Below are 114,750 nucleotides of genomic sequence, written 5' to 3' on the forward strand. Positions count from 1 at the left end.
CATGCTTCAGTTTGTGCCCATTGCCCCTTGTCCTGTCGCTGGGCACCACTGAAAAGAGTCTGTCCCCGTCCTCCTGACACCCACCGTTCAGATATTTATAAGGTCCCCTCTCAGCCTTCTCCAGATTGAACAAGCCCAGCTTTCTCAGCCTTTCCTCATAGGACAGATGCTCCAGTCCCCTCATCATCCTCGTAGCCCTCCCCTGGACTCTCTCCAGTAACTCCTTACCTTTCTTGAAGTGGGGGGCCCAGAACTGGACACAGTACTCCAGATGGGGCCTCACTAGGGCAGTGTAGATGGGAAGGAGAACCTCCTTCAACCTACTGGCCATACTCCTGTTAATCCACCCCAGAATCCCATTGGTCTTCTCGGCAGCCAGGGCACATTGCCAAAGGAAAACAGACATATCCTTAAAAAACAGGTCTGGCTAGGTTAAGCACCTAGATTATGGATCGCACACTGCATGGGACTCTAGCCCCCACACCTGAGAGCTAGAGAGAATATATGTGCAGAAGAGCAGACAGCTAGAAACTAATATCCTAGTCCAAATGGTCACTTAGGTACATGGACAATGGCAGCACTGATGTCTATAATAAGAAATTTGAAATATTAGTCTAGTACTTCAGAAGCAGCAAATGCACCCTGAACTAAGCTAAATCACGTAGAACACCAGTGCTCTGAGAAGATCTTGAAAACTTTCATGAAGGACCCCATAATTTGCAGTCATGACATGCAGGACATCAATGTGTCAGGTCCCTGTTATTCATCACAGCAGACCCGTCGTGCAACTCAAACTACAGCAAGCAAGACATTTGTGATGATGGAGTGTGATTTCAGTATTTCAAAAAACAGACACTTTGCTTATATTTGACACAAGTGGAGTGCAGCCAAAAGGAAATTGAGAGTCTGAAATGAGCAGAGATCTGGTGTTTAGTATTACAGTCAAGTCAAATGTGAGACCACTGCAGGATGAGCAAAGGCTTGGCTTTGCAAGCAGAGTTGAGGCAAGAAGTTGCAGCAATAAACTGAACAGTCTTGCCTAAAGCATTTTTATAAGATGTGCACTGAAGGGCAGGTAAAGAGACAGCAAACTCCAAAGCGTCATGGGATTCTGCATAGCCATTGGACTCTCGTTGTTTTTGAAGTGTAGGAAACAGGTTAAAATTAGAAGATGAGGCTCTTGAAGCAACGTGGAGTCCTAGGAGGCTCTCAAATTTATTCTGATTTTATTTAAGAATGTGAGGATGAATTATAACTTCAATCTTAAGCACACATGCTTAAACATTGTGGCTATTAAGGACTTCACAGTTTAACTGCTCCTTCGTTGTGTTTATAGCCTCAGTAACATATCAGCTGCAATGCAGCTAGACAAATCGACACATTTGAGAAAGAGCTGAGTCTTACTCATCTTAACCCTTAACAGCTTCTTAAAACATTGTATGTAAGATACCTAACATACAAATATTACTGTCTAATGCCTAAATTGGTAGACTAGATTGGTGAGGTTTCTGAGGAAGAGACTGTTCCCGTGTGCCCATTTGCACTGCATCCAGGACAAAGAAAGTGACACCCTGAGATGTTCAGCAGCATGAATCCAAACACCATTTCCCTCTGAATGATAGCTTTCCACCTGCCCCGTGATGGGATGCCTCTGATCACAGATATTGCAGAGACGCTTTTTTCAGCACTACTTCTGCTCAGACTTTCTCATGCAGAGTAAGTAGAGCAGGGAAACGGCTTTCAGTGGAAAAGCAAGCAAACAACAAAACAAAACAAACCCCACTAACTAAGGGAAGATTAAGACTCTGGAACCTTTTGATCCCTTGGACTCAGCCATCCTCCAGCAGAACAGAGAAAAGCAGACTGAGGAAAAATAATGTCAAATAACTGGATTTCTGCAGGAGAAAAGCTAAAATGAGGCTAGTAGTGAATGGGAAAATGACTTTGTCAGTGAAGCTGGCTGGGTGAAATCCTAGCATTGCCACAGTCAAACAGGAGCTTTGCTTTTGGCGGCGGGGCAGCCATGCTTTAACCACTGAGTTCAGTGAGGACACACATACACCTTATAAACAGTGTTCACTGTGGGAGTTTAAAAATTTATCATAAACACATTTTGAAAATTCATTATTTTGATGAATAATAAAGAAGTAAAAATATAATGAAAGTACTACAAAGAAATTAAGAAAATTTATTTCCCTCTGAGGTAAACAACTATAATGGGCATTATATACTACATACCACATACATACTACATTATATATTACATAACAAATATATATAATGTATACTGAGACGTACATTGTTTGTTACTGCTAAAGTTCAGATACAGCTGACAAATTGTCAGAAAGATACACTTCACCTTTGACAAAACTTGCCCATGTGGGCTTCAAAAGTAATGAAGTCTTGTATTTATCAATATAATAGTAACATACAGAGCGTGTACGTGTGTTCTACATCTATATGCATGTATATACCCAGAGCAAAACTCATTTGGTGAGATTATTTATGTCTAGGGACCAGAATACTTGTGTTTGAAACATGGGGCTGGTTTACCAGCCCTTGGATTATGAACATCGTATTGCTAGCCTGTCCCTTACTCAGCACTCCCTCAAATCAAGGTAGCCGGAAAATTTCTGACACGGATAATTTTTTATTTGAAATCGCCAACTTGTACAAATGCAAAAGTTCCAACAACATGGGATGATTTTTGTAGATCTTTTTCCTGATTTCTCCTCAGCTGCCCACCTGGGCCTAAGGATGACCAAGGACCCAGGAGCTCTGGCTTCCCAGGAGTTCTCAGCAGTTCCCAGCCTTTGGGAAGGGTGAAACTTTCCTCAGGTCTCAGACCACCTACCTGCAGCTTAAAACTATGAGGCCCCTGTGGCCTACAGCTCAGAAACTATATGTGCTATATATGCCATAAACCAGGTAAATATGTGCTATACCCCAGGATCTTCCTTCTTTTTAGCAAGTACTTTTTAGCTCTTGGTTTTGTCAGAGATCAGAACAAGATTAATTTTTTTTATATTGATGTCTTCCACAAACTGGAAGTGCTTTTTCCACACCCATTTCTGATCACTTTCTGAAGCATGAAATGTCTGTTTTTACAGCAGGAACCTGAAAATTTTTATCACCTCAGCTGGCACTATACCTCAGCATTAAGCATGGGCCAGTCTGTGCATTGCAAACCGCAACTGGAAAGTGGGTTATTTCAAACTCCAGACCTACTTCCCAGTGTTCAACATGAACATTTTTATCTTGGAAAACACATTTGAAGAAGGGTCTCCTTAAGTGACTCCTTAAGTTAACCAGGAATTGGCTAACACAAGGACACAAACATTCGAGACATGTACAAGCACAACTCCCATTCCCTGCTGGGGTCTGTGATTGCCCAAAGGCTAAATATTAAGTGTGAAAGAGGTACTCAGGCATGGACAGAAACCCCTGGGTACTACCCTTTCCTGGAGCCTGTTGAGCTCTACTTAAATGCTCCCCCAGAAGGATTATATTGTCTCCCAAGGACAGCAGCTGTCCTTTGAATCACAGGAACCCGTCAAACTCATTGCAATCCATTTATGTATGTGTGTATATATAAATACATCCTGTGGTGTGACAATAATAGCAATGAAGAAATACGATGTTCATGCAAATAATGGCACTACTTTTAAATGAAACGGAAAAAAATCTAGTGAAAAAAAACCACAGTTTTTTCACAGATTTATTGATAAACTGACTTCAGGTCTCCATTTACTAACAATGACTCTGCTCCCTAAGCAAGCCAATATTGATCCGTGGGGTGAGGGAGAAAACATAGAATATTTACTCATTCCCAGAATAACAGTGAGCAAAATTTTTGCTAGGTAGCCAGACATCTGGGCAGGATGCTGGGAGCACACAGGGAGCATTCTATTAACTGTTCTGCACATTTTGTGTAGGTTACTGCTCGTGTTTTGAGTTTCTCCTAAAAGGCTGAGATTTACCACCTCGAACAGAGGTGGGTGTTCATTCATCCAACAGAAATTGGTCTCTGGTGCAGGTTTAAGGCAACCAGCAGTGCAGGCCTTAACTCGATGAACCTGGAAAGGCCCACACCTCCCACACCACTGCCTTTCAAATGAGAAATTCCTCGGCACAAAAGGCTCAGCCCACGGGACTTCTCCAGACAAACAATCAGCCTGCAGTGCTTCACTGGGCATAAGGGTCTTGGCAAGGCGCCATTCACTATCATTAAAAGTGTTTATAAAAAAAAATGTTCATTTTTGGCCAGCCTTATTTCCAAGGCCAGGCCTCCACCCCCACATCTTCAGTGGAATGTGTTAATAATTTGCTTTGTGGAGATGAAAGGCTCTTTGATAGGAGCAGCATAAACACATCTCACTGTGCTCAGAGGTCTTTGTCCCACAATAGAAGCATAGTTTCTGTACAGTGGCTTGAACGGAAAGAACAGACACATTTCTGAATCACTTTTCACTTTTTTTTTCTGCCTTTTTTCCCCCCCATTTATCTCTTTCTTTATTTCTTGTAGTCTCTTGTAAATCCTTGTGTGGAATACAAACAGGCGAGTGGTTCCGGACAAGAAATCCTCACTGATACTAACAGCAGATAGATTAAAAATAACAGCCAGTGCCTACAGTCTGCAGTGTCGGAAACCAAAAGTCACACCAAAACATGAGTCTGTCCCACAGTATGCGACTGAGTGTAACATGGAGCCATGTGTAGCATGGGAGGGGGGAAAAAAACAGTAGCTGTCGTCTTCTGATCCTCTCTTCAGTAGCACGGTGCAAGGCCTACTGAATAAATAGAAGTGTGAGATTACAATTTATCTGGAGAAAAAAAACATGTTATAATTACCTCAAAATTCAGTGTCACTACTGAAAAGAAGGATTGAGATTTGTTAGCAAAAATGTAAGGATTTAAGAAAAACATAAACATTGTCATTTAAATGCAAGTTACCCCAGTGCAAGCAAAGCACACAGTCTCTGAGCTCACCTGAGGTGACAGGAGTGGACAGTTTTAAGTCAAGTCTCGAACAGCCAAGTCTGTACTGTGGGTAGAGGGGGGATTTAGCAGCTCTGAGCTACAGCAGCTCAGCAAGTGCGAATCTGGTCACTCTGCACTGCTAATCTTGTTCTTTTCTACAATCATTGTCTCCAGCCCTGGTGTTTCAGCAAACATAATCGCAGCTTGCCATCTGCAACACTTCCTCCTATGTAATTCTCTCTGATAACATTAATGTCAAGCCTGAGTTTCGGCTGTGGCCCCAGTCCTGCCCTGGGAAGGGAGGATGGCTGACATTGCAAAAGGCGTTCGGATTGGCAGGACTGACGGTGAGTCAGGACCTCTCCTGATGGTTTCACATTCACAGCTAAGTAGTGTGGGATGAAAGAGCATGTTCTGAAAATATTGCTGAATTATTATGGACAGCATGTATTTTTGGTCATCCTAACTTGTGAGAGCTCTGGATCCACCATTCAGTGTAAAGCAGCCGTTAACATCACAGTGTGCCAAAATGTCACTGCGCTTTTCAGCTTTTCTAAATATACCTTTCAACAACCCTCTGTTAAATAGTGACCATCTGTTTTGACGTGGTTTCAGTGCAAAACCACCTGAAGAATGGCAGTTTCACTCAAGCTTATTTTGGGCATTTTGGGTCCATTCAGAGCAGAAACTTAGGGAGTGCCATGATACTGCAGAGCAAAGCAAATATTTGCACAAGCCCTGGAGACCTGGGAGCACTGAGTTTAAAGCAGACCTATTGTGTGCTGCTGCCTCCAGCCAGCTTCTGTGTATTTGTGGCAGGCATAAGCAGGTTGGACTAGCTACACACCTCTCCCGTCGTATTGGCGAGCTCTGGCAAAGAAGCAGAGCAGACAATTTTGGGGGGTCAAGAGGAAGGACAGAATTTTAAAGCCTAGAGGGAAAATCACCAGGACTTCTCTGCATGCACCTGATTCAAAACATCTCTGACTCATCGTGGTTTTTAAGGGAAAGCTGCTTTCCTGCAACAGGGGGATAGTGCTGAGGGGAGGTTCCTGAAAGAAAAGACCTTCTGCTTGGCTGTTTGATTTCTGCTGCATTGTTGGAGATGTTTAAATACAAAGACCCACATGGCAAAACACCCAGTTTCATCTTAGCTGATTTTTCATTCATTTGCAGGCTGATTTGCAAGCCCAGCTACGTCTGCTGCTACCTGGGAGAAGGACAGGACAACGTGCTTGTAAAAGCATCTAATACCCTGCAGTGAACAAGATTTGCTTTATTTCACATGCAATGCCTGGAATTGGCTCACAAACATCCCCCTTAACAAACACTTCTCTTTTCACTGGCATGCTCTGAGTTACATGGCACCGTGATGGAGCTGCGGGCTCCCAGCGAAGAGGAAGCCCCACTGTGACCAGCTTCCCTACACTGTACCCGCTCTCTGTCTAGGAAGAACCCATAAAACTGGAGTAGGCAGACCCAACAGCAGAGCTGATCTGAAGCTGACTTTGTAGCAAGACCAATCAGGACCAGTGTCTGCCCACGCAGGAGAGATTACAGAACTAAACAGGAGGATTTGGCTTAACAGCTGATGAGAGGGTGTCAAAGCAGGTAACAGATACAGTGGGTGACCCCAGCCCTGCTCCCATCTGGGCCTCTGAGTAAAGCTGGAGAAAGAAGGAACTGGAAATATGACCAGCATATCTGAAATATAAAGCTAAACATTCATTATTTGCTTCCAGACCATGGGTAACATTGCGGTTGCACCTTTTTGCCCTGTTCTTTCTCTTGCCCAAAAAACACAGGGAGCATTGCCTGGCTTCTCCTGATCACTTTCCTGTTTTCCTTAAATAAAAAAAAATCTCTGTTTCCATGTTCTCATGGAGTCTGAGGACACACAAGCACAGGAGGGCTGAAGCACAGCTAGAAGCAAGAACATGCCTTTGGGCTGAAAGATCTAGCTACCGTTTTCTTTATTTTAGAAACAAAAACATAACAAAGAAATAGTTATGACAACCTGGGAGAATTAACTCCTTCATTGTCTGTCTTTGCCTAATTTGGATGGTACTATGAATAGCTGATAACAAGCCATTGCCGGAAGGAACAAATGAAATGCAAAGTCTCTCTTCATCTGTGTGAAGTGTCCCTGCTCATGCGAGGACCCGTCTTTTGCAGCCTTTGCTCACATGAGAGGTATTTACTCACAACCAGGTTTGCAAGGACTGAAGTATTAAGCACATGATAGCAATGACAACTTTTTAGTGTGCTCAAAGCAAGAAAATTGAGGCACTTTGTATTTTTGACACAGGGGGAAAGTAACACTTCTTTAAAATTACAAAATGTAAGAGAAGCATGGCATTTCCAGGCTGGGAGGACAGCAGGAGCTCCCACCTCAGCCAGTCCTGGGTGCTGCTGGTGGAGCTCTGCTGGTGCTGCAACACACTCCCCATGCGCCCGCAATAACACTCTGCTGCTAATTTTAGCATTGGGTATAATACAAAGTAATTCAAGGCATCCACAGTGTATTTCGTGAGGACAGTATTTCTCTTTTACTTGTGTAGTTCCCAGGCTGCAGTGCCATTCTATTCACCAATCTTAAACAAACACTGCCCTTGAGATTTCCTAAATAGTTCAAAGTGGTGTCTAGGGAAATATTAGAAACACATATGGAAAGCCTGAATACACTTCAGATGAAACCACTTTGAATGTCCATTTTTGTGCAAGTTCTGGGCTGGAAGATACTATAAAGCAAGACTTTTTAAGATAAACTTGTCAGGAATGATGCTTTAATAGCAAAGTTTTCTAAATATTTATTCCTGATATGCTTTTCACAAGCCCTCTTCCTTGGCTCATCACTTCATTTGATTTTTAATGCACGAAATGTTTGAGGAGGAAGAATTAATGGTCATGAACTTTGCAGTCCCCTTGCAGTCCTGATTGGAATGTTTTCTTTATGTTGTTTCACTGTTTATTTGTTATAGGGAGCACATATGGATGTATTCACTGCAGGAGCCAATGTACAACAGGCACTACTCCGAAAGTCAGTGTTTGACAGCAGAGGCCACAGTTACCATAGTTATTTTCTGTCCCAGGTACAGGGAGGAACTGTGGTAACTGAGACATGCCAGTTCGCAAAACACTGACTAATACCATCTCATTAATGGATAATCACTCTTTACGGGTGCTGGAAATCAGCACCTATGAACACCTGTAACACCTGAACCTCGCTTTGAGGAAATATATGAAGCCTATTCATATTGTCAAAAGCAGCAGCAAAAGACACTAACTTGAAAAGACCATACGTGGACCAGTACCTCCTGATTTTTACTCCTCATTCTTCTCTTTGGAAAGTCTTGGGACATTCTCTGGCCTTTATTCGTCACTGTCACCATCCATCCCTAGTTTCAGGAATGTCACAAGTCACATTCAAAATAGCTGCCACTTTCCCATCCCTTTTGTGATATTTTTGCAACGTGGGATTAAACCGTGTCTCATGTGGATGGAAGGCAGCACAAGGGAGCTCTAAACTTCTCCCTTCTCCTTAATGCACCCCCCCAGCTGCCACACAGCATGCTGTAAGCTGGCAGAATTTTGAGGAATTATTACTACAAGTCTGGTTTTGTTCTTATTCTCTTCCTAACACATTCACTGTGGGCCACTGTTGGAGATGGGGCACTTGGCTAGAAGGAACTCTGGATTGATTTTGTTTGGTTAGGGTTAATTTTTTATGATGCTCACCACAAAGACAGCATGATGACAGTCAGTCCTGCACCCAGGGCCCTGAAGGCCTGGGCAATTCTCCTGTGGCCATTTCTGTGTTTTCTATAGCTTGGGAGAGATGCTAGACCCAGAGAAAGAGAGCCACATTTCATGTCTTCGACGTGCTCAGAGCTACCAAACACCTTGCAGAGGAAGAGCTGTCCCCCTGCCCTGACTGTTGACCATAACTGTCGAGCGCACGGCCTGCTGGCATCGAGGCTGAATTTATTTTGAGTTCCTCTGGCCCAAAAACCTTCTGGATGTGAGTGAGCACCGTGACAGCTCCACACGTGCAAGCCCCATGCCAAGTGTACTGCTTGCCCTGCCAATGAGTGTGTATGCTTTGGAAGACAGTTCATAAACTCAAAACTGTCCTAATGCAAATGATTTAACTCAGTAGTAGAGAAACTACTTGCAAACAGCTAGCTATCTGACACAAGGAAGTTATCTAGACTCCTCCAATGTAAATAATAGAAAATTCTAAGACTTATACAGTCATTTAATTCATTATTAAATCACATAAACAAATATAAATCTAAATTTTATATATTAAACACTTACAGGACACAAATCAGTCCAGTGCATCTGGCTCCATTTCAAAAGTGTAGCTGCTAGATTAGTGACTGTATTGTTTCTCTTTCGGTTGGGTGACCAGACTAAAATTTTCCTTTTGCCGTTCTACTTTATTTATTAAAGTCTGCAGTCATGGTTCCTGCTTTTGCTGAGTTGAGCTGAGCAAAACATTTCCTATCTGCCAAGAGAATGAATGCCCTAGCTGTCAGTGCTTGTGCCTGAGTATGTGTGTGTGATAAGTGCAACTGTACATAGATATGTAGATGCTGTATGCATGTATTGTGTGTGTTGGAGAGGAATAAGCAGGAGCTAACACTCAACCACACACGTAGATCTTTGCACAGAGTGAGCAAGTGAAGGGAGGCTGAGCAACAGGCATGCAGTAGGCATGCAGTCAGTGAGCTGGCTGGGGAATCCAAGGCTCTGTTCTCGGCTCTGCCCTTCTGTAAAAATACAGAAAAAATATGTACACTAGGATCCAAGGCCCAGGTTTGTTCTTCCTGTGTGCTCCAGTCATCAGGCTAAAGGACTGTTCCTTCTTTGACCCAGTTAATTTTTAAAGATGTCCTTCAGAAGTTGGCAGGACAGCAGCCTTCAGCCTGGGTTCCAGGGCATCCTCCTCAGAGGCGGGCTGTGTGTCCTTTAGCGGCTTAGGACAAAGGACGTTAAAATGTCATCCTTCACATGTCCTGTGCTGGCTCTAGCCACTGTACAGCTGTATCAGAGGAACATGCTCTTTCACAGCTCCTCCTGTCTTTTTATTTTAAATGAAAGCACTTTCTGCCACTGTGTTTTACGTAGAGCCTAATCTTGTGGATATGCGTTACATGTGCTCTGAAGATACTTTCCAGTCACAGCAGACAAACTCCTTGTTTCCGCAACCTAATGGTGTGTTAGTGGAATATAGGGATTAAGCTGTTTGGAGTCCGTGAGTCCGAGATGTTTTGAGACTGCTGCAGAAAGGGAACTTGAAGATCCCTGGGAACATAAGATTTTCCATCTTCAGCTTAAGGTGCCCACAGATTTAGGCAGGTACAGAGGCAAGGCTTTCGAAGCTCACAAATCTCAGCTGCATAATGTACAATGGTATGTACAGTCTGTGAATATGGCCTTACCAACTGCCTACCTTGCATCTCTGTAAGTTAGCAGGTCCACGATGCACAGGTGTACACAGCAGGACTTGGCAAAGAGCCAGCATAAATAAGGAGACCAAAAAAATCTTCCTGTCAAAATATGGTACAAGAGAAAACAGAAGTTCTGATTCAAAGCAAATCCCTTTGTGTTCTTGTTTCTGCTTCCTAAGAAGAACTGAAAGTGTTGCAAGAAGTAACATAAAGAAGGATGCTACCACTGTTGTATTTAGCACCAGAAGTTAATGAAACTCTCCTAGAAGCCTGCCATGAAGCACCCAAAGGCAGGGGCTGCAGAAAAGGCTGAGGGCAGGCTTCCTGGAGAAGGATCCATGTGAGCCTGCTGTTTTGCACTACTCAGATATGTTACGGATATAGCACACACAGCATGCTTGTGTATAACTTGCATATGAAAGATTGCTTTCGAACAGGAAGTTTCCCCACTATAGGAAGCATCTGGAACAAAGTCTGTCTTGCAGTCTAAATAATTATGACTTACAATGCTACACAGAAGAACTGAATGCAAAGCTTTTTGCAAGCAGGCTAGAAGAAATCTAGAGCTCCATAGTCAGTCACGCAGATCTTACACCTCTCAAAAGATCTCAGTCATTTGGCAGCTATGTCTTTTGATCAAATAGATGCAGATCTAGAGAACAGAGCAGAATGACTTTTTTGTCCCCAAAGACGGTGCAAGAAATCGAGCGGGTAGGATCAGGGCAAGTTCAGATCAGCTGGCAGGAGCTCTGTGCCGGTTTGTGCACTGGCCATCAGTGCCCCTAAGTGGGCATCGGGCCAGGTGTGCAGACCTGCACCACTGCTGTTTCATGACTAGAAGAACTGGCTAGCGTGAGGATGGCAGTGGTTGTGCATAATGCTGATGTACTCTGTTTCCTCTCCCAGCCTTCCCTCTCCCAATTCATTCAAAGCAATGAACTTTCACATTTCTTCAGACATTGCAAAAGAAAGTAAAAGGGACCACCACTCTAGTTTGCAGCGTGTTACTGAATGCACGACCATGAATGCAGTGCAGCTAACAGTACAAAAGCCTTAAATATCTCATAAACAGAAGAACTACATAATAAGGAAGCCTTAGGTATCACTTTTTCAGTGTAACAATAGGTTTTACTTCCTACACAATAAAAATAAAAAGCAGAAGACTTGCAAAAGAAATTTTCCAAGCTGTGGTGCTACTATGAGATGCATTATCTAAAATATGCATGCAGAGAAGGGAAGCCAAGGCATGCAAATATCTCTCCACACATTGTGAATGCTCTGAGTAATCACTTGTCAAATGTTAACATTACATGGAGTACTTTAGAAATCAATGAAGAAGCCAGAACGTGTTAGACCCATTTACCACGTCCTAATCAACCAAGTAAGCTCAGATCATTAAACTAATTATGAGTGGCCAAAATAATTAAGGATTCCCCTCTCACATGATATTGTTGGAATTCTCTGTTACAGAACAACTGCATGGTCATTAGTAAACACTATGCATGTGCCCAGACATTTGCCAGATTTGATAAACAACCCTTGTTCTTAAGAAACGATGGTGGCCTTTTGAGCAACAGTCAGTGACATGTAAGTAAGACCAAGCAACTTATGTTAGGGTGTTCTTTTGGGGAAGATCACTTTTGGGGGGGAGATACAAGGGAAAATGACAACTGGCACATAAAAGCACCTCTATAAAACTGTGGGGATCATTGCCAGGTAAATGTTCTCTCTATCTCATTTGCACAGAGCAAAAGTAGCCACTGATGACTGCTTACATTAACCGGATGTCTGAATTCTACAGATCTTTCCTGAGGATTTATACCGTACCAGGTCATTTCTCATACTTATGTTCAGTTTAGAATAAGGTCAGGAAAAAACTTGCCTTTTTCTGACAAACATCCAGCAAATTCTGTAGTGATACCAGTTGCGGCTTTCTGGGTAATTTGATCCTCAGTCATCATAAATCTGTACACAGATGTGGACGCACGTATCTTCATGTTCACAATCACCTTGAACATCATGCAAACTTACTCCTGACTGAAATTAAGCATTTCAGTTGAATTCCTCATTGTAAGCACTGTATTTGCTTTTTATATTTGAAACACATTTCCAATTTCAGCTCATCAATACTTTTCTGACATAAAGATTCAGTTGATCATTTTTATCCATTATTTTTTCTTAACAGCACAGCATTTTTCTTAATTTTCTTAATATTTTCTTAACAGCACAGCATCAAATTTTAGATTCAACCTATATGGAATTAAAAGCAGGTGCACGTGCAAGACTTTGGCCAGGCCCTTGTCTCAATCCATTAACTGTCTGCTAGCATTCTTGACATAATAAGTAAGGTCTAAATTTTGGAAGAGCCACAGGAATCTTAAGCGGTTTCCAACCCAAACCACTGTGATTCTATGATTCTTTGTAAATCTGCCCTAACAGTGCTGTGGACAGGGCAAAAAATCAGCCCAAATATCAGGGCCACTGTACGGTGCTTCAAACATACAGTTTTTGGTGAGAAAAAAGCTACAAGTTTAAAATGATCGAGAAGTGAGTGTTTCAGCTGCAGCCAAAGCCTTCTCCTAAGTGGAGGGCAACCCAGGCAGACAATGGGGCTGCATCCCACGGTCCCGGAGCATGCACCACACCAGGCAGGGCTAGCACAGGAGCCCAAACAACATTATATCAGCTAAGCCTCAGTCCTCTGTGGCTTCTTAACATCATTTTCACAAGGGTCAGTAACCTCTGTGGGAATGATAGAAGTTAATCTTTTCCCTTCCCCAGTTGTTGCTCAGCTAATGATTAAAGCAACCCCTGGGAAACAGGTGGAAGATGAGAGTTTCAGTCCCCACGGACTGAGGTGAGCCTGCAGCCATTCAGGGTTGGTGCTGCTTTAGCTGGGATGAAAACAGGAGATTTGCAGGAGGAAACATAAAGTTCTCTTCGGTTTTGATACTGCTTTTTTATGAAGTGCACATGAGAGACTAAGACAGAAATATTAAATACAGAAAATACTGACATAATAACAATTTTTGACCACTTTTCTTTAGAGGTGGTGATGTTTGATACAGCACAGAATGGTGCGGGGGATATAAAGCATCCCAGACACGATGATCAGAGAAAATGTGAATTCAGGAAGGAAGAGGTTAAAATGCGTGTACTGTTTCTTGAACTCACAGGCCTGCTTCATACATCAGTGAAAGGACCACATTTTATAGTTTATTGCAAGTTTTGGGGTTTTTTTTGATTATGAAAAATGACCTGACAGGAAGTATAAACAGGCATTTGCAGAACTACTTTAAAATCACTCTTTATCTTTCATCATATTTTCTAGCAGTTATGTTTTATTATAAACAGTATAAGCATAGTTAGGGAAACAATATAAAAAGAGGAGCATGAACCCATGAAAGATTCATGCAAAGTGCTGTGAGGAACTCTTACAGGAGAGTCTGACCTCTTTTTTTCTTTTGCCTTCTTCTGCACATATGTGCATTTTCCCTGAGAAAAAGGGCGTTCACTTCCAGTTGTGCTCTGACAAGTAAACCAGTCTACAATAGCATGCTCCATTTTGAAAAAAATACTCGATGTTTATATTTTGCATATTTGTTTATAACAAAATTCTTACCACTTTAGACTTGAGACTTAATAAATGGTCATGTCCTCACAAATCTTACAAAAGTTAGACATCAAGCTTAGGACTACGTGGGAAGTGGGAAAAAAATGAGAAAAACTGGAATAAGCAAATAAGCATATTGCCATTGAGTTTCTTGGGATTCATGGCTTTCTGGTGTAAAATAGTCTTTAATGCCACACATGTGCATGCATTTATATGTATAGATACATATATGGTTTGCATGAAGAGAGAGAGATGTGTGTTTATTCCTGGTGCAAATCTTCCTGGCAGGCCTATTTCTACAGAGTAAGCAGATGTGCTTGTGAAGCTTAATAGATGAGCAAGACAAACCACAGTTGAAGGGTATTCAGCAGAGATGTCATGGACACTTGCCAATTACACTTCACTTATAACTGATCAATTCCTTTCCCCTTGCTCTCTCGCCACCTGTCCTCTCTATTTATCTGCCAAATCTCTTTCATTGCCTCTCCTTCAGCTTGGAAGCTGGCCTATTTCAGACAGTTTTTAAGAATTTCTCATATGTAAGGCTTTTATATATTTTCTACATCTGTCTTGCACGGCAAAATAAGAGATGCTTTATATTTCTGGAATCTCATAAATGGTTTTTATTATTTTTATATGATTTGACACTATGAACAATTCAAAGAATTACCAGCATATCAGCTTTAGTACGGTGAATATATTTTGGAAATACGAGCAGTTCATATGCGCAATATCAGGATGCATTTCTTGACCTACATAGCCTTAGCCCAGCACTGACACTAAAATAATTTAAAGTAATTTAAAACTAAAGTTTCAGATTCTGCTCTATCATTCTGGTTTCAGTCAGAAAAAAATTCTATTCTGATTACAAACACATATATTTTTTGAGGCAATATGATAGCAATGATATCCTGTCTTGTAAGCACATATATTTCCATGTGTAAGAAAGCAAAGATAAAAATACTGACACTAAATACTTGAGCATCTGGATTTAGTGGTCTGTTGAAAGTGCCTTGAAGATGTGATCCTTAAAGTCTGACTGTCTTCACTCTGCATGCATGTAATTTACTGGCACTGATGATAGCCCTGCAATAGATTGAGGAATGCGTTGCTCATAGTTTTCTTAAACATTTATTTGTTGACACATACTACTAGGTCAGAGAGACAGCCACGGGCTGATCTGTCCCAGATCTCACTGAAGATGAATAGCCCTGGAGCAGAGATGCTCCCAGCCAGGGGATGGAGCTGCCTTCTGGTAGGTAGAATTTGCAATGCTCATTACTGATTGCTCAGACCAGAAAATTTGTCTGTAGCAAGATGTCAGCAGTGTGGGCTGTCACAAATTAACCTGACAGTAGAGAACAGTGGAGAGACCTGCACTCTCTGAAATCATGGGAAGGGTTTTGTTGCTTTTAGGGCTTTTGCTGTGGGCACCGAATCCTTTACTTTCTCTCTGAAGGGTATTTTTGCTTTCTTTCTCAACATACAGAGACATGCGGATTCATCACTTAACTATATTTCATTGAGCTTTGGTAATGGCTCCATTATAGGGAAAATATCTGCTTTTGGGGAAGAGGCATGCTTTGGAGGCTGCACATATCCTTCTTTACCCTCAGTCCTCCCTCGTGGGAGCATAAAAATAATGCTCTTCACCCAGCCCGCTTTCAACAACATGCACTCGCTCTGGCAGACCCTGTTGTGAACAAAACGGGAGAGCAGTGCAGCTGCAGCCCCACCACGCCATGTGAAGCAGGGAGCTGCACCCCACCAGCAACGCCGGCAGCTGCGTCCCCCAGGCTGCAGCCCCCACTGCTGTCCACTTCTGGTCAGCCTCCACCTCGAAGGGGCTTCAGGTGGCTGCGAGGATTCCCATGCTGGACTGTATGCTGGGAGTAAATGCAGCGCAGCCCTTTAAAAATGTCCACATGCACGAGCGGAAAGCAGAGAAGGAGCCTCAGAAACAAAGCAGGTAGAGGGCCGTGCAGCTGCGGGCGTCCCACCGCCTGCATGCCAAGAAAGAGCAATAAGCTAGAAAAATACTTACCTGGGAAAACTTTGATTTTACAGAACAATGAACACAACATGAGAAGAAAGAGGAATGTGGATTTTGACAGATAGGTCCACATGGTTTAGAAAAGCAAGTTGTAAAGATGCAGGTACAGTCCAAGCTGCTTGCAAATTCGGGAGGGACCTATGCTAGCAGGCTGGGCTGGCTGGATGGGCCAGGAGCTGTGGCTCACGGTGGAGTCCTTCAGGAGGTTCATATGTCAAGACACAAGTTTTCTCACACATTGCTGCCAGAAGACCCTGTTTTGGAGCAGCATGGGCGAACTTAGATGAAAGAGTAATAATAAAGGTTTCCTGTTTGGCAACCAGAACTGACTAATAACAGTGCATTCCTTTCAGCTTAAAGCTCTGTTTCAGGGCTAAACCTGCCAGGACAGAAGGAAAAGTAATACACTGAGGTTCTTCTTCTGAATTAAATCAATATTTATGAGGCAATAAGGAGCTAAATTATTACTTTTAGGGCTAGCACAATGCAGGTATTCACAGAGCTTCCAGGAGAAAAGGAGCACAGAAGAAGGCAACATCTACAGCACTGCAGTAGGGATCCATTAGGCAGCATGGTCAACACTTGCTTCCTCCACCCTGCCTCTTCCTCCAGCACTACCCTGGTCATCTCAGTTTCATACTGGTGATGCCACTGGTACTTTGCAACTCAGTGATGACATTGTTTCAGATGCCTTGAACTGAAAGCCAAAAAGCACACAAAGAATAGTCCTGTGGGCCAGAAGAACCTCATGGGACCCAGAGGACACCAGTGAAATGCTATGTAGTGTGAACATTGCTAGTCAGGTATCTCGTTACAGACCATCCTCTAGCTCTGCTTTATTCTCAATAAATCTTGAGAAAAAAATAATAAATCAATCATGGCCTGACAAGAGGCCAAGCCAAAGCAGACCTGCTAGGTCACTGACACCAACTCCCGGCAAGTGCTGGGAAAAGGTTACATGAAGTATTCATGAATGAAGAAGGATATCGGGCACAGACTGGGAAACATTACAATGATGGTGATGATGACAATGATGATGCAGTGCAGCAGTGCCAGACAAAGAAATTATATGCTATTATCTCAAGTAATCTCTTTACAGTTTAGCTACTGTTGTCTACAAAAGGTGAAAAAGAAGTAAGTGGCTGATTGGGAACTAAAACAATTTTTTTTTTTGCCTGTTTACTATGGTGTTTTCCAGCTATATCAAATAGAGTATAGTACAGTCTGTGCAAAAATCATAGCCATTTTATTCTTCTTATGTCTGATATGGTGTGTCTTTATGAGTAGAACCACGTAGATAAAGAATCTGCACCAAAGGGAACCTTAGCTAAAATATGGCATCTGTTTTATGTCAAAGTTGGCTGATTTTACACCTTTGATCTTTCAGCTAGGGCATCAAGGCCAGCGTTTTTAATAACTCACAGTAGGCAAAATAAAGTCTGCCTCTGAGAAAACAGGAGGGATATCATTAATCTGTTCCTAAACAGTGAGTTATAACAGCTCTTTAATCTGAAGACAACAGATCCAGAGCTGGAATGAAGCACCTAAGTGCCAGCCAAGTTCAGTGAAGAGTGAATAGTGTGCATATCATAATTTATAGTGGCATTGCTATTTTGTGATCTACAAGAAGACATTCATTGTGTTGGAAGTACTTGAGAGAGACAGCTATTTGTGATCAATTGGTGCACTTGCTGTATGTTCTTCCTTTTCGAAAGACTGACTCTTTCTTCTTTTTTTTCACTTTCTTTCTTTGTCTGCTCAGTTGTTTCATTGTCCTTTCAGGAACTTCAGCCTATCAACTAAAAGCAGATAGGCTATCTTTCAGTACAGAAGTCACTAGAGTATTTTAGAATACACATTTGAGCATGCATACCACCAGTCTGTATTTATGAATGCAAATGTACAAGCTGTTAATGCCTGGGTAAATTCAGAAGTTACTGCGATTGAGGAGAATATCTTGAGGCAAAGTTTAAAAATAGCAGTTTTATGGACTTGGTAGGCATTTCAGGGTTTGCCCGACCGTTATTAGATAAGCTAAGTATTCTCTTTCATGATGACTTTCATGGAATTCTCTCGAGACTGTAAACGAGCAGCAGCTCATGACAATCAAAAGAGGATACTTAGAGAAAGACATGCCAGTGAAATACAATAAACATTCTGTTAAAAGCTGCAGAATTACATATATGTAATTCTAATGCTTTGCTGCCAAAAACATGACAATAAGATAAAAAACATTACAGTAAGACAATTCATGAAATAAAGAAATAAAGAAAAAAGAGCAAGAAGTCTTCTTACACTAAAGGAGTATCAAAATGTCTGGTAACTTGGTAGAATGTTAGTACAAGGCTTTAGTTGTGTTAGTCAGCAAGGCAACTGATGCAATGAAGTATAACGTATAGACATTGAGCTTTTCGATGTTTTCCAAGTAGCACGCATAATACCTCAGCTGTACCAGCAAGCCACAGTAGGCACTATAAAACCAAGTAGAAGCACATTTCAAGGGATGTAATCATGGGGTATTTCATTTTATAAAAACCTTGGCCAAAAGAGAGCATCCAAAGAACTGAAGTCACCTTCAGACCTAGGGTATCTAATGAACTGAAGGCATGCTTTCAATTTAGCCTTATTGTCCTTCAGAGCTGAAGACTACAGCTTCATTTTAGCAAGTTTCTAAGTCTTCATGTTCTGAAAACCCAAACCACAGATCAAATTGCTTTAGAACTAGCTGGTATTCTTTGTTTTGTAGGCGCTTCAAACATATTGAAAGCAAATTAAAGTATCAAGCCAGTGAACACTGAACAATTTATTCAGTGAACTTAGAGATATGGCTAGTTTTATCACCCCCAAAATCAGCGAAGGACAGAAAGCATGAATAAACATGTACAGCACTTGGAGGGAAAACAGCAATACAAATATATTAGATGGACACACTGAGGTTCTCAGCGGAATCTAGAAAAATCCAGTTCAATAAAGGTTTGGATAAAGTAAATTGCTAGCATAATGCACAGAAGAATTAAGAAATATTTCTGCGTGCTAATGACAGTACATCACAACTAGCTTGCTAGCAGACCTGCCAGTAATGCAGAAGCGAGCAATCTGGGTTTGGTGTGCCCTCAACTGATAAAAACAAACGGAGAAATCAGAAATCGTTGGGTGAAAAGCATATGTACTTATAAATACAACATTTATTATAAATACTAAAAAGATATGCCAAAAAATGTTATAAAGCTATGCAACTGAATAAACCTAAGAAGAAGCTCCCAAATTTCTACTGGCATAAGCCAAGGTTATCCCTGAGAAGATGAGTTTCACATGACAACAAATAGCCTATTGACATTGTGGAAGTTGCCTTCAGATACGGAGATCCTTGAACTTAATGAATTCATGACAAAGTGAAAAGGTGAAGTATATATAGAAGTGTGAAAAGAAATATCTGCAGAGAGATAGGGCTATCTTAACTTGGACTGCAAGCTAAATGTAAGGTAACTTTTAACAAGCTGTTCTGGAAATTCACAAAGACTTTCCAGGAGCTGCTTGTATTTCACATGTGACTTCAATGATAACTGATAACATGCCTTCACAGAATCACAGAATCAGAGAATAGTAGGGGTTGGAAGGGACCTCTGTGGGTCATCTAGTCCAACCCTCCTGCCGAAGCAGGGTCACCTACAGCAAGCTGCACAGGACCTTGTCCAGGCGGGTCTTGAATATCTCCAGAGAAGGAGAATCCACCACCTCCCTGGGCAGCCTGTTCCAGTGCTCCGTCATCCTCAGAGGGAAGAAGTTCTTCCTCAAGTTCAGACAGAACTTCCTGTGCCTCAGTTTGTGCCCATTGCCCCTTGTCCTGTCACTGGGCACCACTGAAAAGAGCTTGGCCCCATCCTCCTGACACCCACCCTTCAGATATTTGTAAGCATTTATTAGGTCCCCTCGCAGCCTTCTCTTCTTCAAGTTTATTAGTCTTTCCAGTAATCATGACCTTTCTCAACTGACTAATTGAAAGCCAAACCCATATCACCCATCATCATAGATTTCTTTCTCACAGAAACTGGAACAACAGCACATGATTGATATATGGTTAAGCAAAAGCCTGTATAAATGGAAGGCCATTTTTATTTCAGTGGAGCTGGATAATGTCGCTGCAATTTGATGGCATCTTTGAAATAGTAAAAAAAATGTGTTAAAGAAATCACACCACTGTCAGTTCTCAACAAGGGAATTCCCAAAGAAGTTCACAGGATCCGTGTCTTAGTATAAGAGTATGTGGAGACTTCAAAACTGTGACTGGAGACCCACGGGCCCTGGAGAACCATGAGTGCTTTAGTATTGACAGTTCAGAAAAACCTGATTTCATTTCACTTTGAAGCCATGTAAAACAAGCAGATGAACTTCTTCCTGGTTCTCCTAACCTAGTTCTATTTCATGTATTTCTCATGTGTCCTGCACGTTAAGGACACCATTCATCTGACCTGCTTTTCAATGTTTGCTTTAGGATGAGATTAGCTGTGTGCCAGCAGCATCTATTTTTCTCTTGACTCTGAAGGACTCTAGAGTGACTAGCTCAGAAACTGGTATCTACAGTGCAAATAAATATCCATAGCATAGTTTAGTCAGATGGGTTCCATCTATGGAATTCTAAGTACAACTTAGAATTTGCTTGCTTTGTTTGCAAGCGCATACTTCTCCTGACATAAAGAGAATTACAAGCCATGCAACACAATCTCTTCCTCCTAGGATCTCAGTGCAGCACCAGTGCCTGTTTCCACATGAAAAAAACTCTGCCTCAGGAATTTACCCTGGTCAGGAAAGATAACAAAAAGTAACTTCTCCAGCTAACATCTCCAGGAAAGTAAAATGTCTTCTAATGCAGCAGTGGCTAGATGCCTTCTTGCATCATAATTAGTGATGAGAGTCAGTCATTTACCCAATAAGAATCTCAGAGAGAGAGCAAATTAGCTGAGCTCTATGTTTGTATGTCTACACAGTGACATACACCATGAGCACTCACTAACAAATAACTTTCATGAAATTCAACATGGCTGTCTTAAAATGGCATGCCAGAGTGATTTTTGAGGTGAGTAAAATAGAGGCTTTGGAAGAATATCACCTGACAATCTTTTCATGGCTTTCCTATTTTATATATGTATACATTAGATATTGTTTAACAGTCTAGTCTGTGCAGAATATTTTATTTGGAGCTATAATGTATGGAGGGAAAATATATTTTCCCATAAAGGATTTGTAAAATGATCAAAAAAAACAAACCCCATCGTCTAAAGAGACTTACTGTGAGCAGATGTTGAAACTTGTTATTTTAACATTTCTTGATACTAAAGTATCACCCTGCCTATGTATGATATTCTACCATTTCACACACCATCTCATGTACTGGGAATCCTAAAACCAGACAATGACTGCCTGCTGATGTAACTGAAGATCTCATGCCAAATTTCTTCTGAACAGATTTCCTAATTTATTGATTAAAACTTGTTTAAGCTGTCTCCAGCAATCAGATACTTGGGTCAGCTAGCAAGGGATCAGACAACATGTACTAAAAATTTAGCAGATGCTCTGCAAGCATGTCACACTGTTCTGACCCTGTGCCCCCTTTTTTTTTTCCCTCATCGCTGTTTAGTGATGTGGATTTGTTTGGCAGAGTTGCTACCCTTTTGCTGATGTGCTCCGGAGACAGTCACAACTGCCTGCAGACAGCCGGTTCCTTTTCAGACTGCTATTAGATCCAGAGGTCAAGGGCACATTTCACCCACAACCTGCGGTGTGCCAAATCTGGGGTGCTTAGGGTTAGCCCAGCTTTTCATTTGGGGTAAAATTGTGTCAGGGGCTATGCTGGTTTGCAGCATCTGAGGATCTGCCCTGCTCTGATGCCGCTGTTTGGTCAGGAGGAATGATAAAGGTATATGCCCTTGAAATAAGATCTGTCTGGCGACCTTCACAAGCCACTAAACCAGGTCTACCAGGAGGACCAGACAGACATCTTGCCATTTATTAGTTCCAGCCACAGATCTATATTGCCCTACAGGAACTAGCAGTGGGGGAGCCTGATTTGATAGCACATTTAACCACAACACAAGTCTGGCCCACTAAGCTGATCTTTCTTTCTGTGACTACCTGGGAAAGCAGCTGGGCTGCGATTCCAGTCTTCTCTGTGAGCCACGGTAACATCAGGCACATCTTCAGCAGCTATTGAAACAGATACACTCAGCCAGGTAGAGCCTGCAGGTAGGCATCAGAAGATGTTTTAAGAGAGGGCTGTACAGATGAGGTCTTTTTATTGAAACAAATATATAAAGATGGGGTTGTTAAATAGATTTATGGCAGTCTTTGAGGAATGGTAGCTTACAATGCCTTTGATATCTGCAGTCATGGAGGGAGGAGGGAAAAAGATCCATGGAAACTCTTCCAGTTTTGGAAGAGCCGCAGTAGTCAGATAGCATATTTGTGCTGAAATGCGAGTGTTCAGTCTCTCCTAGATCAGCACACAAGAGAAATGACTAAGTGAACAGAGTTACTACAGTCCCGTGGCTTGCAGGGTGCTCATGCTCGCTGTGCTGCAACCAGTGTGTGGGTGCAGCACCAAGCAGATACCACATCCCTGCATCCGCCCTGACCTGGTCAGCGAGTCTCCCTCCTGCCTTCCCCTGCTCCACTGAACAAACCGCAAAAAGGCATGTATAAAAGCTGTGGCAGAGATAACAAGAACTGAAGGAGTCAGAGCAGGTGCAGAGCATTAGAGTACCATCTGGGGCTGTCTAATTCCAGCCAAAACAGTCTCCTCCGCAACTGCTCAGGAGGGTGGGATGGCATAGTTACTCAAGGTCAGGCAGGCAGAAAGGAAAGCAGAAGCTCTGGCTCAAGCCTGCAGAGTGCTACAGGAGCCAGCAAGATTGTAGCTATGCTATTAATTACTAGGTAGCATTAATGCAAGTGCCAGCTCACATTCTTTCTCTAATTACTTTTGCTGATGTTTCGTGACGTCTTGAAATCACCCTTGACTCTGACCGTGTGAGCCAGATTCCAGAAATGTGGCACAAACCACATCAGCAAACGCAGAAAAAGTACTGCCCCTCCCTATGCGAGGCTAAATGAAGCTAAAATATTCCTCACCTTCCTCAGACAAAAGCTGAAAAAACCTGAGGCCACCGGCATGTACTGAAACTCAGGCGCCTCTCAAACCCTACAGTACAGGGCTGGGCAGGTTATGATCAACCTTTTGAAAGGCTTCCAAGAAACACATGCAACTCATTCCAGGCTTCACATCTGCAGTTTTGCTTGTCAAGTGTCCCCTGAGTCTGGTGTTGCTAACTTATACGTATTCTCTATCAGCTGCAACTTCTGGGGGAATTTAGGGATTCTCCACTCTAAAATGTGGCAACTGCTAAATGTTTCTCAAGCAACGATCAACTGAAATGCATACATTGTGTGGCTGGCTATGCTGTGACAGATTGCCTAGGAAAAATATCTGTAAATCCCATTAATTTATGAATGCATTTGATTCTGGATCTACTCTTTTATTGGAAAAGGAAGAACAAAACAATGAATAGTTTTTAAGGCATCTCATTTGTTCAAACTAAAATATAGTGAAGATGTAAAATCAGACTTTAAACAACTTGGAGGTGATGAGGCTCACTCTTCTGAGTTATTTTTAGCAATGTAGTTGTGTAGTTTTTATTATGTAAATAAATGTGTGCAGACAGTGAAATGCTAACCAATCGCTTTGCACTTGTAGCTCACAAAGTTGAAAATAAAGCACTATGACCCCAAATGAAATACCCAGATAAAGATGAGAATGGTTAGCCTGTTTCAGAAAGTAACTTCTGACTCATGCCATTGGGTCATACAGCAGACAATTTATCCAGAACAGATGATGGATGCCATGACCCCCAGCGAATTCCATGCCTGGCAATGCTGCTGGTCATTCATCCTGTCTCCTCAGGGGTCCAGAGCTGATATTTCAGAAATAGAGTAAGATATGCATTAGCCGTGCGCCATGAGTGAGACTTTACAAAACACATTGTAAACTGCCCCTAAATAAATGTACAACTCCTCCTGATATCAGTGGGAGAAGAGAAAGAGCTCCAAATTCAAATGGCCAAAACTGCATCTAAGTTTCCCAGTTTTCTATTCGTGTTGGGTAGGTGATTCTGAAGAACTGAAGCCAACAAGTAGGGAGTAGCAGGCAAGGACTTGGGTGGACCTAAGCCTTACCCGGCTGGCTGAATGGTTTGGAAGACTCCACCCTGTCACTGTACCATCTCCTTCCACTGTAAATACACAGCCTGGAAGTTTTCATTTCTTTGACTGGCTGAGGTTATGTTTAATCACCAGTTCTTCTTTGTCCTCCCTCAAATAGATTTTACAGAATCAATTAGTTTTAGGTAAGACAAATGTAGTTTTCTTTAATTATGTTCTCCTCATACATGCTAGGTTTTGTTTAAAAAAAGAAAAGAATCAATGTAAAAAGGAAATCTTGCATGTAGTTTCCCCCAAAACATACTACCTTTGGTATTTGTAATTGTCATGTTTGTAATGCTGAGGATGAAATATTGCTGTAATATTACGAGTACAAAATCTATAAGGCTATTACATATTCTTATTTTCATGCGTGTTGTATATTCAGGCCAGCAGCTAACAGTACGATTACACCAGTCATGCGGTAGCCAGGGGCCATATCCTTCACTGTAAACTGAGTGTTAATTCTTATGAGACTAGAAAAAGGTGGATGTGCTGTCCTGTAACTGTGCAAAGGATAAAACTCCAGTGCTACAAAATCTTTTTTCCATATAATCTGAAACCACACTATGCTTTGCAAGATCCACATGCAGGTTTGTTCGGAGGCTTTGGATTCAGTTATCAGTATCACAAAGCCAATACTCTGTTATTTCTAACCCGTACGATTTTTGTTGTGGTAATACACAGCAACCAACTGCAAATGGAGCACTGGAAGGCCAACTTTTATACAGACGTGGGCTCCCAGGCAGCCCCTGCTTTTTTAAGCATGGTCTGTGCATTCAACATAGTAACTTCTCAGCTCCTCTTGCATCATGTCTTAAAGTTTTGGAAAGGTTCCCCATGACTGATTACATACACTTGTTTAAACTAGATCCAAATGTCAGTGTCTAGGCTTTAAAATATTGGCTCCTCTCCACAAAAGTATGCTTTATCACAGATTATAGACATTAGAAAATAAATGATGGAAAAGACCTATGATATCATCTTGTCTCTCCCCATGAGCATAGGGCTGTTCTCTACAGTATATGTCAGGCAGCTTTGTTCTTTCTGGTTTAAACAACTCTCAGGCTTTCATCAGACTCTTTTACAGTCTAATTTATCTTACTGCCATGACATCTATGCAGATATTCAGCCTATATTTTACCATGATTTGTTGTATCCCACAATTTTGAATGGTTGTCCTTCCTTCTAAGAATCAGGATCTCTCTGCATTCTGTGTTCTTGGAAAGTGCAAAAAATTCTGGACTTCAGTAGACAGAAACTGTAAGTGGGTCTCAAGTACATCCAGTTGAAACTCTCTCAGACAATTATGGTGACCAACTGAATGCAAATATCTCCAACTCAAAACTATTCAGAGCAAGAAATTAGTTAGTTATTTTCTAACTGTTTCTTTAAAATGAGTTTTCTCATTGTAATCTTGTTTTTTTTACTGCAGTGTATGCACATCATCTCTTCACATTCAATAGACACATTTGAATATCTTTTGAATCACAATTGAATAGATGTAATTACTCCTATAAAGGTATGTCTGTTGTGGTTTTTTCTATTAGTGCGTTTTTAATCAACTGGTTTAAAAAGCACTTCCATGTTAACACTCATGTTTGCACTCTCCAACACCCCGCAGCATCCTATCTCTGACCTTGGTCTCACACAGCCACTTGTCCTCCAAAGCATTCTGTTTCACACATGCCCTTCAGAAAAAGTCTCGTGAATAGGCCACCCTAATTAACAAGAAGTGTTATCTAACTAATCTCATTAGACACCATAATCCTGATTAAAATGTCCAGGTGACCAACATTTAATGGGATGAGTAAAAACATGGATCCAAAGAAAATCTGCATTTTCAATTGTCTTCAAATAATGAAATACTACTTTTTACTTCCAAAGGCTGTTCACAAATAGCACCACCTAAAAATAAACAGGAGATGTTTTTAGGCAACTGCACCATCTTATACACCCTCAGTAGCACTCTAAATAAGCGTATTATGTATTAGACATTAAGTGTACACATATGTCAGGTTGGCCACTATATATGTGTGTGTAGATGTGTATGTGGAGAGGGGTGTATACATATAGTCATACATACATATACGTAGGCTCACTGTTGTGTTTATGAGATGCTTAGCACCCAGGAGAAATATTGACTGGAACACCAAATTAGTTGCATCTTCTGTGCAACTAGAAGAATCAAAGCTTGAGGAGTGCTGTATCCCATGAAAAAAAATGCTGTACCCTATTCCCTTCATCTCTTGCCACTTTGGCTCTACATGTTTCCTCACTGTGGACACTTTCTACTACACAGTGTGCAGCCCAGTGAGTCCTGGGTATATTTGCTCCACCTCCGATAACAGCTCTCTGAAACACTGCCTTCCCTGCTCAAAGAAAACATGGAAGCAGATTGCACAGAAACAGCCTTACTGTAAGCTAGAGTTTGCCAGTGTTTGCTAAGCAATTTTAAATATGTTAAGCTTTCTAGCCTCTTTACAGTCTAAGAAAGAACTTTATCTTCTCTCTTCTCTCGAGTACCCTCCTACTAGAAGGAAATCAAATCCGCTCTAAGTTACTTCAGAAGCCTTTCTGGCATCATGACAAATACTAATGGCAGGTATTTTGTACTATAACCTCTAGCCGCTATTTTTCATTTGTTTTAGTAATTACTGGCCTAAATTTATCACTGCCAGAACTCCATTGATTCAGCTGCAGACCCTCCTAGATAAAGCTGTCCCCAAGAGTAAGCGGCTTCTGTACCTGCTCTGGCTCAGTTCTACATTGACAATGCGGTCCTGAGAAAATGCTCGTAGACATATCTGTATCCCATTCCCTCAGCTACACTGGTATTTATTTCAGGAAAGTCTTTTCCTAATTTCCTTCAGTTTATCTCATTTCATGGTTGTCAGTCATAAAAATTTAACATATATGCATTTGTTTCTACTGGAGGAAATCACCATTTTGCTGTTCTTCACTATTGCAGACATCCACCAAACTGAAAACATCTGCACTAGCTGCTGGCTTAAGCAACATCTATGTAAAAGGAGCCAGACCCAAAACCTCAGAGGAATGTAGGTCCCTGACCACCACTGACAGAAATCTGTAAAACAGGGAATACTGGAGAGAACAACAATCGCTGTTTCTGAAAGTGGAAGATTACTGGGCACAAGAAATTTAACCATGTAATTGAGGATGATGTAGAAGCTAAAAGAATCTGCAAGTCCAGTAACGCAACAGATAGACTGATGAGCAGCAGATCCACTGACTACAATTATCTGTGATGGTCTGGACACAACTTCCAGCATAGGCAGTCTCTAAAGCACCAATTGCTGGAAACTTCAAGGGCATACCTGAGAAATGGTATCTGCTCATTTCCTACACTTGTAAGCACCTGCTGCTCACTGTTGCTGGAGAGGACACTGGACCAGATGACCTACTGGTCTTATGAATATTGTAGGGCCTGTATTATCTTTGAAAATACAGGGCCCTGGTGCCTTTGCCACCGTGTAGTGTGGATCAGACCTCCTGAAGACTCTGCTCTGATGAGGCATCCTTCCAGACAGGTACACCATCTCTCAGCAGTTTTATTAATTCACCCAAGAATGCACGTCTGTGTTCTTGGTCTTATTTTCAGACAACTGTTCCTGGCTGTAGGGTTTTGATGGGGTGATTTCACATGGCCCCACCTGGGGGGAGTTATAAATCTCCCATGGATTAGGCAGAGATCCCTACAGCCATGGGGTGGATTGGAGAGGCTGCACAGCTGCTCCCCTTGCATGTGACGTGAAGCATGTGCCACAGAGAAGGAGCAGGGACAGTCTCCTGCCTCCTGCCCACCATCCGCCAGCAAATCTCCTCCTGGATTAAGTAAGTTCAGTAAAAGGTTGTCTGTTATCTGGCTTTATTTCGAACAGATCTTTTTTGTGTTTTTTCTGCGTCTGAGCCCACTGCAATATCTTTTTTGGTGTACTTCTACAATCCAGTTAAAGATTGGTAAAGGTCCTACTGTGTGTTTGTGCGCAAATACAATGTGTGTGTGCATGTGTGCATGTGTATGATTTTGCAAATCTCAGCAGGCAAATGACTGTAAATTATTTGTCTTGTTTGAGTGGTCATCTAAGGTCATTATGTCTAACAAAATTTACTTGCTAAAATGTTTCCTGGAAATTGTCAAGCTCCAGCCTTGCTTGCAGAAATTTAAATCCCTGCACAATCAGAATTGTCCTAAAAGATTTATGTGTACTTACCACTTCTGGACAAAAAAAAAAGCATAAGAAATCTCACAGAAATGGCTGATGTTTTGGAATAGCAGAATAATAAAGAACAGCTAAAATTTCTCATTCATCCATAGAGACTCATGACATTTTTGTGATTTGCATACATGACAATTCTATATTCAGGCAGCTGTCAAGACAGTTGTGGAGTATAACCAACATACAAGTCACAGTAAACCAGTTCTGAAATAGAAAAAAATATTTGCAAAGGACTGTCTTTAACTTCAGTGTTAACACAAACAAGTCAAGCATGCCTTTTCACATACCTGAAAATATCTTGGTCTATTCCATAAGACTCACTTTTTCTAAAAATGAAGGTACTTGTCGTATTCATTTCTACTCAGACCTATCCACTCCTGATAATGTTACAATGAATAGCTTAGGACTCACAGATTGCCAGAGTGAGTCCAGTTAGAAAAGAAGCAGCTACACAACATGTGAAAGTGCTGTAATTTCAAAATAATTCAAGAACAGAAACACGCTCAAAGAACTTTAAAACACTTCTGCCTTTAGTCAGTCACACAGCAAATCACAAAACCATTTGAGAGTCTCACACAGTTTTTTCAAGGTTGTTCAAGCTGCTTTGCGAAGTGTCTGTGAGGGATGAAGGGATGGGTCTGTAGGTTTTCATTTTTGATGCCTAAGCTGGTGCGAAACAGCCATCAATGCCTTTGTGTGCTTCCCTCTAGCCATTGTCTTTGTGCTGCTGGACACCGCAGCGCTGCTTTCCTCTGTGTGCTCCCCTGCTGCCCTGACCGTGCTGTAGATATCTCAGCTAGGTAAAGAATTTGTGCAGGCACACAAACACATGTGATTCAACAGCCCCTTCGTGCAAAAACCACGCTTCAGCACAGCCCCAGGCTGTCACTCAGGATGGCCAAGAGCCTGGAGGCTCGGGAGCTTGCCGGGAGCCCGGGCCAGCTGAGCTGCACAGGGCCTGTGAATATGGCAGTCACCGAGACGTTCTGCCATGAAAGACGGCTTCTCAGCCAGCTGAGACAAAGACATTTCGCTGCCAGCTACGTCTCCAAATAAGCCGTGCATGTTCACCTTTTGCTTATATAATACCTGTTTTCACTCTTTTCTGGGATTTTTTTTATTTTAAGCCTGCCTAACCAGACTGAAAAACATTTCCCGTTCTCAAGGAAAAAACCTGAACCAGGGTGATTTTGCCAGGAAGGTCTGTGCTTGCTTAACCTTTGGGTAGTCACAGCCGACGCGGGCTCCGCAGGGTGGGGAGGAAGCTGTGGGGTTTTGTCTGTTGCCTGCTGTGCCACGGAAAACCTTTACGACAGAATGCACAGCGCTGTGCCCTGGCCAGGCAGTACAGCCTCCCCCCACGGGTGCTGCATCCCCTTCAGCTGTGGGTGCTTGGGGTGCCCCCAGCACCTCCTCTCGTCTGCTCTCGTGTTCCTCTTCCTGCACATCCACGTGTGTAATCCGTCAGCTACCTCTGACCAACGTATCTGGAGGTTTCACTTACATTTGTAGAGCAAAAGTTCCTCCTTGAGCTAATTTTTGCCCATGTATATACACATGGGATATAGTGGACAGACAGTCGGAGCTGAAAAATGTGTGAATGCATTAGTATGATCACAGAATCACAGAATCACAGAATAGTAGGGGTTGGAAGGGACCTCTGTGGGTCATCTAGTCCAACCCCCCCACCGAAGCAGGGTCACCTACAGCAGGCTGCACAGGACCTTGTCCAGGCGGGTCTTGAATATCTCCAGAGAAGGAGACTCCACAACCTCCCTGGGCAGCCTGTTCCAGTGCTCCGTCACCCTCAGAGAGAAGAAGTTCTTCCTCATGTTCAGACGGAACTTCCTGTGCTTCAGTTTGTGCCCATTGCCCCTTGTCCTGTCACTGGGCACCACTGAAAAGAGCTTGGCCCCATCCTCCTGACACCCACCCTTCAGATATTTGTAGGCATTTATTAGGTCCCCTCTCAGCCTTCTCTTCTTCAGGCTGAACAAGCCCAGTTCCCTCAACCTCTCCTCGTAGTGGAGATGCTCCAGTCCCCTCACCATCCTTGTAGCCCTCCGCTGGACTCTCTCCAGTAGCTCTTCATCCTTCTTGAACTGGGGAGCCCAGAACTGGACACAGTACTCCAGATGAGGCCTCACCAGGGCAGTGTAGAGGGGAAGGAGAACCTCCCTTGTCCTGCTGGCCACACTCTTCTTGATGCACCCCAGGATCCCATTGGCTTTCTTGGCAGCCTGGGCACACTGCTGGCTCATGGTTAACCTGTCGTCCACCAGGACACCCAGGTCCCTCTCCGCAGAGCTGCTCTCCAGCAGGTCCACCCCAAGCCTGTACTGGTGCATGAGGTTGTTCCTCCCCAGGTGCAGGACCCTGCACTTGCCCTTGTTGAACCTCATCAGGTTCCTCTCTGCCCAGCTTTCCAGCCTATCCAGGTCACGCTGAATGGCAGCACAGCCTTCTGGTGTATCTACCACACCTCCCAGTTTGGTGTCGTCAGCAAACTTGCTGAGGGTACATTCTAACTCTTCATCCAGGTCGTTGATGAAGAAGTTAAACAAGACTGGGCCCAGTGATGCTGAGCTTGAGCTAAAAACCAGGCTTGTCTTTGTGTCAGAGCACAAACTGAGAGAGTTCGTGCCTGTCCACCATATGCAGAATAAACACACACGGAGTTTTCAAGCAGTTCCAAAGATCTTCCAGTTTCCCTTGCCAGCTAAAGTATCCACATAGTTTAAGGTCACACTTTGACCCGCTTGGATGGTTTTGTAATGTCAGGAAAGGTCCTCTGAAGTTAAAATATTACTTCATATAAAAGCCACTTGTCAGCAGCAAAATATGTTTTCCACATTTCTGTTGCACTCTGATTCTAGAGCTCACAGTAAGAAATGAGCAGACTTTACAACAGCCCTCCTGCAAACATCTACTCGAGCATTTAAAACCACATCAGTCCTGTGTACAAATGTCTTGCTGTCTATGAATAATTGATTAATATTATTGCAATATTACTATTTCCAATAAACTGGAACAGCAGAGCCTATGACCGCAGACTACAGCAGAACAGAGCAATCTCCCAGTTTAGGATTTAACCAGCGAGGCTACCCTTGCTCCCACAGCCAGGATGTCGAGTGACCCAGCACTAGCCTGCCATGGCCATTTGGAAGCCCTCCGCCAGTCCCAGGACTGCTAACCAGGTGTGTGACTCTGGTGTGGCCTTCCCATTGCCCCCTACAACGTATTTCACCTCAGTGACTTTTCCTAAGCTTTCTATGTCCTGTCTAGGTAGACTGGAAAATCTTGGGACCTCAAAAGAGTTTCAGGTTGGCTTTCAGCCCTGCATGCCACCATGGTAACACAGTGCTTGCTTGGCCCTCCCAGTACCACCATAATTTCACAATAATTACAGGTGGAGTGGGTGCCCATAAATAGGTCTTCTAAGTCTGGGAACTATCCTGGCTACATCCAAGGAATAATAAATGCTGCTGCAATCCAGACCCCTGCCGGGTTGCAGACTTGATGCACCTTCGGCAGCTGTAATAGCCTAAGTCTTCAAAAGGATAACGTTGTTTAGCCTGGTGCGTTTCACTTCCTTCTGAACCTGCCTCTGGTGCTGTGGCCTACTCAGCTTCTTAACTTCAAATTCAGATAGTGAGTGCACTAGGTATATTGAAATACCAGTTAAATGTTTGCTTTTTTGTTTGAGTTTCATGGCACACAGTTAAATTGCCACTTCTGTGTAAGTATAATAATACCAAACCACAGACCTGTGTGCTCCATTACCACTAATGCACTTGTCACCTTGCAAACTTGAAGTCAAGCTCATAATCTGGGATGAGATAGCAACAGAAGTCGCAGGTATGCAAGGAATGCAGGACTAAACCCTTTGTGCTGCAATTTGCAGTTCGCATGTTACAGACACCTTTTATTTTTCCTCGTATCTGGGGCTTCAACATACCTTGGCAATGAAATGTAAAATACTGATAATGAAGGACTTTAACAGACACATAGCTTCAGTTATCCCAAACATGAAAAAGACAGAAGTCATCAGCTCAATGTCTCCATATTACACACCTCACTGTAATCACACGGAAGACAGTCAGAGGGGCAGCCTTTGATGCAATACTATGCAGCTGCATTATTTACCTGTTATTTATCTGTTTATATCTGGACTACCCTCGTCATCGCTAAAGCTGCACAAGTAACAACACGGCACACGTCATTGCATTGTACTTACTTTTGCTTGCACATGCTGGAGTTAATGTACCATAGAAAAATGATCAGCAGAAGAAAAGGTAAACTGGTTCCAGGTTGTAGTCGTGAATCAAAAAATTGCATAAGACAATAACAAGACATGAATGGAGGAAGCAAAAAGTTATTTTCCTGGCACTGTGTAAATTCTGATGCTCAACTTTGTATTGACACCTGCCATTGCAACATGGCCCCACCAAAATTCCTTTGTTCATGTCAGTGTTTTTTCCAGCAACCACTTTACTTTTCTTCTGTATAACTCTGATTTGTCACAGACTGTAGCCATGCCTTCACAACTTCCTCACTATGCCAGCCAGCTTCCCTGAAGCATGCTACCTCACCAGCCAGGTGGTGAGATGTCAGGGTTAGGGCTGTAAGCAATTTGTGTGTTTTCAGGGAGGACAGCCCAGCATCCCAAAGACATGGACTTACTCTGGCACAGAAACACCCACTATTATATGACACAGAAATTGTTAGAAAGAATATGATGTGAAGACATAAGTGTGAGATTTATCTTGTTTTGTCCTCTGATTTCTGCATTACGAGGCACAGAAATAGATTCAAAGAAACAGGACTAGAAAGAAGGCATGTGCTTCCATGGCTTGCTGAAGAAAAAATATGAAGAGTGGCTGGCTGGTATCGATATACTGCACGCATTAATGAGGAACAGAGGAGATTTGTGTGGTATAATAATCCTATGACACAATAAATAGATTCCTGTTATTTCTACAACCAAAGCTAATTGGACAGGATGCTTTATATTTGCCTTTCATATAATATCAAAATGCTCAGAAGCACGGGATGAATGAGCTTCTTTTTTAAGCAGTTCCTCTAAGAATTGACTTGTCACTCAGATTTGCCATTGTCTGTTTAGTTGTGCCTGTTTGGACTTGTTACACTGCCCGTGTCATCCACGTGTCCCATTGCGGAGTCTGAACACCACCACTGCTATGGCAGGTAGTGGTCCCAGAGCAGCTGACACTCTCTTGCTAGCCCAGTTTTGTGTGTCTCATAGCAAAACTGGTACGGCAAACACATAAAAGCAGAATGGTGCAAATACCTTTGAAAAGACATTCACCTACCCATCAGGTATTATCACTCCGAATCCAGCACAAAGGCAAGTTGACCTCGCTGTCCCAGCAAGTTGGTGGCACAGCAAGACTGGGATTCGCAGTGTGCACATCCCCACTGGCTGGGGAAGAGGCAGCCGCCTTCTCCTGATTCAGCGCTGCAAAGGGTGGCTTTCTGCCCTTGGCTTTTAGCTACACAGAGATACACCCGTCAGTCCGTTTTGTCTTTTTGAGCCACTCTTCTCAATACTGTTCTCAACCCACCCATAATTTTCCACCTACCTTTAAATCACAAACTTTTCTTGTTTAAGATAGAATATTTTGGAGTTAAAGAGGTAAAAACACATACTAACCTTTTCCTGTATTTTACCAGTACAAATTTACTATCACAAAAGTTTACAGCAAGGCTGTCAAAGCTTACCATTCACAGATTATTAGTCATGCTCTGTACTGTTACTTGATATCTGGAATGGGACTTCATTAATTTGCAGGAATTCTTAATGCACTGCACAATGTCAGAGATTACCGGTTTCCCACAAATGAACTTTTTTTCCTCCGCTTAAAAGGGTTTAATAGAAAAACAATGCCAGCGTGTCTGCTTCAGAGCTGCTTCTGCTAGTTCAAAGAGCCGAGTGCTGATCCCACCCCACCATCTACTGGAACTCAGCAGAATCACAGGACTGCCTTGGAGACACTTCGCTCTGCAGCCCACCATCTGAAAAAGGCTGGAGATCGGGGGAGTGCTCAGAGCATATACCGATACACACTTGTCCTGCAGTTTACCAGACAGCTGCTGGTGAGCGCTATTTCGACACCGCGGTGACCAGGCTAGATGAACTTTTGGTCAGACCTGGAAAAGACACTTTCTTTCTTGCTTATGTTATCTTGTAGAACAAGCTATAACAGAATTAAAAAAAAAATAAAAAATAAAAAGCAAGGGTTTGCACACAAATTTTCCTTTACCAGTGTAATGCCACGAATGTGACATGCCCCAGCTCCCCAGTATCCCCGACAGCGGTTTGTACCCAGGACACCAGGACAGACACACCTGCACTTTGACTCTCCTGACTCAGCAGGTCTTCACACCCGCCCCATCTACTCCTCCACACCCGTGTCTGGCTTGCCCACTCTGCCGGGCTCTTCAGACCAGCCTTACACCATGCCACAGGTACTGAATGCAGTTTTAGACCTGAAAATATAATGAGGAAGTCTTTGGAGGGTAACGACAGAAAGCTACAGCACGATAAGGGTGGTAAACTCAGTGGGAGACTCCCTGCTCCTTCTGAAGTGGTCACAACAATCAGTCTGAGAAAAATTTTTAATTTGGTTTACTTAATTACAAATAGATTATCATTTGGGAAAACAATACTCATAAAACTAGTTACTGTTTAACAGCCCTACTCTAAGTACCAAGTGGACTCTCAGGCATGATTGTCTTGTTACTAAATTTGTCTCATAGGATGCTAGTGATACCCAGTAAATCATACCATGGGAGAAGCCCTGATCCCACTGAAGCCAAGGGTAAAAAGTCATATTGACTTAGCAGAGGATGTATTTGGCCTTATAAAGCAGAGAGCAGAGCAGAACAGATCCTCACTCACCCTGTGTTACATTTCATGTGGGAACCTCTAAGACACAGCTGTGACTTTATTCTCCTTTCTCTAGTCACTGTTTATCTGCTGACATTTTAATGGAGATTTTGCTCATTCAGGTGGACCCTGGATCAGTCCCCACCAGAGAGCACAGCTGAATCCTTCTGCCTGGCCAGTGGTCTGACTTCTCCACACCGTTTGAGCTTGGTGCTAACACTCCCAAAATTGAGCATGGACCTCCAAATCCAGCCAGGAGTTAGTTTATATATAGGGTGGTACTTGAAATACTTTATAATCAAACTATTATTATTACTGAATTTCATTAGGAATGGAAAGTGAAGGTTGATGGCATCCCTCATTTTGACTCCCACTCACTAGATTACATGCTTACCAAGCAATACCGAGGGTGTAAACATTCAGGGTTGCAATACACCCGTGAAGAAAGCCGGGAAACACTTCACCCCGGGAGATGCTGTCTCTGCGGTGCTGGCAGTGCTCTGTACAGGTCGGGGGCGGGGGGGGGAGGCACGACACGGACTGATGCTCCCGGCGCTGTACAAAGGCAGACCACCGGCATCCTTCCTCCAAAGCACTGACAGTGTCTGGGTGAAAACGGATGTGGAAGCCTCGCCCACTTGCCAATGCCCTCTGCAGGGCAGCAGGGATGTTGCCTGCTCTATGCTCGCAATGGCAACGTAGCACAGAGCAGGTGCTGTCAGCGCCGATGATCTGTCAGTCTTTGCGGTGCCAGTCTTCAGCCCTAGTAAGTAAGATTTACATAGCATTTCAGCATATGTTTCAACCATTCTCTGTGGTCTCACCACAATTTTTGCATTCACCTAATGAACAACAGTGACAAGAAGAGTTAACTACCCTACATACAGCCAAACGCTGATGCACAGGAAAACGTGGGCAAACAAACATGCAAAAAAAGCTCCGTGTTTCTGTTACTCTCTTTTCATCACTTCTCTGCACCACGACTTTCTTCCAGTAAAAAAAAAAAACAAACCACCCCAAAAAACCCTAACTACCACTGACAGTATAACAATTCAGGAACACTTTGCTTAAGTTAAAGAATAATGCAAGTTAACAATATTAAAGCTATCACCTTCATCTGCTGCCTGCACCAGCCTCCACCTTTTTTGTGGCTTTGCTGTCCTTAGCCAGGGTTGCTTTCATAGCCACTGAGCACAGGAGGCCCTGAGCAATTTGGAGACACTTCCTTCAAGTCTTCTAAAGAAGCCATAAAAAGATACTTACAGAGAAGTCAGCGACTCAAGCCCTGTTCCTAAATCCCAGCTTTTCTGGCAGCCCCTGAGCTGTGATATGTCTGCCATAGCTGAGACACAGACCTGTGTTCACCTGTTGCTCATGTCTACATGGGGAGAGGTGTTTTGCTGAAGCATTGGCCTCGGTTCTCTTCTGATGGATGCGGAGGGCAGGAGCTGCCAGCTCTAAAACACGCTCTGTCCCTGTGGGCTGCGGACACATATCTAGAGGAGGTGCCTGGCTTTCCAACAGCTGAAGGCAAGCTGAGCCCCCGGCAAATGTACACAGGGCCATATGGAATATTGTGCCCTATGTGGGACCCACAAGGAATCAGCTGCCACGTATTTCTCTCCGAAATTCCCTTGCTGCATACCTGCAATGCACCTCATTCCCAGGCTAATGCACTGCAAGAGAGAGGCTGGACCCATAACCTCCAAAGCCCATTGCCTCCATCTCGGGAGCAGAATGGAAGGACAGACCCAGTAATGGTAAAAGGGCAGGTGAAACTGAGTATCGGATTGATCGGGTTAGGTAGAGGACGGTGGAGCGGTCAGCTAACTGCGTAACCTGCACTGCAGCAGTGCACAGGGTCAGAAATCCTGCGTACACAGAGGACAAAGGGCCTCCTGCCACCTGCAGGAAGCAAAGCCCGTTTCTGGGATCTTTTGAAGATGACCAGGGGTGATAATTTGCGGTTCCAAATGCCTGACCACAGACATGTCTCCAGCTCCAGTGCCGCCTCCGCGAAGTCAGCAGCGCTTTGAGCAGAGCCGGGGTGCTAGACTGGGTGGTCTGAACTGTCACCTGCTGGGGCCAGCCCTGAGCCACCTTCCTGGCAAGGAGACGCCAGGTAGGAGCTGACCGTCTGCCTAATGCTCTGCTCCCAGACTGCACCGACAGCACTTGCCACACGGTGGATCCCTCCTCTCACATAAAAAAGGCCTGAGACGAGCCAAAGCACAAAGCAGCCCGCAGCAGAGAAAAGCACCAGAGCCTACCCCCGGCTCCACAGTCCCACCACACGCCTCTCCGCAGTTAAGGACCCTTGGGCAGATCACACTGCCACATTTTGGAGAATTTCAGCTCTGGTCTGTCGTTTCAAGCTGTTCAGGCTGCACTGCCTCCTGGGCCATGCTGTCTTCTTCCAAACACACACATAGTCTGGATTTAGGTTCAGCAGCAGATGCCTGGCACGTGAATCAGCTCCAGACACCACTCCTACGGTGCCTACACGCACGTTGTGTCTCTAGCATCCGCTGTAGTAACGGGAATCTGTCAAAACACCAAACAGAACAAGTACAGTGAATAAAGTCTTCTTAGGCTGACCCAACTACGGCACAGCTTTAGCGTAGGTCCTGCCTGCGCTTCCGGGCCGAACGCCTCTTGCCTTTCCCAACGTTCACAGATCAGTTTGCCTCATCGGCCGGCAGCCATGCGCCTTCCCCAGCGTGCCAGCGCTCGGTGGACCTGTCACCGCCCTGCCACCCGCCAGCCGCTGGCACTGCTGGTGACCTGCTGCTCCCGCTGCGCTCCAGCTCAGCCCGCTGATCCTTGCCAGGCAACAACCCGGCAAACGGCGAAGCTCACCAGGGTTCCCTCCCCTTCACGGCGCAGAGTCCGAGGCCCCGGCTTAGGGAGGCGGGCCCCCGCTCAAAACAACAGCCCGAGGCCGCAGGCCGGCGGCCGGCCTGGCGAGCGCCGGGTGCGGGGCCCGGGCCGTCTCACACCGGCCGCCCGGCGCTGCCTCCCCAGCCACGGCGACGCGCTCTCCGCCGCCACCCCTTCACCCAGCGCCCGGGGGCCGCCGGGCCCGGGCAGCCCCGCGGCGGGGCAGGGCGGCCCCGCCGGCCCGCCTTCTCCGCGCCTCCCGGCGGGGGTGCAGCGCCTGCCGGCCCCGCCCACGGCAGCGAGGGGTCTCCCGGCGGCGCCGCCGGGCTCCCAGGGCCGCCGGCGTGCGGGGTCCGGCGGCGGCCACAGCCGCAGCCGCAAAGCCGGCCTCGTCCCCTGGCGGGAGCGCTGGCGCCGCGGCGTTGCCTGCCGCCGCGCAGGGGGTCCTCGCCCCGAAGACCGCGGAGATGGCGTTGCTCGGGGCTGGCGGCGGGCAGTGAGGCGGACCGCCATGGATTTCAGCTCCTCGTCGGTGTTCGATCAGCACAAAGGTGAGTCACCCGCGGCCGATCTCACCGCCCGCCGCCGCCGCCGGGCCAGGGCAAGGAGAGCGCTCGGCGGAGCGAGTGGCGAGAGCGGCTGGCGAGGCCGGGTCTGCGAGAGGTGCGCTCCGGCTGCCCGCGGGGGAGTTCCTGCCGTCGGCTTTGGACGCGGGCACTTCTGCCTGCCGCTGCAGTGATGGTGAAAAACGAAATTTTGCGGCAGAAGAGCAACAGCATCTGACTGCTCTCATGCTTATCATGGAGAGATGTACGCGTGTGTTTACTGTTTGTGTTGCATATTGGTCCTCCTCTGGATACAGAGAGAAAAACAATTGCAATATTAGCAAGCGGAGGAGTTTAAAATGGAGTCAAAAATTAAGAAGAGCTAATTTTAATAATTCTGCTAGTTTGTACACATTAAAAGGACTGGATGCTGACAAGTGATCGACTTTGCCTCAACAGATATTAGCTGCATAGGTAAGTATTGCCATAGCTGTGAATTTAAGATATCTTTAAAAGCTTCAACATGAAGATTTTCTACATGGTAGGGTTGCTATGGAAATACGAGTATCTCCATTGTCTGTTTTTAAGTTAAATGGTTGGATTTCGTGTCTTTATTTGCCGATAACAAGCCTCTATGTCTTACAGCTTAACCCGCTATAAGGAATGTAGTGGCGTTCCTTCCATGTTCCCAGAGCAGGGAGCTGTCACTGTCTGATTATCTGTGTTGCAGCAAATTTCCCTGTAAGTCAGCTTGACAGATAATTTGTGTGCGGTGGCCACAGTCTCCAGCACACACCTGCAGTGTGTCCAAGCTGACATGGTCGTGCTGGCCCCACACGAAGGTGCTGACTGTAGAAAAAAGATGAAGGGCAGGGGGAAGATGGACACTGCAACGCCTTCTGGGTGGCTGGGTCCCACGGGTTGTACTGCTGCGCTTGCCTGTGCTTCTTTGGTGAGCCCAAAGTAAATACACCCCAGGTAAAGCCATGGGCTTAGGGCTGCCTTTCAGCCACAGAAGCAGTCAAAGCCTGAAGCAAGTCCTGAGAATATTGGCCTACACCAGCCCAGCCAGGGCCCCACCCTGAGTAGATGGGGAAGAGTGGGAAGCCGTCAAGCAAAACTGAGTGACAAAAGGCAAAAAATACTACTAGCAAGGATAAAGGAGGAAGGGAAGCGCTATGGGAGAAGGGGGATCTGTGCTGCAGGAGTAGGGACAGGTGGTCCTAGGCCATGTGGGAATGGTGTAAGGAGCGTTTTCCGCAACAGGACAGAGCTGTGGGGCTGACAGCTTCTGCAGCCCCAAACAGCCGTTCAAGCTCTCGTTCTGCAGGCACTGCGAGTACGCTGTGTGCCTCGTGCTGATCCAGCAGTGCTCAGGCTGGGGAGGGAGAGGGGAAACCCTGCACACGCAGTGCTGTGGGGATGGCTGCCATGGAGCCGATGGAAGTGGTGCCGGGAATGAGCTGGAATATGCCCAGAGCTGGGGAAGGAGAAGTCAAGTCTCCAGATGGATAAGGGGGTAGACAGCAGTACAGGACGTCACTGACCCAAACCACCACATCTGGATAGAAGTGAGAGAGTCGGGAGGCATCATCTGCCTGTACCACCCCTTGCTGCTCACCTGCAGCCCCTCCTCCTGCCAGGCCACTCTCCATGCTGACCCATCCTTATTCCTGTCCAGCACCATCTCCAGCCCCATGTCACACCCCACGCAGCACCGCCCCAGCAAGAGGGTCCACTCCAAATAAATTCGTCATCTTCCCCTCCACCACCACGGCAGGGATGCTGGCTCGTTAGATGATTTGTGGCTTGCTGTTTGCCTTCCCTGCCAGCTGCTTGGGAGGCGGATGGGGACCAGGAGCAGACAACACACATTAATGGGACACTGAACCCATTGGTTATCATGCAAAGAAAGCTGTATTCAAAATTTACAGTGTATGGTGTATTTTATCTGAATAGCATGTTAATGTCTTGGCACATTGCTGATTTAAGCAGGCATAATTTTGTTAGCAAGGAGAACAGGAATATCTTTCACTGGAGCAATTGATAACAATGGAATAATGCAGACCAACTTTCAAACACACCAAATCAATATCTGTTGGTCTAATAAAAAAAATCCAACCCTCCCTACAAACCTCTTCCCCACCCCACAAATCAGAAAACTATCCCAGCTACAGATCAAAAAAACAGCATTCCAGGCTTGAAAATCGTACTGTCTCTTTGCAACACTTCCTATGGTAATGCTTATTAATAGCTTGTAATACATATCAATAGTAACAGCAGTAACAACGTGGGACTTGAAGCCAAGCAACATCAGAAACCCCTCCCCTGCTAATACTGCTTGGTGCCATTTAAATGCGTGCTGTACCGGGCTCCAGATGTTTACCATTTAAACAGAGAAGCTAGACAAAAGCCTGGACTGGTACTTTCACAGCCAGGCACACACGGGGATTATTACTTTGTTAAGCAATCAATAAATCCATAATATTAGAGAGTGGTTACCATCTCCAGAAACTGCACTCATCCACCTCCTGCTGACCCTTGACTCTGGCATGCTGAAATCAAACAAACTGCCTAGTGTTCTGTCCTGCTGACAAGCTGTGGGAAATCACATAAGGCATTTGGCTGCTGGTGGAGACAAGAGGGTTTATAGGAAAGAGGGGAGTAAATTATATGCATAAATATTTCTTCTTCACAGTGGACATATATTATCCTGTTATCCAGCTTTCAGTTTTCAAAATTTACTGTCTTAGCAAAGTCTAAATCAGTCATTGTCAAGACCACGTACACTAAGCTGCAGCAGATTTATTTAGACCTTAAAAATTCAATCCAGGAGAAAGCATGCACTTATGTACATCTAACGTGTACTTTGTAAAACAACACATAAGCCAATGTTGCAAATCGTGTAAGACATACGTTCTTCATAGAAGAGTTAGAGGAGAATTAATGTCGCAAACAGTGTAATTTAATTTCTCTGAATCCTGTGATCATTCTGCATATTTCTGTATATACCGTCTTTTCTGACGAAAAGCCAATTATTTTGTCTTAAAGAAATTACGTGCTTTTAAAATACTGCAGCTTATTTCATATAGATTGGCTTTTAACTTTGATTCTTTCAGGGGATTTCAGCTACAAAAGAAGATGTCACAGCCCTGTATGTCATTTGGTCTTTGCTGAGTAGGACTCTTCCAGACCTTTCTGTGCCACTGCCATGCCAGCCTGCGGTTTCTCCCTAGCTTTGGTTGGTAGGCAGGCTCTCAGTTGGACCTTTTGCCTTCCTGAAACTGACCGGCAGCTTCCTTTCACCAGCAGCACAGCAATTTTCTGAAATAAAATGTATCTGAAATGGCACTAGTACTCACTGGGCTTTACAGGGCTGCAAGATAATAAAGAAGTAACACTAAGGCATTTGAAGATGGAGGGTTGGGCATTTGGCTGTTTACAGTCCCTTTATCCCACGTGGCGCTGGTGTCCCAGCCGCAGCTGAGCTCCCCAGCAGGGTAAGCTCATGGAGGGGGATACATGCGCTCAGTGCATCACTGTCGCCTTCTGCAAAATGCCCACTCTTTGAACCATTCCTCTTCTGCCCAGGAGGATGTCTGCAAAGAAAAAAAAAAAGGCCTGCAAGCTTTGCAGCCGTGCCCCCTCATTCCTTGACAGGCTGAGCTGGAGGAAGATGAAGTGGGAGATGTTGTGTCACCTGGAGTCAAGTGCATCCATCATAAATGACGTCCAGGCTCTCCTGGCATTTCCTGCTCCTTGTCATGTGAAGCATCAGACCACACATCTGTTTTACTCCTCGCCCTCCACCTGAGGGCACACAGGTCATGTTAAAGACACCGAACTTGAAATCATGTCTCCCTACAGAAATGGAATTAGTGTCAGTCTAGTTTATGTCAGATGCACAATATGGGCGCTCATCAATTCCTCCTGGCTGAGTCTCCCTCTCGAGCAAGGTGACAGCCTGATCCACCTACCTTTCCGTGCTCTGACAGCTAGGACTTATGGGTGGGAAAGCATGAATCTTGGATGTGGCTTCATGCCACCATCCTTTGACAGGAGTGGAGCCCCTGTTCTGCAAGAGCAGGTATTGGGAACACTTCTTCATTCGTCCATCCATCCATCTGTCCATCCATCCATCCAGAGCTTTGCTTCCTCTCCCCATACAGGAGGATAATTGCTCTGGGGAAAGCAGGTTCTGCCCAGCACAAGCAAAGGCACAGGGGAGGAGGTGTTTTGATGTTAGTTAGATGCAAAAGGGCAGTGGGAGTCAGGGACCCACACGCAGGTGTGGATCCATGTCCTCATCTTCCTGCCATCCTGCCCTCTAGGTAAGCAACTGCTTTGCTCAGGAGATGGAGGGTTTTCTTTTGTGGGTGGATTGCTCTGCTCCTGACTCGCAGCAGGAAAATTGAACAGTACTTACAAGGCTAAATGGCAAAAAGTACAAAATTTACATGTGTAATGCATAAAAGGAGGTGAGAGCCCCTTTGATCCAGTCTCTGTCTCAGTACCTCTGATGGTTTCTTTGCTGGTGCCATCAGCACCTGCTCTGTACCGTTCCCATATAACAACCATCACACGCAGCTGTGAGAGGAGCTGTGTTGGTGCTCATGGTTGGCACCTCCTGTGTACTTCCAGAGCCTGGCCAAGAGGAGAAACACAAGTGATGAACCTCTACCTGGCCTCCTTGCTTTTGGCCCAGCCCACACTGCACCCTTGTTTGAGTGAGGGACTAGCTGAGACCTGAGCTTGTTGTTATCGTGTCTGTGCTGAATTTACCAATTGTGAGAACAGTCTGCAGATCTGGCCTGATAAGGAAATCTGATTAATGGGTCCTGTGGTAAAGTCACTTCTTTTTTCATAGACTAGTCAGTGATGATGACTCTCCAGCAGCAATAACTCTTAGTCTTTCCTGATCTCCCAAGCACACAGGTCCAAGCTTCTAAGCCAGGTGAACAGTTTCCTCAGGAACAGACTCCCCAGTAGAAGAGAAATCAAATTAACGTTTTTAATTTACAAATTTTATCAAATGTGCTATTTAAAAGGCCAGCTAGAAGAAAGAAAATAAATTAAATTCTCTTCACTTGAGTAGTGATGGAGGGGGAATCTGTGCACTGGTGAACACAGATCTAACATGAGCTTTGTAGTTCTCCGAACCCCACAACCAGAGCTCCAGCTTTGACAGACTAACCTTTACCAGGGTAAGAGCTGGTTGTGTTTCCATGGCAGTGAAGTTTTGAAGTCGAGAGTGATGATTGCATCCCAGGGAGAGAAGGTTACATGTGGGGAGTTACGCTGGGCATGGAGCTCACGTGGGTTCAGCTGCAACGTCTGATCACAATGTGAATAGTGTGGCTAATAATTTAATGTAATATTTAAGGATCTTTTATCACTCAAAGATATACATGACAGTGTTGAAAATATAATTTATATCCATGTGTTAATGTATTATTTGATTATGAAAAAGACTTTACTAACTTTTCAAATTGTCTTTAAAACACTTCCCTATTTCTGCACAGCTTACATAGTTATGCTATCTCCAGAAGACACAACGGGAGGGATAAGTCACCAGTCACTTGATCTGTCTTTCCTTTGATTAACTCTCTAGTGTGGTTTAGGCATCAGCTTTACTTTCTTCTGCTAACTGGGTAGTGCAGTGGCTGGACAAATGTTACGCTCTGTAGCTCTGACCCTCAGCCACAGTGAACACCACAGCTCACTGCAGCTGTACTTCTTTTTGCGTTAGCAGAGATGAGAAACTCTTTTTAAAATAAAACATGAGACCATGGCTGACCAACAATACATATCTAGAGCATTTTACCATTACATCATCTTTGACCCTGCACCGAAAAATCAACTCTTTTGACTCCTGGAGTTAACAGGTTAATAGACCACTTGAAGCCAAGGGAGGTGTAGGCGTGTGGAGCCTGGAGTGTTCAGGAACAGGTCCTGCAAGGCATCTGCTTTAAATAACACCTCATCCTGTAATTGCCAAAGAAAATAAACCTCTCCTGGGTTCCAAGCAATAGTCCACTTTTTCTTTTTGCAGAAATTATTAACACAAACTGTTGCTGCCAGAAGTTCACTCTCCTAAGAGAATCCCCCTGGACACAGCAGGGAAAGGAAGTAAAAAACCCTCAGTCTTCTGGCTGGTGGAAGGATAACACTGAAACTGAAAATACCTGTGTCCTGGTTTCATCCTATCTCATGGAAGTGTAGCCTACAATATTATGAACTAGTTCAGCTATTACTTCATTGTTTCTCAAGCCATGTTACATTAATGTTGGTACGATTTCTTATAAGAGGTGTCAACGTTCCAGAAGTTTTCTCATGTCCTCCAGGTCTGACAGTTTTTGGGAGAAGTTATGAAAAACAAGTTTCAGATGACTAACAAAAACTACAGTGCTGTTTAGATACACTTTGTTCCACCTTGAGTTATATAGTCATAAAAACTCAGTAAAATAAGTGTCATTATTTTCATTGTTAATCATTTGTACTTGCTCTCTGCTTACTCACAGACATACTCCTCCCCTGCAGGTGATGCAGCAGAAGAGATTGACTTGACTGTGGTTTACCAAGCAGCAGCTAATGGCGATGTGAACACACTAACTGCAGTGATTCGAGAAGATCCTTCCATCCTGGAGTGCTGCGACAGTGAGGGTAAATGAAACCTGAGCTTGTTCTCAGGGGATTAGTTGCTTCAGCTTGCAATTAAATTTTCCATTTTTTTTAGCCTGAATTTTGTGTTCAGGAAATTATATTTAGTAGCAGAATATGGGAAATTTGAGTTATTATTTAGAACATCCACTGGAAACCCTCAGTTTGGATACTTCTTTTCTGCTGTTAAGATTTTTTATATGGATACAAATAAGTTGTTTTGCTATAATCAGACAGTACTTTATCATGAATCTATTTTACCTTCTTTAGGGAGTTACTGAGAAATTGTTGTCATTTCAGGGAAGGAAAAATAATACTTTTTTTCAAAGCCAAATGCTATACATTCTGCAAATCTCTAGAGTAGGGGATTCAGTCTTTTGCACTTAAAAAGTAAGTGTACAGACAGTGTGAATGATTTTGTCATGTAATTGTTTGCCAAAGGGCTGGCTGTACAATGTGCATATTATTTATGTGTTTTATCCATGAGAATGTGCTCCTTTTCATTTTGCGTTCAGATTACTGTTTAATGTTATTACAAAGTTGTGTCCATTGGCTGGATTTTATATGCATGTATTTCCAAAGCAATTTAGAGCCAGATTTAGATCTCTGGAAGCTTCTCTCAAGGAAGACTTTGTTTATTCAAAAGTATTTTTTTAATTGCAATTTCTTTTAAAGGGACCATATGAACACAGTCTATTTTAATCTTTACCACCTTTTACCAAGTTACTGATTTTTCCTACGATTTAAACCAGACATCCTAACTCTTGTCTTTAAAGCATCTGTTGGTCAGTAGGGAAAATGCTTAATCAAGCTGAAAGGCTCTCTGTCCAGATCTTTATTGGGAGAGGGACTAGGTATGAAGGGCAGGGGGTGGAGACAGACTGATCAGCAAATGGAAGTATTTCAGCTCCAGAATAAACTTTCTTACTAGGTTGTACATACAAATGTAACTAAAAATCAGTCTTCCAAGACAAAACATATGGCTTATATCATGCACATGGGGCAGAGTCTGCATAACCTCAGGTTGAGCAGCATGTATTTGCTTAGCAGTCTCACTGAATCCAGTAAGAATTATTCTTCAGTTGTGTCTGAAGTTTCTTATAGTCTAATAGTTGCTAACACTCATGCTTACTCTCAGATTAGTGTTTTTAAGTTGCTTTGTCAGATCCTGCAGGAAAATCACTTGCTTTTATTCAGCACTTAACAGAATGGAAGGAAGAGGAAGCAATTAAAAGATACCATAATACTTCATGATGAAATCTGAGTATTAGGCTTGAATGTAGATTTCAGCGGTTTTTCCAGCATAGAAGTTGTTTGCAGAATATAAAGTAAGTTCTCATGACAACAGGAAAGAAAATATTCCAGAGCAAATACAGTCTTTGAAATAAGTTTTTGTCTACATAAAGCATCAGCTCACACAAACACCCTTTTGCACAGGACAGGGCTTGATTTCATAAATCTTTTGAATACATAGAGACAGAATGAGGCTGGGGGTTTCAGAAAATTAGCCAAGAACCATCTGACTACTGTTCACTGAAGAATTTCAGCCTCCAAAATGGTGTACTAAGCCAACAGTTTGTACTGGGAGCTTGTGAAAAGAAAAACACTTTTCCGTCCAGAAGTACAGTTAATGAGGCAAGGCTTTTGCTAATGAAGTCATGCTCTTTTTAAAACCAGTGGTCAGTAACTGGCATAACAGTTGCTTCCTGCCTGCAAATAGCTGAGTACAACCGTTGGACAATTGTCAGAGAAAGGATCTGTTAATCTGTCAGTGCTAACATTAGCAAATAGGAAAATATATGTATCCTGTGGCTTTGACAAAAATTTTAAAAGAACGTTTGACTTTCTTCCCCAGGTTGCACACCTTTGATGCATGCTGTGTCAGGACGCCAGGTTGATACAGTGAAGCTTCTGTTGAAGATGGGAGCCAATAGTAATACTCAAGATGCTTGCGGACGTACCAGTTTATCTCTGGCAACTTATCTGGTACCAAGACTTGGGGGAGTAGGAGGGAAAGATAGATGGAGTGAAGGGAGTAAATATGAAGACCAAATAAGATTTCTGTTTATACTACAGAAAGAAAAAAGTATGAACCACTTGGTTCTAGCAACAGTGAGATTGTAAACTTTGCTAGAATGCAAAGCTGGAAGCAATTATTATTAGAAAAGGATCAGGACTCCTGTCAGAGTGTCTTTTCTCTTTCAGGTTGTAACATCAGTGTATGGTATGGGGATCTCACCAGATCCAGGGTCCTCTGTGTGGTTTCAAGAAAGCCACTTGAAGCCACTTGTTTCTGTGCACTGGAAAGTCCCCTCTTCTGATGAATACACAGATGAACTTCTCCCCTCCCACTGTCAGCGTCAGATTTTTATGCCTCAGAGAGGGTGTTCCTATGTCAGATTCTGGTGGTCAGCAGGTATGTTTTCCTGCACCCCACATGAGCCAGGGCATTGCATTTTTTCACTGTAGTGCTTGGCCTTATGTGGCCAGGCTACAAGCTTAAGTTCAAGGTGCTGCAGCTGCCAGTGCAGATACTCAGATCATAAGCAATCCAACCCCCCAGTCAAGCCACATGCAAGTAATAGTAGGGCAGACTATTGAGAAGTTTGAGAAGGGAGATGTGGTGTGCTCTGTCTGAAGCACACAAGGATGGTCCTCTTCTCCTTAGTCTTCTACTCCTCACTGGAGGGAATTCAGGATTCAGAGAGAGGATGGGGACCAAGTGAGTTGGGCAGAGTGGTTGACCATGGGCTTCTGTTATTAGTTGAACGGAAAGCAGGATGGACTGTTCACCCATGCTGCATAGTATGAGTTACAGCTGGATGACCTCCCATTCATTTAAACAGATATCGTGGCAACCTAATTAAATCAGATCCCTTGCTTCTAGGTTCTTCCTGCAAATTCAGGACAAAAACAATGCTTTTGCTGAGCTATGCAATATTCAGCCAGCAAATAAGTGTAGAAGATAGCAAAAAAGGCAGTCTCATTCAGTGCAAGAAGCATACCCCACTTACTTGACAATACACACTTCCTCTGCCAGACATTTCAAAAAATCTCATAATTAGCATCATGCTACTTTTTTTCCTCCCTCTTTTCCCAGAGGGGAGAAACACTCTTTGGAAAAAAAGAAAAGACTGGAAAAGATTTAACCACCCAGGCTTCAACGTTTCCATTTCTGTTTCTGTGATGGATGTAATCGGAGGTCTAGAGTGCATTTGGCGGTGCTGTCTGTCCAGAGAACTGAATTCACCAGAGCTCCACGGTTTCAATTGCATGCAGAATTCAGTGGTCTTGTACTTCCGCTGGGAGCTGCAACAGGGCTGTTATGATTCCATCATTCCACACCTTTTCCCTATAAATGCTGGTAATGCAGATGGGGCGTAGCCCACACAGGAGGGAACAGTACTTATCAACTGCCTGCGGAGGTTTGAACAAAACACTTAAACACGTGCTTGATTTCCCTGGGACTTGAGTATATGCTGAAAGATTTATGCAGTCACAAGCAGATTGTTTACTTGCTTTTTTGTTGAGGTGATCAATAGAAGGTTTTAGTCCAAGAACTGATTCATTCCATCTGTTTTGGTGCTGTTTTCAGTCTAACATTGTCACTAATTCAAATTTCTGCAACAAAGTTTCTAAGACCACACCCTAAGGCTTTTTACTATTGATTTGCCATCCCTGCTAAAATCTCATAAAGGAAATGAGATCAAATGCTCATGTTCTTGGTTTAACCTGGCATAATTAAAGCCACATGCAGGAATATGTGTAGCATTTTGCTAGTGATACAAAAATTAGCAGGTTTTTAATCACCATTTACTCAGTGAGTACTTGCCACATAAACACCACAATGCAGTGTGAAGAAAGCACCTTATCACAGAAATGAATGACCGAGCTAGCCTGAGAATCTGACTCCAAAGGGGAACTGCTCTCAGTACTGAGAGACCTCTGTTGAGGAAACAAAATACCAGTTCCTCTGCTGGCAGAAACAGCTACAGTCACACACGGATGCCCGAGCCACCAAGCAAAGATCTGGCCTGATGCATTTCACTTTGCTCTTTGACATGCTCTGATTTCTTTTTTAGGGCTGGCTAGAAGGCTGTGTCAGCCTGCTTAGAAACGGTGCCAAGCAGAACATACCCGACAAAAACGGGAGGTTGCCGCTCCACGCTGCTACTGCAGAGCCTGATGTGAGGTATGTTCCAGGCTCCAACAGCATTTGCTGGCTGAATCTCAACAGGTAGTGACCAACACAAGTTACCCAGCCCAAAGGGGAGCCTGAGTCAGGAAGGCTGGCTGTGACAGTTACACTTGTGACTTGCTCCTCTGTTTGGTGGTTATCATGAAGAAGGTAGAGAGGAGGAAAAGCTTTGTACACCACTTGTGTAACAGAGATATATAGCCAGGCAAGGTGAGGAGACTGGTTTAAGATCACAACAGCAAGAGGGGGAAAAAAAATTAGAGGTTGAAACCCTGGGTTTCCCCTGACCGGTTACCTTTCTGCCGCCTCCCCACAAGAAATATTACAAGAAGCTCCTTCTTTGGACTATTCTGAATAGCACGCCAAATGTGAGAAAAGTTTTCCACACAAAAACCTCTCTGACAGCCTCTACTGTAAAGGGGAAGCTGAGGTTCAGTGGACAGGCACATTTTTAACTAGTTTTACTGAAGATGGAGTAACAACTACAGAGTGTCTTCACAAGAAGTCTTAAGAAAGATCCTCTGTCTCATTCCAGCCTGTGATAATAGGAAGGTTTAACAAATTTTGATTTGTACATCTGAATAAATTCAGTCCAGAAACTCTCCTCAGTAAATTATGTCTGGAGGGATAGGAAGATATTAGAGACAGCTAAAACATTCAGTACCTGCAAAATGTTCATGTGGCTTAATCACTGAATCTATGGTTTTGCTGCGGTTGCCATATCAGACCAACCCAGACCTCTGTGTATTTCTGCTGATCTTGCTCTCTAGCCTTTTTAACAGCTTTATTCATTTTCCACATTATCTTTGCTTTTCATGCATCACTTGGAAAGAATAGTTTGAGGTTTCTGCAAAAGTACGGGTCGCTGTCATTAAACAAAGCCTCCACAGAAAGAAGACAATGTTTGTACAACACTGCACATGCTGCTACTTGAAAGGGAACACTAATCTACTTTACCAGCAGCACACAGGGTTCCCTGAACGTTTTTCACATTCTCCATGGATACGGGCAGACCTTTGATCTGCACAGGAGTTTACCAGTTGCTCAATTCCCTTTGCTCTGTGTTCTCACCGGGTTTGTCCCACGCCCAGAAGACATGCCTGGAGCACTGAGGGGGAGGCTTTTCCATCACGGTCATTGTCACTCTCTTGAATCCCAGGTTGTTGCCAAAAGGCATATGCAGTGGCCAGCTATTAAATGCTTTTTCAGCCAAGTTTGAAACCTGGCAGCCCACTGCCACAATTCCATTTGCTGGAGGCAGCACGTGGACGACATGGAACGACAGAGACACTAATTAGCCAATTTATGTATTGACTGGGTTATTGATGTATGTGCTTCAGTGCATTCCACTGAGTCTAAGAGGAAGGGTGGAAAGAGAATCCACGGACTTCCGGATCTATGGCTTTAAGAATAGATATCAGAGAAATCTCAGCTGCATGGCTGAATGTCTACATACTTGAGTGGTAGGACATATGTTGCCGTAATGGTTTAAGGACAGAAGTGAACCAAAGTTCGTTGTTTATAGAATTTTTACACTCAAAAAATGATATTTCCTTTGCATACAGTTGTTTCATTGATTATATCTGGGGTTAAACTATAGAACCACGTATCAGTTTATAAAACTGTGATAAATGGCTTCTAAAGCATGTTATGGTTCTCTCACTTTCTTTCTGCTTACTGCTGCGTTTTTACCCAGACCCGTTTTTGGATACCGAATTTCTGAGATTCTGAGTCATTGTGCCAAATGACCACAAAATGTCTCTTCCCTTTTACAATTTTTTACCAAACTAATCACAGCAATCCTAAAATACCATCCTTTCAGAGTTCCTATAGTGTGACTCCACTATGCCATTGGTTGTGTGATTCAGAAAGGGAGGTGTAACACCCTTAAATACAAATGGATTTGAAGTCCTAGCAAAGCACTGGGATCTGCCCAGTCTTCACTCTTTAAGGATATTCTAGTTAGAAAAAAAATAAATTTAGACTTCCGGCACCTGAAGATGGCATTACCAATGGATAAGCTTTTCATCTGCAAAATTGCACAAATCATGCCTAAGCAACTGCAAATGTCTTTCTTTTGAATAATTTACTTTATCTACTTATTTATTACAGGGGGAACAAAACAAAACAAAACAAAACAAATTGTCATGCAACATTCTCGTCTTGATCTGATTCACACACCTGAGCGCGGTTCAATCCAGAAAACATACCTGAAGTTGTTGAAGATTGTCTTAATGAAAAGCAGCAAAAGATTTTCAGTCTCTTATGCAAGGGAATAAATGCATAATTGTATATGTTTATCTGTGCATTATCTGTACATTTATCAGAGTTCCCTCCTTGACACTCATCATCTTTTAATTTAATTAAACAGCGTGTCTTTTAAATGTCCATGTTTTGAAGGTTTCTAGCAAATTCACACCTTCAGAAGAGCCACAGATTTGCATAATGATCTTATCTAGGGATCCACTAAGGATAGATCTTTCCTTTTGCTACAGTCCTAAGAGTTGTACATCCATGTTAGAATCTACGCTATTTGGCTTTGTTACAGCCTGTGATGGGATGGTCCTTTTCATTTCCATGGTCCACCCATGTACATGTTCCAAACACTTGGCATCCTACATAAAACACAACCATCTTCACCAAACATACAGTGATTCCAGAACATCTTCACAGGATACCAAAAGGAAAAGAAAAGCAAAATCCATGCAGTGTTGAAAATGTTATTGCACTTGAATAATATTTCATGTAACTATTTTATTGTAACTGTTCCCTCCACCAGAGGGGAGTGTTTGTAGTCTGATATTCTATAAAATGTGAACCAATGCATTGCTATATTTTATACCGTAACAATGGCCCTATCCCAGTAGACACACTTTAAGGTCTTCTAAACCCTGTTGGCTCATGTGTGTGTAAATATATAGTATGCATGCATACACACACACACACGTACACAACATAGCATTACTCAAAGAGTTAAGGAGAGTGAAAAATCCTTTTAAAATTGGTCATTAGCATTTCTGTTTGTTTAAAGCTTTTATAAAATATATAGGATGACAATGAATTGCCAGGTTACCAAAAACTGTGCACATTTGTAGTACTACACACTCTGATTATAGCCTGGCAGTCAGCACAAGAATTCTTCCTAATGGATCTGCTTTTAATTCCCGGCGCTAAACTTCTGTTGTTACAGTGAGCCATAAAGTCCTATTTGCTTTTCTAGTATGGCAAAGCTCAGACCTAAGATTCTGACATATGCCTATCACTAATGCAGATTTTTCTTGAAATTGCATGTTTTGTTTCTCAAAAAATGTCAATTTTCCAGGTTTAGTCAGGAGCACAGCGCACTGATTATGTCATTGCTTCCACAGGCTTCTGAACGTGCTTCTGCAGCAGTCAAATCTGAGTGAAATTAATCATCAGGACAATGAGGTGAGTGAGCTTGTGCTACAAGTTACAGTCCCAGGCTCTGGGGGCATACAAGTCATGGTGTTCAGAAAGACTCCACTGTACTATCAATTTTATGACGAGACTATGCACGAGTCAGAAATTTATATAATGCTTTTGCTGAACTCTGCAAAGCATTACCTCATTTTTCCTACTATATGTAATGCACCTTCAGGACAATAAACCTTCTTCATTTACTGACAACTATGAGGTACCTCGAATCAGTCTCTTAACTCACTTGCCAAGACATTAATTGCTTTTGATTCTTCTGAAGTTAGACATTGGACTAAATCTTCACCTTTACTAATCATCCCATCATCAAAGTACTGTTCTCGGGAAAAATATCAAAAAGCTGGTATTACACAGAACAGCCATGGAGCTATAAAAACTTACACTATCCTCTCATCCTTAAAGAATTGTGCCCTGCATATATATATATATATATATATATATATATATATATATATATAGTGTACACAGGAGAGTGTTAACGTCCCAGATGTGTTCTTCTCCAGATAGAGAAGCCAAGACAGAAGAGAGACTTTGGATGTCTTTTCATGTGTTTCTCTTCATTCTAACAATTGCTCAAGGACGTGACTCTTTACGGTGCCAGGACCTCCACAGGGCTGCTAATTTTCCCTCTTCCCATGAACCTTCTTTACCGAGTGGATGATTTGCAGACCCTGCTTACAACAACCTGAACCAGACGTATGACTTTTCTTCATGTAGAATTATATTGCTAATGAATTGCATGGAACCGTGGATCATAATTTTGAGCCGTAACGTTTTGTTGTAATGCATCGCTGCATGCAATCTGGAACTTTTAATCCAGCTCACTGTGATTTGGCACTGAGAATATATTTGTTCAGGTGTCAGTACTAAGCCCTGAGTATTCGTGTTTTCTCAGAAATATGGATTCTCACAAATGATTGCAGCTAATAGAGCTGTTCTCATGGCATAAGTAAAACACTTCAGTTTTCCCATCTTAAACTTGAGAAAAATACCCCGATGAGTGCATGAACACATAAACAGTAAGAAATACATCTGGAGGTTTCATAGTTTCCACAACTGTGGCTTTCTGTGGGTTTCTTTGTGAAGCCTGTGAAATGAAAATGTGAAGAAACATTCCCTGAAAAAGTCTTGAACCTGGGCAAAACAAGTGTCACGCTGTATTTCCCACAGCCATTTCTTGGTTTTTCTCACCTTATGTCCCCTATTGCTCCTTACTTTTTATAAATGCACAGTTGTTTGGCTGTCTCACCTTTAATACTATATTCTGCTGGATCTTCAGCTTTGACAGTTCTGATATCACTCTCATGCTTCCTCTCACAAACAGTAGTCTGTCTACAGATGCCGCTCAAGGGTGGTATCACCATGCACAGATCAGATGGGTGCGGGCTAGACAGCCATTGCCTGCTGCAGCAGGCCCACATGTGTGAGCTGCCGCTACAGCCAGCTCAATGCTCTTCACTCAGCTGGGTGCTCTGAAAGGACACGTGGAATGTACGAATTATCAGAAAAGAAATAGAGAACAAAACAGGAAGCAGCATTATGCTCTGAATCCTTGGTACACCCACATCTTGAATGTCGGCTGCAAGAGTAATCTGAAAAAAGATATACAAGAAAAGGAACAGAAAAGGACTACAAAGATGGTAATAGTAACAGAGTAGCTTCCTTTCGTGGGCAGGTTAACAACTAGAACAAACTAACTACAATAGGACTTTCAACTTGGCAACTATGTCAGAGGGATGATATAATACAAGTCCATGGCATCATAAATTGCATGGAGAAGATGAAAAGAGAATTATTAATTGGTTTTTACATCTAAAATGGTGTGGAGACCTAAAGAAATTATCAGGCAACAGTTTTAAAGAAAATAAATTACTTTTTCAGAAAATGCATCGCTACCCTGTGGAGGTCTGGATGTCATAGAAAGTCTTTAGCCTGATTACTAAATGTTAGGTGATCGTATATCATCAAGCCTTGTTTCTTACATTTTCTCCCTAAGCATCTGCTACTGGCCTCTCTGAGCTGTGTCTCTGTACTAGAGACATCTCTGATCCCACCTCACAGTTCTCACACTCTTATGTAACAGCTGACTCTGTTACCACAGTAGAAACAGAGAGAAAGCTGACTTTTCAAGGATTTTTTGTCCCTATCAACAGAAAGCTGGAGTGTATGACAGAAAGCTGGCCTAGTACACTGTAGCTTCTCCACTTGTAGTGGTTTTTCTTGCTCTCTAGGACTAGGAGTGAGGACCCTTTTCCCAGCTGTAAATCACTTTGCTGAAGCCTCACTTCACAGCACTCACAGATAGTGAGTGTCAATCAACAGTACTAAGTCCCTTGTGTCAAAACCTTGATCCACTGACGTCAATGGTAGAGCTCCCATTAATTTCAGTTAGGGCAGGATTTTACCCTCATTTTTGGTTTTACAAAACCAAAACCCCCATGATTAAGCTTTGCAAACCCTAACTAAAAACAAAACTGCTCTTGTTCAACCGCTCTGTTTTGTCATCATCTATACTTAAGCCATCTGAGGACTTGAAAAGCCTTATAAGATACCCGATGAGTGAGAGAAATTAATGATAGGGCCTTCAAGCTTCTAGTTCGAAAATCACTGCTAACAACTTCTACTGTTAATGCACTGGTAAGCCTTCTGCATCAATGTTTTATAGCTTGTATTTTACCTGAGTTGTTGCCAGTTGGCTTTATGGGGTTTTATGTCAAGTTTTAAGTTCTTTTCCACTCTACATTTTTTGCTTTTTATCATTCTGGAAACCAGGCAAGACCCTTGAAATGCGTTTTCCCTCATCAGAGATAGTAAAAAACACCTGACCAAAGTAAAATGTTACCACATCTGAACAACACTAGCAATTTTTAAGAAAGACATTGAATGAGTAACTTTATACAGAAAATCTTTAATATTATGGATGTAGAGTAAAATATGGTGTGTATAACAATGCTGATGAAGGTGCAAATACACCTCTCACCTACCAAGACCGACTGAACACAGCTAAGGTGGAATGAAAATGCACGTCAGTAGCTTACTGCTTGCTTTGTTTTCTCCCTAAACAGTAAATAATAGATGTTTATATTGTGACTTTTTTGTTGACATCTCTGAGCCAGTTCCTTAAGTGCCAGCTAGAATACTAGCTTATAATATTTATTTTGGATCAAAGATAAGACCCAAAATAAACATCATACTGTGTCATGTGAAAGCACCAGTCTAAAACAGGCTTTTCTCACAGGATCCAAACTGAGCAGTGAGGAACCATCCCCCAGCCATGGTCCTGACCACGCATTATTTCTAACAGGCTGTAGTCACATACAAAAGAAGCATTCGTATTTGTATCCATTTTCTGTAATAACTCCGAAGCTGTTACTAATCCTTCCAGACCAAGAGGGAGAGAGAAAACTCTTCCAGACGAAGAGGGAGAGGGAAGACCCTGTCAGTCAAAATGGTTTCAGAGCTGTCTAGCTTATCTACAGAGACTTGAAGGGTGCTCCTGTGAGTGATGATTGTTGCTCTCTGGGTTTGTGGCTTTCAGGGAATGACTTCACTACACTGGGCTGCTTTCCACAACAGGCCCCAGCACACCCAGACTCTGCTGCACAAGGGAGCAGACCTGACACTGGTGGACAAAGACTTCAAAACAGCTCTGCACTGGGCAGTACAGGTAAGCTTCGGCCACGGTTTCACCAGGCAGTTGCTTGAGCTGAGCTGGCTATTGTAGTGTCCTAAATACTCCAAAAGCAATTATTATGGCGGTAAAATGAGGAAAATAGATGCTAGGAATGCCCACTAACAGCTGCAGCATTTTGCCAGTGGGCACGGATCAAGGGTCTGACATCTTCTTTGAAGAGCAAGGCATACTTAATATAGGCTCAGCACTGTTGCCCTAAACAGAGTTATCATTTATCTCACTGGGACTGTGTGCATGCTTCATGTTGAGCTCATGCTCAAATTTTTTCACTAAATCAGAGTTGCAGAAATCAGCAGCTTAAATAGTCTTGCCAAAGGCCTTTGAGAATAAAATAATGTAAACACAAGTTAAAACTTCTTTAAACAGCTATAGTTGTGGAATAATTAGCTGAAGCGTTGAGGCCCTATGTCTCTGGAGATTAAGGGAGACAGGGAGCCAAACATGTATCCTGTTGAGCTATACGTTCCTATCTCCTATGCAAAAAAAAAGAAGTCAAATTGCTAAAAATTACTCAGGTCATTGTTAGAGAAGAAAAACACACAGGTTTAAAGTGGCGTTAAACACTGTATTATGCAATTGGTAGTAGGCAGTCTAAAATACAGTGTAAATTACTAAATTATGCCTAAACTTTGGTGCAGAAAACTTCCCAGAATAAATTATATAAATATGTTCTTACTTGGTCACTTGCCATAGCAAGTTCCGGTATCAATGTTTAAAACACCTGCACACCAGATAAGCAGAAATAGAACTCACACGAAAATCCAGTAACATTTTCCTACAATGACTAAATATTTGCATCCTCACCTTTTGGTCTAAGTTCACTCATCTTAAAAAATGTGTCAAGAAAGAAGTTTAAAAGCTCAGAACTGCCACATACTATATTTATAAAAGGGTAAGGACATCTAGAACGAATAATCTGTTTCCTTCAACCACAGCCTCCCACAGATGGTTCACGTACAAGTATACATATGTGAACCATCTTTTGTTTTTCTGAAGTACAGGTGTATTTTGGCCTCCGCAATTTCTATTATCCCATGTCATTTTGCCTCAGGAGACTAAAGGTATCTACTCTAAAACCTGTTGTGCATTTTTATTAGGCTGACTCCAATGCAGGCTGCTTCCAGTGGGAAATCTCTGAAATTCATGCAAGCTCCTGGAGTCTAGGCAGTGGTCTGCATCATAGCTGTGGGAACAAGCTATGTCTCAAACAGAAAGACAAAAGGAAATCCTCTTCAAATCTGGACTCTCAGAGTTCTCCTCAGACTTTGCTCTTTCCCTGATTCTGTATTTTGTAAATTTTATTATTTAATTCCACCATTAACTCCCACCTTCACCTTTCTCTCACAAATGTACAGAATAACTCTTGAGAAATGGGGAAATTAAAACTGTACAAACCCTCAGGTGGAGGCAAATCACAAATCCCTCTTCTTTCTCCCTTTAAGCTGCTTGCAGAAATCAGAGGAAACATGCAGGATGACCACACTTTTTTCTTCTTGAGAGGTTCCTGCTATGAAGCCTTACAAATTATTTCTTCCATCCACATACTTCTCCATGTTCTAGGTCCAGAAGGGGTAGCTGAAATACCAGAACATGGAATAGATCTGTTAATATTTCTCTTACTCAAGCTTGGCCAAGTAAAAATACTTTCAGCCAGTGCTGTCTGCTGCCCTATTAGACCCAGGAGAAATCAGTACTGTGGACAGGTGTGACTTTCTCTGCCATGACAGAGAGCAGAACAACAGCTCTGCTGGGTGGAATTATTATTCTGTCTAATAGCCTTCTCCACAGCTGCTGGAAAAGGGATATTTTTCCATTAAGAATTGTGTTAATATCTTCAGAGCACAAGAGACTCACAGAGCTCAGGCAGTAACAGCTGCAGAGCCTCAATAGGGCCCTGTGTTTAATTTCATTTTTAAAAAATGCAGCAAGAGGCAGACCAGGCACTGCACAGAAAGTTGTTTCAGAAGTTGCAGGAAAGAGGCAGTTTGTGCACACTGGGCTGAAACACAGAGCAGGACTACATAAAAACCATTGTCCGCCATTCAAAACCAAATGCTCAGACGTGTTTCATATGAAATAATTGTTCCACACTGGCTGTTTCAAAGACCGCAAGTCTGGCGCTTGGTCTCCCGTCAGGCAGACTGTGGCTGTTGGAGTCCCAGCCATGTAACTGGACAGACCTTGCCCACACCAAGGTCTGCTCTGTCGAAAAGCTCAAACCTCCTGCCACTTGAGTTCACACCTTCAGGGCGAATGTGTTATGTCGGTGTCAGAAACACAGATCGTTCTGGTTTGAAGTGAGAATATCTCATGTCACATTGTTTACACATGCAGTATATTTTTAAGAGCTGGTGCAGACAGGGCTGTATTGGAAGTGTCTCGGGAGGTATTTCTGTCCTGTCATTGCAGACAGCAATAGTTGCTATAATGAAAAAGAATCACACCTTTGTAACAAAAAACTGTTAACAGAGTCACTCTTAACAGTTCTAGATAATGGTGTCATTGAAATCCTGGTAAAATATAGTATATGCTTTACCGTATGGACTACCATACTACATACTAGTGTATAATAATAGTATTAGTGGTACCTTGGAAATAGCCTGGGAAGATCTGGAGTCTTCCTGCATTGCCTTGCCAATTTTCATGATTTTTACCAGAAGTTTCTTTGTCTCTTTCTTAAAACTCTGGCTCCAAAAGTCATATGATTATGTAAAAATATCAGCTTTCATTTAAAGAATAAACAAACAATTAAACAAAGATTTCTTCTAAAGTGAAGAAATGCAAACCTCTAGGGATAAAAAGAAGACAAGTAAAAAGAAGCCATTAAAAAATAATAATCTGCCATGTGGAGCTACGTTTATGTGTTTTTTTTTATATGTTGATTCCCAGAGCAAAGTTTTAAAAAGTTACGAGCCTTCACGTTTGCTCCATAGCAACAATGCAATTATTTCATTCCCCTGTTTCCTGAGAACAGAGCGAAATGCCTGTATATCTTAAACACATTGTGAAAGCAAAGCATAGGCAATTACTCGTTTGTGTTTGGCTGAGCAAAGGCGGCAGCCTCCCTGTAATTACCTGGAAGGTGAGAGCACACTTAAATTCCAGGATCTCCACGAACGAATGTCTCTGTGGCTGCAGGGCATCTCGAGGAGGACACAGCTGGCCACCCAGCCAGGGCAGAGGAAGGGGCCGGGGAAGGCAGTGGTGGCCCAGGGCCAGGGTCTCTCCCAAGGGACCACTGCACTCCTTCTCTCTGCCCAGCACCCCGGGTTTTTTTTGCGTCGGCTGCCTATGGTGGAAGAATTCAGAGAGTCTTTCAACGAATTCTTAAAACTTAGTGGTTGTTTCTCTGTGGCAGACATGTTTGCTGTTGGATTAGGCCAGAAAAGGTGCATTTGCTAGGCACGGTTCACAGTCTGGTTGGTTTCAGGCAGATTTCTTTCACTGCAAAATTGTATTTGTTCTCTCTTCCTTTCATGCAGTTTTCTGGAGAGAGCTAGAAAGGGAGAGTAATGATTTCTCTTTTCATGTCATTAAGCTTTAAAGACAATTTTGACTGTTAGCAAACAAATGCAAAACAGATTCAATTTGCATTTTTTAAGCATAGCCTTAAGAAATCCCTTTCTTGTGTAAATATTGTCATTCCAGCCAAGGTACAGCTGTTGCTCATGCATAGCAGCAGGGCTCTGCAGAGTGAGCTGTCAAGTTGCAAAACAACGAGGAAGAGAGTTTGCAAATAGTTTTGAGTAAGAAATAAACTTGCTCCAATACCATCAGAAGCTTTCTCCAAAAACTGCCCTGAACGTTTTTGACGATGTCTGCAATAGCAAACTAAATGTACATGAGTCTTGGCTCTGGCACCAAGGCCAACTATCACAGGACAGCAGTCCCTACTGCTAAACTCTCTTATTCTCTAAAACACGATGGTAGTACGCAGACCATTTATTTGGAATAGCCTATGGCCCATGCTAGCTCCTGAGTGATGTCCAGGAACTGGTGGGGAAAGTGTTATGGCCCAAGTCAAAACCCTGCCAGGGACGGTTTTAAAAATTTCGCGGTACAGACAACCGAGTTCTGATGCTCAGGGATGTTCCCTAGCGCTACTTAGTTTTTTACATAGCTGTAACCTATTTCTCCACTTTCATTTATGTCAGTTCATAAACCAGAGCCCCTTTGTGACTTGTACGTGGTACAGCAGTATTGATACACAAACTCATCAGTACAACCAGATCATCAGAAAAACTGCCTTTACTGAAATAATTGACTGTTAGACAGTAATCCTTGAAGTATGAACATGCTGTTGACATTGTAATTATTCAAACCAATCAAATTTCCAAGGAAATTGATTGCAGAACTCCCACTGAGCTTAGCAGGAATTTGTGCTGGGCAAAACCTGTAGGTAAGGCCAGGATAATTGCCAGACCTCTTCCCAGCACACAAGTCTATGTGTAACTCTGCAAGTGGACGCCAGAACATGAGTAATATATATCCACTATGCTTTTTGCGTATCTATAAATAACATGATCTCCTATGCCTGACAGAAAGGCACTGGAAGACGAATGTTTCCATTTCTCTGATATTAACAAGGAATAAATCCTTATTCTACTGTGGAATAAAAGATGACCTCTTTTTCAAAGCACATAAACAGCTTATCCAGAGATATCAGTCCTCACAACAACGTACTAGCAGAGGAAAGCTGCCAAGTAATTTTAGTCATAGCCATAGTCATTTACACAGTAAATCATATGCACTTATTATAGAAGACTCCAAGTGAAAACAAATTCTCAGAGAGACTTGGCCAGTATTTCATGCAGTTTTTTGTTTGAGCAGAGTGGGTAAGAGAGGCAGAGACACATTATAGCCTCCATGACTGCCTTTGTCATTTGGTAGCTTTTTCCAACACCCACTAAGGCTGCTGAGAGGATAAATATTTTAAAAACACCACAACATCTAGTTGTACCAGGAGCAGCAGTGCTCTGAGGACCACAGGACAAAGTATCCTGTACAACGGCAACATGGTTCTCTTTCCAAGAGTACCACAAAGGCACTCGGAGTCTGCAAGAGACACTGTCTCAGTGGGTGTCTGAAGCTGAAGCACAAAGGTTAAGAGAAGACAAATGAGCTTCTCTCTGAGCTGGCTGAGTCTCACCAATGTAACTACAGCGGCGTCAGTAGAGTTGTTGTTGATTTATATTGGTCTGCCATCAGAAGCACGCCCCGTGAAGTGCCTGGGCTCCATCCAGGCAACTTCTGGCAAAGTTTCCCTGGCAGGAGGAAAGCTGAAGATGGTATTACAGATTGTTGCCTTCGTCAGCACAGGGCCCAATTGCCTCTGTCCCCTGAGGGCAGAGAAACAAGATGGTGCTCTGAATTTTTGCACTGGTTCTCCACTGCTAGCACAGCCATCTGGCAGCCAGGGCATGGCAGCAGTGGAGGCAGAGTGAACGGGCTTCCATTCCTCAGCTTCCCCTAGTCTGAGGTACAGAGAGGGGATGCTGGAACTCCTTAACAATGGGAGAAAGATCCCGTGTGTGCAATACCCTTCAGCAACCCAAGCTGCTAGCTTCATGGACATTTCTCACTGCACCATGTTTGCTGCAGACTAGAAGGAGCTGCATTATGTCTCTGCTCTTGAATTTGGGATTCTCCATGTTTAAAAGAGCAGACACTGCATCTACAATGAGAGAGGGATGCGTTGTTCTGATACAGTCTCCTTACTCTTAATGCAATATTACGTTTGTCTTGTTTCAATTCTAGAATGAAATTCTGAACTCATGTTACAGTAAAGGTAATGACATAATACACTGCCATGGCGCTCTGAACATGAACCTGAGCAAAACTGCATTTCAGTGAAATGAATCCTGTAAGGGAGAAAATTGTACTGGAGGAACACTTAATTTTTGCCAGTATAGCTGTAACTGAATGCAGGTCTTATACCAGCAGAGCCTTGAGTCAGAGATCAAGACTTTTCAAGCCACAGCCAAGACAGCCATGTGGGAAGGGTCTGGGAAATGGCTTTTGCTTTCAGTAAACACTGATTTTCAGGATCAAAAAAGAATGTTTCTTTACTTGAAACATGAAACAGCTCATGTTTCTTTACTTCAGCAAGGGAGAAGATCTTTGATTTTTTTTTCCTAGAGCCCTGTTTGTGTTACAGTCAATTTCGTATTAAAATATGCTATGTGTGTCTGTGAAGAATAAGAAGAACGACAAAAGGGTTGGGAGACCAGCCAGCATTCTGTAACATAAAATTCAAACGGCACACAATGAGGCACAAAGATGGTTTCCAGGAGGAAGCCAGAAGTGCTGATACAAATTTTGTTTATAGTAATTTATGGTGCTTCTCTATAAAAGTAAGTTATCTCCATGAGTAATGCAGTGGGAGTAGTATTTGCTTGTTGCTGCAGAAAGGAGTGAAATAAGGGTCAGAGCAGAAAGATATCAAAGAGAAAAAGCTTTAGATTCAGAGGTGTGGAACTGAAAGAGGATGGAATGTAGCAGAAGAGGAAGCACAAAAAGCTCCAAAGTGCAATGCTAATGATAAGAAACAACACCAAGAGCTGCTAGTGGGGAACTTCCATCCAGCAAAGCTGGCTATAGGAAGGCTTTAAACTGCACACTAGTACAAAGAGGTAGAAAATATAGGAGAACTAACACAACCTAACCACATAATCTCCAGAGGAATTCACTTGGAAGAAAAATACTTTGTTAGGGTTTCCTGAAAACAGTTAAGTGGTCCATAGCTTGTCGCTCTCCCCCTCCCACCTCTACATTACTGGTAGCCACAAGCCAGCTTAGCAGACTCCCTTCAAGTGACTCTTTTTGGCATCGAAATGTCTAGTTCACTAGAGTAGTCTGATGAGGGGAAAAAATTAACCCTCTATACAGTGCAGTGAAGAGGAAAACATTGTACTATGTATGACTGAAGACCTGGCAGAAGAAAATGCAGTGTTGTGGTGGAACATTACACAAGTGACAATAAACTTCCCAAGTAAAATTATCATGTGCATATCAGTTGGACATACAAAGGGCTGAAGTATAAGAACAGTGGCTGTAGTAACAATGAGGATAACATGAGTACACATAGGTGAAAAAATGTGTCAAAACCAGAAAAGTGTCCCAAAGTTGCAGGATTCTTCCCACAGTGCCTGATTTGGTGGATATTTCCTAAAGAATTTACTTTTTGTTTTGAAGCATTGAGAGGCAACTATCAGAAGTTGGGCTTTTTATTAACCAAACTAAAGAAAGCAGAGTGGTGATCAAGTGAATGTGAGAGTTAATGACCCTGTTAGTGAATTTGTTGTTTGCCACTCTCTGGAGATGACACAAATCTCAGAGAAAAACTTGCATAAAACACAATGAAAATTTGCCTTGCAAGGTGTCCTTGATTGAGGCTTTAGGGCATTTCTTCTTCATGAGGTAAGTTTAATTTAGATGAGTGATACAAGAAAGAAGAGTTCACTGAGGAGAATGAATAGTGGGTGGAAGCAGGTGTGAGATGGGACAAAAGTGTGAAGAAAACTGTAGGGGGACCCTTGCAAAATTGTATAGAAATAAATAGCAAAAATAACTAATAATCTTTAAGAATGTTACTGAAAATAATTTTAACACAAAAAGGGAAGAAGAAATGTAGGGATGCGCGCAGTAAGTTTACAAAAACATGCAATTTTCCTATGGTAAATTTACCACTGAACATCCTGGTCTAACAATAGTACTGTGGTTCATGGTAAATTTACCACAGGAAGACTACATTTTTGGTGACCTCAGCTCAAAGCTATCAATCTAAGAATAAGGGCAGTGTAAGCATTTTAGGAGAATTTTGTGTGCAACTTAAAGAAGCCAAGATGAATGTGAAGATAAGAAGGCATTCCTAAGAAGACAGAGGTAGAAGGCCACAGGGAAGTTGGCCAGAGATCTCTTTCAGCAGAAGGTTCAAAATATTAGGAAATATCCTTTCATTATTTTGAAAGACAAATTAAAAATTTAATTAAATTGTTAAAACAGGACAGAAATTTCACAGCCATATTCAAAGCAAGTATTGCTTTCTCAGGTAAGAAGCTATTGCTTATTGTATGTTTGAATGTCAATTAATCAATTTAATACAATGCAGTAAAACACAAAAATACTGGAAAAGTGCCAACAAGATAAAGCTCATCACATGGCACAGAAAGCATGTTAAGCAGGTGGTGAATAGAATGACTATGAAAAGTCCAATTCTTTGTCCGTTTCTGGTTTGAGCAGTACATGCAATTTTAATCACATTGAAGGTCATCAGTAGCACAGTTTGTATACTGCTATGATGGACCCAGAATTCAATTCAAAGGTAAGATGTCCCACTGGGGAAGAATAAGGATTAATGCAATCTAAATCAACCCAGGGACTTACATCACACATCATGCATTCTCTATCAGTCACATTCAGGACAGTTCAAATAATCTTTGGAGGTGGACATCTCACAGACAGTCCAACCAGGGATTTATCATAAGAATGTTTTTATTTGTTCCACAATGAGGTGGCAAAATGCAGAACACGTATGTAACCCACAGCTAGAACCAAATTAGAGGGACACCAAGCACTTCATGGGTCAGGATGAGATTCAAAATTATTTTGAGAAATTGTGGGAATTAACTGAAATTAATATAGCACTGCGTACAGAACTGTGAAAAATTAAAGCTGCTTGCACAAAATGAAGAGTAGGAGACTAGTAGACCAGTGGATTACAAAATGAGTAGGAGTTTAAATTATGCTGTTGATACAAAACAAACAAACATAATTCTGGGACATATTAACAGAATTGTGATACATGTGGGCTAAAGGAAGTAGCAATGTAATTTTCAATGTCAGGAGAGAAGCCTCAGCTGGATAATTATGTCGTTTGGGGTACCATGGTTGAAGAAAGCTGTAGACAAGCTGGAAAGGGGCCAAAAGCAAACCCTAAGTATGATAAGTGGGTTGAAAAACTTGAGCCATGAGAAGAGGTTGAAATGGTTTGTTTAGTCTAGAAAATAGAAGATTGGTGGGAGACAGAACAATCTGTAAATGTATAAAATGCCAGTAAGAACAGCGAGAAAATTCTTACGCAAATGCTAAGAGTTGTGCAATAACAGTGAGGGATTTAATCTGTAGGTGCAGGGTGTGAAATCTGGACTAGCAAGACAGTATAAAATTAGAGGAACAGCAGAGTCACTAGAACACAAATACAGAAATAGTAAGATACTGCATGGTAATAATTCTTGTATCAAAACTGACTTGGAGAAGGAAGGTAGTAGGTAGATATTTGTTGTAGTAGTACTAGAAGTACATAATAGACTTCTAGATTCAGTTAGCCCTGAATGTGACTAGAGATGCTAGTGACCAAAAAATGTAACTGAGAATTATGCTAGTGTGGAGAACATTGACATTTGGCATAGAGACTGGAGAACACAAACAGGAATTATACGCAGGACTTCGGCATGAAGATCAACACTCTTTTTTCATTAGATATTCAGACAACTACAAAATAATAACAATTTTAACATGATTAATGAGTTTGTTATAAAATGCTTGATCATAGAAAATAAGCTTGGATGGCATGGTCGTGAGTCGACTCTAAATTAAACAGCTGATTAAACAAGGTACATACGAAACAAAATTCCTGATTTCAGAGCAACACATTTTGGTAAATTAAGGGAATTCTCAGCTGGACTGACAAGCTCTGGGACTAGCAGGTTCCAGGGACCTGGAATGTAACCTGTCAATGGTGCAAAATGTAGCAGGAATTTGTATTCCAAGAGTGGAGAAGGAAAGTGTGTAGAAGAGGCTTGAGATATAACAGATGACTATCCATCTTTAAAAGATATATTTAGAATAAGTAGACATCTTACAAAATAATAGGCAAAAGTACAGAGAAGCAAAAGTTATCTCTCAAAATCAAGAAGAGTAAAATATTGCATAGAGTCTAGAAGGAAATTAATTCCAGGGATAAGGCCTGAAATCAATCTTGCTTAATATTTTCATGATAGTTGGGCACAAAATACAGGGGCTTTCTGATAAAGTCTGCCAATAACAGAACCAGAAGACTTTACCAGACACATTACCATTAACATCAAGAGAAAAGAACGGGGATATCATAGAGGGGGAACTGGATGACCTTCAGGTCTATGGTAATACAAATGGGACAAAATTGAGTAGGATAAAACATTTAAGTGGTGCACTTGGGTGCTAATAAAAGAAGGTCCTCCCAGAAAATAGAAACCCCGTGTTTGGAAACAACTATGGAAGAGAAGTACTGAGGTGTAAACGGTCATTCCAAAATTACTAGGAGCTTCTAATAGGACACAGCAGTGAGTAAGGCAAATGCTATTCTGTGACATACCAAAAGAGGTATTTCTAACACAATCAGGGAAGAGCTAGTGTTACTGTACAAAGACCTGGCAAAAAAGTGTCTGTATGACTAGGTACTTTAATCACCCCTCTCCAAGGATACACAAAAGGAGAAGGGTTAGTAGGTTGATGAGAGAAATAGAAAGCGTATTTTACAAGGAAAACTTGAAAGACCTTGACTGATTAGACCAGCAAGACAGCAGCTCAAAGGGATATGCTGCTTGCCTATAAATACATCTGAAGAACAAATACCGGTTAGAGAAAAGAAGTATTTAATCTAAATAATAATGCTGGCACAGAAACAAAGGGACATAAATCACTCATGAGTATGAATAGAAATTAGAGATACCAATCATCAAAGCAAACACGTTCTTCAACTGCCTTCCGTTGGGAGTAATAGGGACAAAAAACCTAGTTGCTTTTAATGGACACAGTAAGTTTGTGAAAGGGATGATGTACCATAGCTGCAAGGGATTGCAGAGATTGAATTTAATGATCTACAAAGACCTTTCCAGCCTTGTGTTTCTATGTTGTTATAAAAAAATAATTAATTCTTTTTCTCTTTTTCCACCAGGTTAGGGTATAAAATGTTCAGTGTCATTTGCAGGTTAGAGAACAATGTCAACTTTCTAAGACACTGAAACACTGGAGTAAACTAGCTGAGAAAGTTTTCAAGAACCACTTGAGCAAATATTTAACCTGGCTTTTCTAGATGTACTTGGACAGGCTTACAGAAGTGGGTTGGTCCTTTGAGGTCCTTTCCAACTCTAAATTTCTGTGAGAAAATATAGGCTCATACCTTTCTGGACTCTGGCTTAGCGAAACAGCAAAACCCCCAAGTTGTTTCTGAGAAAGCTGTTGAGTAATTTACATTCTGTAACTTTTGGAGGTATTTGCAGTGGTACATTATTTATTATTTTTCCAGTGTTCAAAGTGTTCTAGGAAATGCGTAAAGCAAACCCAATTCCCAACAGGAGAATAGAAGCTTTTGGCTTTCATACCTGGGGAGTCTGGGATACACAAAACAAGACACAATTATTGTATTTAGCCTTCTCTAGCAGAGAAAATGCAGTTTGGTGTAAACTCCATTGTAAAATGGTTTTCCTATCCAAACTTCCTCCCAGAGTGGCAACAGGATTCTGTGTTCCATCATTCTGGACCACTACCAGGGACCATCAATAATAAACTACGATGACGAGAATGGCAAAACATGTATGCACATTGCTGCTGCTGCAGGCTATAGTGATATTCTCAGTGAGCTGGCTAAAGTCCCGGAGTGCAACCTGCAGGCCCTTGATGTGGATGACAGGTAACCATGGAAACTCTGAAACTGAAATTGCTGCTTCCTTTCTATTAACCTGAGACTACCTCTGTTAATTCTATAATCGTGTTTCCTGTTTCACAGGCTGTGGCCTAGTTAATGAACTGCACTTAGAGAGAACCGTGCTTGCTCAGAAACACTGCAAAGCAGTCCAGCTCACATGTATCATATTTACTATAATAACTGAGTAGTAGGAATGTTATTTAAGTTTGTGTTTCTGGTAGGAAATTACAAGATACTGCGTGAAAGGACTTTGTCAACACTTGACTTAATTTCTTTCAATCAAAAGTGAACATTCTTTTCAAAACAATAGAACAGGATCCTACACCTTGAAGCTGGGATCCTGCTCCTATTTGTATTTAAGAAATGGCGATGTTGCCTTGTTGCATTTAAGATGCTAACACAGTATTCCTATAGGACCAGGGGACCTTCACCTTCAATGTCAAAGCATTTGTTTTCTTCCAGGATTACATCCCTGTATCATAACTGCAGAAGAGTCATCTTCTTTCCTCTTTTTCAACCCACACTTGTCTCCCTTGGAACTGTGCTAGGGGATTTATTTAATGCAAACAGAACTAACTGACTGTTCGCATTGATCACCCAGCTCAGTGGAGCAAAAGCCAAGGGTTTCTTGGCTTAGGCCTTCAGGTACTTAAAATAATAGCATTCTTCATGGAAAAATGCAATAAAATGGAACAGAAATAAAACCAACAGGGTTCTGGAGAAGTTTCTAAACATCACTAATATGTAGTTGAGAAGGCTGTTTTTCTGAGGAAAGAAATGCATCAGTACACGCTTGGGGTGGACCTGCTGGAGAGCAGCTCTGTGGAGAGGGACCTGGGTGTCCTGGTGGACGACAGGTTAACCATGAGCCAGCAGTGTGCCCTGGCTGCCAAGAAGGCCAATGGCATTCTGGGGTGCATCAAGAAGAGTGTGGCCAGCAGGATGAGGGAGGTTCTCCTTCCCCTCTACACTGCCCTGGTGAGGCCTCATCTGGAGTACTGTGTCCAGTTCTGGGCTCCCCAGTTCAAGAAAGATGAAGAGCTACTGGAGAGAGTCCAGCAGAGGGCTACAAGGATGATGAGGGGACTGGAACATCTCCCCTACGAGGAGAGGCTGAGGGAGCTGGGCTTGTTCAGCCTGAAGAAGAGAAGGCTGAGAGGGGACCTTATAAATGCTTACAAATATCTGAAGGGTGGGTGTCAGGAGGATGGGGCCAAGCTCTTTTCAGTGGTGCCCAGTGACAGGACAAGGGGCAATGGGCACAAACTGAGGCACAGGAAGTTCCGTCTGAACATGAGGAAGAACTTCTTCACTTTGAGGGTGATGGAGCACTGGAACAGGCTGCCCAGGGAGGTTGTGGAGTCTCCTTCTCTGGAGATATTCAAGACCCGCCTGGACAAGGTCCTGTGCAGCCTGCTGTAGGTGACCCTGCTTCGGCAGGAGGGTTGGACTAGATGACCCACAGAGGTCTCTTCCAACCCCTACCATTCTGTGATTCTGTGATTCTGTGAAAGGTGAAGGGAGGAGTTCAACTACCCTGAAGAGCTCTCAGTAAGACACAACTTCCTGTTATACATTCTCAGATATTTCCAGAGAAGGTATTATACTTGAAGAATGGAAAAGATAAGCTGTTCACTATAAACACACAGTAGATTTCCATTCTGTTGTGTTTCTGACTGCACCCATCTGAAATCACTGTGATTGCAAAGAAACAGGCAGAGAAAAGTCAATTTTCTATTTTATTCTTGCACAGTTTTCTTATGGTGTTTTCTGCCCTTTCAGATTTTTCACAAGAGCAAAATATTGCAATTTGGAAACTAGACGAAAGTTTCCAAAGACAAGACACAAATCTTCTGCCAAGCAGAAAATCAGTTTGATTCTCCTACACAGATTCAAGAAAATTACATCTGCTCCAGTCTGTGCCCATCAGAGAACACAGAAACTGGCAAAGGGGCAATGACAGTCTGGTAGATGTGTCCAGGCCTCCTCATTCATCTGGGGGAAGCTTCTTCTCCTGTAACCTTCATGGAGAGCCCTGAGCCAACCATTACTAATTGTGTTTGGTGTAAAGATGAGAACATGTTGTCTCTATGCAGTGGATACTACAAAGATTTTTTTCAAACTCTGCCATGAAAACTTCAGGCACTCCTCCCACTCTGCAACTCCAGCAGCGGAAGAGATGCTATTATATAGCAAGTATAGGTATTCTGCAGCCCCATATCTACTTTCTCTACAGCTAAACAGATGCACATAGATAGATGCCAGTCTATGGCCTTATACCACCTCTGGCAGCTACATCAGTGTGGGATAAGTTGCTAGAGAATTTCTTAAAATGGATGCCATGAATCTGGATGAATAGCATAGGAGCACACCTGATTATGTCATTAATATTTTCGATAGTAATTTTATTCATCTATTTTAATGATACCCTCCCTTTTCTGTAGGACACCTTTGCACTGGGCTGCGGCAGCAGGGAAAGCCGACTGTGTGCAGACACTGCTAGAACTGGGGATAGACAGCAGCCCTCGAGACATCAATGAAAATACTCCTCTGACATATGCAATGTACTGTGGGCACACAGCATGCATCAAGCTGCTGTCTCAGGAGAGCAGGTAAAGCAAAAGTTCACATCTTGCTCACATGTTGCCACTGACTAGAAAAAAAATCGATTGCTTTTTCTGTGCTACTGAAGGGTTTGAGCCCTGGGTGATGTCTTCTCAATTCATATGCAATACTCAGTTCAAGTTTTCCACCAAAACAGCAACATTAGAATTAGTCATCTACTGAAGACTCATCACTGTGGTTACAGTGCTAGCCTGGCGATCAGCAAAGGGTTCTGAACCAAGAACATGCAACTCTTGCTCGGTCACCTTCGTGCAGAAAATTTATCTTACAGAGTAATCAGCCCTCATATATATGCCTTCCACTTTTTGAAATCTCTGTGCACTAGCTGTGTGTTCATGTAATCAGACAGAAGGATAGACTGAACACAAAAGCAGCTTTGCCAGATAGATAATAAAATAAATGTCAAGTTTTCATGCTCAGGGTAAGGGTTTAGGAGTGTTTTCCTAGCCTTCTTTAGTTCTCTACCTTGATTGTCTCTTTTTGTTCTGAGTTTTTTTCTGTTAAAAAGCAGAATTCTTTTACCATTGCTTGTGATCTTCTTCTGTCTTTGTACTTCTCATGTTTAAGTCAATGTCATTTAATTAATTTCAGTTCTTCAGCTTTGGTAAATGAGCATGCACTTACAAAACATTTATCATCACTTTTCTTTGTGCTCTCCCCTCCTTTCCAGTCAGCAGTTAGTGTTATTTCCTGTGTTACAAATTGTGAGACATGCGTAACATTACGTCTCCTCCTGTGCTCTGCCTGTTGGAGTAGGTCTGAAATGTTGATTAGACAAAATCTCACCTAAAATCCAGTACAGCAACACCACTGTAGGTAATTATCTTGATAGATCTTCTGAAACTGTGCTGGGCCTCTTTAGTACAGGCAAAGCAAGGAGAAGGGGAAGCAGGAGGAGAAGGGGAAGGGGAAAGGGAAAGGGAAGTGGAAGGGGAAGGGGAAGGGAAAGGGAAAGGGAAAGGGAAAGGGAAAGGGAAAGGGAAAGGGAAAGGGAAAGGGAAAGGGAAAGGGAAAGGGAAAGGGAAAGGGAAAGGGAAAGGGAAAGGGAAAGGGAAAGGGAAAGGGAAAGGGAAAGGGAAAGGGAAAGGGAAAGGGAAAGGAAAGAAAAAGAAGGGGAAGGGAAAGGCAAAGAGGGGAAAGGGAAAGGGAGAGGGGAAGGGGGAGGGAAAGGGAAAGGGAAAGGGAAAGGGAAAAGGAAAGGGAAAGGGAAAGGGAAAGGGAAAGGGAAAGGGAAAGGGAAAGGGAAAGGGAAAGGGAAAGGGAAAGAAGGGAGGGAAGGAATGGTGAACTAGTGCCTTTGTTACAGTGCTAGCAATGAGTGTGCTGTTGGAAATAGCATTTTCCAAATATGAATAATACAAAGACCACTTGGTTTTACAGATCCCAGCATGTTCTTCTTGTTATTATTGGATCTTGCCTCACCATTAAGAATAATGATTCTGCAGCTGCTAGATGCTGAAGTCAGGAAAATTTGTTTGTTTTTTTCCTGATCGCTGCACTAAGCCTACATTAAGATGAGTGTAAGGCAGTGAACCCCATAAGAAACTGTGAAGTAACACAGCGTCATTTTCAGTCTTTGTTAAGTACAGATTTGGATTGCTAATTTTCTGCCTCCTTGAACCACCCCTGCAAAGGTACCCAAACAGTATATACCCCATTTCATGGGCTAACACCGGCAGTATATTTTTTTGTTATTGGGCAATAATGACATCACATTTTCATTTGTACTTCTAGTCGATCTGAGCCAGTTCATCAGTTTCCCTCCCAGAATAACAGACTCCTAAAGAAAGAAGGGCAATTCAGTATGCTGAACCACATCTTCTCTTGCAAAAAGAAAAAAGATGATCAGAAAACCAGTCAGGAGAGAAGCAGAGACCGATATCCTAGAGAAGAGACCTCAGAAGTAGATGACATCATCACCACTTTTGATTGCATTATGGACACAAACTGCAAAGACATGCCAGATGAGTGTGTGACTACCGCTGACTTTAAAAGAAGGAGCACAGACACAAAGTACCTCATACCAGAAAAGAAGCAACCAGAGTGTCAGGGACTCGTGCCCATCAGAACCCAGAGCCTGCCCCCAATCACAGCTGGCAATTCCTTCCTAACTTCTTCCCAGAGCACAACATCAAGCTTCAACTCCAGCACCAGCACACACCATTTTGCACACAAGTCTCAAAAGAGTAGGAGTGAATATAACTTGCTGGACCACAGAAGCAGCTGCCAGGCTTTGTTGGATGATCCCTGGAACACAGACTCTAACCAACTACTATCCTACAAAGTCTGTACTAGGACTGCTTCAGACAAACTGATAAATGGCTTAAACTCTGATAGATTTCACCATGTGCTTTTGTGCCCTCCACGCCTTCCCTCATTTCCCAGTTCTCCATCAGGTAATTTCTTTCTGCTCTATTTCTCAAATCCTAGAATTTCTACTGATGTGGCAAGCTGAGATAGAAAAAAATAGGTAAGTCTGACCCATGACATTTCTATTTCTTTAATATCTTTTCAGTTTCTATTTCCTCTATGTAGTAGCAATTGCAGATAGCATATGGATAGGACATCAGCTGACACCTGAAGCAAGGTGCTTTGGTGTGGGAAATGAGAGATTTAAGTAGGTCTGATAAGCAAGCAGAAATGCAGGCAGTTAGGAAGCCTGTAAGGTACCTGAGCAAGGTAAGTGCCTCCAGATTATGTGTTTTGTGAATTGCATGCTAACACCTACTGCCATGCCTGCTGCCTTGTGTCTGCATTTAGAACTAGATGTGCAGGGCAACAGTACTGCACTCAAATCTCTAACTTTGCTGAGAGCTGCTTCTGGATCCAACCAAGTAAGTCCACATGCCCCATGCTGGATGACTCTTCACCATGCCACTCTCCACTTACAGACATATTCTGACTCCAGGCTATGTCACCCCTTCCCACTCCTTGCACCCTCAGTTCCAGCTCTTTGGTCTAATGTGCTGTTCTTATGGTTTCTCCAAACGTGAATTTAGGATGCTAAATTTTCAGAGATGGAGTAAATGCTTTTATGTTGTGGTTGGGACACTGTAATGCAACAGTAATGAAGCAGAGCATCAGAATTCTGCAGTAAACTCGAAACCAGGGTTTGGCAGGATTTGGGATCTAGTACTTTGTTTGACTCACATCTGTGTTTAAATGAATCTGGCTGGCTGGCCTGCATGCTGGAGTTTACTTCAACATATCAGTGTCTCCAACTTCATCTCCTTTGGGATTAGTCCCATGCCAAAATTAAACACATCTAGCATGCCTTCCAACCACTGTAATATCCAACTAAAAATGAAGCAAGTAAAAGCAATCCCCAAACTTACCAATACACCATTACAAGGAGTAAACATTACACAGTGAGTTAATCTGCCCTCCCCCCGACAGACATGAGCTGTTATCTGCCAGTGGAAAGAGGAGTGAACAGAAACCCTGTCTGAGAAGAACCCTCACTTAGGTCAGGTCACTATGTGAGCCTGCGTGATAGTGCAAACTGTACTGACGCCTAAGCAAACGGATCTGTAATATAGCAAATCTTTGTTCACATCTCTAATAATGAGTAGAGAAGGCAATTTCAGAATGACAGGTCATTCTATGTTGTGCAAATAAAGGCTGGAAATAGTTTTTCAAGGTAAAAAGGATCTATTCAAAAAGTTCTGCTTCCTGAACATCAGGCCACATTCCTGAAAGCTTTATCGTCCTGGTCTGTAGGCATCACTACTTTTCTACTGTGCACTTGTCAGCTATTCACTCGATCATACAAATTCCACACGGCTAACAAGGATTGCTGCAGCACAAGTCTTTCTGTATTGAACTCTGCAAGGTTCAGCTCACATGTGGAAGATGAGAAAACCTACAGGGCTTCTTTACAACCTAAATATAACAGGGTATAGTGAGGCTGAGGTATTTGAGATCATTCATGTTGACAGTAGGAGGAGGAATGACCGCAGACTGGATAAACCAAACCTGAGGACAACTATGGGGAAACATTTCTTCATGGAATTAGACTGTCAATACATTTGATGTGGAAGTAACTACCGTGTAATTTAAAATGTGATTATAGATTTTTCTTGAGACTGTGCAATACTGTATTGTTAAACCCTTGTTTGCTCTGAACAGGACAGGTGGTTTTCTATGAACATCCCATGACAAAAAGCTGCAACCAGCTGAATCAGGATGGACCCTGTGCATCCACTCAGTGCTCCATGATGTGTAGAGGGACTCAGTATAATGACCAGCAGTCTACATGCATGAACAAGGGCAAAAATCGTATCAGTTATGGGAAATCTTCTAATTGTTACAATAGGAAATGTCTTTGCATGTCCAAAGGAAGAGTAAGTCCTTTTATCTCTGACAGTTTATTGTGTCCCTGAGAGCAAAAAAAAAAAGCCTGAGTCTGCTTTAAGCCCAGTTCCCTGTGTACCATCTCCCTTTAACAAAACTGTACAACAATAAAAGGATTCCTGTAGCTGGCTACAAGGACTTCCACTGAAGCCAGTGAATTAAAAGCTTGCAAGGAGGCAGAGAGTGTCTGACAGGAATACATTGCGCAACCCAGATACTGTCTAACGTTTCTTCACGATAAAAAGATCTGCTTATCCCTCCTCACACCTATGTGTGTGATTTATATCTGTCTGCCCTTGTAATTAAAGTCACCTGACTTGCTGTGAATTAGAACTGCATTTACTGCATGAGCTCCAGGCCTTCCAGGTCTCCAGTGCACTGTGCCTGCAGGACTTACAGGGATCAGAAGCAAAGTAAGCCCGGCTCCAGCCCAGCCAGCAGCGCTGTGCAGGCATCTCTCTCTGAGGAAAGATATTTCCTTGTGGTTTTTTTTTTCTGCAGGAGGCCTAGCTGAGGGAAAAAAAAACATTTGGTCTTTGAAGGATACGGAGGTGTTAATACTCCATTTCTCGAGTCATAACTGCGGGGGCTACATGTAATTTCCTTATCACTGGATATCAAGGGCAGGATTACGGGTATCAGTAATCTAGGGGAACTCAATTTGAAAATTATTTTCTCAGCTGTCACAGTGTTGATGGTCTTGCCTGACCATGCCTTTTATTAAAGTCAGAGCTAATTTTTGTGCTTACTTCTACTAAGGCAGCTGGCACATAGATGGGGATTTTTGGAGGCTTTTTGTTCTGTTTTGTGTGCTCCTAGAAATGAAAGATGAGTCAATTTACTAGCTGAGCCTTAGCATTTACACAAAGAGGAAAGGCTCCTGTGGGTAGCAATGAGACTTACGTTACTATCATGCCACTGGTTTCTCTCAGAATAACTACTTTGTCTTGCCTTCCGCTGGTGAGAGCAAAGATAGACTATACCAGAAACTAGTGGCAATATTGCAAGAGTGCTTGCCAGTCACAATGCTGAGCTGGCATCCACAGACTGAAGCATTTTGTATTTATGAGCTTTGCAGTCATCTCTTTTTGCAAAATGTACTGCCATTTACTTTCCACAGGGAAAATGGTGTAAGTAGAGAAATTCCAAGTGATATGGGTAAAAAGAAGCCTGTCTTAAATGTAAGGCAGCTCTGCACCTTCTAACCAACTGGAGCCTCCTTCTATCACCCACTCATCTTTTAGATTACTAATGTTCCAGGTCTAAGAAGATACTTTATTACAGGTTTTATTACAGCAGCCCAGTACCTTCTATTTGCTTGAACAGGTAACGTAAAAAATAGGCTATTAAGCTTATGTTGGCATAAGCAGTATGGTGTAGTCCAACAGGAAGCGCTTCTTGGCTAGGAAAGAGTAAAGCAAAGCTGATCAGTGTGGCTGTTTCTCTCTCAAACGGAAGGACTGACTTACAGCAGGACATTCATCATAACATTTACAACTTTTCCACGAAACACATCACACAATGTGGTTCACCTACCTAAATGCAAAGGAAAATCAAAGAACAACCTGTAAAAATGTCAGTAAACAAAATGAAATTCAGAACAGTCCTGCATTTTATAATAATGAAATTGCCTCCTTTCCATTTCATTCAACAATAAATGCCATCATAAATATGCTCTTGGGGATGACAAAGATGATCCCTTAAAGAAAGAAAACCTCTTTTCGCTGATGTTATGTGGAGCAGACAGAAAGGAAGAGCAGAAGAATACTTCCACTTGATGCCAGAACGTTTAGACAAGGATTGTTTTCCAAGAATTCATATCAGCCTTGCAAACATGATTATGCTTTATACTGTTGTTTTGCTGCCAGATAGCCCCATTTATGAAATAAACATATCTCGATAGAAAAAAACAACCTCCCATCATCAAAGCCATAATGGTACATATATAATAAGCCATTAGTTCTCAGCGTAAGCGTCACTGAAACCAATATAACTTGAGTTGCACTAATGGGAGCCACAGGCTTGATTCTCTGCTATTTTGGAATTGATGTATTTATTTGTGCACAGTGGATGCAATGTGTGTACAAGAAACTTACCAACTTTTACACTCACTTTTTGATTACCCTGGAGAAGTGTTAAAGACTAAATGAAGAGTAAAATATGAGAAAAGGAAACGAAGGTCTGTTTCTGTTAGACACAGCTCATCCATAAGAGATTCTTCATGCTTTAGCCAAATACACATCAGCTTTCCCCACAGGATCCAGCGGATTGATCCAATGTCTATCGCATGCTGTGGTTTGGACCAGAATCTTGCTCTGTGCTGAGCTGAAGGCTGCACTCTTAACATGGGCATTTGTCTGAGAAACACCACTTTAGCTCCTTTCACACAGAAGCCATTTAGTCGGTAACGTAGTTACAGCAGTCTTGACAACTACTTCAGTGCACCTGTAGGAAACTTCAACTATTTTCCTATAGCTTTATCTTGCATAGCCCAGCAATGCATAGATATTTTGAAGTACCAACTACAACGCCAAAAAGGCAATTTATATCATTCCATTTCTTCCTATTGATTAAGATGTCCTACTGCATCCAGCCTGTGTCTCCTCTCGTCTCTGCGTGCCAACGGAGGATATGCTTTCTCCACAATGAGCTATGTTGCAATGCCATGCTGGATGAGCAGCTGTTTGGCAAGAAAACTCAAGACTCCTTACAAAGCTCATCTCAGTTCTGGGGATCTGAAAAAGAAAAATTCAAAGGACCCAAACATCACAAAATAAGATCAACTCAGGAAAAGGATCTGGGGAAAATGTTGATTTGATGCTTGAGTTTCTACCTTTTTAAAAATATTTGATGTGTCATTTTTGCAGTGAAATGCATTACATCATCTAACGTATTGTCTTTTTTAATAGTACTAGACCAAAATTAACTTTAATCTTAGCCAGTAAAATGCCATGGTTAGCCAATTAACCTTTCATTGTCCAGTATCTGTTCTTCTTAGTAAAAATGAAATTGCCATAAACATAATTCAGTAAGAATCAGTATCAGTTTTTATCAGTTCTGCTATGTTTTCCTCTGCAGCAAAACCCTACCAAAGCTCATCTTCACTGCTGATAGACTTCCACCAGTCTCATCTTCCAACCTGCAGCTGAACTCTATTTGTGTTCTAGTACTTAGAAAGGCTGAGAACCTATTAGAAAAGTTTGCAAACTAAAGCTTTGATTCTGAAATCAAATCCATCTAGTTGAATATTTCTACAAATGTAGTGTCTAAATATTCTTCCATGGACCTAGCTACAGGACTATGCCTGTTTTAAGACCAATTACTATGTTATATGAGAGGAAGCGATTAAGGTACACATGAGGGTTATATTAAATCAATCACTATTTTTAATGAATGTAAAAAGAACAAAGCAAGAGTATTTTTCAATCAGTGGTTTCTTGTTATTACATATTTCTGAGAATGATTAAGTAAGTTTTCTTTTTTTCTAGAAGCCAGAGATCTACAGTGCACCATATTATTTACAATTACTTTTTATATGGTAAGAGGTTATCTCTTTCTTTCACAGGTAAAAATTTTCAACAGACATCTGTAGACCAACCCAAAATAAAAAATCTTACTCCTGTACGGAACAACCTAGCTCCCATACCCAACCACTGTGGTCACGAAAGTAAGTACAGGCAAGTCTGAGTTACAGTATCATACTGTGTACCTCCATCACTGGCATCTCAGGGCTTGAGAGGGGTTTCATGTTCCTTTTTCACGCATCCTAGAATGGCTGAGGTTGGAAGGCACCTCTGGAGATTGTCTAATCCAACCCGCCTGCCCATAGAGAGGTCACCTGCAGCAGGTTGCTCAGGATCACATCCAGTTAGGTTTTAAATATCTCTGAGGTTGGGGAGTACACAACTTCTCTGGGCAACCTGTTCCAGTGTTTGACCACCCGCAGAATAAAAAAGTTTCTTCTCACTTATTTGTGCCCAGTGACTCTTTTCTCTTCATAGAACACCACTGAGAAGAGTCTGGCTCCCTCTTGATTACTCCCCCCCAGTCAGGCATTTATACATATTGACAAGATGCCCTGAGCTGCCTTCTCTTTTCAAGGCTGAACAATCCCGGCTCTTTCAGCCTCCCATTTGAGTTTGGACACTCCAGTCCCTTAATCATCTCCATCTCCCTTCACTGGACTCACGCCAGTATGTCCATGTCTCTCTTGCACGGGGGGCTGCAGAACTGGACACAGCACTCCAGATGTGTCTTACCAGTGCTGAGTAGAGGGCAAGAATCACCTCCCACATCTGCTAGCAACGCTTTTCTGCTTTTCTGAATGCGGTCCTGGATGCTGTTGGCTGTCTTTGCTGCAAGGGCATATTGCTGGCTCATGTGCAGCTTGTTGTCTATCAGGGCACCCAGGTCCCTTTCTGACAAGCTCCTTTCCAGCTGCTTGATCCTCAGCATGTATTGGTGCAGGGAGTTACTCTTCCCAAGGTGCAGGACTTTACATTTCCCCTTATAAGAGCCTTGTCCATCCATTTGTCCAGCCTGTCAAGGTCTCTCTGAATGGCAGCACACCCATCTGCTCTATCAGCCACTCCTCCCAGTTTCACATCATTTGCAATTTTGCAGAAGGTGCACTCTGCCCCATCATCCAAGTCACTAATGAAGATGTTAAATAGTATCAGCCCCAGTATCAACTCCTGGGGTATTCGACTAGTGGCTGGCCCACCTCCAGCTGGACTTTGTGCTGCTGATCACAACCGTCTTCTCCAGTGAGCTGCACAGAGTTGGAGCAATGCACATCAATACCGAGGAGAGTTTGGTTCTACATTTGTTTTCCAGAGCAGAGGTGACTGGAATTCTCACAGATGTGGGATTTTTCACTCTCAGTTTCACTTTCACTTGCACATGCCTGTATGACTCTGGTAGCTTTTCACAGGGGGCAGGACATGATGTAACATGGTGACTTACAGGATGTCAAAAGATGGATGACAACATCCTAATGACTGCATGGCAGAGAAAGGTTGCATATGTGAAACGAAAGCCAGGATATGGAATGACTTTTCTGCAGACAGCATGAAAAATATCATGACACCGGTTTTTGTGTCCTTTCGCTAGCAAAAATTAGAGGGAAGAGGATTAGAGCAAAATCATCAGGTTTCCAAAGATTTTGTCATTTTCTGAATGTTACATAGGTGAAAAGATGTCCTCTCTGTCTCTCTGTCTTAAACACAGGAAGACAGACTAGCTTGTACAGGAGGATGAGAATCCTTCATTTCTCTCATTCTAACTACAACTGGCTTGGATAGCTTCTATAACACAGGAGCTAAAATAATGGGATTGAGAGAGCAGCAGCCTTTTTCACTCTGCACTTCCAGCCATCTCCTCACTCCCAAGGCAGTAAAAGCCAAGGTCTCAAAGAGCAGGAAAAGGCTCCCCCCGCTCCCACAGCCCCGGCAGAGTGTCAAGACTAGTGAGTGTCTCAGGCCGGATCCAGCCAGCAACTGGAATGTTCTTCACACACAAACACTAGCCCTACTCTCAGCAGTGTCCTGCCCCCACGTTCTTGTGCTCCACTAAGTGCAAAGCCCCCAGAATATTTTGGATGAGGATTTGCAGTTTACTATTTGTCATCCTGCAGATCAGCCAGGTCCTGAAGCATTCACGTTTCAGAGCTGAATTTGAGATTCATTGCCTCTTATGATCTGAGTTTCAGAAGCAATGCTGCAGCTATATTACTAAAAACGAAACAGGAGAGGTAGCTTTATAGGGAACATCAGCTTGGGTACAGGAAATACAGAATCCTGCACTGCTGCTGCACAGTAAATAAGAGAGGAAAAAGAAAAGTAGAAATATGTGGAATACTGAGGTGGTATTGTGTGTCTGCTCAGAGCAAAGAAAATAATCTAACTACTTCCAAAACTCCAGCTCCAAGTTTTCTATCTTTAAGCTTTCTACTAATTTTCTCTGTGTTTTCTAGTTAAATAGTTGTAAGCAAAATCCTAAAAAAACCTGTTTCATAATCACTGGTGTTCTTGCAGTAATTCATACAGACAGCCAGGATTTTAGTTCTAGTCTCATGCCAAAAACTGTGTTTCACAAAGAAGATACAATTATCACAATTAATAATCATGGTTTAATTAACTAAAACAGCACATTTATTCAGGTGCCATTACTGTGTGTTCATCAGTTCAAGCCAATAACAGAAAAGCAAAGTTATTTGCAAAATAGATTACGTTTCTTCATTGTTAACACAAACGACACATTTGATCTTGGAGTTTCCCAAATAACTGTTTCTGAGCCAAGATTTCACTCATCCTCCATCCAGCCCTAAAAATATTACGGTTCTGGACACAGCCTTTATCCAGGCAAATGGTTCCAGCAATGAAGTCTGAATAAAAACATTTGTGTTTTTCCAATATTTTCATTACACAAGATGTGTGTTAAAAGACATGCAACAAAGCCAGTGGGAGAAAAAAGCAACCAGGGAGCTAGAACAATAAAATAAGCATAAATTAGAATGAGAACTGAAACTACTCAGAGATTAACAGAAAGAAGGAACATCTCCAAAAAAAAAGGAAGGGCAATGAAAAAAAGGAGAAGATGCTTTAATCTCGAAGCAAAAAGATTTAAAAATACAAGTTAGAAAAAGAATAATAGAGATTAAAAAGTAGCCCAGGAAAAGAGTACTTGAGTGACTTTAAACCATAGTTTATAAGCTCCTGCCTTCCAGATGTTCTCAGGGCCAAAGAAGTCCCTCACATGGCTTCTCGGTAGCCTCAGCATAGCCTGGCATCTCTGTTATTCTGCATGCTGCTGCTCCACCCCCAATGCACCCTTTCTACCTCATCACACACCTCATCACACAACTCTCCCAAGGACCCCTGGAAAACAAGCTTACAACTATCACGCACTGCTCATACAATGCCAGAATTATTTTCTAAACAAATGTGGGACTTCTAGAGAACTCTCTGCTGCTGTCATTTCTTCATGTGGCTTACAAGGTCTGACACCATAGCGAAGTTATTACTTGGGGGGGGGAGGAGTTTGTTTGTGCCACCATGGTCCTGCTTGCTTCTAAGAACCATCCGTTCTGCTGGTGTACATACTCCTTGGGCAGTGCCTCCCTGACAGCCTTATTCTTGTCTCTGCAGTTTGTAATAGCAGCCGCTTGAGAGTCACTACTGAGCGGAAAAGGATCCTTGAATTAGTTGGTCTTGTTGCATCACTATGTCTTCAGTAGCTGACTCTGCCCTCCAAACGTGAATAATCAGTGGTGCTTTTGCTGTATAGAGCTTCTGGATGTATGGCAACCAGCCTTAAGGGTTCTCTGACACAGACCACAGTGCTGGGTCCAGGCTTGTGTATTTCAAAACATATACTAACACCAATCATTATATGTATTATTTCAAAGCCATCCATGTACCAGTCCTGAAATCCTTATCAAATATCCTAAACTGAGTACAGTGTGTAGGACAAGGTGGAAAGAATTGATGTTTGGGTGCTGGTGTTTACTTCTTTGAATGAGTATGGGTTTGTGACAGCTGCCCAGTCATGAGGGTGAAGTTAAACTACATTTCTTTTGCCCTACTTAAACCCATCATTAAGGGTTTATCTAGTAAGTAAAGTGTTCTGAAGATATTTTACAAGGGTGTGAACTTGGAATGCATGAATATATGCCTGTACTCCAAAGAGGGAACCAAGTGAGCCTCTCAATGTGCATTTGGTTTACACACCAAAATTTCAATGAACTCAAAGCATTCTATCATGTACCAGAAAACAAATGGGCTCATTTATTCTATTTAGCCCTGCCTAATTCCCACAAATTCAATATGAACTAAAGCAAAGTATTAATGGTATTATTTTTTCATGGAAAGCAGAATGAAGCAATTTCCTAAACTTCTGAACATGGAAGAACTTTGAATATGACCCATGAATTGTGCTACATCACTAAAGGCCAGGGAGCTTTATAAATGCTGCCTGCTCAGGCCATCACAACCTAAATTCTACTGAAATTAGCATGAAAAAAAAAAATTATCCATTTTTTAAATCCTCTCTATAAAGATTCTGCTTTGCCCCAAATAGATAACTGGTTAGTCCTAGAGAATTACTGCTCCTGATAAAAATAAATAATGAATGATGAGTATGAGGCATATGGTACAGAGAAATATGGCAAGGAGAACTTCAGTGTCTTTTGCACAATGTATACAGTAAAAAAATGCATAGATGGAAAGCTCTTTCAGTGCCCACTGCAGAAAGGTAACATTTGTTTCCAACAAGGCAAATTTCTGGCTTACTAATTCTATACTACATAAATGTACGGACACAGAAGGGCTTGCATGACAAGACTGGTGTGCTTCTGCTTTGCCGAGGCATGGAAGCTGCAGGGTTTCTGCTTGAACTTCTTCAATATATTTTTGGCACGGGCACAGTCTGTGACTGCAGTTACCTGCAGGACTATTACTCCCCTAGCCAGTTATTCCCCATCTTACATTTGGACTTTTGGCAGTTTGGGATTTCTTTCTTTCTTTGTTTTCCCTAAGTGTAGTGGTTTGCATTTGCTCTTGATGAGTTTGATTGGCTAAATTTCTACCGTTTCTCCAATTTACCAAGGCCATTTTGCATTGTAAACCTGTTCTCCGGGAAATTACACCCTGAGTGCCTTTTTTTCATCAGATGTGTGTCCATGTTATCTGCCTTATTTTTTCTGAAAATTTGTGACAAATTTAACAGTCCTTCCTTATTAAAACTACATAATTTCTCCCCTCTCCTGCACCCACTCTGACAGTGTCCCAGATACTCTTTCTGATGCTGCCTGATAAGCAGTGAGAAGGCAGACTTCATAGGTTCAAAGATTCACTTCTGAGAATCACCAGCTGTGGGGAGGGTTTTAGGTATTGAGGATTTTTTAGGCGAGGTTAACTGACCTGAAATTCCTTAAGTCCTCTTTTCTTGTTTTTTTGTTCTACAGCCCTCAGGAAACTCCATCCACTGTTCTGCCTATCAGTTGCTCAAGTGTGCTGAATGTTCAGTTTGGTTTGGGAATTTTTTTAAGATCAAAATTGAATCGTGAGGTCCAGCTTATCACATTGACTGCAGTAGTTACTCAGTTCATACCAGTTGATTACATGGCCTGTTATTTCTAATAAAAATTAGTTAATTTATAAGGTTGTCCTCTGTTAAAATGGTCCAAATCTAGATTAACTTCAGATGTTTCTCCGGAATTACACAAGATTTTCACTGGGTTAAGAGAGAATACTCTGCTCCATTCCTCATTTCTGTACAACTTCCCTGAACCTGCACCAGGAAAATTTCTGTCAGAGATTATGAAAAGGGAATAATCAAGGGGGCTGCCAGGAAAAATGCAAACATGAACACTCAGGTTTTCATTGGAGTTGACTAGGAAATGCAATGATAGTGATAGGCTGAGATGGTCACCTTCTGAGCAGAGTGCTTTATGGCAGGATTCTTCCTGCATGTAAAGAACCAGGGCACAAGCACGATACCAAACCAAGGACAAGTGGTTGGCTCAAAGAGTGGTTTTTAATGCCTGACCACTAGGAAATGTTTGTGGTTAGTTTCAAAGAATGAAGCCATCGAAACAGAGAATCCAGATAACCTTCTGGAGGCTGCCATGACTCGTAAGATGCAACTAAAACTGGAACATCTCAGAGGAAAACATTAATAGCCTCTCATATATTCACTGCAACAGATGCAGATGGAAGGAAATCACAGGTGGAATGAGAAAGCAACCAAGGAAAAATTACTGTGAACGACTGCAAGGAAGATTTTATAGCCAAAACAGAGATGGTTTTAAATCCACTAGGGGACTCTTCACATGGTTAAACTGAAAAACCCAAACTGTTTGTATACAAGGAGCTTGTGAATAAAACGGACAATTAAATGAAAAGAAGCTAATGCAACTCACAATAAATTCCAAAGCAGAGAAAAATAGGTCTACAATTACAGTTTTGAATTCTCCTTTTAAAAATTAGGAAATTAGTGAGTTGCCTGAATGAAGAAGCTTGAGGTTTTCAATTTAAAGAAGATACAGAACTATATTAACATTAAAGCACAAACAATGTTACACTGCTGAGTGTGAGGTGGAGACTAAGGATGATCTAAATCCACAGTTTCTTACAAGGCTGCTGGCACACAGGAGACATACTACAGCTGTGGTTCTTGTGTTTCAATGTGGGTGTTAGTGTACTGCAGGGTAATGGGCTGCTTTCGTGGCCTGTGACTTGCAGAGCACATGTGGACCTGTCTTTATGATTGACTGTGCCTAGAGCAACCCAGACCGTGTCCCACATTCTTCCATCTTATCTTCCTAAGATTTTCATTAGAAGTTACCTTGGGTAATAGAGCATCCTCCCACAAAGGTTTTGTTAAAAATAATATTCCCATGGAACATTTCTGCTTCTGTCAATGTGTGGTTTTTGATGAAAAAATGTCTTGTGGAAATCTCTCAAAACAGACAAGTCTCCTTCAGACAATCTATAGATTCTCTAGTTATCAAAAGTAAACTTTTGAACTTATCAAGTCTTATTAATCACCAAACACAAAGTAAATCACTTAATACTGGAGTTGTTTTCTTCAGTTGAAGACTAGCCCTGCCAGGCCTTGGCAACTTTTTATTCATGTTTTGATCACATTTTTCAAATGCCGGTTTGAGTACACACAACACAAAACAAACAAACAACAGTTCAAAGAAAGTAGCAAACTCATTTGTAAAAATGTCATGCTTTTCACTTTCTGTGCACTCTTTCTCTCTTTTTCTCCTAGTTCAGCTACCATCTCAGGGTGCTAAGAAGTTTAAGTCTCTTCCTTTAAATTCCCTAAGGACTGGTGCAGTTATTCTCCCACCAGCCCCAACCTCCAGATCCCAGAAAAGGGGACATTCTCAGAGTCATTTGCTCTGTTCTCTCTTGCCTGGTCTATCAGGAGAGCCTCTGAAACCAAGCCGTGTCCTACCTGCTATCCCAAGCCAGAAGAAATCTAACCCTGCAGAAGAGCTTAAGAAATGTCTCACCAAACCACATGCTGAAAATTAACTCATTACACTGGCCTCAATCAGTTGAAATATATGTAAGAGCTTGTTACAAGATAACTGTACAGTAAAATCTCATTAATTTGCACTAATGATGCTCTTGTGAACTGGAGTGTAAATGAACAAAAAACAAGAAAGGGTAGCACATCACAAAAGCTGCACTGTGTATTTACATAGGCATTTTCATTATAGTTTTCATTTATGATGAAATTACTAAATCGATATTTAATGTGCTGTAAATCTATTTTGTGATTGGAATCCTCATAACTTGTAATCTTGTTGCAGCAATGTGCTGTTAAGCCTTTCACAGAAAACAGGAACAAGGAGTAAAATTTTCTGTGTGATTTAGAAGTCGGAATTAGGGAAACAGAAATTGACAGGGATTCTCTGTAGTTTGTAAATGCAAAGGTGCTGATTCTGAGGCTGTGTGCCATCAAAAATATCTTTTTAAGATTACAAATGTAAGCTCAAAATAAAAGTCAGTTTTAGCAAATGAGGGGGTTTGGCTCTTTGTTTTTCACTGTTTTCCTGTGTTGTAAATTTATGGGGTTTGTGAATTCAACAAGTTAAAAAAGTATAATGAAACACTAATCCCTGTGGACAGACATGGCTATAGGACACACTGTCCAAAACTGTTTATTGCACTGACGCATTTACTTCTCTTTCATTTAATTCTTCACATTTCTGTGTTACAAAAATGCAGTTGTGTATCGTTATTTTCATCAAACAAGGATTGCACGGTCCTGAGTTATTAGGCATTATCTCATCACTTCGGTCAGCAAACTGAAGAAGGAAATCTAACTAGACGGCTGTTCAGTCAAGAGCCTTGGTACGTGCTATACGCCGTTGACTGAACGTTTCACAAGACTGTCCTTTCCTAGAGGCCAACAAAGGCGCCAACCTCTGCTTGCTTCAGGATGCTTATCTAAATCTTGCTGCTATTACTCTGGAGGCTTTCCCACTTCTGGTTACGGAGGGGCTGTGGGCATTACTGTGGGCAGGGGGAGCAGGGGATAGTCCCCTGTTGTGACACCTTCTGTATCACCATTGCTAGTAAACCTGTCCAGCACTAGCTCTACATCAGCAGGCCATTCAGTCAGGACATGGCGTTTCTGTTTGTCTCTAAATAAATGTTTTATTAGCTGTACAAACATTTCTTTTGCTGTGTCACAGTAAAAGACAAACCTGACATGAAAAAGATGACAATCATGTCCCAGTAGCTGCAGTTTCCAATTTCCTTGCAGTAATGACTGTAAATAGAAGGATAGCCATCCGTTGGCTGTCACACAGTCCCAGAAAGAGAAAAGCAGAGCACAACAACAGCTGCTCTGATGCAACACAGGGAAGAGGGAAAACTTTCGCACACAAATAAAAGGATTTTTATTTTTAAACATCTAATCCAAATGTCAGGGTATAAAACTCAAAATCAACAAGTGATGTAAACCTCTAGCTTCTTGCTGAAATCCATGAGAGTAAAAACTCGTGTGCTTGGGCCAGACAGGCAAATTGGTCCCTGAGGCTAGAAGGTAAAAATACTGCATGACAAAAATGTGTGCTGTTAAAGGACAAATCAATTCTGGCACACTCTGGCTTTGCACAGGACCAGTCCTGCTCAGTCCAGCCTCTTCCTGAAAAGTCCAGAGTCCCTCCTACAGTGTAGAAGACTGGTATGTGCTCCACAGGGTCACTGCCTGAGCTGCTCTGTTCTCCAGAGCCCCTAAGCTTCTCTGCCCTGGAAGTCCACCAGCTGCAACCCCCAAATTCTCTATCCTGACTCCAGCCCTTTTGTACCTCTCCCTGTGGCCTCACACAAGAGGCAGGTGGTTTGTAAGTCAGTTCCTAGGAACATTCAAGCTTCAATGCAGACATTGCATTGCAGAGGTACAGCGTGTGGAAGGAAGAGAAGACCAAGTGGCACAGCAAGGAAATCCCAGTGAGACCAAATGTTTGTAACTCCACTGCCACTCCAGCCTTTCTGAGTCAGTAAGAAAACCGAGCTTTTTGCTGTCCAGTGGGATGCCTCAGAAGAGGCAGGTCACGTGCTGCCAACTCCATTTTTCCTGCGTAGAAGGGGACCCTCATTGCTCTTACTGTCTTTGAGAAATGGTGTGAATCTCCTCCATCTCTTGTGTTACCCTGCCTGTCCAGGGACCAGGAGAGTCCTGGGCTGCATAATGGCAATCACGTAAAAGCTGTGGTGGTGCACATTTACAGGCCAGCTGCAGTTCCATGCTGGAGACAAAGATACAGGAGCAGTCTGTGTAGGCTTCCCATAGAGGCCTGAACAAATTTCAAATGTTTCCCGTAATACAGAAAGAGAGAAAGAGAGAGACATTCCCCCATGCCTCAGACTAGAAACTTCCATTCCCAGAAAGAAAGTAGTCAGCTTTCTGGTTTTCCTATTCAGCAGTGCTAATGCAGCAGGGGAGGACAAAGCTGAATAATGAACAATTTTTGGTCTAAGATAACACGGTCTTTCAAATGAAATTCTTTCAAAAATGCAGAATTTCACATGCAGTCACTTGAAGCTAGAAACACACATTACCACTGCCTCCTCTCTAGACAATCAGTTTGCATGACAGGATACATCTGCTAGCTGATTTTTTCCTATTATTTCTCCTTTTTTTCTGCATCTTTTTCTAAGAAGGAATGTTTTTTCCCTGGGTCTTCAGCCGAGGAAATAGACTTTTTCAGGAAAGGAATGCAAATCTAATTGCCTGTTCAAAGGTAAGCACAGAATATAGTACTTACCTGAACTGAGACAGTCTTAAAGACATGGTTATCTGAACTAGGATCCAGGTCACTTTTCTAATGTGTTTCTTCTGTAGATTATCAATAAAGAAGTAGTTCACAATTTACCAAATATAGTTCTTTTAAAAATAAATGCTCACAGAAAGCAATGAAAATTATTCTCAGCAATGTTCCTACCAGGAACTATTCCTATCTTTTGAGTTTGACAGACAAATTCTGCAGTAAATACACAAGTCAAATTAAGTTGAAGGCTTTCACCTTCAGAGGAGAGCAGACTGTTGATTGCAGCATGCTGCATGAAAGATAACAAATGAACCAATACCTACTTAAGCTACACTGACCTCTTGCTCAGACTTTTCCTGGAAGATAATGGCAGGACAGACAATAAAAGGCTAACACAGTTGATTAGCAATTGCCAAGAAATGTCTGGTCAGTAGGTCATGACAGAGATTTTTTTCCCCTCTGTCTGCTGATTACTTATTTCTGGCACATTCTTCTGTGGCACTAGTCGAGTGTTAACTCACAGCATGTTGCAGTGCTGAGGTGTTCGGGGAGTTTGGCTTGGCACACAGAGCTAAGAAAATATACGTATATACAGCATACATTTCCTGACAAAAACACAATATACTTCCTCATGGGAACACACTCTACATTCCATATATCAATCTTATGAACAGAATTTGAAAACGCTTTTTAAAATGGTGACACTTTATTCCAGAGGACCATTCATGTATACATTGATACTGAGTGGAGTGGTCCACTCTTCCAGTAAACTGTGGAGGAGGTTAGCGTTAGTCCAGTGTTTGAAACAGAGAAAAATGTTCATATGTAAAACAAAGGCTCATCCAGTATTATGGGGATCTTTCAAAGGCTATTCTATTGATGAGCAGAGCATCTGATGAGCAGGATAATTTTTTTATATAAACACCTAAAGAGAGAGCTATATCTTCTAAAATTCAGTTCTAAGAAAGCATTTTAAATACCTCTACCACTGCCAAAGGTGGAGATCTCTGTCACTTCACCCCAGATACACTGCATTCTTCTATAATTACCAAAGAGGAGTCGGCACAATCCATATATTTTTCCACTGCAAAACACCAGGAGCATCATAGTTACTACTACAGGACATAAAAGCATAGCAACTTTTCAAACAATTCTAACAGGGCTAATAGAGCCTATCTGATCACGCTGATGAGTAATCAGATCTGTTACTCTGCATGTGCATTATAATAATGATTTAGAAGAAGACAGAAGTATTGAAAGTATACATTATTTGCCTTTGTAGTTTAAAAGTAAATTTTTTATCTTGTTAGTTTCACAGGGTTTTCCTATGTTCCTTAGTTCCAGAGAAAGCAAAGATTTTCCTATGCTGTTCCTATTGGTGGAAAAGCTCAGCGTTACGATAGAGGCAGTTTAGACCAGAGGTTGCCAAGCATCCAGCATCAAAGCCACCTCTAACCAAGGGCAGTAAATAGGACTTGATATAAGCAGTTGACACAGAGCCAAGAAATAAACTCCACGCCCATCGGGATCCTAAAGCCCAGGAGTTCCCTCCCTGCGAGCCAAGAGCCATGGGCCTGCCTTCTGTAGCCCTACTGAGCCTAGCAATATCTGCAGACACCTACACTGTACAGCCTCCTACAGTGACTTTCCATTCCCCTTCTCACTGTTTGTGGTGCTCTAGGGTATGCGGCATCCTGGTGTGACCCTCCACTGCTCTGCAAACACCAGGAAGAACCTGCAGAGTCAAGGGGGTGTTCACACATGTCCAAAGAGGAGTACTTGACTGAGCACTCTTCTGTGCTCAGTGTGTAAGATCCCATCCTTTGGAAGAAGGATGTGGTGGAGTTCCTTGTATAATGCAGGAGCAGACTGAAACTGTCTGTCTTGGTTTCAGCTGGGATAGAGTTAATTTTCCTCCCAGTAGCTGCTGTGGTTTGGATTTAGTATGAGAAGAATGTTGATAACACTGATGTTTTCAGTCGTCGCTAAGATATCAAGTACCTTCTTCCAGTTTCTCAGATTCAGCTCATGAGCAGGTGTGCAGGAGCTGGGAGGGAGCACAGCCAAGCAGGCAGCCCAATGGCCAGTGGAAATATTCCATACCATGGAGGGCATGCTCAGTTTGTCAGTGGGGGTATTGGCTGGGAGGCAGAAATCCTCGTTTTTTTTATCCTCTGTTCCATGAGTTCAAAACCTCTCCTCTCTGGGAGTTCAGACTTCTCTGTTAGTTCAGACTTTTTCGGGAGCTTTGCGAAATTCGCAAAATCTGCGAGTTCCAGGTTCCGTGATCACTGCTGAGGGACTGACTGCGAATCGGTCATCGGGTGGCGAGAAAATTGTATTGTATACAGTATTATTTGCATATTCATTATTATAATTTTTGTTACATATAGTTTGGTTTGCATATTCATTTTTATCAGTAGTAGTTGTAGTCATTCCTTTGTTGTCCTAGTAAACTGTCTTTCTCTCAACCCATGAGTTTCACCTTTTGTCCATTTCTCCTCCCCATCCCACTGGGGGAAGGGGACAAGTGAGTGAGCCCCTGCCTAGTGCTTAGTTGTCGGCTGCTGGGTTAAACCACAATGCTGTCTGAACATACCAGCACACTAAGAAAAGGCTTGGTTCAGCCCTTCCAATGTGTCTCTGTAGCCATCATCATGACCACAAAAGACCCCACAGTGACAACCTTCCCTATCAAGATCAGTTTGGTAAGAGGACAAGTGAGGGGAAGGAGCAGGAGAGGCAGATCCCCTGCTCACACACAGTGCCACAAACCCGAGCTATAATTTCAGCTTGTCAACTGAGCCGAAAGTAGCTTTGCACATATACAGAAAACTATGAAGGGAGACCTTCCCACAGTGCATGAATAGTTGGCTGCACTTAAATGATTGAAAAGAAATGGGACTGTATCGTTCATACACAGAAGCTGAGGGTAAATATCATCTGAGGAAGGAAAAAATACAAGGTCTAACCAGAAAGGCTATACCAAATATATAGCTGTAAAGACTGCATTTTCAGTTTCCAAAATTTGCCAATCCTGTCCTGTTTCTGAAGTGACTTTTTGTAGTAGACTCTCATAAATAAGGCAGATTTATTACTAAGAACAGCTAAACCAAACTGTTAAATGATGACTTCACACAGAGGGAGGCTCTGCTTCCTGTTCTGTCCAACTCCTAGCACCAGACAGATGTACTTTCTTCTGGTCTGGAGCTTCTTAAAGGTTCACTCACCCTCCAGCTGTTGATGCAAAGAGACATCCTGTGTAGGGAATTTATCAGAAAGAGGTTGGATGGTTTTGAAAATTCTAATACTTGAAACTCTAAAAATATTTTTGCGCTTTGTCCTCTCCTGTTACAGTGTCTAATGTTTTTCCCACAGCTCACTATGTTGTGATCTTACAGAGATTTTCCTCCCATTTTTAATTTGAGCATTTTTTTCACTGTGTCCTAGAAACTACAGGCTGAAGCCACTTGAAGTTTGTCATTGTCCCTGTGGTCTTTCTCTCTCAGCTAAACATTTTTAAAAGACTGATTTTCCTGTAAATAAATTTGCCATCTTATTTTCATCATAGGTTCCAAAACGTATCTTGGGAAAGCTGCTCGTGATTTTCCCCTGCTTAGGTTTCTTCATGAGACACAAAATCATGCCCACTAAAAGGGTTCATGATAATTAATATGCATGGAAATTTTCACTCAGATATGTAGTGACTTGTCAGTGGCATGAGGAGAAATTTGTGCCCTTGCTGTCCTACTGCCTTCTGTCATGTTGGGGTTTTTTTACGCCTGATGAATTTACATCAGGATTTTATTGTTTTCACTCTTACATACATGCCTACTGTACACTTAATAAAATGTTGCATTTACAGGCACTTTAAAAGCACAGCTCAAACCTCTTCTACACTGTTCCTGATAGAGAGCTCGTACTGCTTAGTTTCAGAAATGCAAAAATCAATGCATCAGGACTTCCAGCTATATTACTCCTTTCTTTGGAGTAGTCATTGAGAATTCAGGCACCACCTTCTTAACCACGGTAATTGTGAGGTCCTAAGTCTCTTGGTTCACAACAGCAAGAAATACTTTCCCAAACTCTTTTTTGCAAAGAAAATTTCATTTGACATCAATACCGTCAGATCAACATCACTTTTCAATGTTATTTTTGTAAACGTTAAGACCAGCACATGTCAGACAAGTGTCAAAAACAGACTGTGAAGCTGTGGCAGGAACCAGGGTAAGCTCTTTATCTGAATGGAAAAAAGCAAGCACCAGTTTTTGCATGCTTCTGGTGCTCTCTGGTAAGGTGGTAAACAGGAAGATAGTCTGCTTTCACAGAGGTTTTATTCTCTCAGCTTTAATGTGAGGGTAGCGCCTGGCCACTAAAATCCATGGAGATCTTGTATCAAGCTGGAGGATATCCTTATATGTTCTAGTGAAATTCAGCACTTAACAAAAAGTAATCACTCCACCACGGAAAACTTCCCAGTAGGCTAGTAAATATTATCCCAGTGTCACATATTAAGAAACTAAGGCAGAAATATCAGACACTAAATTTCCAGTACTGGCTTCTGAGAAATGGGGTTGGAGGGCTATCTTTGGTGCTCAGGTGTTAACCCTCCAAAATGTGGCTTCTGTTTTCCCTCCTTACGGGAACTTGCTTGTGAGTGTTCAGTATTTATGACAATCAGGTGGAGAAATGCAGGAAGCAAATTAAGGGCTGAAAAGTCAAGAATATAAATGGCTCTCCTCAGGGCACAGTGCAGAGAGTCAGAGCCTGACAGCAGATCCTGGCCACTGGCCTATGCTTATTCTTGGCCAAAAGCCACCTTGGCTGGCTCAGCTGCAAAGCTCCTGTTGGGGAGTGTGTAGTAGCCACAGTGCTATTGCTGATAGTCTGAAAAGCAACATTACCCATGGCTATGGACAGTTCATGCAGGACGCTGGGGATCTTGGCCAGGAACCGCAGCCCCACAGCAGTAGTAAATGACTGAGAAAGAGCCTTTATCTTCAGGAAAACTAAGTGACAACCTTCTTCATGGCAGTTACTTTGCGTGATTACTCTCTGGGCTAGGAATGGCGTAGAGCTGCATTGCATAAATTATCTGCCAGCTGAGATTAGCTCTTCCATTGTCTCCTTGCTCCTCCTTGTCTTCTCATCTCCTCAATCTCTTTAGAGGATGGAAGACAGCAGGCAGAGATTCTGGAGTCACAGTACCACTCTGCCATCCCAAACAACAGAAAAGAGATTAAACAAGCTAATACATACAGAGGATGTTCCAGCTGCTCTCCTGACAGATTTTCTGAATTCTAACTGAACTCATCATATAATACCTACAGCAGGTTTTCTGCAATAGTCACTGAACAATGACTGTTACCACATAGGAGAACTGCAGCCGTTCTCACAGAGAACGGTTTTGTTTCACATCCTCTAGCTGACCGAAATCGAAATTCTGCTGCCCTCTAGTACTGCCCATGGAGGGACACCAAATACAGTACATGAGGTCACCACAATCTTTCTTGGGCAGCATCACTTAGTATGCACCTCGGCACACCGTTTTCACCCAGACAAGATTGTGGATGACCAGCATTTGGGAATGCAGAGCTCTATCTACAGGTTAACCGTAGGAAAGTGCTGAGAAGGTGGGGGGGTTGTCATGTTCTCCATTTGTAACAAATGGGAAACTCTTGAAGTAAACTCTAAATCACAAGTTTCTCTGTTCTTTTCTTTGACTTGCCTTTAAGATTTAAAAGGCCAGTGCTAACAGTGCTCACAGCTGTCTTCTGTGAGCTGAACCAAAATCATCAACTCAAACCACCAAGGCCACTGGAAAGCTATAGGATGAGTTTAGTTCTTACTGACACACTCTGTTTCAGCTGGCATTCTACTCTGAAAAGTTTCTTGTACTATTGTGCCACCCAGACACATGCAGCCATGGAAATAAAATCCACATTAGCGTAACTCCCTTAATTAATGTTCTAAACTCTATAATCCTAGTTTACTAAACCAAATGTTGGGCTAAGTTCAACCACTGGGCCAGTCCAAACTAGCAAGTATGAATTGTTTGAAGCGATGACTTAAATTATCTTAATTTAAAATGTGAATAAAGTCTGTAGACTTTCCTCTCTGCAACAACCTTCATTTGCTTATGGTTTTCTTTGAATATGCCATTACATGAGTAGAAGCATTATTTATTTCCCAGCCCATCTTCTCAGCACTGTCAGAACATCAAGCTAATTCTCATACACATGTGCATTTCTGCAAGCTTACAATCTGCAAGAGCGTGACAAATTCTGCATTCCACACAGCAGAGTTTGGGTCTTTTTTCTGTTGGTTGCTATGCATAACCACATTGTAATATTTAACTATGTAACAGTATTACATTGACAGTCAAGTTGATTTTTCTATTCCAAACATTCTTCAACAAAAATTTTAATTCCTCAGATGCCTGAAGCTGAGAGATGTCATAAATCTGTGTCAAAATGTTCTCTAAATAGAGACCTTCAAAGAAATGCTGCCACAGGTGTGAACTACTTCCTTTCAAGTACATCTACCAACAATCTCAATCCTAGAGTTAGTCTGAGAAACCGACTCTCAAGATATTTTTAAATATATTTTCATAACAGAAATCATATCTCAGCTCAAGAGAGAATTTTTAGAGAGAAAAACATCCTAGTGACATTTTTCATTTGGCAGCCATCTGGATTTCTTCAAGAATCTGAATTCTGCTTGGGAGTATTTATTTCTTCTGTTTTTCAGCAGTCAGCACTGACCCTCCAGCTGTTGAAATGTTGTCCACATAGTAGGATGAACAATTTTAACTCCTCAATGCCATCAACACACAGTAATGAGATGCATTATATGAACCCTCAAACAGCCACGTTGCAACATCAGTTAGTTCCAGTACATCAGGGTATAGTGTATCACCTCTGTGTAGTGACATGTATTTGTTCAAGCGTTATTTTTTTGGACTAAAACTGTCAGTCTGTCATTTCTTAACTGATTACCCAGTCTTCCTGGGCAGGTCTCCCAGAGCGTGTAGTCTTGTCTGTACTGTGATTAAGAAAATGTAGAATAAGAATACTTGGTGGTGTGGGGTGGTTGGGTGGTTTTTTTGTTTTGTTTTTAATGGTAAAGTAGTGTCAGCTGAATGTTCAAATTCTAGGAAAACAAACTCGGCTATCTCAGATCACTAGTTCATTTCTGCTATGTATTCTGAAGAAAATGTTGCTTTCTTTATAAAAATGGTAAGTCGCCTTCCCTTATTTTAGTGGCGTTCTCAATGGATTAGTAAGATACATTATTTTTAAATCAGAACTTGCTTCCTGAGGCTTACACTTGCCACCCCAGCCCTCTGCAAAGAGGAAATGGTAGTGCCTAGTTCGGCACAACAGAGCAGCATAGCAACAAAATGGAAGGAAAGATGACAATGCGTTGAGATTTGAGTACCATGCGCCCATACAGAAGCACTCTTGAAAGCTGTTGCCAAAGGGGAAGGAAGGAACTGAGGAACAACCACAAGATGCCACATTACCAAGGTGAAGCTCACAATGTCATCTGAGCCAAATCAAGAGCTTCAAAGAGGTATTCACAGTAGTTGTGAAAGCAGCTATTGCCACCGGATCCTAAGTGACTAGCAAACAAATCAAAGTAAGATATTAAGGAGAGGTAGCAGCATAGTCTCTGACTTGATCTGACTATTTTTCAAGAGTATCTGCAGGATTATACTTCCTACATACAAAGGAACAAACACCAGAACACAGTTCCAGTTTCTGCATTCAAAAATGGAAACCTGCTTTCCAGGCAAAGCCAGAGGAGCTTATTCCTTCTGTTCCCATTGTAATCATAACAGTGACTCTCCCTTTTCTTGTGGATTCCCGGTGACCTTCTGCTGTGAATATACACTGATTTTCACACCACCTGTTCGTACTGGCTAGCACCAACATAGCTGGGTTAGGCACAACCTCAGGAATGTGTTCTATATACATGCGAACCATTTAGCATTGTACAGCTGTGCCATATAGTGCCAGGACAGTGCTAACAGTTGTGACTTTCTGGGAACACTTATCCAATTTAAATTAAGACCTTACTGGCAAGTAGTCCTAATAGCCTCTAGCAAGAGTTTAAGAAAGTAACCAATAAATATGTTTATGAGAGAATGGAATGTCACTGAGCAGCGGCACTCATGACAGTAAGCTGTACTGGGATTTATAAAAGAGAAACCATTTAGGGTGTGATTTGTGTGGTTGGCTTAAATAGCTAAAAAAAAAAACCAACACATTCCATTATGCAAAATACTCTTTCACTTTGCAGTCAGCATAACTGGAAGTATAGCTTGTGGCAGAAGTCGGCGTTGCCTCACACTGCATCCGTCCTCTCCCAAGCTGCAGGCAAATGTTTTGCTATTCATTCTTGTTCCATTAGACTCTAATTGCACTGAAGTCCATCTGTTTAACATACGATGTGAAGACTTATTTAACTGTTTGCAATTGATTTACTTATATCAAAGTAGCACCTGGACATTCCAGTGAAGATTTAAATCTCATTGTGCTTATTACTGTGCAAATACCTTACAAGGAATGGACCCTGTAATCCCAAAATTTATACCTGAAATAAGCAGGCTACACATAGAGTAGCAGGAGTAACAGTGCAGTGAAGTGAAACCATTTCGTCAAGGTGATACAGCAAACATGTCTTGGTTAGTTTCTTGATTCAGCCACACATACTGCCAGTAACTTTCTGAAATTGAAAATATGATGCCCAGTTGCAGTTAATGACTGAAAATGGTGGCATTCTCATGTCATTATCCATTAATATCAGTCACTCTGGTTATCAAAATGGCTCAGCAGGAAATGAAGCTTACAGAGTAAGCTCCTCCATCTGTAAAAGAAAGTTCTTTGGAGAAAGGAAAGCCAAACTATCCATTTATGATATCAGTGAATCAGAAAGAACATTTGCTGATAGTGTGTTTTAAAATTTGCACGTTTCTCCACAGACCTATGGTAAGAAAATTATAGAAGTCAAGAACTTCATTCTCCATTGTGTTTTTCTTTATGTGAGCTCTGTGAAACAACATTAGGGAATAAAATCTATGGTGCTTTAAATGACACTTTGATGAAACCACTGAAGTGTGAAAGGTCTGCTTTCTCTTTCTTACACCTCTGGTGGTTGTTTTCCCTCTAGTCCTAATCTCTTGGGGCCTTTTAATTCTCAAATAGACTGAAACCCTTCATATTGTCATTGCAGTGTAACAGGGTCTTTCAAATAAGACTAACGTCCTTGCTATTTGATTTTGATATGCTAATATTGTCATATTCTCATTTTATCTGAATGTTTGATTTTATCAGTGTTTCACAGACCCTGCATATGCACTGACTGTCCTTCCTAATTACTGTGTCCTGTGCATACAGCTTCACCTTTCTCACTGTGCAGCGACACGATGGATCTATTAACAGATACATACAACCTTGTAATGTCCTTTTAAGCCCTTTTTAACGGTTACTGTGTTCCATCCTATGAGGGGGCTGCATTTTAGTAGTAGATAAAATATAATTATCACATATGCATAATTACTTAGGCTTTCTCTAAGTATTAGCTGTAACAGCCTGTGCTCCTCCAAATATGTCACCAATATATATAGACTAAGAAATCAACATTCTTTTAACAGTTACATAGCTTCACTTTTTTGAAGGATCTTTCACAGAGAGTGCTCTTCAATCCTCCTGCAGAGCATCTCTCACCCCTCACCTTATTCCCATTTCTATTTCTAGAAGCCAGAGATTTAAACATATTCTTTAAAATGGAAGTCTGCATTTGGTGTAGGACAGCTACAAGAAGGCCGGTCGAAAAATACAGCTGCCTGGATTCTTGCATATGCTAATGTGAAATCACTGTAAAGGCACATTGGACCAGTCAGAATCAAGTAAGTGATTCAGCTTCAAATGTTCCAAACAATTTTAAAATAACATTTGTAGAGTTTTGGGATGCTGTTGGACTGCAAAACGTGCCAGCAGATCAGGGCAGCAGAGCTTTAGGAACCCTTGTGTCACAAGAGCCTCAAGATACATTTAGTATAAATTCTCGATGCTCTGTTAGTATGATGAAGCATTTTAAGCATTTTCTAAATATTTGAGATTTCTGGACTTTTAAAACTTTTTTTAGACTCATTTACACTCCTGAGATGAAAAGAAAAATGAAATACATGACCGACCCATTTGCAGCAATGCTTACACGAGTGTTTTTATTAGAGAAAAGCATTACAAGAAGTAAAGAGGAAATACTATTATCAGCACCCACAAGCTTTGAATGATTTGATGTAGAAAGTGAAAATAGAAAGACAAACATGTTTTTCCCCAAATATTTCTCGTTCTCTTTCAGCCAAACTCCAATTTGTATCTGAACAATATTTCCAATGTAGTTAAAGTCTTCATATAAAAAAAAACCACAACAAATATATATTTTATGTTCCCTGATGCTTTTAGGAAAAAAGTTTCTCTGTCACGGTTTGAGGCTTAAGGCCAGCTAGAAAGTGTGGCAGCTGCTCAGTAACTATTTGAGGTGAACTGTAGACAGAGGTACTTTTATACATGGAAATTCACTCCTCCCTTTTCAAACCAGAAAAACAGGCAAGATGCCAGGAGCTACAGGCTACAAGCATGTTTGTGAAGGGAGAATTCACCTGCCAAATCACAAGCTCCCTGAGGACTGCACGACCTTCCACACCCTCTCTTCCAAAATACACTCTGAAACAGCTTCCGCCTGTGTCACAGGCTGAAAAGATTAGAAACCATGACCTATTCCCATGGTCCTTCCCTGGACTTTCCCCACGAATGTTATTTGAGCCTGTGCTGTGTCCTGCGTAATTCTCTATGCACATACAGAGAAGCCTATCATGTAGCTACTCTACCCACAGCCTCTCTTACCACAGATTGAACAGGTTCAGAAACCCTTACGACAGCTTTCTAAACTGCACTGACTTCAGTCTGTTCAGATCTGGATAAATCCACTGATGAAAAAAACTGGGAAGGCAGACTTCCTGCTACCAAAAATTATTTAACCACACAGTTTAGATTAATGTTACGATTTTACTTCTCATCTGTACTACCTAGGCTTGGAAAGAAATTGTTGCACTGCAAATGCAGTAATCTGGTGGCTGAGTACACTCCCTAAAATAATCTTACCTAGGTAAAACTTGAGACTGGGCCACAACATATATAGTGGAAAGCAGCATTTCCTCTTTCTGACAATACGTTATAAAGGTGTAGTACAGCACTATCCCTGACACCCTTAGCAGTAAACCACTTCAATGTCAACATAACTTCAAGATAGCTTCACTGGTTTCACAACACAGTTAAGTGCATGGAAAATTTGTGCTTTCCAGGCTTGCAATGGTACTGATTCATATATTTAGATATAAATCCTGTATGTAGTAGCAGAGGGTGTGGAAGCCAGGTCATTGACACAAAGCACTACCAAAAACATAGAGCTAGTCTCTATAATTTAAAGCCTCTACAAGCCCCCATAGCATGCAAATTTCACACTCTTCCAAACCAGCAGAAAAACTACAGATAACATTGTTTTGTTCTGCTTTTTAAACAATTTTTATTATCCTGGACTTGAGCACTATTTTGCTTTTCCTGTAAGCTGGAGCAGTTGTTTGTTTCCTAAATTGTAATTGTCAGACATGGCTAGCACGGTTTTCCTGACTGCAGAGCTGTAAAAGGCAGTAGAGACGACTTGGGAGTACTTCTCCAGAGCAGACTGGTCCTCCAGACTACGCATCTGCTTTTATGGCATCGTCAAAAGCAATACGAGGTAAGATGATGAACAGTGGCTTCTAAGAGATCTCTGGGATCATGAAGAAGTGCAACCATCAAAGAAACCCCTTATGAAACATATTATTCCAGTGGTATCTTGTTCCATTATAGCCCCAAAAAAGAAATCAGCATTCTTTGGAAATGTGCTGAATGTGAGGAAAATGGAACATTCCTCCCCATCTGCTGGAAATACTCTAAAGTAAATAAGGATGCTAAGTACTGGGCAGAAATACTGGAAGCAATTTTTTAAAACAACAAAAAAGCAGACGCCATGGAGGCCCCTAGTCGTCCTCCTAGGCTTAGCACTGGAAAGAAATTATGGTTTGGGAAACTAAATCTACAGATAGTTGCCAGATGGTTAATCATGGTTAGTGGAGAACACAAAGGGCTTTGCTTGATGGTCAGGCTTAGCAAAATAACAGATGTCCCAAAAAAATGAAAAATTTACAGATTCTGAAAAGCCTGGAGTACATAAATTTTATGTAGTCTGGCTCACAAACTCAAACCCTTCATTTAAATGCATGTCAGACCCCACTTAAATGTTGATTGTTGCCTAGGAAATACAGGCTGCTAGGAAAAGCCTTAACAAACCTCTGAGGGGAACGGTGCAGGTTATGACTCTACTACTAATATACCACAACCAACATTAGACTAAGATGATAAAACTATCAAATCTCATTCTTGTGTTATTAGTCACTGGGCTAGGAAGCATTTCCCATACCAACGTTAGACAACACAACGTTTGCAATACCTACTATAGTCACCTCAGGTCTTCAGATTACAAAAGTAGGAAAGTACTATCATCGGCAAGAACTCAAAGAAATGACCTAAGAAATCTAACACATTAACAATAATTAGAGACATATGTTTGCTTTTCACAAGAGAGTGAGTTGTACGCCCATTTTACAAACGTAATCAAAAACTGACAGAAACTCCAGAGGTTTTAGTGCAAGAAATAGAGAAGACAGAAATACTGAAATTTGGTGGGGTTTTAAAGCAATTTGTTGCTTAAAGCAATTTTTTTTAATCAATTTACAATGCTCTTTGTGTAAGGCAAACTTAATAAAAGATATTTTTTTCTTGTAGAAGTTAAAGTTTATACACTACACAAAATATGGTTGACAGAGCCACAATGTGCTCTGTATCTCATCAATAATCTTGTTACTTGCCTTTGCTTCGTTTTTACCTTGACAATTTGTGGCCCTCTTCAGACAACTAACTTTGCTGTTATTGTCCCTAGTTCTTTTTTTAGTACTAGGGTTTGACTCAAATAGGAAGTGGATTTGCTGTGTTTCCTTTCCTTTCAAGCTATGTGTATGTCAGTCAGTCAAGCAGTAAGCATCCTGTCCTTGTTTTCTTGTTTTTCCATTTCACTTCATTATATTGGAGCTTCATTTTATAAAAGAACTGACACTAGTGTTGTCATCAATGTTTCAAAAATCAAGATATGTTTCAAAAAACAACAGTAACTGAAAATATACACACTGTAAAAAATGTACTATTAAGGGCTCAAAATGTAGAAGACTTCTGTTACCATGACTTTTCTTCACGTTTTTTGTTAGATCTCACTTATTCACGTGGGTAGCCTATTTTTTGGAAAACTGAAGGTGAAAACTGACCTAGTAAAACACAACTGAAAAAATTTAACTTTGGTGAGATTAGACTTTCCCTCTACTTCTTTTATACGTTAAGCTTTTCTCAGAAAACTTTGGTTTTCGTCTCCATTTGTACATGTGCAATTTTCACAAAACATTATTTGGGCATTACAGTTTCTGTGCACACAACTGATTAAATTCTCTTGCAGAAAATGAAGTCTGTCTGCCAGAGGTATGTCATTTTTTTTGCCTGCACTTTAGACTCATCTGCAAAAAAACTAGTTCTACAAAACTAGCACATATAGATCAACCATATTTAACACAGATACACTGCATTAACAGTACAAAGTCTCATACAGGATAAGAAGGTTGATGCGGAAGTAAGGATTTCTCTTACCAGATATAGGCCTTATATATCCTAGAACACTTTTTCTCCTGTTCACTTCAATAACATGGAAAAAAAAAGGGGAAGATACTACTGGATCTTGGAATAACTTCATTTTTGTACAGCAGTATTTTATAAAGTTTCTGAATAGTACAAATCACTTTCACAATGATCCCATACATCTGTAGGTAATTCAAAATGAGTTCCTTGTTATAATTGCAAATAAGTATTTTCTTATTACTAGTTTCTGAGCAGAAACCTGTCTTTAGAGCACAGTGACACGTTTATTTCCACTCCTTTATAAGTCTAAGTTTCATCCTTCCTGAAGTTACTTTAGAAGGGGATAACAACTTCATTTTAAGTATGGAGTACAACCTCTAAAATCTTTTAACTGTTGCGTTAAGACAAGCTGTAAGTTAAAGACGAAATAAGATAATTATTATGACAATTCATATTCTTGAGTATTTTCCTGTAAATCACTACAAATTCATGGTACTGATCGCTTAGATTCTATATAAACAAGAGGGGCTAGTAGAGGTCAGCAGAACCCTGTAGAATTTGACAATGGGAGTCCAGTCCAACTATTATTGAACTCAACAGCAAATTCCTATTGCTTTAAATGAAATCAGAATTAGGATTAATATACATTTATACTCATGCTTGACTTTCTAATAGGGGCTGAAGATTAAATTCCTCAGAGAACATCGTTACCTTACAGGGTCAACAATAAAACACTCATTAGCTTTGCTGGTCTAGAATTTCATCAGTAAGTTCCATTTCGCATTTCAAGAACCAAACCAGCCACACCATCAGGATGACTTCATGTTACTACCAGTGAGAACACCGAAAACGTACCGGTCATGTTGACTCTGACTAGCTTTGAGAAAAAACTAGTCATAAGGTTATTACCAACAGAACTTTTCCATCTGAGACCCAGCATCCATGATATGAAAAGGCATTAAAAAATCCTAAATCAAGTCCTGAAAAGCTTCTACTTACATTTTTTTTTTTGCAGCAACTGTTTAAGTATTATGTTAGGTTACATTCCTTTTCTCAAGAAGGGCGTAACTGATTAATGAGCAGGCAAAAAGTTGTTTCTCGAGCTGGGTAGAAAACTACCTTCTTACAACACAGCACATACTCATAAATGATAGTTAAAAAAAAGGGTGTCAGTTACCACTTTAGAGCTATCAGGCTTACAGTGTGTGAGCCAATAAGCCTAATCTTGATCTGGATCCAGTGTTGGATAATTAACTTCTTCCTGCCTGCAAAATCCCCCTACAGAACCAGCTGGATATAATTTAAGGCTTGGCATTATTAAACAATTGTTACATTCACCCCAGACATGGTTGAATTCAATCTTCTGTAAAAGGGACTTCTTACACACTGAAATCAGACTGAACTTTTTGTCTTCAACACAGACCTTTCTTTTTTTTTAAGGCTGTGGACAAAGAATTACTGCTTATAGAGAAAAGAACTTTGTGAACACTGAGAATAGTTTCCTCTCATCCCTCAGATACAAGGGTCAGCAACTTGTCAAGGATTATATGTCAGATTGTATTTTTCTTTTCTAAATCAGTGGTTGAACTTGCTGGAAGGAAGTCAGCAGGAGCCAGGAACTGCTGCTTCCCAAGGGGCAAGATCCCGTCACCATACAGTCAATAGCTCATCTGTATGTGAGGCACTAGTTTCTGGCTGCCACCAAGTCCTAACTGAGGCAGTGAGGACAGTAGGTTGTTAATCACATCTTCCTTTCCTTCCCTGTCTGTACCTGTTCCTAGTATTTCTGTCTGTGGCAAGGGTTCCACAGACCACATGCTGTGATACCAGCCCACCTTACCAAATTTGCCTCCTGACACTGAGACATGCCCTGGACAACACTAAATAAAGCCAGATGCAAAAGTCAAGAGAAGGAAATGTAGTGGAGCAAGCAAGGAAAAAATAATTTAAAAAAAACTCTAAGGAAGACAAGGCAGGAAAAGGAGAGCCTGATAGCTAAAACGCTCTAGGACAGCACAGAGACAGCAACTACCAGGTCATTCCTGAGAACACCAAATGTTCTAAGAAACCTTGAGCTACAAATAACCTGCAAAGCAACTTTAGATCATACCTTACACAACATTTGAGGAGCTTTCCCAGTGGTGGGAGTAGTACACAAAGGCATATAGGCCAACTTTTCAGTCAATGAGATATGATACACATCTTTACACTAAACATGTAATCGCTCCAAAGTAGATGGGTGCTTTATTGTGAATGCATTGCTGTATTTCCAGGCGTTGATGGTCATCTGAGTCTCTATAACATACGCATATTCTCAGTGATCCACCACTAAGCTTGTAATAACGTATGCATAAATGTAACATTAAAAGAAAGATCTAAAAAGACATGCTGACTATATTTCAGTAATCCTATAAATAGTATGCATCAGACAGTACATGGACTAACAGCCCGATCTTCAGTGATAAGCTAATGATTACCACAGAATTGTAAAATAATTTAGGAAATAATTTAGAAAGAAAGCTCTGAAGACACTGTGGTCCAACTCTCCACTCAAAGCTCATATTACGCACCATCAGCTCATGGGAGAACAGTGCACACAACACATCCAAAGATGAGATTACCCAACTTCACAACAATGTTTTTCAAACATTTAATTTAAAAGAACCTGCACATACTATTGCTGTTACATGTTGACATGCATGTAATATACAGTATGAAGCTGCCAACAGGAACCTACCAGCAGAACGTCAACATAATCCGAGAAATTTTCATCAGATCCAATGTAACAAATTTGTTAATGGCTCCTTTTGATTCAAGCTTATCAGGCAATTAATGAGTGACATAAGAATTTCTAAGCACTTGTGAAATACATTTATTCACAGTGCTAAGGACTGTATATAAAATATCAGGATAGTGAAACTGCTAACACTTCTTGTTCAACAAAGTATCATTGGTAAATCAATTATTCTTTTAGTTGATATTATCACAGTCAAATAATAAAATTCAAGTAATACTTTATGAACTATAACTTTGCAGCAAATACTAGGAAGTAGTTTCATAAAGGATCTATTCAGAAAAGGCACTAAAATACGAACAGGAGCAGCTTGTGTGTCTCAGGATATATTGATACTGACATGACTTGAACCCAATCTTGAGTACATACCTATCTCCAAGAAGATTCTCCCACTGCTTAATTAACTATAGACAAAATATATTTAAGTCAGTCTTTACAGGCTGAATAACAAGTGGCCCCAATCACAGAAGAAAGGAAGGGCAAAAGGGGCAGGAAAGTGACAAAGAAAGGAACAGACAATGATAATGTAAAAAATGAGTGAGCATTAGTCTATGATTAGGATAACGATTTGGTTTGTACGCTACATCTCTTACCACTAATGCTTGTCTGCCACTCTCTTTAATCTGTCAGGATCCCTGATTCTGGGAGAAGGTCTGCATTTTCCCCATGTTTATACACCAGCAAGACAATGAGCTCCTAGTACAGTCTGGGAAATTTTAGTGCTGCAACAAAACTAAAAAGAAATCACAAAAACTACAAAATTCTGTTCTTGGAAGTTAAAGCTTGATTACAAATTTTCATACCAGAATTTCAAGTAACAATGACAATTCTAAATTGAGGCCCTGGCTCTAGGAAGAACGTTTCTCAGCTCAGTGTAGGAGATGCTTTCAGGCTATGATTCATATCTCTCTGGTTCATCTCTTAAAGCAAGCTTCTACTGCTGTTGGTGCTACAGAGGAGGTTCAGTACTGGGAAACTGGGCTTCATTTTGCTATGCCTTACACATGACCGCCACCATTTTTGTCTGCTAAATTCTGACTGCAAAGCACTTTTTACTGCAGGTGGAGAGACAAGAAGAAAAGGAACTCTGTGTCACAATTTCAGATTTTTGGCAGAATTTGATTTGTTACATAGCTAAGTGATAGTATAAATATGGCACACAAATACTGTTATCCAATTAATCTTCTCCCTGAGATGACCCTTAGAAGGAATTATTTTGACAGAATGATTCTGGAGCAGTTGTAAATGTAACAGCTATATTTAAGGTAATGCTAAAGGGAGCAGAGAAAAGAGGGAAAGATACGAAAGTAAGGTTGCCAATGGAAGAGGAGAAAAAGAGCACAAGGAGATAAGAGAAAAAAAGAACTCTTAAAAATGGTAAAGAATAACAGTGAAGGAGGGGAAGGAGAAGAGAACACAGATCAAATAAAATGCAAAGTAGATCCTCAAACGTAGGGAAGCATATGGGACAAACATTTTTATCTGTATCTTTGTACCGTACATAAAGTTGCAGTATGAATTTGCTAATACAAATCATTATTGCTTCTTTTATTTTCCTGTGAATGCATAAATCTCCTAGGTACCTATTGTTCACTCCAGATATAAATTATTTAAGACCTGTAGCTGACGGAGGCTATACCACAGTCTAGTATGTCTTAGCATTGAGAAATTATTATCAAAAGCCTCTATTCTCCTTTGTTCTCTTTCTTTCTATTGCTTACTTAATTCCATGTACAACACTTTTGTGCTACAATTTAATGTACAAATTCCTATACTCCTTGCTGTATCTCTTAGGTACACACTCACACACAAATACACCTGTCATGCTGAGTTTTGTTACTGTTCAGTTCTTCCGATTCTCAAGTCTTCATTCCTTCACTGTATGAAGTTGTTACTCTGTCTCACGAACTCACTCACTTTTCGTGACAATGCTCTCTTGTTAAAATACTCAGAACTTAAATACATTTCTCCGTGCATAGCCTTAACTGCTCAGAGTAGCATGAGTCAATTGAACTATATGGTAGCAGTGAATGAGGGGTTCTCTGACACAAAACTTGGCTTCAGTTTTACTGACGAGAACGTACTTCCCCATGAGTCCCACAGCCTTTACTTGTAGCAACAGGCTCCAGCCTTTTGTGTTTTGCAACAGCTCAAGCAGAAAACTTCAAGCACAAATCTGTCAAGATCCCTTTTTTAAAATGTGTCACTTTAACACAATTGACTATATATCATTGCTGGTAGCTCTCTTCCTGGAAATCAAGTGGTACTTCACTGTATTGATTTCTGTCTAACAGTAGGTATAGCGTGGAAAAATACAAGTAGGATTTGTCAGTAGTTTGCCTGTAGCAGATTTTCTCTCTGTAAGCTCCACACACACTGTTTCTTCAATAACTCTCTACCATCCTATACTGAGAAGTCACAAGCTGTAGCATCAGAAAACCAATCTTTTCAGCCCCTAACAACAGCTTAATTCATACACAGCATGCTACAACAGAATACGTCTTCAGAAGCTTGAGTGTCACCCTGGTGTGTGAATTCACAGGAAGCAAGTTATGGCAGTTAAAAAAAGTCAAACTGAACTATTTTCTACTGCGTGCAGGTTCTTATACCACAACCACCCTGCTGAGTACTTTCCAGTATTAGCATGACTAGCAGTTATGAAGCACAGCAACTTAAAGCAAAAGTTGTCATTTGTTATTACAGCTTCTCTTTGTGCACAAGAATGTGCTAGCTGGTACCTCACTGTTTAAGTTATGGCAATTGTTTTAATGTTGTGTTATTCTGTGATCCTGCTTTCCCTATATAAATTAAGTAGTACACCTTGCACTTAGAGGAAGGATGAAAAGGCCAACAATAGCTCTTCATGTTAGAGTCATTCCACTACACAATACCAGCACTCACACAGACAAGTTTTAGCCTCAGGACTGGGCGCTCCACTGTGCGATGGGGCAATCACAATGTGGAGCCCAGAGTCAGGCACCCCTGTCCCGTCCCTGCTATGCTCTGCAGTTGAGGACCAAGAATGTGAGCTCCATTTGGAATTCCATGCCTCCTAAGCCAATTATCATACAACCTGCAGAGGCATGTCCTGTGATTTTGTTCTGCACTACCTGGAACACAGTTACAGCCTGTCCAAAACACCAGGAAGGCCCGAAAAACCATGGCCAGTCACAATCTGTCTGACTAGGACTGGTTCCTTGCTCACTGGAAAGGACAGAAAGTGCCACTTAGACGTATTTTTTAAGAGGTCGACATCAGAAAGGAATACACAATTACATCTATATAACACAGACTGGCTGTGAATATACATCCTATAACACAGGAGACTGAGCCATAGCCCTGAGTTTTCAGAATGCCTTTTTCCATTGCTAGTATCACTTCTGTCAGCCCATATTCAGGCTCAGCTCAGCTGTTCTTCACACATGACCTTATTTTGTCCAAATATTAGACTACCTTGGCAATTACGGACTGACATAGATTTTCTGGTATATTTGTTACTGGCCATACTGCTCATGAAAGTCTTTGTGGCCAAGTAGGAAAGACAATCTCACTGATCTCCTTTTTAATTGTTTTCTGCTACTTCTAGTTGGGTCTTCTTGTCCACTGCCTGAGAGTTCTGCCTTAAGCATTTGTCCAAGTACACATCTACACTTTCGGCTGTATATGCAGAATCACTCCAAAGGCTTCTTAGCTCTAGCAGCTGCCAAAAGCATACTAAACTCACAGGCAGCTTGTGCATGTGGCACAAGTGACTGCAGCACGTTGTAACACCTTCAGCTCATCTTAGCTACCAGTCTGAATCAGCAAATCCTTGCAGTGAACTGCAATATCACTATACTATTCATTCTAACTTAAGTATTTTCGATGTTTGATTAATTTCATCCTTTTCAGTATTTTTATCTTCACTAATATTTTGTATTTACTTTCTTTGGTTTAGAAGCCTTTTCATTTTTCTGGTGTCACTTTTGGCCTTGTTCCTCCAGTGAAGGTCAGACCCTTTTTTTTCTGATTGTCCTCCCCACTATCTTTGGGGAAAAAACACCACCAAGCAACATGTTCCACCAGTCAAAGCTTCCGGCCTAGGTCTAAAATTACATTAGCCGTACAATTTCCACCTCAGAAAAATAAGCAGATTGCTAGGTTCCATACCACTCTGTCAGACATGACATTATTTTTCAGTGGCTATAACCAAACTTATTTCTATTCCACAAGTCCTGCTGTAGCTTCATGGTGTTGCCATTCCTCTTCCTGAGAATCACAACAAAAGAATTGGATCAAGTCCTCTTCAACAACCCAAAGCTTCTCTGTCAAGCTTATCACAGGCAGAGGGGTCAACTATCCCCATTTCAAACTTCTTCCAGTGATCACAAGATTTTCCTGAACTGCTGAAGCCCAGTTACAGCTCTACAGACCCTGGCTGAATTTTGCAAGACCTGAGTCTCAGATTTTAGCAACCTACTGGGCACAATGCTAGAGAATGAGGATAGCCCTGCTGCCATATGCATCATTCATTGCTGGGTGCAGCCAGTGCCATCAAGTATCAAGTGGACTTGCTTTTGCCTATGTTGTACATATTGGGTTGGTTGCAATAGTGGCTGCTTGGATCAGTGAACTTTTGCCCCTTTGTCACAAGGATCACAAACACCTACTTACTCTAGGGAAAAAGCAATATCCTCCAATCTCCCTCAAAAGAAAGTAATTAATTACAAAGCCTGTTTTTTGCTGCCACTGAGCAGCTCATGTTTGGCAAGTTATAAAGCTGGGAAATGCTGTAACCCTCACTAAATCATTTCCAGCAGTTACGTCATCTATTTTTTCCTTGCTGCTGTCTACCTGGCCTGTATCCTCCCTTCTTCTTCAGGGGACTTTACCATGACTTCATGACCTACAAGACTGTGGCTTCAACACAAAAGTCTGCTACTGTTATGGCCGCCCAGGCCAAAGGACAAGTCTTCTCCACTCATGGGGGAAAGAAAAAAAAAAAAGTGACTCTTCTTACTGCTAAAGAATGTCAGAAGATGGAGATCCATCTTGAGTGTAAGGACACTGAACACCCATATTTGTAAGTTCAAGTTCAGGCCAGTGATACAAGCTCAGATAACATCATCACTTCAGCAAGAGGTTTGGATATGTCACCGAACCTCCCACACAAATAGTTCCATATAGTGATTCAGCCATCTGACAGAAAATGTCTTTGACTTGATACAGGTCAGAATATTGCCATTAAAGGGTCTTGTTGTTCAACTTCTCCATGACTTTAAAAATCTTTCCCAAAATCCCTGTTCTGATGGTGACCCATCTCCAACAAAACCACATCTATCCAGGACGGAGGAATCTTTTCACAGCCCAGATGCACCTATGGGATGCTTCACGTCCTTATACTGAGATAACAATACATTCCAGAAAGATCTTTCTTCATTGACTGCAGACTTTGTCACAACTTGGTATAAAACTGCTGAAATGATCCATAAAGTGTGGTACAAGTTTGTTCCTAGGCAATCTCTAACAGCATCTCTAAAAATATCTCTGCTCCCACCGTCAAGCAGCTACCCAGAAACCTCTGCCCATCCCTGAATGTTTTTCAAGTGTTACTGCCCATCGCCATATTCCCAGGCTATCCCCCTCTTCCTGGGGTTAAAAAAACAGAGGGTGTGAAGGCATGCTCCACCTACCTATATTCTTTCTAGCTGTGGATCATGTGAGCTTGGAAATGTCCTATACAGCCCTGATCTTAGCACTGTGTTGGAACACAAATTGCAATGTAAGTGAACAGACAGATAAATCATCTCAAAGACCTTCCAATTCCTGAAAATTAACTTCCTTTTATTCTTGCCTTATAGATTTGTGAATTCAATAGACTAACTTTTCATATATTATAGATACGTAATGCTCAGTGCAACGTGCAGATTAAAATGCTGGTTTGCAGGAACATTTCTAAAATGTGGCCAGAATTTTGAAGTTCTCTGGGTATTTGAAACTTTAAATTACTGGTGCTTATATTACCTATATAACAGTACTATACTCCATATACAGTACAGTATACAGCAGTATAATGCGTATCGGTGGGGAAGAACTTAAGGCCATAAATCAAAATAAAGAGTCCTTCAGTAAACCATCCACGTGCGGGAAAGGCACTTCACAACATGCTCAACGCGTTTAATTGTTTTCGTTACCTAGGATCCCAAATGTCCTGATTCTATCAAATGGCAGTTGTAATGCTATCAACTTGTTTTTACCTGCTTGCACTAGAAAATGTCTAATGATATGGTAAGAACAGTCAGATTTTTCATGTGTTACTGAAAGAACAGTCTCTGTATTTTAAAAGGCCACAGTCCAGGCAATTTATTTATACTCCAGGCTACAAGACCCCGTGCCAGGATGTAAGCATTTACAGCTCCCATGGACCATGTTGTTTACACCAGCAGAGGTTTTGGCCCAGCATTTGTGACCACAGTCGAGTTTCACCTTCACCAACAAGACTCAAAACAAAGCACTAATTACTAGAGAAGATGCTGACACAGAACTAGAAATCACTGCAACACGAACAATCCTCCTGTCAGATTAAAACCCCAAGTTTCATAAGCATAAGAACAAAACTCAGCCCACTGAGTGATGTAGTGTAATTGACCAAAATATTCCATCCTGCCTGTGAAAGAAGAAAAAGGTTAATACAAACCGCATTTGGGGTAGATGGTGATCATTTAGAAAAATATGTAGCTTACCACCTGTAATTCCACTTACTTCCATTTGCAACATGGATGTCAAATTATTTCCTCTGAGTAGCATAGGGCAAGACAAACAGCAGCGCTGACTGAAAATTACTGGACTAACAACATCAACAAGATAACTAAGTGATCAACTGGGGCTATTACAACTGTCTTCAGGTCACCCGCAGGGACAGTGGCCATCCCACCATCCATGTCACCATTGCAGTTAGGGCTGGTGGAAAATACAAAACTGACTTAGGCCTGCTGACTATAGCAAAATGGGACTCTGTCTGTACATAAGGCTATTTCTTTATACTTTTGAGGTATGTTTCCATGCATCTAGAGTTTGCAAAGGTTCTGAAGGGAAGATATATAGGCAATGACGTTGTCATCACTTTCCAAACCTACAATAATATTCAGGAAAGCAAATCATCTTGGAAGAAGAGCTCATGCCAATACAGAACGCAGCAACTAAATTGTTACTATATTAATGATATTTTGTCCCAATACAGAATAATCAAGTACAAATGCAAACAAATTGGTTTGTTCTTCTGTGCAGCTTCAACTATGTGGAAACAGTTTTACACTGAGTCTATAAATAGCCCGTGAAATACAAGAGCTCTTGCCTATTCGAAGAGTTACAATACATGTCACATGTAAGTGAGACCTGAGACAGGATTTGATTTGAAGGGGGGGAGAGTGTTGTTCTACTAGTTCTGGCAATAAACCAGAAATCGCTTCAGGCTATCGGGTTTCGGAATGAGAATGTCACAAGAGTCTTTCTGTTGGCTGGGGGAAGGACAGAGTTGAGTGTCGACTTCTGGAATGTCTGTTTTGCACCAGAACTCTAATGATCTTACAAGACACAGAAGATATGCTAAAACGGGGGGGGGGGGGGGGGACACACACACATTATTTTTACAGTCCCTCTATTTAGAACCTGCTTCCACTTAATTTTTTGTTGCAAAACATCGATTTTTTTCAGGGTACTGAAGCAGGGATATCTGCACAGACTGAAAATCTACTAATTACACATGATTCTCAAACTGTAACGCTACATCAACATAAACACAAACACACCAACCGCAATCTGAAGAGAAAGCAAAAGTGACAAATCGTAATTTGCTGAAGTACTTTTTTTCATAATGAAAAAAGATGAAACTTATTCCGCAGGTGTCAGTTGTCCTGATACACTAACACAGGTTTGAACACCAAAAATCCCTGTAAGAGACGATGGAAAGGACTGGATCTATTAAGTGTAGAGACCACCAATGGGAGAAACAGCAACACTACAAATATCCAAGGTTGCTAAAAAGAGCATCAGGTGTGAGTAGGGACACAAAGTAATAAATCTAATCTGCAGGTTAGATAAATACCTACCAGATATTTAAGTATAGTTGATTTTGTCTTGAGGAAAGCAGAGGAACTGGATTAGCTCTGAAGTGCCCATCCAGCTTTACTCTGTTATGTATAAAATACACAACATTCTCAGGGTTGGTAACAACAATATTTTTGTTGGGGTTATTAAGCCATCTCAGAAAGTAAACCAAACATAATCAGAGCCTAGTACTAAACGCACCACCTTTTTCCAAAGTTCTTAATCTTTTCCCATTAGCAGTTCATGCCAGCCAGAGTTTGACACAGGATATTGGACTAGATGCCCTGTTTGCCTAGTCATTCTGCCTATTGCTTTAAAGATGACTCCTAAAAACATAATGTAGTTCATATCCCACTCGAGCCCAAAGATAAGAAGTAAACAGGCAAAAGTCTGAAGCGTATAGCAGGAAGCAACTTGGGCATGCCTCAGCGATGTCTGGTACTTTCCTAACTAGAAACAGCCTACTTTGACACTCTTAACACAGCATCGGTCTGTTGATGTGGCACTGAAATGTCTCCCTTCTCACTCGTGAACTGGAAAAAATTAATCTGGAATTAACAGGACATCTTAGAGCACATGATTGCGTCCTATTTCCATAAGTAATTTTTCACGGTTACTGAATGAAGAAATGTACAAGGATAAGCACCGAGGCAACCCAGAGCCCTCTCTGGACCCCGCTCACACGA

The 114,750-nt window shown here is 41.9% G+C and overlaps 1 protein-coding gene and 1 long non-coding RNA gene across 7 annotated transcripts; one reads left to right on the forward strand and one right to left on the reverse strand.

Moving 5' to 3' along the window:
- Positions 1–34,981: 34,981 nt before the first annotated feature.
- LOC142358819 (uncharacterized) lies at positions 34,982–38,513 on the reverse strand. The gene is made up of 3 exons (XR_012761879.1): positions 38,363–38,513; positions 37,774–38,047; positions 34,982–36,266 (listed from the first exon to the last, which is right to left on the reverse strand). It is a non-coding gene; the product is annotated as an uncharacterized LOC142358819 (long non-coding RNA).
- Positions 38,514–38,739: 226 nt separating this feature from the next.
- Positions 38,740–87,127, forward strand: ANKRD55 (ankyrin repeat domain 55). Of its 6 annotated transcripts, none has more exons than XM_075446955.1 (11): positions 38,740–38,934; positions 45,469–45,591; positions 47,444–47,574; positions 49,671–49,780; positions 53,155–53,215; positions 56,781–56,909; positions 68,423–68,607; positions 71,067–71,234; positions 72,982–73,643; positions 79,166–79,267; positions 86,380–87,127. In XM_075446955.1, exons 1-11 carry the CDS (start codon positions 38,895–38,897, stop codon positions 86,646–86,648), a joined length of 1,980 nt encoding a protein of 659 aa, XP_075303070.1. In that variant the 5' UTR covers positions 38,740–38,894; the 3' UTR covers positions 86,649–87,127. The 6 variants fall into 6 exon arrangements, with proteins under 6 accessions (XP_075303070.1, XP_075303066.1, XP_075303067.1 ...); XM_075446951.1 differs by lacking the exon at positions 86,380–87,127 and adding an exon at positions 84,566–86,331 and having other exon boundaries at positions 38,795–38,934; XM_075446952.1 differs by lacking the exon at positions 86,380–87,127 and adding an exon at positions 85,307–86,331 and having other exon boundaries at positions 38,795–38,934.
- Positions 87,128–114,750: the final 27,623 nt, after the last annotated feature.

This window comes from Opisthocomus hoazin, chromosome Z (assembly GCF_030867145.1).
Source record: "Opisthocomus hoazin isolate bOpiHoa1 chromosome Z, bOpiHoa1.hap1, whole genome shotgun sequence".
NCBI classification, from domain to species: Eukaryota; Metazoa; Chordata; class Aves; order Opisthocomiformes; family Opisthocomidae; genus Opisthocomus; species Opisthocomus hoazin.

Coding starts and splice junctions, on each gene's coding strand:
- ANKRD55 (XM_075446955.1), top strand. CDS start 38,895: ATGGATTTCAGCTCCTCGTCGGTGTTCGATCAGCACAAAG. Junction 45,592..47,443: donor GGAGTGCTGCGACAGTGAGG/GTAAATGAAACC, acceptor TTTCTTCCCCAG/GTTGCACACCTTTGATGCAT. Junction 68,608..71,066: donor GCCCTTGATGTGGATGACAG/GTAACCATGGAA, acceptor CCTTTTCTGTAG/GACACCTTTGCACTGGGCTG.